This window comes from Lepisosteus platostomus, chromosome 26 (assembly GCF_059453375.1).
Source record: "Lepisosteus platostomus isolate fLepPlt1 chromosome 26, fLepPlt1.hap1, whole genome shotgun sequence".
In the NCBI taxonomy this organism is placed as follows: Eukaryota; Metazoa; Chordata; class Actinopteri; order Semionotiformes; family Lepisosteidae; genus Lepisosteus; species Lepisosteus platostomus.
In genome coordinates, this window is record NC_142636.1 from 5,031,856 (window position 1) to 5,174,157 (window position 142,302).

The 142,302-nt window shown below is 45.8% G+C and overlaps 6 protein-coding genes, 2 long non-coding RNA genes and 2 pseudogenes across 16 annotated transcripts; 7 read left to right on the plus strand and 3 right to left on the minus strand.

Annotated features, from left to right (window-relative positions):
- Positions 1–10,237: 10,237 nt before the first annotated feature.
- Positions 10,238–11,360, plus strand: LOC148639759 (uncharacterized; annotated as a pseudogene).
- Positions 11,361–27,688: 16,328 nt separating this feature from the next.
- LOC148639760 (uncharacterized) lies at positions 27,689–82,727 on the minus strand. Its single transcript, XR_015930706.1, has 2 exons — positions 82,290–82,727; positions 27,689–27,956 (listed from the first exon to the last, which is right to left on the minus strand). It is a non-coding gene; the product is annotated as an uncharacterized LOC148639760 (long non-coding RNA).
- LOC148639761 (fish-egg lectin-like) lies at positions 31,043–32,657 on the plus strand. The gene is made up of 4 exons (XM_088621008.1): positions 31,043–31,178; positions 31,527–31,772; positions 31,950–32,167; positions 32,380–32,657. Exons 1-4 carry the CDS (start codon positions 31,130–31,132, stop codon positions 32,389–32,391), a joined length of 525 nt encoding a protein of 174 aa, XP_088477134.1. The 5' UTR covers positions 31,043–31,129; the 3' UTR covers positions 32,392–32,657.
- LOC148639762 (uncharacterized) lies at positions 40,403–51,219 on the minus strand. 9 transcript variants are annotated; one of them, XM_088621459.1, is made up of 20 exons: positions 50,252–51,217; positions 49,747–49,844; positions 48,659–48,801; positions 48,174–48,308; positions 47,799–47,961; positions 47,476–47,574; positions 47,185–47,312; positions 46,735–46,881; positions 46,233–46,325; positions 45,819–45,941; positions 45,582–45,707; positions 45,100–45,222; positions 44,597–44,745; positions 44,322–44,442; positions 43,464–43,652; positions 43,073–43,222; positions 42,696–42,767; positions 42,208–42,372; positions 41,705–41,770; positions 40,403–40,629 (listed from the first exon to the last, which is right to left on the minus strand). In XM_088621459.1, the coding sequence occupies exons 2-19, from the start codon at positions 49,835–49,837 to the stop codon at positions 41,720–41,722; spliced, it is 2,268 nt and encodes a 755-aa protein (XP_088477585.1). In that variant the 5' UTR covers positions 49,838–49,844; positions 50,252–51,217; the 3' UTR covers positions 40,403–40,629; positions 41,705–41,719. The 9 variants fall into 9 exon arrangements, with proteins under 9 accessions (XP_088477585.1, XP_088477584.1, XP_088477586.1 ...); XM_088621458.1 differs by having other exon boundaries at positions 42,276–42,372; positions 50,252–51,214; XM_088621460.1 differs by lacking the exon at positions 40,403–40,629 and adding an exon at positions 40,667–40,832.
- LOC148639763 (uncharacterized) lies at positions 58,813–61,173 on the plus strand. Its single transcript, XR_015930563.1, has 2 exons — positions 58,813–58,888; positions 60,527–61,173. It is a non-coding gene; the product is annotated as an uncharacterized LOC148639763 (long non-coding RNA).
- Positions 82,728–87,862: 5,135 nt separating the features above from the next.
- Positions 87,863–89,125, plus strand: LOC148639764 (fish-egg lectin-like). Its single transcript, XM_088621486.1, has 3 exons — positions 87,863–87,970; positions 88,341–88,586; positions 88,764–89,125. Exons 1-3 carry the CDS (start codon positions 87,922–87,924, stop codon positions 89,108–89,110), a joined length of 642 nt encoding a protein of 213 aa, XP_088477612.1. The 5' UTR covers positions 87,863–87,921; the 3' UTR covers positions 89,111–89,125.
- A 2,797-nt stretch (positions 89,126–91,922) lies between these two features.
- Positions 91,923–93,026, plus strand: LOC148639765 (fish-egg lectin-like). Its single transcript, XM_088621504.1, has 3 exons — positions 91,923–92,151; positions 92,315–92,657; positions 92,749–93,026. The coding sequence occupies exons 1-3, from the start codon at positions 91,965–91,967 to the stop codon at positions 92,888–92,890; spliced, it is 672 nt and encodes a 223-aa protein (XP_088477630.1). The 5' UTR covers positions 91,923–91,964; the 3' UTR covers positions 92,891–93,026.
- Positions 93,027–100,786: 7,760 nt separating this feature from the next.
- On the minus strand, positions 100,787–109,480 carry LOC148639766 (uncharacterized). Its single transcript, XM_088621502.1, has 18 exons — positions 108,922–109,480; positions 108,418–108,515; positions 107,328–107,470; positions 106,866–107,000; positions 106,490–106,652; positions 106,167–106,265; positions 105,876–106,003; positions 105,423–105,569; positions 104,941–105,033; positions 104,527–104,649; positions 104,290–104,415; positions 103,808–103,930; positions 103,304–103,452; positions 103,029–103,149; positions 102,166–102,356; positions 101,778–101,922; positions 101,401–101,472; positions 100,787–101,077 (listed from the first exon to the last, which is right to left on the minus strand). The coding sequence occupies exons 2-18, from the start codon at positions 108,506–108,508 to the stop codon at positions 100,829–100,831; spliced, it is 2,298 nt and encodes a 765-aa protein (XP_088477628.1). The 5' UTR covers positions 108,509–108,515; positions 108,922–109,480; the 3' UTR covers positions 100,787–100,828.
- A 12,963-nt stretch (positions 109,481–122,443) lies between these two features.
- Positions 122,444–124,186, plus strand: LOC148639767 (uncharacterized; annotated as a pseudogene).
- Positions 124,187–140,477: 16,291 nt separating this feature from the next.
- On the plus strand, positions 140,478–142,093 carry LOC148639768 (fish-egg lectin-like). The gene is made up of 4 exons (XM_088621484.1): positions 140,478–140,588; positions 140,962–141,207; positions 141,387–141,729; positions 141,817–142,093. Exons 1-4 carry the CDS (start codon positions 140,540–140,542, stop codon positions 141,956–141,958), a joined length of 780 nt encoding a protein of 259 aa, XP_088477610.1. The 5' UTR covers positions 140,478–140,539; the 3' UTR covers positions 141,959–142,093.
- The last annotated feature ends 209 nt before the right edge of the window (positions 142,094–142,302 follow it).

Here is a 142,302-nt window from a genome sequence, read left to right on the forward strand (position 1 = left end):
TATGTACAGGGCCTACTTTGGCACCATTAAGCTCGGGTTACATTATTGAAGGAGTGAACTTTTTATAAGTTAATCTTTCCTTGGACACCATATGGGCAGATCTGAATGAAACTGCGGTTTCTTGAATTAAATTTGCTTTAATTTCAAGTACCTTGTTTGGGAGAATTTCTTTTTGCTTCGTCTCTTCAATATCAACGGCCCTTTTATGTGATAAGCTACAGTATCACCGTGTTTATATATTTTTTTCCGCAGCTGGTTCTGCAAAGGCCTACTTACATCTCCATGAATCCACTCCTCAGATAAATGCATGCCAAGTGCTTTTTCTGACAGCAGGAGACTCTTTGCATCTCTGCATGCTGTGCATCCCAAGTTTCTTTTCTTAACGAAAAGCCACGGGTTGCGTTTTTTTTACTCTGTCCACTGCTGACTGGTCCAGTTAGCCGGGAGATTGGTGGCGACTGGGGTCACAGAGGGATCAGCCTCTTCCTCTGGGGAGCTGGCGCTGTTGGTGGATGTATTCGGAGGGGCAGGCCAGGCAGGCAAGTCAGCATCTGAACTGTCTGACGAGCAACCGCTAGCAGCAACAGTCAGATCGCGCAGTTTGGGTTTTTTTGTGAACCCAAGATTAGCCAGTCAAGTTCCCTGTTTTCTCTTGGGCATTATCGACGTTTTTCAGTTTTCATCGTTTTAGCTTGTCCATTTGTCACGTGTAAAGGAACGTTGCCTACTTTTGTAACAGCACCACCATGCCTTGATCGGTATTGTATTAAATTACTTAGCTATTTCTATGGCAGCAACACGCTCAGAACAGAAATGCAAATGTAGTCTATGCTGGAAAAAAGTGACCCATACTGTATAAATAGGACATTTTTTTAATTGACAGATTCCATATTTTAGAGACCCCCAAAATTTCGCAAATGGTCTCTTCAGGGAAGCTCGTGCCTTATTCAGGTAAGCTAAGCTCCCCCTAGCTCCCCCGTAATTCGTGTTACAGTACAGAAAGAGAAGAGGCCAAAACACAACAGAGGAGAGGAACCCAAAACTCCTCAGTAAGGAGAAGAAAAACCTCTGGGGGTCCAAGGTCAACTGGCTGCCCAACCCCTCTGGGCATGCTAACATTATACAATTAAAAAAAAGTACTAAGTGTGGAGTATTAAACCTTCCATCATGTCCTTCTGTGTGACAGTACTCCATGCAGATCCATGTAGACCAGCAAATCCTCCCTAAACAATAGCTATATTTGCGATGTCCCCCTTAGATCCATGGCAGTGATGCAGCATCCGACTCGGATGGTCCCCAGCCCGGGCGCCATCCGGACATGTGGGGAGGAGAATAGAATAGTCTGGTCAGAACAGATGTATCTACCTGGTGGGCCAACACAGAGACACACAATGGCATGTACAGCAGCACCAGCAGCCATAGCTCCAGCGGGCTATGATGTAAGGTGTGAGTAGGCTGGGCTGAAGTCATAGGTTTTCAGTCGGGAATTAAGTCCTGAGATTGACTCGGCATCCCGTACGTAGGCTGGCAGACTGTTCCATAAACTAGGGGCCCTGTAGCTGAAGGCTTTACCGCCAGCTGTTATTTTATTAATTTGTGGATTAATCATTAACATTAATCAGCTCCATTAATCAGACAGGCACCTGACCTCTGAGAGCCTTATAAGTAAAAGAATTTTGAAGTCTGCCCTGTACCTGACAGGAAGCCAATGGAGAGAGCTAAGTATAGGTGTTGTACTTTCTGCTGCTAGTACCAATTCTAGCTGCCTTGTTTTGAATTCGCTATAAGGTGTTGAAAGTGTGATAGGTGCTCCCTGATAGTAGGGCATTATAGTAATCTGATCTTCTGTATACAAAAGCATTTATTCGTTTTTCTGTGTCTTAAGTGGAGAGAAAATGCCTTAGTTTTGCAATGTTTCTTAACTGTAGGAAGCACGCCTTCGATACTGTATTGACATGAGAGTTAAATGAGAGTCTTGTGTCTAAACTGATGCCTAGATTATGTGCCGAATCTTTGAGGCAAACTTTTAAACCCTCAGAGTTGAGTGCTGAGGTTATAGCAGTCGTATCTGCACTGTTGCCTCCAAACAGCAGAAGCTCAGTTTTATCAGAGTTGAGTGACAAAAGGTTTTCACATATCCAAGTCTTTAATTCATTGATGCAATTAGCTACAGTGACAATCGAGGAGATGGCTGATTATCACTCTCTACACCAGTTTGGAATCATTTTAGCCTCTTCTACCTTACTTACTTTGAATTAGGGAGCTGCGCTGGACAGTTTTGCATTAACACTCCTGCAGTGACTGTGCCCTCATCTTTGATAAATTAACTTGTTTTGGAAGTTGTTGTATCAGAAGCAACGTTCGGCATAATAAATTAAGAAAATCCTGTTGAAAATCGGGTGCTTAACTATTAGGAACAAGTAAAGGTTTATTCCAGGCTGAAAAGAGAAGAAAAGAAACACAACGTTTTGGCTGTGAAGCCTTCTACAGGTGTCAATGAGCTATTAGTCTAGTAACAACGGCTCACCTAATCCAAACGTGGATTTGTGACAGATCAGTGAAATATTGTGAGAAGGTGGAGATGAGCGGTTTGCTCTGTGTTTCCATTGGTGTCTGTGGGGACTTGGTCGAGGCATGACTGCGCACAGTATCTAAAGAGGGGGCGGGGCCATGGGGAGGTCAGTACTGCTGGGATTCACTTTCGGGATTTATATTGCACTCAAGCCAGAGGGCTAAATCTCTCCATGTGTAATTGAGTTGATACATTTCAGTCATGTTCTTACTATTATTTTAGTAATTGAATTATCAGCTGAAAGGATCATCTGTCAGATGGGCCGATTTGTGGAACACTGAGTAGAATAAAAAATGTATAGTTTCAAAAATGTAAATGCAACGTTTCATCTAGTTGTCAGTGTGCCTTTATGTGAGATTTAAATGACCTGTTACAGATGTAGACATTCAGAATGCGCAGTAAAACCCCGTAACGTGGGATTGGGGCTGCAGGTTGCCACGGCACATGATTCGCTGGGCAGAGATTTTCGACAGGTGGCACTTCTGGTGCATTAGATGTTAGTGAAACGATTGCTTCATTCAATCTCTCTGCTGTGCATGTTTAAATCCTCTTAATCTGGAATATTAATATGGAATTTTACAACTAAAGGGAAATTTTGGTAGCTGAGTATAAAAATGACAGGAACATAACGTCTCTGAACGTCATATCATCATAAACGATATTAATTTATGAATATAAATATATTATACATACTGTATATGGCTGGTAATGGTTGCTTAAATAAAAAGTACACAACAGTATTCCACTTTCTTCATAAACATTTTATGCATCAAAGTCTTTAATACGGTCACTTACGGTGGATATTCTGGAAAAGTTTTGACGTGCTCGTTCTGGCTATATTAAGTTTATATACTTTGTAAAAGCTATAATGTTTTAATCTTTTCTATGCATGCTTGCTGTTATTATTGCAGTAAAAAATGTGTACCTTTTAGAATCAGTTTAATAGGGAATGTAATATGGAATCGCGTAACTAAAGAAATTAATAACGATATTAATTTAAAGATCTAAATATGATATATAAATCAGGTAGTATTACCGTAGTCCACTTTTTAAAAAATAAAACAATAAATACTATGGACACTATATTAACATTTTAAATTATTTTTTTGTATATCACAGTGTATTCAGTGTTAAATGATATTAATAATAAAATAAAAACTTGAATGAGCAAATGTGAATACTGTCAACAGTGGGAGTACAAATCTGTTCAACTGGTTTAATTAAGTTCAATTCAAAATACTTTATTCATCCCAGTAGGGCAGTTTAACACAAGACTTTACAACAAGCCTTAAAACGAAATCATATACATACAGTGCCTTGCGAAAGTATTCGGCCCCCTTGAACTTTTCAACCTTTTGCCACATTTCAGGCTTCAAACATAAAGATATAAATTTTTTATTTTATGTGAAGAATCACCAACAAGTGGGACACAATTGTGAAGTGGAACGAAATCTATTGGATTTTTGAAACTTTTTTAACTAATAAAAAAATGAAAAGTGGGGCGTGCAAAATTATTCGGCCCCCTTGCGTTAATACTTTGTAGAGCCACCTTTTGCTGCGATTACAGCTGCAAGTCGCTTGGGGTATGTCTCTATCAGTTTTGCACATCGAGAGACTGAAATTCTTGCCCATTCTTCCTTGCAAAACAGCTCGAGCTCAGTGAGGTTGGATGGAGAGCGTTTGTGAACAGCAGTTTTCAGCTCTTTCCACAGATTCTCGATTGGATTCAGGTCTGGACTTTGACTTGGCCATTCAAACACCTGGATACATTTATTTGTGAACCATTCCTTTGTAGATTTTGCTGTATGTTTGGGATCATTGTCTTGTTGGAAGATAAATCTCCGTCCCAGTTTCAGGTCTTTTGCAGACTCCAACAGGTTTTCATCCAGAATGGTCCTGTATTTGGCTGCATCCATCTTCCCCTCAATTTTAACCATCTTCCCTGTCCCTGCTGAAGAAAAGCATGCCCAAACCATGATGCTGCCACCACCATGTTTGACAGTGGGGATGGTGTGTTGAGGGTGATGAGCTGTGTTGCTTTTACGCCAAACATATCGTTTTGCATTGTGGCCAAAAAGTTCGATTTTGGTTTCATCTGACCAGAGCACCTTCTTCCACATGTTTGGGGTGTCTCCCAGGTGGCTTGTGGCAAACTTTAGACGAGACTTTTTATGGATATCTTTGAGAAATGGCTTTCTTCTTGCCACTCTTCCATAAAGGCCAGATTTGTGCAGTGTAAGACTGATTGTTGTCCTATGGACAGACTCTCCCACCTCAGCTGTAGTTCTCTGCAGTTCATCCAGAGTGATCATGGGCCTCTTGGCTGCATCTCTGATCAGTCTTCTCCTTGTCTGAGCTGAAAGTTTAGAGGGACGGCCAGGTCTTGGTAGATTTGCAGTGGTCTGATACTCCTTCCATTTCAAGATGATCGCTTGCACAGTGCTCCTTGGGATGTTTGAAGCTTGGGAAATCTTTTTGTATCCAAATCCGGCTTTAAACTTCTCCACAACAGTATTACGGACCTGCCTGGTGTGTTCCTTGGTCTTCATGATGCTCTCTGCGCTTTCAACAGAACCTTGAGACTATCACAGAGCAGGTGCATTTATACAGAGACTTGATTACACACAGGTGGATTCTATTTATCACCATCAGTCATTTAGGACAACATTGGATCATTCAGAGATCCTCGCTGAACTTCTGGAGTGAGTTTGCTGCACTGAAAGTAAAGGGGCCGAATAATTTTGCACGCCCCACTTTTCATTTATTTATTAGTTAAAAAAGTTTCAAAAATCCAATAGATTTCGTTCCACTTCACAATTGTGTCCCACTTGTTGGTGATTCTTCACATAAAATAAAAAATTTATATCTTTATGTTTGAAGCCTGAAATGTGGCAAAAGGTTGAAAAGTTCAAGGGGGCCGAATACTTTCGCAAGGCACTGTACCTTGTAATTATAATCGGGAATAACAAAGTGGTATTAAAAAGGCCCCTGAAACTATAATAATATATCTGATCATTATTAACAATATTAATTTATTAATAATAAATGATCATTTCAAATGTCTTGTATTTTTTTTAAGTTTTCAGAGTTTTTTCCGGTTTTCATTACCTCTGCTTTCTAATTAAAACGCCTGTTTATAAGACAAGTTTCTGATGTCAGTAACACAGAACCTTTCAAAGCACAGGCATTTTAAAGATCGCGATTTTCACAACTTTTATTTAAACAATATCTAGTACCAGGTTGCTTTTTTAGAAACCTTAGTGTGAATTAAGTGGATCCCAGGTGTAAACGAGTTCATAACGTGAGAATGCATTATGCTACATTTTTATGCATCAGTCTAAGTGTTCTTAAGTGTCTTAAAAACATAAAAAATGTAACATCACACTGTATGGCACAATGGGCAACTGATTCTTTTAACGTTTTAAAGAAAATCCAAAATAAGAAACAAGAACATGTCCCTTCCTAAATCAGACATTGCATGACTTTAAAAGCTATAAAAACGATAGTTAAAACAACTTTTTATGTGCGATAAACAGGTGATTTTTCTTCCTCATGATTAGCTTAGAATCTTAAGTGTTTTTGTACTTTTTAATTAAACTTTTAAAACACTTTAATTTTGTAAACATAACAATGTGTTTTCTACAGAAAGAATCACATTGTCCTCTCTTCTTGTGGTGTGAAGCAGGTCAGCAGGTCTGTAAGTAACAGCTTGATGAATGAACCAGGAGACCCGGAAAGCAGGGCTATTTCGTGCCAGCCAGCGCATTACCACCTTGCAGTGGGGGAGGGAAGCGGGCTGTAATTCCACTCTCCATCAGTACACCTTCCCGATAGTCACTGACGCAGCTTTAGCCAAGTCATTCCTGGTTTTAGAGAAGAATGTGATTTTTGTGTATAAGTTTCGTGTTGCATTGGCAGTCTTATTTTAATTTACAGCGCTCACAAAGATTCTAAGCTGATCACGAGGAAGAAAAATCAGCTGCTTTTCATGCATAAGTGGTGTTTAACTATCTAAAAATGTTTTATAGCTTTTAAAGCCATGCAATAAAGTTAGGCAGGGGCATGTCATTGTTTCTTATTTTTAATTTTCTTTAAAAAAAATTAAAAATCACCTCCCCATTTTCACCTTGCCGTTAATATAGTGGGGATGTAGCATGTTTGGGGACTTGTTTTGTGGAGCTGATATTTTTTCCTTGGTTCACGCGTGCTGCTCTTGGGCTTGTTTTAGTTTGTGGTGGTCCTTTGTATTACAGATATTACGGTACTGCAGTCTGTAATACTGACATACAGAAGACATGATGGATGGATTAATGCTCTCATTTATTTATTTCCTTTTTGAATTGTATAATGTTAGCATGCCCAGAGGGGTTGGGCAGCCAGTTGACCTTGGACCCCCAGAGGTTTTTCTTTTCCTAACTAAGGAGTTTTGGGTTCCTCTCCTCCGTTGTCTTCTGGTCTTCTGTTCTGTATTTACAACATGCATGGTTACTTGCATTGTTAAGCACCTTGGGGCAACCTTGTTGTGAAAGGCGCTATATAAAATAAATTGAATTGAATTGAATATTACGGCTGATTGTGGAGTCCATTGTGGCTTTCAGTTTAGAGGATGATACTCTGCGCCCGACTTTGGAGCAGTTTGAGAAGTGTCGCAAAGCAGATGTTTTATCGATAGTGGGTTTTAGTCTCTCGGTTTACTGCGGACGTATGTTAAACTGAGGAAGAGATACAGCCCCACACCCCAGACAGGCAAAGGTAATAAAGGTGATAAAAATCCATTCAAAGGGGTGCAGTGTGTTAACTCAAACTCTGCTAAGCGAACCGCTTATAAGAGCACGGTGACTTTCTGCTCAATTACATGAGATCTGCAGTAGTCAGACGGATTTTAAATTCTTTAAGCAACTTTAGCTGTTGGTCAACGTCACCTACTCTGCGCAGTTCACTGCACCCTTTTCTCTCATGCAAGCTTGTTTTTTCACTCTTTCGAAATATTGGACGGTACGCCCCAGGGACTCATTAATTCATTATTCTTTATTGCCACACAACAGTAGTTGGTGGAATTTGCTTTCGGTACAGCAAAGAACACAGATGAGACATACAAACAACATATACAGTACAAGTTCAAATAGGACAGAAGACAAACATTGTCACATATGTAAACAACTTTCCATGTAACAGCATCATTATACAACTAAATGTCAGAGTTCAACGTGAATTCACAGTTCGTCTGGCAGTGGGATAGAAGCTGAGGTTGAAACGGGCAGTCCTTGAGAGGAAGGATTTGAAATGTTTTCCAGAGGGGAGAAGCTGAAAGAGATTTTGAGCTGGATGAGAGGGGACTGAAACAGTGGTGGGCAGTATAACCCGTATAGTCGGTATACCGGTAGAAACATGTGTCCGATATGGATTTGGCTAAACCGTTTATACCGGTAGAGAATGGATTTTGATGTTTACACAGATTGCGCCAGCAGCACCGTCATAGTTTACAATTCTGCCATATTTTAGCTCCAATTCTCTAATTCCGAAAATGTTCATCTTGCTGATATTTGGAAATCGGATAGGTTCAGAATGATTGATCTTCGGTGGTTCAGACGTCCGGTTTATGACGCGTCTGAGGTCATGGCTGCCAATATAAACACACGGGCGTCCTCTTCCCTTTCCCTGAAAACAAACACCTGTTCGCCTGGCCGGTCTGCGAACACTAAGAAACGGAAAACGCGGAGAAATGCAGAAAGGCAGCGCTAGCGAGCCGGCCACAAGAAACGGAATTGTTGAGAAGGAGGGCGCTTCATCGGTCGTTTGGAAATGGCGCGGATTTAAAAAGTCGGACCGCGAGCAGAAACCGGTTTTCTGCCAATTCTGTCGGCGGCGATTTTAGCCAGAGGCGGTAGTACAAGCGCCCTCTTCCATCCGCTCAAGACGGAACAGGGGTGCGAGTCCAGCAGCTCTCGTGTCGGGGTGAAAAGACATTGCTGCCCGAGTCATTCACCACGCGGGCTTCCATGTGGACACGAAGCAGCCGTTTGAATACTGGAGGGGTTATTACTTTAATGCCTGAAGAGTTTTTATCTTATTTTTTTACTTTATTTTGTTTTAAGAAGTATTACAAATTTAAGTCGATAAGAATTTTACTTAAAGTATTACATATTTAAAGTATTACATATTTACTTATTTAATTAATGTTCATAAGTTTATTGTATTGTTTCAGTTCTGCAAAATAAAAATGTGCTTAAACTGTTCGACATGCACTTCAGTTCAGTGTGAAATTTCAAAAATACTAAAGGAACAACACGGTAGCTAACCAACAGTTAATAATAACTTAATAGCTAACTCCAGGCAATAAAAAAGTTGTACTCCTTTTAAAGCATGTTCTATTGAAATTATGAGAAAACAATCTATATCGTGATATATATCGTTACCGTGCAAAATTAAAATCTTGCTGGGCAAACGATTTTTTGAAGTTTTAAAAAAAGAAATTGAAAATATTGTAGCGTTTACAGGTTCTTTTCAGAACAAAGGACCAGTGGAGACGTGATTAACAAACCAAGCGCTGCTTTATTCATTATCAACCGCACAAAAACAAACACAGAATATACACGCACATGAGGAGACTGACGGAACATGTACACATCTTTAGGGTGGTAATTACTTAACAACACGCTATACTCTTATAAGACTACACAAGACACTAGAACTACTATGACATTATTTGCACAGGTAGGGTCCCTCAGACTCTCCCCGGCTACAATTCCTAGCCTGCCCAGCGGTACTATGAGCGCCTAGGGGCGCTTCCTCCTCACCACCAGGCGAGGGCGTTACACTGCCCCCACCTGAAGCGTCTGGCGTCTCGCCAATGTCGAACACCCACCTCAGGCTGTACTCGTACTCGGCTAACTGCTGTGGAACCCTGCGTGAGCGACCGCTGCGCCGCAGTGACGGCTGGCGACCCACGGACGCCCCACTATCGGCCGGCCCAGCCCCGGCTGCTCCTCTAGAGGCTCCCCACACGGCTCCTCCTCCCGGGCCCGGTAGGGGGCCAGGCGGTCTCGGTGCAGGACCACCACTCTCCCCCGTGTTCGCAACCGGACACGGTAGCAGACCTCGCCCACCACCCCGAGTACCTCAGCGGGCCCCTCCCCAGACGGCGCCAGCTTAGGGCTGAGGCCTTTGCGGCGGCGCGGGCTGTACCCCCAAACCTAGTCCCCGGGCTGGAAGGCAGGCCCCCTGCAGTGCAGGTCGTAGTGCCGCTTCTGCCGGACTCCCGCCTGAGTCAGGTGGGTCCGTGCAAAGCTGTGAACCCGCCGCATCCGCTGTCGCAGGTCCCACTCGTAGTCCGGTCCAGCCGGCAGTTCCGACCCGTTTCCGGGCGGTGGGCAGAAGACCAGGTCCACCGGGGTTCGCATTTCCCGGCCCAGCATGAGCGAGGCCGGGTTGCACCCGGTGGATTCCTGGACCGCGGTCCTATACGCCCAGAGCGCAAGGGGGAGGTGGCGGTCCCAGTCACGTTGGTGCCGGGACACCAGGGTGGCCAGCTGGGTGGCGAGCGTCTGATTAAACCGCTCCACCAACACGTCGCTCTGGGGATGCAGCGGTGTGGTCCGCGTCTTAGTGATCCCCAGGCGCTGGCACACTCTGGCGAAAACCTGGGACTCGAAGTTACGCCCCTGGTCACTGTGTAACTCCTCCGGCACCCCCAGCCTGGCAAACATCCCCTCCAGCAGTGCATCGGCCACCGTGGGGGCACTCTGGTCCGGGAGGGCGTAGGCCTCCGGCCACTTCGTAAAATAGTCCATGGCCACCAAGACGTAGCGGTTTCGGCCTTGGTGCGTGGAAACGGGCCTAAAACGTCCACCCCCACCCGCTCCATAGGAGCCCCCACCTGGTGTTGTTGGAGGGGGGCCCGAGAGCGCTCCTTCTGCGCCACACACACCGCACACGTTTGGCAATACCACTCCACGTCCCAGTGGCAAAGACCCCAATAAAAATGGCCTCGGAGACGCTGCAGGGTTTTTTTACCGCCGAAGTGCCCCATGCCTGGCTGGCCGTGCACCGCTCGGAGCACCGCCCCGCGGAGCGACCGTGGCACCACCAGCTGCCACCGTACCTCGCCACTGGAGGGTACCCACCACCCCCAGCGCAGCACCCCGTCCTTTACCTCCAAGGCCTCCCACAGGGCGCAGAGGGCCTTGACAGACTTTGGGTGCGGGGCGAGCTCCTCTCGCGTAGGCCGCACTCCTGCTGCCCTCCAGCGGAGCACCGGCCCCACGTCAGGATCAGCTGCCTGACGCTGCGCCAACTCTGACAGGCCCACCCCCAGCGGCCCCTCCCGGGCCGTGGCCGCGGTGCTCGCCTCTGCCATGGTGCGGACAGCCTCCTCACGCTGCTCCCGCCAGGCGCAGTGGTGGCAGTCCGCGGCCTCGCAGGGGCACCGCGAGACAGCGTCGGCATTGAGATGGCGAGACTCCGGACGGTGCACGACAGTGAAGTCGTACTCCTGCAGGATCTCTATCCATCGTGCCATCTGCCCCTCCGGCTCCTTAAAGTGGAGCAGCCAGGTGAGGGACGCATGGTCGGTCCTCAGCCGGAACCGGGTCCCGAACAGGTACGGCCTGAAGTGGTGGACCGCCGCCATCACCGCCAGCAGCTCGCGACGGGTCACGCAGTAGTTCCGTTCAGCCCTAGTCAAAGCCCGACTATAGTAGGCCACTACGCGCTCCCCATCTGGCCCCTCCTGCGCCAACACCGCACCCACCCCCAAGTTACTCGCGTCGGTATCGAGAACATACGGTAACTGCGGGTCGGGGCAGGCCAGCACGGGGGCCCCCACCAGAGCTTCACGCAACCGGCCAAAGGCCGTCTCACAGCCCGAGTCCCAGTCGAAACGGCGGCCCTTGTCGGTGAGGCGGTGCAGCGGGGCAGCGATGCTGGCAAAGTCCCGGACGAACCTCCGGTAGTACGAGGCCAACCCCAGAAAGCTGCGCTTGGCGTGAACCATGCGTCCCAGTGGGTTGCGCATGGGCCGAGCGTCGCCGGTGTTGATTTCGTGTTGGACCAGGGCAGTGCAGGTGCAGTCCTCATCTCTCGCCGCAAAGAGATCCTCGTTCTGGGCGAGTAGCTCCTGGAGCCGCTGCCGCTGGTCCTGATCGAGACCCTTGCAGCTCCGCTGGTAGAGGTCCTCAACGGTGCGCCTCGCTTCCACGCAACACTCAGCCCCCGCCGCCGCCGCCTTGTCTGGCCCCCCGGCTGACTCGGGGGCAGGATCCGGCACGCTCGCTCCCCGGCTCGCAGGCCTGGCCTGCCCCGGCGACTGCCGCCGCCGCTGCCACTGCCTCTTTTTCCCCCGGCTCCGGCAAGCCCGCGTCCCTCGGCCTTCGCCGGGCCTGCCCTCCACCAGGCGAAGTCGCTCCCCCTGCCACACCAACTCCTGCCGGCTCAAGTCCAAACTGGCCCCCACTCGCTGCAGTAGGTCCAGGGGTGGCGCACCGTCGCTGCACCTAGACGGAAGGCAAGCACCTGTTTCCCCCTGACTGCAGCGAGCTGTCCCGTCACGGTCTTCAGCTGCAGGCTGGAGGCCTCCCATCCTGCTAGGTTGGTGCCCTCGTCGTCGGGGAGGACGCCCGGCCGGAGTAGGGTTACCGATGAACCGGTGTCGAGTAGGGCCAGGCAGGGTTGGTCCTCGATTTGGCAGTGGAGGTACAGGCCCCGGCTAGAGCCGACTCGCCCCACAGTGGCGTGAGGGGCGCCGGTCTTAACAGCGCTCCCCGGAGCGGGGGTTGAGGTGTTCAAGGGTGTCCCTTTCCCGTTTCCCGACGCCGATCGAGGAGTGCGAGGTTCGGGTGCCCGGCAGAACCGGGCTCGGTGTCCCCTCTTCCCGCAGCGGTTGCAAATCAGCGTGCGGGGCTGTTCCGCGGGGGTCGCTGCACGGGCTGGCTCCTCTTCCCCCTCGCTGGATTCCTCCGTTGCCGCCTCGGTCAGCCGGCAGGGCGCACTGCGTCTGCTGGCGCTTCCAGCCACCCCGAACACGGCCTCAGCCTGTGTAGCAAGGGCCAAGGCCTGCTCCAGTGATGTTGGCGCGGCCAGCTGCACATGGCGCCGCAGCTCCTCGGGTGAGAGGGCCTTGAGAAAGGCCTGGAGAGCCATCTCCCGCTGCCCCTCCCGAGGAAAAGCTGAGTATCCTCGGCGGGCGAGGAACGTGACATCAGCGGCAACCGGGCCCAGCCGCTCTCCTGGTCGGCGCCGCCGCAGGGCCAGCCTCTCCAGCATCAAGTCCGGCGCCTCCTCCACACCGAAGTGCAGCTGGAGAGCTGCTGCCAGCGCCGTGTATTCGCCTCTGTCCTCCTCCGGGACGTCCAGGAGCACCTGGCAGGCCGCTCCTTCCAGCGCCGCCGCCAGGTGTCCGGCCATCTCCGCCCGGCTCCAGCCATTCGTCCAGGCCGCGAGCCGGAACTGCGCCTCGTAGGTATCCCAAGGCGCTTCCCCATCGTAGCGACCTGGTCGCACCCGCGCTGATAGGTGTGGGAATCACTGATCGGCTCCGGCAGGGAGAGTATCCTCTCTCTGGGGTGCCCACTGACCAGGAGTAGCGGCCAGTCGCCCCAATTCTACCGGCGGGACCACTACTGGGTAGCCCTGGTAAGGGCTGTGGCCACCTGTCGCACCCAGGAGTTGCTCAGGCTCCCTATGTGCGCTGCCGATGGGTTCTGTTTCTTAACAGAATCGGGTAGTGTCTGCCACGATTTGTCCATCCTGCCCGCTTCTGACACCAATGTAGCGTTTACAGGTTCTTTTCAGAACAAAGGACCAGTGGAGACGCGATTAACAAACCAAGCGCTAGCTTTATTCATTAACAACCACACAAAACCAAACACAGGATCTACACGCACATGAGGAGACTGATGGAACACGTACTGTACAGTACATACCTTTAGGGTGGTAATTACTTAACAACACGCTATACTTTTATAAGACTACACAGGGCACTAGAACTACTAGGACATTATTTACACAGGTAGGGTCAGCCGCTGGTCATTGTGCTGACCCTCAGACTCTCCCCGGCTGCCACTCCCAGCATGCCCAGCGGTTCTACGAGCACCTAGGGGCGCTTCCTCCTCACCACCAGGCGAGGGCGTTACAATATGATACAGTGAAGTGTCCCAGCTTGGAACATTGCATGACTTTAAACGCTATAAAAAACGGGATTAGATCATTAAGAAACGGGTGATCAGCTTATAATGTTTGTGTACATTGTACGTTTTTTACTTTATAATTAACCCTTTAAAATACTTGAATTTCATGAATGGAGTTTATAACGAAAGTTCGGGAGGGGTGACAACAACCACGCTCAATTGTACTCAGCTGTCGGTAATAAGCAATCGCTCCCGTCATCCTTCCTCCACCAGACGCTATAAATCCCAGCATGATTTCCTCCTCTCCCTCGCATGCGACTCTCACACCCCAGCTCCACCCCAACGGCTGCCCCTTGGGCACCCTGCGTCCTGTGGCCAGGAGGTTGGCCCTCAGCCCAGTATCCGCTCCGTAATAGTTCATCACGCTTTGATCTCGGGTGTTGTCGCTCCCAGTGAAACACAACACGCGTTTCGTGCAGAAACAATTTCCTTCTCTTCTCTTCCTGTGGTGTGAAACAGATCAGCGGGTCCGTGTTCCCCAGTCAGGCTGGAGAACAGCGCCCCGCCCACTGCGTCCGTCACAGAGGGGGCAGAGCCTAGCAGCACAGACTGAGCGCTAATGGCACCGATCGCGTCTGCATTTATAACTTAGTGTTTAAAATTAATCAAACAATGTTAGTCATTTCTTTTTACTTCAAGTCCTTTGGTTTTTTAACAAATTAGACTGATCATTTGATAACATTGTTAAAGCAGGATCTTATTGTACTTCCTAATTATATTACACATGGAAAATAATGTTTTTAATCATCTTTAATGATTTATACATTTTGAAAAGGTTTCACCTATACAAAACAATGTACATATAAATTACACATTTAATAATTATTATGCATATTAAAAGGTATGAATTCAAATATAGTCATGAATATTAAAATAACGTTGGAGTCAATTGTTGCACTTTTTTCCACATCTTGTAAAAAGTGATAATTTACAAGACTTTGGTCAAATATGCATTTGATCTGACAAACTAAAATCAAAATATCACAAAATGAAAGTAAACAAGTAAATTATAAAAAATAAAATGTAGAACTATTTAAATAAAATATATCAAAGTTCTAAAATAATGAGAAATAAAATGTAAAATATACTGAGAAAAGTTCCTTTTCCCATCGGCCCTGAGATGAAGCCCATCAGCAGCAAAGACCTGAGCAACGGGCTGCTGGTTCTGCAGAAGCACTCTGTTGCTCCTGAGGAGCTGCACATGGTCCATGTGAGAGGGGAGCTGTGGAAGAGCCCGGGCAGCTTCTTTCACAGCTCCAGCAGCAAAGAGGCATCGCAGAGCCGTGGCAAAACTGAGCAAATTGCCATATGAACCTTACAAGGAGATGCTCTCCTTCCTGCCACAGTCAGTGCTTTCCTAGCTCTAAGGATGTCATAGGAGGAGTCCCCCTGGGCTCTGTTATTGGTCCCCGTGTTAATGATCAGTAATATATCCTCGTTCAGGGCCTGGAGGTGGTACAGGTGCTGGTGGGCACTGCGTGTTGTGCCAGGGTGCAGCCACACCTGTTCTGCTGGCATCAGTGTTTCCAGGCCCCACAACATAGAGTCTCTGAGGATATGCACTTTCTTTGGACCTGATGGGAAAAAAGGCATTATCAAAGGCATTGCACGGCTACATCATAAGATAAATCTTAACAGGATATAAACTGTACTTGAATAACATACATATCCAACAAATAACAATGAACAACAGTGTAAAAATTATAACTCACAAGTAACTATAGACAATGTTGGAAACCAGCTATCACAAGGCAAGGAGGTTATTTACATCAGCCATTATATATAGAGCAGTAATTTCGTATTGCTGGCTCCAGGGATCAACTTTTCACCAGCCTCCCTGGCGCATCAGCATCAGCTACAAGATGTTTTCCTTTTCGTCTTCCTCAAAATTATCTGCATCTGACACACAGTGTAACATTAGCAACTGCCCGGAACTTAAGAAATCTAAGCAACAACCCTCACCTCATTATCCATGCGATCATCTAACAATGGATAATCAATTAAAGCCTAAAATGTGATCACCCTCCTCTACACAATCCACAACAAACAAGTCTCCTGTTCTATTTACACGGACTGCCCTGCCTGGCCACCAGCATTCACTCCCATCTTCACTGCTCACAAATGTGCTCCATTTTCTTGCCTACAAAGTCCTCTGCACTAACAGGAAGCAATTCTAAATAACTATTCATATAATCTTTCCACAAAGCAAACCACCACATTTTTCTAAATCCATCATATTTATTTAAAAACATACTCCTGGCCATCTAGGCTCATTTCAACGACTGTGCCCTTGTATCACACCTTCCTATCTTTCTCTTCAAAAGCATGTCTAACTCTCTTTTCTAACAAGTGTTCTGGTTTAATTAACATAAGAATTCTTAATCTTTCCATACAAACCGTTTTTCTACCTAGATCCCCAGCCTTAAAATGCTGCTTAAAAGCATCCTTTAAAAACTCTACCTTTTCTTCAACAGTATGTCCTGATGGTGCCAAACATTAATCTTTGTCTTCTCTAGATGTACCTGGGATTTCCTCTGGCCTGCTGAAAACACTTTTTTAGTTATCAATCAGCTGTTCTAGACTAAGCCTTTTCCCCTCCTTTGAAAAATTGAAAACTCCATTTTCATGTTTCATTCCTCTCACAAATCTCCTAAACCTCAACAGTGCTGTAACTGCAGGAAGCTTCTTGTTCTCATCTAAATGCCTCAGCTGCTCATCTATTTCTTCCTCGCTGTTCCAAAGTCCCCATACTTTCCTGTCTCTACCGCTAGTACTTCCTTTGTCCTTATATCTCGTTTCTTTTTCTATCTTTTTTTCCTTCTTCTCTCTAAGTGTCTGCAACCTGGCATCTCTTATCCTATCCATCCTCTCCCAAAACACAGCCCTCTGCTCTTTAACTGATACTCTAGCTTGAGATAAAACTTCTGCCTTCTTTTCAGAATCCAGTTTTTCAAGCCACTGCCAAGACCTGTTCTCCTTAAACATGATCAAACCCTCAACAGCTATTGCAGTTGCTCTGACCAGTATTTTAAGTAAATTGTCAAAGATTCCCAAGTCCCTCTCATAGCTTACATGTGTCTTGGTGCTGATTCAAACATTTTATACATCTCCTCTGAAACCTTATCATACAGTACCTGCCATATTCCAAATGATCTGCTACCATCCTACAACACACCTTTACAAAACTAGGGAGGATCAATTCCTCTGCCTGCCTAGTCATGTCCTATAATTCAGGGCTCCTCTATTCTGTGAGCTTCTGCAGAACAGGTCCGGAATTTGCCTCCATGTTGGTAAACAAGCGTACCTCACCTCTGACTAACGTACTGCTATCAGCCTGCCATTCCTTCAGCTTACACACTAGCTCCCTGTATCTCGCATTCATTTCTAAAACGTGCTCCAAGAGCTCTCCACAACTGCTCTGTCACAACCTTACAAATAATTCCCAGTGCTCTGCATCCTGCAACTGAGCTACACTCAACACCTTAAACAGTGCTTCTATTAATTTGTTTTCATCACCTACAGTATATCATTCATGAATTCCAGCAATTCAGCTTGCAAAAAATAAACTCTAGCTGCATTGTGGAACATTGCATTAATTCAGTTTCCTTTAAAGGGAATCAGAGGGACATGATCAGATTTTCCCTGGCTCAACAAAAAAGATCTAAACTGTACAGATTTGCCACTTTTCTCACACCCTCATTCATGGATGGCTTTGCACACTGATCTAATCAATCTAACTGTACCACTCTCTCCAACCCTTCTAGGCATCCAGTCTAAACTAACACTGCCCACCTTTTCGCCACCAACAATCATCCCAGACAGAAAGTGTAACATTTGCCTCATGTGCCAAGGCATCAATTAAATGCAATTCAGAGAACAACTCATTGATAAGTCTGATCCTAGCCTTGTCTGTCTCACTGAGGTCATCAAATCCATATACAATTTCAGGCAAGATATCAGTTCTGTACCGTGCCAGGATTTCATTAATGTTTTTTCTGTACTTGCCCTGTCGCCAATTAGATTTGTAATTTTGTAGACAATTTCCTTCTCAGAAAGCGTTGCATCCGAATCCCTGCTTCCACTGTTAATAACATCTTGCACCACCTCTCTGCTCTCTGAGTCCCAAATGCATCCTGCTACCCTCCTGGAAAGAAGTCCCTGCAGTTCCATATTTATGGCCATATTAAGTGGTCCCATCTGTGGCAAGGCTTCAATTACTTTCTTGCAACAGTTTTTCTTTTAGATGTTTTAGAAACTTGTCTCTCTTCTAACACAAGATATTTACAAAAACTTTCCCCTGGCAATCTGTCGACCTGAATACCTACCAATTTATCCAAAACTATTCTGACTATCTTAGAAGCCTTTCGTGCACGAATGCCCATGTTTGCTACTAAATCCATATAACCCTCTCTTACAGCATCACTATACTTTCCTTTTTCACACGTGCTAATATTGTGACTCACTCTCCTGTCTGTCTCTGTTTTCAAGCCTTCATATTCTCCCTGCCAGAACTGCACCTGCTCATTCAGGTCCCTCTCCCCATGTGCTAAATCTGCTTCAGAATCACATTTCCTTTTGTAAAACGCAACCTTCTGTGATTCCTTTTACTGTATATCTAATCTTTTGCAACTGTTCCTGCAATTCATCAGTACTCTTCTCTAGTTGTGCCTTTTCCTTCTCTAACTCACTTTTCTGCAGTTCATTCAGAATGACTGCCTGCTCACATTCCACAACATTTTGCTCAAGTGTCCGAAGCTTACTATCCCTGCGTCTAAGCCTTTTATAAACATTCCTAACATTTCCATGTCCTAACTTTTCATTTGCCTTGTGTAATTTTGAGAGCTTGAATTTCAGCTTCAGCCTTATAAAGCAGAAGTCCTCTGTTTTTTTCCTTCTCTACCTACCTCTTTCATCATCTAGTTTCCTGCATTCCTCCAGTAATCTATGTACATTTTTAAACTGTGCTCCTAATAATAATAATAAACTTTATTTATAGAGCACCTTTCATACAGAGAGCATCTCAAAGTGCTTTACAAACCAAGCGTACAAATAAAATCTTAAATTAAGAGATATACTTTTAGTTGAAAAGGAAAACACAGTAATACAGTAAAGCAACATCAATGTCAATTTATGCTTGAAAAAGAAATAGAAATTAGGAAGGTCGTAATAGAATAAGAACAATAAAAGATAAATAAAAAAGAAAGATAAATAGAAAGAACAGAGAACCATTTTAACTAAAAGCTAAATTAAAAAGATGTTTTCAAATGTTTTTTAAAACAATGTACCGAGCTTGACTACCAGATAAAAAGTGGTAGTGAGTTTAATAATTTAGAAACATAAAAACAAAAAGCAGCCTCTCCACTCTTTCTGTATTTCACATGTGGTATCTGCAGAAGGCCAGTATTTGCAGATCTCAGGTCACGTATAGGAACATGTAACGACAGACATTCAGTAAGGTACATAGGTGGTAGGCCGTTTAGAGCTTTAAAAGCAAGTAAAAGAACTTTAAAATCTATCCTAGAAAATACAGGTGACCAGTGAGGATCTTTCAAAACAGGAGTGATATGTGTTCTCTTTCTTGTTTTTGTTAGGATCCGTGCTGCTGCATTTTGAACAAGTTGTAAGGAATGTATTGTTTTCTTGGGAAGCCCACTAAACAGAGCATTACAATATTCGATTCTACTGGTAACAAATGCATGGACAGATTTAACACTTGAATTTATCCTGCAAGAGTTCTTTCTGAATTTTAGTACCCAATATCAATATTTCAGTCTTGTCTTGATTAACTGTAGAAAAGTTTGGGACATCTACTGAGATATATCTAACACACAGCCGATTAGTCTGTTGAAGGAGTTTTGATCTTCAGATGGAACAGAGATATACAGTTTTATATCATCGGCATAGCTATTAAATTGATCCCACAGTTCCTAATTACATTACCTAAAGGTAACATATATAATGAAAAGAGCAGAGGTCCTAAAATGGAACCCTGCGGAACTCCACAAGAAATGTCAAAATGTTTTGATGATTTATTTCCCAAAGCAACAAAAAATGATCTATTCTTCAAATAAGATTTAAGCCATTCTAAAACCAACCCTGAAAGACCTACCCAGTTTTCAAGTCGGTTGATCAGAATCTTGTGATCAACTGTATCGAAAGCTGTACTGAGATCAAGTAAAACCAAATTATGTTTATCTTCACTCAGTCTCAGGTCATTCACAACATGGACCAATGCCGTCTCTGTACTATGGTTAGAACGAAAACCTGACTGAAGTTACTCAAAAAAATGTTAGAGACCAGATATTCTTTTAATTGAATAAAAACAACTTTCTCCTAATTTTCTTTAAAAAAGGAAAATTTGAAATAGGTCTAAAATTGCTAATAACATAATAACTCCAGCTGACAGCAATTTACAATAGTAAAAACATTATCTTACACACAATCAAAAACCTTCTTAAAAAGAGTTGTAGGAACAGGGTCAAGATTACATGTGGAAGATGTCTGTAACAGTTTTAAGTGTCTGAAGATTAATAACAGAGAAAAGATGTCATAACAGATGTAGGTGGCTGATCAGGACAATCGATGAGACTCGTCGTTGTTGTCTGAGCTATATTCTGTCTAATCAATAATTTTATCTTGGAAATGAATTGCAAACATCTTCACATTTTATAGAAGATACATCATAAGAAAAAATACGAGAAAAAGTAAGGTTTATTAAACTGTCTATAGTGGGGAAAAAAGTACTTTAGTGTTATCTTTGTGTTTGTTAATTACATTAGAGAAGTACAACTGTCTTGCCCTTTTTATGGAAGTATTGTAGGTGGAAATCTGTTCTCTCAGAAAGTCATAATGAACCTGCAGTTTAGGTTTTCTCAGTAAGCACTCTGATTTGTGACAATTTCTCTTAAGCTGAAGTACTGTATCTCCTCATTCATGAGTGAGTGTGATATTCTTAAGTTTCCGAGCATGAACCAGATCGTTGCAAGAAGGGGGTGACACTGTGCATGAAACGTTATTTAAAATGTTTTTAAACTTCTCAGCTGTTGTTTAATTGATGTAGCGTTTCTTAACATAAGATTCAGATACATTCTTCCTGACTTAATTCAATTCAATTAACTTGAAAGAATACACAAAGATGGTCACATATCAGTACATCAGATATAAGTAATAGACATTTAATTTTAATTATAAAAGTAAGATTTACTGTGTGTTAGATACATGGCACATTAAGGATTCACTGTGCCACGTGGCAGTTTATCAGAGTAATGCTGTCCTGCACCTGAACATCTGCAAATATGAAAAGGTGTTGGGCAATACCTTTCGATTTGCTGCAGTGCTCTTTGTGGCAGCCGGAGCATTCCGAGTGACTGGACCTGCAAGAGCTGATTATTAAAGGTGACGTCTTGGCAAGGTGACGGAAGCCTGTCAAAGGTTCTTCATGCGCCGCCCAGCTTTCCGATAGAATTTCAAAGGGGAACTGCAGTCCCAGTTTCTCAGACCGGTTAGTAAATCTCTGTAGCAAAATGAATTGATTAACGGCATAGAAAACATTGACAAATATCGAATTAACCGCAAAATCATGAACGTTTTGAAAGTTCTGTAAGTGGCCATATTGTCACAAACCCCTGTTCTCTCCACGGGGAGAGCGAGAGTGAAGCGGCCCTTCCTGCTCACTAGTCACTAAAATGATACATGTACTGTGAGGTACGAGTGAATACGTACAGGTTGTGCTGCAGACATTTGACCACAGAAAGTTTCCAGTGTGATCTGCATTCAGAATTAACAAGTCAGTTCAATTTATCAGCTAGACTGTCTTAATGTCGAGAGCAATATTTCTGTTGAATCGCAGATGTTGGGCATTTCTGGAAATTTTGTCTATTTTATGATGTACACAGTAACTTGTAAAGCCTCCAGCTTACATCTGACTTTTATTGTGGTTTAAAATACACTCATCAATGCTGATAGTTTCTAAGCTCTAAATATAAAAATGTGTTACAGTTCCCCTTTAAAGGAATACCAGAGATCGATGGTATAATGTTTACTTTCCATTCATTTGTTGTCAGTTTCTAGAATAACATATCTCAGCTTTCAGTGACTTTCTGAAGAAGGTAGAACATGCTTCTCTTGGGAAAAGTACTTTGAAAATCTGCCCATCTGTCCTCATACTCCATGTATGAGGTCAGATGGGAAGATTTTCAAAGATACTCCTTGTCTGTCCATCAGTTGTGTAGAAAGAAAACGCTCAGAGAATTACACTTTTCATGGCTGTAGAAGCAGTAGAAGCCCTGAGTCTGTGTGAGGAGTGGGAACAGATCACCTCACCTCTCTCTCTGCAGGATTCTCAAAATGAACTTCCTGTAGACTGTCCTGAAGCGCATCTCTCACAGTCTCCTTTTGAGAGATGTTCTGGGCAGCTGCACTGACACACTGGTACAGGAAGGGCTGTGACACCGGAGAAGAGGACAGTGAGCACTGAGCTCAGGAGCCTGCTCTGTACAGCTGCACTGAGAGGACATGTTAGCTCTGGAGACAACACACTGAAGTAGAGCGCAGAACGCACATTTCACACTGAATGGGCTCTCTCCTCTACTGGACAATCAAACACTGCTCATGGAAACACAGCTCACAGCTCACATGAATGAATCTAGCCTGAACAGCCACACACCTTACAACATTTAATACACAGCAAATTACAGACAAACCTGCTATGTCACTACGTCACAACACTAGGTGAGGAATAAGACATTTAGTGAGTAAAAGTCCCAGATTCTCATGTAGCTCAGCCTTTTGTCAGACTCACCTTCTCCTCAGAGGTGGAGCTGAGAGGGTAGAGCACTCTGATTGTGTCCTGAGTGAGCCTACAGGCCCACACCTCATCCGCCACTGTGCTCAGTGTGTTAGAGAGGAGCTGCAGACAAACAGGGGAGGCAATCATTAGTCCCAGAACCAAGGAGCATATTTGCTCTGGACTGGACTGTGACACTCCATCTGATCCCCAATACTAACCAAGCTCATAACTCCTCCAGGTGAGGAACTTCAGCAGGTACGACCAAAGCAGCACCACTTTCTAAAGAAACACAGCGAAAGAGGATGAAAGGATACAGGAAGAGATAATAGACAGGCTTGACAACAGTCTGCCTGAGCATCGAGCTGGAAGAGGTTTCCAGTCTCAGGTGGCAGAGACTGTAGACAGAGGCACTTACTTCAGTCACACTCTCATCGGCACACCAGCAGGCCAGCACAGCCTCAAAGCTCTGCCTCACAGTGTTGCTGCTCACACTCTGCTCGGCCTGAACACACAGAAACACACACATTATCCCACTGGGTGTGGAGCAGGGACATGCTCATCCTGTGTAAGAAGAGGTAAAGCCAAACACTTGGGATGGACTGACAGTTCTCAGGGCGCTGCTCAACAGGAAGTCCAAGGTTTTATTTCATGTTCATTCAGGAACATTACTGACAAAGAACCGTAAACTGCAGCTCCATACCTGGGTGGTGTCATCTGCAAGGGCACAGTTCTTCACTATGTACTCCAGAGCTATGAATGTGCCCCCCAGCCCCGGGTAGCCCTTCTGCCCCATTTCAATCAGGACCTGCGACTCCAGATACTTCACCTGAGGACAGGAATAACAGCACATCCAGTTTGCAGAGGACCAGTCTGCACACGCTGAGACACACAAACACCCTCACACCTTCCACACACCTCAGGAGTACTTCACACATTCCCAGGCGCAGCAGAATACAGAGCACAGACACATGGCAGCACAGTGAGGCCAGATCACTGCAGCTCTGACTGTACCTGATTGCTGGGGTTGTGAAGGGATGCCACAAAGCTCATCAGGACATACTCCTTCAGGGCCTCCTTGACACAGACTGAAAAAACACACAACCCTGTGAGTGCAGCCTTGGTCCAAGCAGCTTGACCAGATGCAGCAGATGAAGAGGACGAAGTAGAGACTAGGAATCGGGTGTGTGATTGTACACAAATGGCAAATCTTTAATTAATCATTTAAATATTAAATACTCTGCCAATGTTTTCCAAATTAATGTCTCCTTTTCAAAACCTTGGAAATGAGTCATTTTTAAGAAAAGGGTGCAGCACATGTGTCAGGGATTGTGCTCTGCAAAAGAATGTACAGCCATTGTGAATTTTCAACAGGTTCCACAATGCAAGAGCAGGTATTCTTAAGACACCGTCTGCCGCCTGTACCCAACACCAGCGGCTGAGTCTAGCAGTCCTACCTGGAGCTGAGGGCCTCTGGGATCCTGCAGAGGCAGTAGCAGCACATCCTCCACAAGCACACGAGTCAGGTGCTCTGCACTGCAGGGAGCTCTGGGCTGCAGCTACAGTGGGACAAGGAACAACAGGACACTGTTAGCAGCTCTTCCTCAAGACTCAGCATGATGTAAACAGAGATGGAACTCTGACAAAAACTCAGTGTTACATCCTGCCAGTATATCAGTTTTAGAAAAATGAGTATAAGTTACATATGGCAATAAAGTTCAATTTGAGTTGTATTTGTTTCTCCTGGGAGCACTGTTCAGGATCCTATTTGAAATCTTCTTGCCTCATCTCTAATGATGTTGACACTTTATAAACTTTATTATATTGGACTTGATTATGCTGAATCAGATGTTTTGTTAATTGTTTTTTTTTTCAGTTTTATTGTAAAACAAGCACCATCATTAAAATAAATGATATGCAGTTTATGACCCCATTTGAAATCAATAGCTGTGATTTTAAATCTGGTATAGAATCAGGTCATTATGAGAAGGCTGTGGAGAAGACTAACTCCACATTCAACACAAAATGAATCCCCTGAGCTGTCAACCTCTGAGAGAATCCAGAAGGAGCCAGAGTGCTTTCTGATATGTACAGCAGCTCAGAAAGGTTCCATTCACTGCAGGGCGGCTCAGTTGTTTTTCACTTCATCTAGAAAGCTGATTTGAAGTCTTATGTCTCCAATCATATCAAACCAGGTCTTTCGTGGGCAGCCCACACTGGAACAGATGTTCCACCACCACAAGCTTGAAGGTCTTTGCCTGAACCCCTGCAGCACTGAACCGAAACTCACAAGTGAGTTAATGGAGATCCAAGACAGACTGTGAATCCCATGACTGTGGCACAGTCCTGTATGAGCTCCAGATTGAACCCCACGTGCTCATCTCTTTTCAATCTGGACTGGCAGATCAACGTTGAGAGAATCAGTGGGATGTCTTGCTTAAGACAGGGGTGACCTTCTACCTTAAACAGGGTAACAAGCAGCTACAACAACGCATCTAAGAAGATGGCGCTGTGTTAGTGGCAGCCTGCTACAGCAGCTCTGTGTCTTTTTGTTGTCTTTTTGTTTCTTTCAGTTAGTTAATGGTAGTGTGTTAGTGTTTTTTCTTCATACCCTTGCCGGCAACTAGATTTGCGATCACAACATGATGGATGCTAGGAAAGCGGAGATACTTTTTCTTGTTTTTTCTGATACTCAGACCTCTGTTTCTATCGGGTTGCAATGCCGATAGCTACAAAGGCATTGTCTACACGCGGAACCAGCTGATAGCGCTAACGCGTCCGGCTCTACTCACTGGAGAGAAGCCATCAGTTCCAGAGTAGCTGAGGAGGAGAAGCCGAGGCTGTAGGGCTGGTGTGACGCGAAAGGCAAAGAGAAGGAGATTTAAACCCTATCTTCCTTCGATCATTATGGGAAATGCGAGGTCCTTAGTGAACAAGATGGACGAACTGGTGAGGAGCCAGAGGGAGTATAGAGAATACAGTATCATGTGTTTCACCGAGACTTGGCTCAAATGTTACCATCGGCGGCTTTCAGCCGGTGCGGGCGGACAGAAACGCCGTGAGCGGTAAGAGGAAAGGAGGGGGCTCGCTCTGCTTGTCAACAACAGATGGTGTAATCCTGGACATATTCATGTAAAGGAGCGCTTCTGTAACCCGGACATTGAACTGGTTGCCATAGGACTGCATCCATACTATCTGCCGCGGGAGTTTACATGCACCATCTTTGTTGTTGTTTACATTCCACCCACGGCGAACGCAGAGGCAGCGTGTGACATCATACACACAGTCACAGCCAGGCTACAAACAAAGCACCCTAGCGCTTTTATAGCTATTTCAGGGGACTTAAACCACGTCTCTATTTCCATCACTTTGCCTACTTTCCCCCAGTTTGTTAAGTGCCCGACCAGAGAAAAGAAAACACTGGACTTATTTTATGCCAACGCTAAGGATGCATATAGTTCCACAGCCCTTCCCCCCCTTGGCAGATCAGATCACAACCTTGTCTTGCTTACACCACTATACACGCCTATTGTCCAGCGCCAACCTCGGGCATTAGGACTGTGAGGAGATGGTCTTAGGAGGCTATGGAGGATCTACGTGGTGGTCTGGAGGCTACCAACTGGGATGTGCTGTGCGAACCACATGGGGACGACATAGACAACATGATGGACTGTGTCACTGACTACATTAACTTCTGTGTACACAACACCATCCCCACCAAAGACGTACACTGCTTTTCCAATAACAAACCCTGGATCACCAGCGACCTGAAGGCTCTTCTGAATGATAAGAAGAGAGCCTTTAGGAGGGGGGATAAGGAAGAGGTGTACAGAGGGAACTAAAGCAGAAGTTTAGAGAGAACAAGGACGCCTACAGGAGGAAGGTAGAGGACAAGCTGTAAAGGAATAGGATGAGGGACGTATGGAGGAGCATGTGAGAGATCACTGGCTTCAAACAGGCTGGGGGTGCAACGGAGGGGAACCTGGAGATGCCCAACGAGTTGAACCAGTATTTAACAGGTTTGATTCAGGGTCCTCTGTGGCTCAACACCCATCCCCTCACAGCCACACGCTCCCTAAGCCTTCACAGCTGCGACTGCCCAACACCTCCTCCATCCCCCACAATCATGGCCGCCTACAGCTACAACCCCCGACAGCTACTCACCCCCCCATCCCCCACAGCTGCCACTCTCCAACACCTCCGCCATTAACACCTGCAGCACCTACAGCGTTATGAGCACCATCCCCCAGGCCAGGCTGACCATCACGGCTGACCAGGTGAAGAGGGAGCTGAAGAGGCTGCACCAGGGTAAGGCCACAGGTCCAGATGACGTCTGTCCCAGAGTTTTGAGGGCCTGTGCTGATCAGCTGAGTGGAGTGCTCCAGCGACTGTTCAACCTGAGACTGCGCTTGGAGAGAGTCCCTGTGCTCTGGAAGACATCATGCCTGGTCCCGGTACCAAAGAAAGGGTGCCCCTCTGTCCTCAATGACTACAGACCAGTAGAGCTGACTTCTCATGTCATGAAGGCACTGGAGAGGCTGGTCTTATCCCACCTGAGATCTCTAGTTAGTTTATCACTGGACACCCTACAGTTCGCCTACCAGCCCAGTTTTGGTGTGGAGGTTGCAATCATCTACATGCTGCTAAGGGCCTACTCACACCTGGACAAGGCTGGCAGCACTGTAAGGATTATTTTTTTTTACTTCTCCAGTGCCTTCAATACTATCCAGCCCTTACTTCTAAGGAGGAAGCTGGAGGAGATACAAGTCGGTGCCTCCATGATCTTGTGGATCACTGACTATCTGACAGGCAGACCACAGTCTGTGAGACTTCAGAACTGTGTGTCTGAACAGGTAGTAAGTAACACAGGGGCTCCTCAGAGACAGTTCTTTCTCCGTTCCGCTTCACCCTCTATACTTTGGACTTTAAATACAACTCAGAGTCATGCCACCTGCAGATGTTCTCAGATGTGCTGCAATTGTGCAATTGTGGGGTAGGCATCCTCTCATGAGACACCAATAAATGTAGGGGTTTTGTGCATTTACTGGGACAATTATTAATTGTAGCATTAAGTCACAAAATGATTCTTTGATGGCTATTATAAGACCGACCCAGAGGGATACTCAGCAACGCACACACGGATACTAATACACCACAATACATTTATTAATACATAAAATGTGCATATAAACATAACAGATCTTATTGTGAGGGTTAGCAGAATACAAAAGGTATATATTCAGTCATGAAGAGTTACAAACCAAGAGGGACATACGTTCAGTATATCATTCATTTAGACCGTTTCGTAAATGAACTTGGATTACAACTTCTACACTAGATACTCAAAAGCAAGTACATCACTCATAGGAATTAAATTGATATAATCTCAGGTTGAGGTAACAATTGAATTCTCGAGCTGTAATGCAGAATGTTGAATACTCATCCAATCTGTGTGGATTCAGATCTCCCGCGGACACAAACAGCTGCAGGCTTGTTGCTGTGTCCAATCGGCGTTCTCTAGCTCGGTGCCAGGCAGTGCTGGTTCAGCGAGAGAAAAGTGGGAGAGATTTCTGCTGCGGTGTTCTGCTGATGCTCTCTGAAGACCGGCTAGTTAGTGTTGGCTGAAACTAGCAGAGTTTGTCCACAGGAGAAAAGTGACTGTGGGTCCAAGCAGGTCACACTCTTTAGACAGGAAGAAGACCGGTTCGTTCCTGATGTAGCGCAAGTCCTGAATCCACAGATTCAGCTGTCCACAGTTCTGACCGTAGTTCACTTGTTGAAGTGAAGTTCTGACTCTCGGACACACTGGCCGTTACGTGGTGGTCCGAGCTGAGTCTGAGGATGTCCAGGAGGACCTGAGTCTGAGAATGTCCGGGAGGCGCCCCAAGGAAGCCCTGTGCTGCCTATTTTACCTGGAGGAACTACGGTCGTTCATTGGTTGAAAGTTCTGTGGGCATTTGAGACCCACGTGGGCTAAACCTGCCCTACCAGTTCCTGATTGGCTGAGGATAGGTAACAATGCACTCTGACCTTAGGGTTGTAAACAACTTTGAATAAGACTCTCCCAGACAGTACGGCGCAAGAGATGACCTTTTATTAGGGTTGCTGGAGAATCTCAGCTTTGGGAGTTGTTCCTTATCAGGACACTCTATCGGCTAGAAAAACACCTTAAATGTGAACCAACTGGAATGGCCTCTCTGTATCCAGCACCACTGAGATGAAGGAGAGAGGGACTGGCAAGGGAGCAGCAAACTTAATTCCTGTATTTTAATAAGCCTTGCCGCTACAGTGGGATGTATCAAGAATGGGCAGGAGGAAGAGTGCAGAGGAAGAGGTCAGCAGCTTTGTGGAGTGGTGTGGGGAGAACCACCTGCAATTGAATGTAACAAAGGTGAAGGAACTGGTGGTAGATTTCAGGAGGAAAAGCGTCAAACATACTCCTGTCTATATCCATGGGAGTGGCGTGGAGATGTTGGACTCGTACAAGTACCTGGGAGTGCACATTGACGATGGAATGGTCTAAGAACATCGATGCCATCTACAAGAAGGGTCAGAGCCGACTTTACTTCTTGAGGCGGCTCAGGTCCTTCAATGTATGTAGTAAGATGCTACATATGTTCTATCAGTTGGTGATGGCGAGCGCCATTTTCTACGCAGTGGTATGCTGGGACCCTGGGATTAGAGCAGTGGATTCTAACAGGCTGAACAAGCTCATCAGGAGAGCAAGCTCTGTCATTGGGTCTGGCCTGGACCCTCTGGAGGTAGTGGCCAAGAGGAGAATGGTGTCCAAACTAGAGGCCATCATGGACAACGTCTCCCATCCCCTCTATGACATGCTTGTGAGATTGAAGAGCACGTTCAGCAATAGACTGATCGAACCACGGTGCGACAGGGAGCGCTACAGGAGGTCATTCTTGCCTTCTGCCATAAGACTGTACAACGCATCCACTGTGTGTCTGGGCAGAGGCAACATTGACAGGGACCTGTTTCTGGACTGAACAGTAAACTGATACAACTGTTCTTTTTCTTTTTCCCGTTTAAAACCATTTTTGGGCAATATATGCCAGGGACCTGTGCAATACATTTATATTCATATTTATATTGTGCAATACGACTTTTTTGTGTACTGTTCTGTTCTTTGTATGTTCTGGACTGTGAGTAACTCTTCGTAGTGCACTTCTCACTGTACTGATTGTACTGTATGTATAGTATTATTATTATTGTATCATTCGTTACACTGTTGCTGTGTTGTCTGTGTTAAGCTGCAATTTTTTCATCATTGACATAACTTTTTACATACATGTAAACTACTTTGAAAAGCCAGGATGCCTTTCTAAATTGGCAGCAAACTGGTCGCTGTCTTGGAATTTTATCAAAGACGAGCCAGGAGAGGTGTTCTCATTCACTCAGTAATGGATTTATTCATATTGCGCAATAGGGAAAAACAGCAACCACCAGTCTGTGCAGCAAGTGAGAGCTGATTTTCAAAGTAAAATAGGAAAAGGTCCCTTATTTTATACACTTAGCTGATGCAACACCTCAACTTGTTTACTTCATTATGGTAGGTTGGTAAAACAAAGACAGGCGAGACAGTAATTTTCCAGTCCTTATAGGTCTTAGGCTTAGGACAGAGAAGACAGCTACGTGCAGTTACCCATCGCCTTTTTGCTGGGACAGAGATCAACATATTCTTAGAACATCCCATGGCCTTGACTCGCTGGGTACAATCACACTTTGTTCTAAGAATCCAGCTGCTTTTACAACACAGCTCTGCCCGTAAACTGACATATTTAGGATAAAACACTTTTATTCAGTAACTTTCCATTACATCCCATAGAGAAAATCTGCATGGAAGACATGCAAGCTCCACACAGCAGGAAATTCAGTTGGACATCAACCCCAGGAACTGTGAGGCTGCAGTCCTTAATCCACACCACTGTGCTGTCCAAATGGTCACTCGTGAATTAAGTGCTTTAAGAGCTACAGTATCATTAATTCCCCATTCTGAATGCAGGAACTTGTGCTTTCATAGATTTTAATTATCACCAATCCTCTCCCACATGACATTAACTGAGAAAACAAGACTGGACTTGGAATATTTCAGTCTAGGGCCCAGATATTTTCCTCTAATTGCTCAGAAAAATGTAATTTTTAATCTGGGAGATCAAATCTGAAATGAAAAAAAAATATCTCATGACAAAGAGCAAGAGTAACCAAACATTCAGCTTTGCAATGAAACTATTTGTCTCGTTATCTAATTTAGACCACCCCTGACCTGCACTACTGGAGGATGTCACTGCTGGTATTAGTACTAATCCAGCTCATGACTATCTGAAGCACTGGGCTTCAATTTCAGTTCTTGTCGCCATGATTCCTAAACCCTGAGGATAAGGTCTATGGAAAGAAAATAATTAATGATGTCTTCTGTAATTGATACTTGAGTGATTCAATCAGCAGCTCGTTATGGTTCACAATTTAACACCTGGTTAGACAGGTGTGTGTAGGAGCTGAAGCCCAGCAGTCTTGAGTATATAAAGGCCACTGTGGGGGTTTATACCATACATGAGGTTTGTGTGATCACTCATCAACATGGAAGGGAGAGGCTGTGTGTTGTGTTTGCTTGTAGGATTCTTTCTAGGTAAGGTTTGGGTTTCTTACTTTGACTAAAAGGAGCAGCACAAAGACAGATGGGAGGATTAACTGCATGCTGCTAGTATTTAAGGATTTCAGTATAGGTATTTGATCTTGAGTATAGATGTTGCCTGAGAGTTAAATCCATGACATGGATGTTTGTGTGCTCTTGAAGTTCTGCAAACCTTTGATTCTGTGTATGGAGCTCTGTTCACTTGTGGTTGTTGCTGATTCATTAACACCCTATTGGCTTGTTTCTTCTGTCCTCATATATTGACTTAGTCCCTCCGTGTCGGATGCTCATGATCCTATGTTGCCCTCAGCCCAGGCTGCTTCCACATGATCATTGACCCAGTGGCTGTGGCTGAAGCCCTGCAGTGTCGGGCTGTACCTGGCAGTCTGAAGCAGGTAGATGCTGGTGCTGGAAGGGTGTGTGGAGTCGACAATGCAGACAACCTGGTCAGCTACCAGGGCAACAGCTGGGTCTCTCTGGCCATGAAGGGGAAACATGTGAGTGTGGGGCCAGCAGGGCTCTGGAGTGTGAGTGTCGCCAGCCTTGTGTTCAAGTGGCTTCGGGGGAGGTGGATCCAAGTACAGCCAGGTGAGGCTGCAGCTGATCTATATGGGTTAGAAATGATGGCTTTCAAGTTCATCCATGGCTAGTGGCTGCTTTCAGCCAGAACATCTTTCATTCCTCAAGTGTTCATGACTTCATACTGAGGAATGAGCACTGCACTGCCCCCTGCTGAGAACAGTGGTTTCTTGCTCTCCTCTGCAGGCTCCCTCATCCAGATTGATGCTGGTGGAGACAAGTTCGTGGTTGGTGTCAATGCTGCCAATTCCATCTTCTGCCTGAACAGTGGGCCTGTGCTGCAGTATGCTGGCCAGGGCAACATCCCCTGGATTCCTGTTGTGGGCTCCCTCAAGTACTATTCCTGTGGGCCTTTTGGCTGCTGGGGAGTGAACAGGCTGGACCGGATCTTCGTCAAGCTGGATGTGAGTGGGGATTCCTGCAGAGGCTCTGACAGGTGGTACCCCATTCAGGGCTCCCTGTCCCTGGTGGAGGTGGGCTCAGATGGCAGTGTGTATGGGGTGAACAGGAATGGAGTGGTCTTCAAGAGGTGAGCTGGGGGAGGGTTTAATGCACATGGTTGCATGAATGACTGTCCTAATTCTAGGCTGCTCTAACCCTGTGCTTTTTCCTGCAGGCTTGGTGTTGATGCCTGTAACCCCTTTGGCAGGAGCTGGTGGGCTCTAAGGGCAGCTGGTGTGGCCAGGCATGTGTCCTATGACCGAGGAATCCTCTGGGTTGTGTGCAAAGATGGCCGAGTCCAGAGGTGCCAGGTCTGAGCAGCCTGTGTGGTCTGGTCCTGAGTGGAAAGTGACAGACATGACTGGGCTGCATGAAGGATTCTGAGTGGAATGAGGCACTAATGCCCGTCTTGGGTTTTCTCTGTGCTGCAATAAAAATGCCTGAAAAACCCTGTTCTTCTGTGGTGTCTAATTCTGTAGCTTCAAATTGGTTAATGAACTTAAAACCAGTCTTTCTGATTTAATGAGGAAGACTACCTGGCATGTCCCGTTAGGCATTAATATCCAGACCTGAAAGCCCTCTACTCACATGGCCCTTTGCTTGAAATAAGATAATGAAACACCTAGTCTGATTCCACAGTGGCTTAGTCCCAGTTTTGTGCATGACTGGATTAGCTAGAGTGCCCCCATGTTTCTTGTGGAGCATCACTGATTGGTCTTTTCCAGTGGCCCTAAACAGGGATGTAAGTTGAGGCTGTGACTGGGATCCGCAAGGCCTTCCACTCTTAACCCTAAACCACTCCAGTGTAATGTTTGTTCCCATAATGTGTCAGTGCAAAGCACTTGGTCTTAACTTTCTATTACATCCCTAACCATGTTGACTAGGTGCTTTTTTTTTTTTTTTTTACACAGCTGAGTTCATATTCATGGTTGAATACTCACCCGAGGTTTAACTCGGGTTTAGGTGTGATACTTCATTGCTGTAACTAGTTGAGTGGGATGTGGCTTGGTGAACTTGTACAATTGAAAATGCAGTTGCCATATGAATACCTACAACACATTACAAAAATAACACCTATTAGTACTTTACCAAGTTGTGTGTGTGTGTGTGCATTTGTAGTGAAGTGAAGCAGTATTGTGTTCAGTCCACTCAACTGTGACTTTTTTCAGGTGATTGTTTACATTTTTACTTCCTTACTTGTAATCAGTTTTTCCATTTATCTTTAATGTAGAATTAAACTTTTAAAGTAGGCTGAGTATGTAACAATTGCTGATACAATGTCATTGAGATTTGTTTTTGTAAAAGATCATTACCAACTGCAACAATATGGTTCCACACAGTACTTTTGACCACACTGTGAAGTGACTCCTGTTTCCAGACAGGAAGGTGAAGGTCATACAGTAGATTTGTTGTTGCCCTTCAGGATTTTCAATACTTAAATTGGGCCCCTGAACAGTGCAGGACAATCACGTGAACCTGAGAATGTATCTGGTCACTCGTCACAGTTTGGGCTGATTCCAGAGCAAAAACTTTGTTGCAACAGACAGCAAATTTGAAATTAAGCATTATTAGTGGTACAGTTTTTGTATAGCATCTCCTCATTTAAATGTTACACTTAACTATGTATCCTAACAATATTTGCTTTATAATTTTTCCCACATTATCCCCTCATCTCGTTATAGTCCTACCCGTCTGTGCTCAGCTTTCTGACCACTAGGTGGCACTGCTGCTTGGCTGACTGGCCTCTGGATAGACTTCTCTGGGATCTTCAAAAAACCTTTGATATTTTTAATGAGAAACATGAAAAACAGACAATAGATTAAAAATCCTCAAATTTGCTGCTGCCTATTTACCAGTTTTCTTGTTAAGTCAAAATTTGCAACAGCCATTATCACACAACAACAACAAAGCTCTATGTTTTTAAATATATTGAGGAAAAGGGCCCCAGATCTCATGGCATGGCTCCAGATTGCTTGTGCTATAGAAGCAATTTTGTTCAGCCACAATTATTCCAAACGCCAGTGCTGATGGTTAATGTGAACATTGTCGCTGAACAACCAGAGAGTGCTAATTCAGGGTCTGGGGTATATTCTTCCCAAACACCTTTGAGTACCACTGAAATATTTCTACCCAAAGTTTATATAACTTGGGGCACAGCCTTCAGAAGATCTGCACCTGTCACATAAAGGAGAAACAGATATATCTTCAATTTAATTTGAGATTTTAGTCAAATTAGTTTTAAAATAATGCAGTCGACCTACGATCTTCTATTGCAATATCTGGTGTCTAGCATTATTAGAGCACCAGTGGATATTGTTCTAATCCTCGTTAGTTCCTGACATCAGGTGTCCTTCATGTGATTAACAGACAGCTCTGTGTGCCTAGAAAAGTAGGAAACAAACTTTGATATTAGTTGTCTAGAGATGTGAGGTCATTGCACAAGATTGTAAAACAGATCAACTCTTGTAAATTGAACATAGAACAGCTCAAATTTTCAAATTGAGAACATCTTGCTTAACAATGTGTCTGACCTGTAAATAAAAACGCATGTTTGTGAGAGGTCAACACTGTGGGATATTCTGCCTGAACCTCAGAAGTGAGTTAGTGAAGTCTCTGTTGATCCCATGTGAGAGCTGGTCCACAGTTCTGCTGGACTGATGTCAGGAGAAAAGGTCTTGTCTCATCCCAGCAGCTCCCCAAATAAGCTCACAAATATAGACTTGACTGTGGCTTTGAACTGCATATAGAACTAATGGTGGCTTACAATGAGCTGAACAGCTGTACAAGTCACTGACCAAGTCACTAAAAGGAAATATCTTCGGTAAATAATACTACAATATTTATGTTTTAATAAATATTTTGCTTTCTTGTTCCATGTTAACAGACAACAATATGTGAAAATGTTACTGCAGCAGAAAAAAAATGCAGATCAGGGGGAATTTCAAGCTTTTCAAGAACAATGGACAGCACTTTGTGAAGGGTGGCAAATCTCTGTGTCCTTTGTGAGAACACTCTTACTGAAAGAGTGCAATGTTAAAAGCTTTTGCATGTGTAAAGTATAGACAGTGCCTCTGTATGTTGACTTTTTCTTTTGCAGTACTTTAAATTGGATTATTATATGGTATTGTAGCCTATAAAATAACTTGTCCTACAGTATATATATCCAACGATGTATGTACAAGACTCTTGTAAAACACATTGTGCGTAAGAATTAATTGATATTGATACTCTCCATGGTTACACAAACAAAAGGTGGTGTCAGAGGTTATATCAGTCTGAATGGAAAGAGCCTCTCTGGAGTATGTATCAGTAAGACACTGAGTTCAAGCAGCAGCCAGGTAAGACTACAGCAGATGTGTATCATTCAGCAGCTGAGCATAAAGCATGTTAGATGAGTGACACCTGCAGGAAAAGGAAACCTGTTTGCAAGAGGGAATTCTTTTCCTTCCTACAAGAAGGCGCCCTGGAAGACATACTATTCTATACAGTTGTTGAACACATTCCATTCTGAAGCACAGGTGAGCTGTGTATTGGGCAAAGTGTAGTTTAGTTTCTGCCATAAACCCTCAGATGGAGGAGGTGGATAGAAATGCCCAAGTTACAACACCCAGCTCTACTTGGGAGCCTCGTTGACTAACTCCTGAGTAACAGGGCTCTATACAGCTGATGTTTGAAAAAAATGCTCCTTTGCTACTTGTTATGATCCCCGCTTCCCTGTTGCGTAGACCACGCTGAATTAGGCAACCTACCGGATCACTCATTCACCACCACACCACCATCTCATTATACACTGAAGCACAGTCTTCCCTGACCTCCTCGCTCGGAGTCCATGTGAGCTTTATTATTGCTTTTTGCTTGTTCTCATTTACACCTCTTCGGCTTGGAACTGCTTGTCTCTGTTGGACCTGCGGTCTCTGGATTGCGGAAAGTACACTCCTCGGTTTCAGACTCCTGGCTTTCTGCTTTGAACGATGGCTCCTGGATCCCGGCTTTAATTTAGGATTTCTGGTGTAGTTTTTTTCGAATTGCGGAAAAGATCGGTTGCAAGATTCTTTTTCAGCTCCCGCGTTTATATTTTGTAATCTAAAATATATTGTAGGGCCCGCCCGGTGGTGAGGAGGAAGCACACCTAGGCACTCAGGGTACCGCGAAGCAGGCTGGGAGTTGTAGCCGGGGGGAGTCTGAGGGTCAGCACAATGACCAGCAGCTGACCCTGCTGATGTAAATAGTGTTATAGTAGCTTTAGTGTCCTGTGTAGCTTTATAAGTCTATAGCCTGTAGTTAACGAGTTACCACCCTAAACTGTGTACGTTTTCCGTCGGTCTCCTCATGTGTGCATATATTTTGCGTGGTTTCGATAGCAGAATAAAGCAGTCGCTTTCTCTTCAGTCAAACTTCCTCCTACTGTAAATACTGTAAAAAGGCGCCGTCCTTTGGATGAGACGTAAAGTGAGATCCTGACACTCTGTGGTCATTAAAAATCCCGGGGCATTTCTTGAAAGGAGTAGAGGTGTTACCCCAGTGTCCTGACCAAATTTCCCCCTGGCCCTTACCAATCATGGTCTTCTAATAATTCCCATCTTTGAACTGGCTTCATCACTCTGCTCTCCTCCCCACCGAGACCTGGTATGTGAGGAGTGTACTGTTGCATCATCCAGGTGGGGCTGCACACTGGTGGTTGTGGAGGGGATCCCCATTACTTGTAAAGCACTTTGAGTGAAGTGTCCAGAAATATATTTATTTATTTATAAGTGTAAGCAAATAGGCTAGGATTTGAATACTGAGATTGACTCGGCATCCTGAATATAGGGTGAGAGACTGTTCCATAAGATAGGGGTCCTGTAACCAAAGGCTTTACAGCCAACTGTTATTTTATTAATTCATAGAATATGAAGATGACCTGCATTCTGTGAACTAAGCAGGCGACTTAGGTGGTATACATTAATAAGTGCCATTAAATAGACAGGTGTCTGACCTCTGAGAGCCTTGTAAGTAAGTACTGTGTAGAAGGATTTTGAAGTCCGCCCTGTAACTGACAGGAAGCCAATGAAGAGAGCTAAGTATGGGGGTTATATGGTTGTACTTTCAGCTCCTAGTAACGATTCTAGCTCCTGCATTCTGAATTCGCTGTAAGGTGTTGAAAGTGCGATATGTGCTCCCTGATAGTAGGGCATTGCAGTAGTCTAACCTGCTGTTACAAGAGCATGTATGAATTTCATGTATGAGTGTCTTGAGTGGAGAGAAACTGCCTTAGTTTTGTGATATTTCTTAACTATAGGAAGCATGTTTTAGATACTGTTAAATGAGAGCCTTGTGTCTAATATGACGCCTAGGTTACGTGCAGAGTCTTTGAGGCAAATTTTTAATTCCTCTGAGTTAAGTGCTGAAGTTATAGTAGTCCTATCAGTATTGTTGCCTCCAAACAATAGAACGTCAGTTGAGTAACAAGTTTTCACACATCCTAATCTTTACTTCATTAATGCAATTAACTAAAGTGATAAGAGAAGAGTTGTCATTTGGTGTAAACAAAATGTATATTTGAGTGTCACCAGAATATGAATGAAAGTTAATATTATGTTTTCATGTTTTCCTCCCTAGCGGCAGCATGTAAAGAGAGAACAATATTGATCTAACAACCGCTACCTTAAATTGATCAGGTACAACGCCTGATGCAAGGGACGTGTTCATCATACTAATTATAGGTCCTGCCAGTACTTCGAAGGAATCTTTGACTAGCTGAGTGGGGATGGGATCTACCGGGGGGTCTGTACACTAAAAGAATGTATGTAGATGATTCGGGAGCTATTTTAAGGAGCATTGCTTCAAATGTGTGAAAGTCATTAATAGTTTTTAATTCAATTCTCAGAGACTCACTGAAGATGGCTGCTAGGCCACCTCCATGCCCTGAGCAAAGAGCTTTCTGTAAAAAAGTTTCGCCATTAGGTGAGACTTCAACTAAAGGAATAGTGTCAGTGGGTCGAAACCAGGTTTCTGTTAGTAGGCAGAGGTCAGAGTTGGTGTCAAGAACCATATCATTAACCAGAACTGATTTGTTGCCTAGTGAGCCAACATTTAACAGTGAGCATTTTATGGTAGTTTCATGTTTTAACTGATTTAGGTTTACCTTCCTTTAGGTTTAATTTCCAGTGGAATGGAAATTAAATTGTCAACACAGGAGCCCCTAAAGGAACGTCTGAATTCTAATCTAGGTCTAGTGATAGTTGCAATACTCTGTCTATTCACACTCATAGCTGGTTCTGGATAGTAATGTGATTGATGGGATGCCGTGTGGTAGAGAACCTGGGTCGGTACAGGAGGTGAACTAGAGCTGGGAGTACAGACAGCACGTGATTTAAGATCACATGGCTGAGGCCTGGTTGGTGCTCTTAGTAGTCAAGCAAGCAGCTTCTCTGCTATATTTTGGGATAGAATTAATGATCCCCTCTGGTTAAGGTGGAGACCGTCCCATTTATAAAAGCCATTCCCAAAAAATGTCCCAATTATTAATAAAGGTTATTCTATTGTATGCAACCAGTGATTTAGGGAGTATAGCCTACTATAGGGTATGTCCCCTCTGTATAAGATTGGTAAGGGACCAGACACAACTAAATTCCGAAATTTTTCTCTGTGCTCTTTTGCACATTTATATCATTTGTTCCAGCATGAACAACCAAGGTGGAAGATTCATTACTGGAAAATGTGTCTAGTTTCGCCTCAATGTCAGAAACTCAGGCCCCAGGAAGGCATTTTACAGAGACCACTGCTTTGTGATGGTTAGGATTTCTAACTTTCCTGATTATCAAGTCGCCAATTATGAGCACCTTATCTGCATCAACAGACGCACTGCCTAAAGCAGAGAACCTGTTGCTGAGTCTGATTGGTGACTGGTGTGCAGGGGGTCTAGTCCTTGAGCTCTTAGACCCCTGTCTGCGACCCAGGGCTCATGTGTGGTTGCTGCTGGTGCCGGCGCTGACCTGGAGACAGCTGGGCCAGGAGGGACTGCAGCCACTTCTGAAATGACTGAGTGTTCTGAATGAGCTGAATCTATCCATCCCTCAACCTGGTTAATATCTAATAGTGTGCTAATTCACCCCTCCAAAACGGAATTCTGTCCTACAACTCAACTATAACTAAACATTTCTGGCATTTAAAATTATCAACACAGTGAAGACGTGAGCTGGACATGGCTTCACGCTCGTGACAAGTCAACGTATTGCTCACAGGCCAGCAGCAACACTCACTAGGTACCACAGAACTCTCTTTTACCAACTTCTTGTACTGGAATACAATCCACCTCTGCTAACTGGCAGAATGGGGAAATGAAAGACGCAAGGAAGTCCTGCACTTCATTAACAGAAGCGACAATTCATTTCTCCTGAGATCTGCACTCTGTACATAGTCTTCTAGTGAATACAAACCACCCATAAGTTAAGAGGCTTGAACTCCTTCCTGCTCAGACCGTCATGTTCACACAGTAATAACTCGATCTGCCCAGGAGAAACAACACTAGAACAATCCGATCTGTGTGACCGAGCCTCAGCACGTCCCTGCCTAGTCCAGTAAACAGCTATGACTCTTGAATCCGCAGCGGAAAAAGAAGCTCAGAGGGTGAGATTTTTTCTTCGCTTCGTACTTGAGCTCTTTAAGTCAGTAAAATTGGAACGCGCTCCTGACTGCCGAATGTTACGTCACAATCCTGCTGCCACTACGTGACACATGCGCATAATCAGTGATTACAATCATTAATATTATTAATTGATTGAAAGTTATTATACAACTTAGTATTCTTCCTGCTCTCCCCACAAGCAAATGGACACACAGACCTCGTGCTCTCAACAATCTGTAAAAGCACATCACACTTTCAGAGCAGCTCGACTCCCAGCATACTGCAGCAGGGCCGCGGTGTGAGAAATCCCTGTGGGCCAGGAGAGCCAGAGACCTGCCGCTGTGCCGCAGGAGGTCAGCGGACTGATGGGTGGACAGACTCGCCGGTTTGGGCTGAAGCTGAATCACCTGAGCTCTCCTGCGCCCCTCTGTCTCTCTCCTGCACTTCACTGCTCTGTATTCTGTACTTCTGTGTGAAACAGCTTGTTTCCAGCTTCTCCTGTCTGAACACTTGCAGACTGAAGACAGAAAAGCGCTTCATACACTTCAGTGTTGGTTCAGCACCATTCATACATTCTGGAATGAAAACCAGCTTCTGTACACGTTGTGTAATTTATTTAAACACAAAGTTGTGTGTGGAGGAGAGAGAGAGGTGTGCTGTCTGGTCCAGAATAAGCTGGGACGCCCAGGTGTCTCTGCAGTGGCTGGGGAGGGGCGCCCCGACTCCAGAGTGCTGCTCAGGGCCGGGTGAAGAGCCCCATGGCTTCAGCAGCCCTCTCCCGCACCTGCGGCTCTGGGTCCTTCAGCAGGACCCTCAGATCTGCGGGAGGAAAGAGACGAGGCTGTTACTCGGGGTCCTGCAGCCCTGCTCAGCTCCTGACACACAGCTGCAGTGCTGATCCAGCTCTTGCCCAGCAGGTGTGAGTTAGGAGACACTGTGCAGAGCAGCAGGTCTGGACCTCATGCAGTGGGGTTAAAGAAGGAGTGTGAGATCCTTTCTGTGTGACATCTGTGTTCTCTTCACTGTCAGAAGGAACAGTAGTCAAAAATGTCAAACTATGAAGCTGGAAGAAACGGCCACACTATAATTCACAGACCGCACCAGTCTCTAAAAAGAATAAAATAAAGCAGAGCAACTACAGATGTGCAATTCCACAAAAACCTGCTAAACAGGCCAACTATACATTTTTCATCTCCATGCTCTGAACTTCTCAAAACTCTGTACACTGGGTATCTATGGTGTGAGAGGCTACAGCCAGAATTTCTGGTTAAACAGACTCTAAACTACTAAATACTAAGCCACTGAAGCTAAGCAGGTGTGAGCCTGGCCAGTAACTGGATGGGAGACCTCCTGGGAAAAACTAAGGTTGCTGCTGGAAGAGGTGTTAGTGGGGCCAGCAGGGGGCGCTCACCCTGAGGTCCATGTAGGTCCTAATGCCCCAGTATAGTGACGGGGACACTATACTGTAAACAGGTGCCGTCCTTAAGATGAGACGTCAAACCGAGGTCCTGACTCTCTGTGGTCATAAAAAAAACAGGGTGTTTCTCGAAAAGAGTAGGGGTGTAACCCCAGCGCCCTGGCCAAATTTCCCATTGGCCCTTACCAATCGTGGCCTCCTAATAATCCCCATCTATGAATTGGCTTTATCACCCTGCTCTCCTCCCCACTGATAGCTGATGTGTGGTGAGCGTTCTGGCGCACTATGGCTGCCGTCGCATCATCCAGGTGGGGCTGCACATTGGTGGTGGAGGGAATCCCCATTACCTGTAAAGCACTTTCAGTGGAGTGTCCAGAAAAGTGCTATATAAGTGTAAGCAATTATTATTATTAATTATAATATACTGTACAAGAACAACTGGTCAACATACTGGACACAAAACACAAGCATCGTTACCTCGCTGAGCTCTTCTCAGAGCGAAACAAGAGCAGAGTCTCCTCTGCAGCTGCTGCACTTGGAGGCCTGAAACACAGAGGGGTTGAACAGCAGAGCTCCTGCACACACAGCACCACACAGGATACTGCACCAGCGCACACTGCCAACACTCTGAATGGAGAGCAGCTCATGGAAATGTGTTTCCTGGTGACATTGGTAAGTCTGATTAACCTGCCTCATTACTGACAGAAAAATGCATTTCAAACACTAGACAGAAAAAGGCTGAAAGTGGTGCCCAGTGTCCTGCTGCCGAAATGAGACTACTGTAGCTAGACATACTAGAGCCTTCTTACTAGAGGCCTTTTACTAGTGTGACATATCAGAGCCTGAGTCCTTTGAGAAAACCCCAGTGATCAAACACCTTCAGACTCAAACCTGTTTCAAGGGAAACCTACAGAGTAGCGTTTTAATGCATGAATTCCCATCCCGGCAATACCCTCATCACTAACCACAGCACAACTCACTTTTACCAGTGGAGCATCATCTCTACACTGAGCCTCAATCACTCTTCTCATTGTCACTGAGCTCTTACCAATGAAGATGGCAGCACTTTCCCGAACCCAGGCCCTTCTGCTCTGTGCACCCTGGAGTGCAAGCCTCTGGGCCAGGCTGAACTGCCCACTCGTTATCTGGACACAGGGAATATTGCAGGGCAGTGTGAGACAGCACGCTACTACTGTACAGGAGCCCCCATGTGAGAGACAGCCCTCCATTACACATAAACACCTCTAATCCATCTAATGAGAGTGTATGAACTCATCAGCACTACTGTGATTATAATCTGGATATAAACTGCTACTCACTGTAATTAGTGCTCAGTGTAAGTCTGGTTTAGCACAAATATATTTCCTAAATCTGACACAAGTCTTTGTGTGTTTGTGTCCCAAAAGCAGGGTGTGCTCCCCTCTCTCACCAGCAGCCCAGAAGCCAGCCCCAGGAGAACCTCACTCACCAGGATCCTGCACATCTCCTTCATGGACAGCACACATTCCAGGGTGAAGTGCTGTAGGACTGTCCAGCAGGCCTGGGGAAATCCACATTGTCAAAACCAGTTTATCTTGAAACAGAGCCCAAATTAAACAGAAACTACACAAATGTCACAAAATAGAAGCCAGCCCTGAAACCCTTTGACACATCCTTGATAGTAACCCTCTGAATGTTTAGATTTACAGGCTACAAGTTCGTACTGACTGTAGGGTTTTTTTTCTTCACCAATTGCAAAGCTGGTCAAACACTGGATAGGTGACAAGTATCAATATCAAAGAAGGACGTGAGAAGACCCATAGTCCCACAGGCTCAGCCCAGCCAGCGGCAGCTCTGTGTCTTTACCTGGATGACCTCTGGGCTGGGGTCAGTCAGGTTCAGCAGCACGCTGACCAGGGAGCTGTGGACCTCTTTGTTGAGCCGGGCTTTCTCAGAGCCCAGCCTGACCAGCTGCCCCAGCAGAACCACTGTGACTCTGCGGACCTCCGGGCTCTCCTGTAACACAGACACAGGACAAGAGGGAAACTTTACACACAGACACGCACAAACTGTCACCACTTATTTCTCCTCTCAGGGCTGGAGTCTGAGCCCACTGTCACTGTAGCTCAGTAGCTAAAAGAACAAACACTGTAATCATGGATATCCAATTGATTACAATTACAAACGTTATATTTAAATTTAATAGACAAAAACAAATGACACAATATTTGAATAAAGAACATCCTAAAAAACTTACACTTTCCAAGCAGGGCCTGGCTCTACAGTACACAAAGGGCACCAGTGCTTTGGCTTGACTCTTGTCCGCGATGGACAGGACAGTGATCAAGCCCAGTAGAGCCCGCAGAACAACTGGCTCAGCTGGGGTCTCCTGCTCTGTCAGGGCTGAGCTCTGAGCTGCCAGCTGCTCCTCTGTGTGTCTGTGGATCTGAAGACAGGAGGACACCAGTCGGCCTTCATTCCCAGTACTGCTGGGACAAGGGTTACACTGAGGGAGGGTCATGCTGGTCGCTGCTGGTCAGCAGAAGGGACAGCTAAAATTGACGTGCTAGCCAGCCACATCTGAAGATAATTGTCCCCCCCTCCTGACTCAGGTGGTTCAAGCTACACAAGCCCTTGGTCTGGCAGCGCTCAGGAACTCGGCCAAAAGTCTCAAGCTTCTCCCTGTCTTCCGACTTTGCTCCTCGGATACTGGCCCCTAGCTTCACCCTGCCTTTGTTGTCTAGATTACCCTCTTGTGCTTGTGTGCTGTGTCTGTCTGTTTACAGACTGTGCTTATTACCATCAGCTCTGAGTTTGGAGTTTGCTGTGTGCTGAGCCTCTGTGTTCACCCAGCTTTGATCTGGCCTGTTCTGGACGTGGCTTTGGGCTGCTGGTCTGCACCACGCTTTTCTGTGCTCACCAGCCTGTCCCTGTGCTGCAAACAGGGAGCTGTTTGTTCACACAGCCGCTTGCCTGTTTGCTGGTGTCTCTGCCTGCTCTTGGGCAGCGACATATTACAGGGAGACAGTACCTCCGTGCTGTAGCTGTAAGCTGTCTGACTATCTGTCCTCTGCTCAGTTAGAAACACCAGCAGATTGGCTCTATAGTCACTTACATCCAGTTCTGGATCATCCACCTTCATGTCCCTCATCAGGCCGAGATGATCAGCCAGGTCCTTCACGGTCTCCGAGACCACCTGGCTGGTACTGAGGACCTGCCACACCTCCGAGAGTGAGCTGTAAAATACATCCCCAGCTGTCAGTGCAGGGCTCTGCATTCAAACTCATTCTCAGAGCTAAAATACACAAACACTGACGCCACAACACAGTGCTGTTGTTGTGATGCTTTTATCATTGCAAAGAGCTTCTCACTGTTAGAATTGTGCTCTACCTCTCAGAGGGAGATGTGAGGGTCACTAGGGACTGGATGGTCTGTCTGAGGTCCTGTGCAGCCAGATATAATATCCCCTCCCTCAAACTCTCTTCCAAGCTGTCATCCAGAGTATAACTACTGCCGAAGAATTGCAGCAGGTCAAGAGCCTACAGGGAACAAGAACAGCAGGTCAATCTCAGACAGATCACATGAGCTCTGTTACACTGACTGTTGAAGTTGTCCACTACTGCCCCTTTGTTGCAGTTCTCAGTGCTGTCTTCAGAGACAGGACACAGGATCATATCGCTAGGTGTGAACAAAGGAGTCATTTTCCAAATACTTCTGGAGCAGTGTTTCCACAAAGCTAAAAACACAACTGTATTGATCAATAGCAAAACAGTTTCCCGTCCAATCACTTCTCAAAAACTATCTGTTCTCCGATTCACAGTGACAGGATACAGCTTGTCCAGAGCATCCGTGTAGGAAAACAGCAGACAGGCAGCTTCGTCAGACACACTGACCATCATTGTCGCCAGGAGCTTGGCCTTGGCAGGGAAGCTGGGAGCTCCGGAGGGACTGGCGCTGCGCACTGCCTGTGCCATCATGCCCACACTGCGGCACAGGCTCAGTCTGACACTGGGCTCCTGCAGGGGGACACACAGCAGCTCACTCACTGACAGCCCAAACGCCACCTCACCTCCACCAGCCCTGGGCTGTGATGGACACTCACAGCCTGGACAGCCTCGGACACTGTATCCCTGTGTCCTCCTCCCCAGAACAATCCAATCAGGTTGAAGTATAATTAACAATGTCTACCCAGACACTGCAGGAAAGTAGCAAAACAAATAAGGAAGAACTTTTGCCTGAGAGTTGTTACGAATACCTCCCTGCGTTAGAGAAGCACATTAAAGAATGTAGCAGTGGTAGAATACACTCTTCAGACAGGAGCTGTGAGGTTCACTCTCTCAGGTCTCTTGTTCTTAAAGGAGGACATGTTGCCTACCTTAGTGGTGACATGGTGTCTCAGTCTCTCCATAAAGTCAGTGTCCATTCTCTGCAGTAGATCCTCTGCAGGTGCTTTAAGTGCAACTTGCCCATAGCACAGAATCAGGGCACAGGTGAAATCACTCTGCAGTAACAAGCATGACAATCCAGATCAAGGTGCTGAAACTTGTAGGTAGAAGCTGACATTAAGAGCAGCTTCTGTTTGTCTGTCAGGACTCTGATGCAGTACACCTACCCTAGAGCCCTGCTCATTGCAGGGGAAGGCTGGGTCAGTCAGCTGGGTCTCCAGTCTCTTCAGCACAGACAGCACCACATCCAGGTGCACACTGGCACACAGCCCCATCAGCACTGCCAGATCCTGGGACACCAGACAGGCATCAGAGCACTCTTACAACACCCACAAGGGCATCATGCACACTCTCTCATGGACTGCTGTTCTAATGCCATGATAAAATGAGCCGAGTCATCAATATCCGTTCAACTGAATGAATAAGGGCTTCAGCAGTCAGATACACGGCACTTCTGTGTTGCCATGAGCTGTGGAGAGGGGTAGATCACAGCACTGAGCTGCTGTCATTGATGAGGCTCCTGAGGGCTTCACTACTGTGACGTCTGTCTGTGCAGGTGAGCGGGCTGCTGTCCCCATTACCTGGGCGTGGACCATGGTCAGCAGCTGCTCCAGCTGGGATTCCAGCACTGGTCTGGCCTTCGGCACTGCTGCCCCCACAAGCACACTCAGACTCTGAAAGAAGAGCACGTTGGAGTCAATCTGGAGAGGCACTGCTGCTTCATCAAGAGGCCTCACTCTCTCAGTGTATGCAATAACACGTTAGCATTAGGATTTTGGTAGTTTGATCACACACAAAAATCTGACAGAGCAGGATAACGCCTCCCCTGGACTCTACCCCTGGCAGATCCATCTTGTTCACACCCTTCCACAATCACACGGGGCACCACAGACCATAATCCTCTTCTGCACTGGGCCTCACCAGCACATCACTGGAGCTTGTGGACAAAGGGACACTGGGAAAGTGCTACTAGTGATTGTTTGGATCTACAATTTAAGGAATCAAAATCCATTTTCTAAAAGAAACGGACCTCGCAATCCACAACCTGTACACCTAAAGGCCCATCGTCGGTCACAGCCCTACCTTGTTGATTCTGGAGTAGCTGATGTCCAGCTCAGCTGCATACAGTGGCTGGAAGGCCTGTAAAACTGCTGGCAGCTCACTCTGAAACTTCTCCTCAGGGAGCAGGCAGCACATAGCTGCCAGGGCCAAGACAATGGCCTCCGTCACCTTCAGACAAACCACAAACACCATCATCCTCAAGGAAAGGATTCAGTCACAGGAAAGCAAACTTGTCTAAAACCACAGACAGTTAGAACAGCTTTGAGCAATGAATAAAACCTGCTTCATAAGTGCACCCTATTCAACTTTGCTTACTGTGATCTGAACCCTGGACCCTGATACCCTTCCCTAATACCTGCATGGACACATCTTTTCTTGGCATTCAAGTCCATTCTTTCCTCCAGAACATCTGAGAATTCAGGATGATTAATAAGATGTCAAATAACCTACACTGGATTAAAGATCCCATACCTTTGGCTCAGAAGATGGCAGCCATCTGTGCACTACATCAAAACTTATGATGACCTGGCTTGAACAGTCCTGAACACACTGCCCGGGACCCTGGAATTTTGCCCAGCTCTCATACAGGCCTTCCAATGCTGACAACACAAGAGAGGAACAGCCTGCTACACTCTTCAGCTACATCAAAGCAGTCCTGTAGTTCAGTGGGAAGCGGTCTGAACAGGCCTTGTCAGTGGATTGCCAGTGGAACCAAGCATTGATAACAACTGTCCCCCTAAATGAGACAGCTTGCACACTTACCAAAAGCCATCATTGCCTTCATTTTATCAGTCACAGCAAGGGGAAGAACAGGCACCAGCAGGTCCAGAAGTCTCACTATATCCCTTGCTATGTCACGACCTTCAAAGAAAACACATTTCACACTAGGTAGGGACCAGGGCTCATGATAACACTAGAGACTCAGAAGCGGCATGAGTAACAAACACTGAGCCTTCATAATAAGCTCATGTATCAGGGCTTGAATGGACAGATACGAGCAGTATCATGAAGTTTGAAATACAGCACAGTACAAAATCTGGAATATATCTGTGCAGATCACACCCCATTAGCAGCACAGAACTTACTGCAGTTGCGGGAGATATCTCCTACAGCATTCAGCAGCGTGTGGTGAGGGAGCACTCCGGGCTGGAAGAAGGACAGCACCATATCCATGGTACTGTCGTAGTGGTCTCTCACCACACAAACGACAATGTTGCTGGCTGGCTGTTGCCAGTCAGGCAGCCATTTCTGAAACAACAGTAAAAAGAGATCAGAGCGTCTTGGGAGTCGATAGTATTGGAGTTGAAGCTGCAGCTTGGATCAAGCCAATGAGCACACAAGTTAACATACAATGATTTGCTTCCATTAGATGCATCATGTGTGCTACAGGCAAGGAAACAGACCACAGCACTACAGCAAGACAACAGTTCGATAGGCAGGAATAAAAGGGGTTTACATACCGGTGACATCGTCATCTCATTCAAGGCCATCGAGACGGTGCTCTTGGCCAAGGACTCATCCAGATGCTGCGCAGATGTTTTGCGCAGCAGCTTCTCCACTGCCTGGAGGACAGCAGAGCGATGGGCAGTTGTCACCTAGAGCAGGGAAGAACCAAAGCCAGGGGTGAGACTGCTGCTCTCATCACAGCACCAAGAGTGTCTGTTCAAAGGCTTCTCCTTCAGGGCCAGTCAGCCTGGCCAACGGGCACTGAGGGTGAAACAGCAGAACCACCCCAGCTCACCACACGAGGGAGTGGAAACACACAGAGAAACCCCAGGCTTCCACTCAAGCACATCTGTCAAGATGACAACACGTTAGGGCTTATCTTCTGACTTCTAGTTGTAAGACACAGCACAGACAGTATCTTGGAGCACACTGGGCTCCTGATTAGAGTGCGTTTGCAACGAGTATGTCAGGAGGTGTGTAGGGAGCTCCTTCATGTTACCTGGGGGCTCTCGAGGAATCCCAGGATGACTGGCAGTGTCCCCTTGGTGTTCCTCTGCAGGAGGGAGAGCAGCTCTTCTATCAGGAGCTTCCCAGATTCCTCATCAGAGCTGCTCATTCCCTCCAGAACAGCCAGGACCTCATCTACAGCAGACACACAGACAGGGGAAACACTGGTGTCGCCGCAGCACAGACTTCTAGGGAGAAAACTCTAAAACTGACCTGTTGTCTGAGGGACCTATAACCCTACTGACACGTGTCTGAGAATTAGAAAGATCAAAATGATTTTTGATCCACAGCCCGTAAAAGCTGGGACTCTTTCACCCCGGACAGTTTTCCAGTAGAGAGGAATACAGATCTGCTCTAAGGGCAGGAGGCTTCAGAGTGCAGGGTTTTGTTTTCATGGTCCTGAATAACAGCTGCAGCCACTGGGACTTCTGAACCCTGAAGAGCCCACAAAGAGAGCTGCTCCCTGGGTCACATCAGTCCTGTTAGCAGCTGCTCCTCCGCAAACAGAGGATCTCAGTGTTGAAGAAGAATCAGGCAGCAGCTCTGATCCCAGGTGGAGAACCTCCTTCTGCTGCTCTAAGGGGATTAGAGCCTCTAATTCAGCGTCTCTCACACCCAGTCAAAAGGACTTGGACAGATCTTCATCAATAGATTTGCTTTTCCCAAATTTACAATTAAATGTAAATGAAAGAATAATTGCAGTACATCACTCAGACACAGCTCATTTCATAACCACTGTGAGTTACTCATTTTAAACACTTTCAATAGTTTCATACCTTACATGGATGTTAGTCTTCATAAAAATACTCTCATACTAAATTATTTTATTTTATATCTTATTATTGTAGCTTAAATCTTCTGTTTATTTTTGCTCAAATCATCATTAGTTGAAAAGATGAGGAGACTGCTGTTGCTTTCCCTGCCTCGAGCTGAGGAGACCTGCAGGGTGACAGCGAAGAGCCCCTCAGGTCAGTCAGAGCTGAGCCCAGGGATGGAGTCCCAGTGGAAAGGGAAGCCAGGAGTCAGTGTGTGGGGGGACTGGCTTCAGGGGGCACTGGTCTAGATCCAGCTGTGTCATACCTGGCCCGGGGCACTGGCAGCCTGTGCGCTGCACACAGGAGGAGAGCCACTTCACCCTGCTGGGCTCACAGCTGCACTCCTTCGGGCTCATCTTGGACCTGTCAGTCAGCCAGTAGAACAGCACAGTGAAGCAGGGAGCTGGGCGGCGCTTCTCACACACTGGGAGTCAAGGTACTGCTGACAGGCCAGTGCAGACCCACTAGACACCACAGAACTCTCTCTAACCAGCTGGTCCTACTGGAATACAACCCAACAGGCTGAAGGGCAGACACGGGATATTGAGAACACAAGCAAATTCTTTACATCAGTGAAAGCAGAGACAGGAACAGAAGCAGCAATGAATTCCTGTTCCTGATCTGCACTCTGGGCTTTAATAAAACTCCAGCAGGTTAAGAGCTTTTAACCCCCTCTCACTGAACACCGTGTTAACACAATAACCGCTCGATCTGCCCAGGAGAAACAAGAACAATCGGATCCGCGATACGGAGCCTCGGCAGGTCCCTACCTCGTCCGTAAACCACCAGGATCTTCAGTGAAAAGACAGAGAATATTGACAAGCCGTGTCGAGCTGAAGTGTTTTCTTCGCTACGAGCATCAGCGCTGAGCGACTCAGCAGCACCGGAGCGCTTTCCCGGACCGCAATTGTTGCGTCACAATCCCGATGTGTCGACGTCACGCTCACGTTTAATAAGTCATTATAATCACTATATTTAATTATAAAATTACATTTTTTATATGCTTTCTGATTTTTCCGAACTCTACCAACAGAAGCACTAATTGTCTGATTTCCAAAGTGTCAGCCGGAAAGTTTCAGAAAACACGGAGCGGAGCGTCTTGCTCACGATATGACGTCAGACACCCCTTCCTCCCTCCATCCAGACTCGCCTCTCCCTCCTCTCTCACACGACTCGCTCATCAGGGCTTCTACTGTCACTCCAGTCTCCTGCCAGACCTCTCCCAGACACAGCCTGCTCATTAGTCCTCCTGTGACCCAGACTCGCCCTGCAGATCTGCTCTCCGGCTCCTCCTCATGGTCACTCCGCTCGCTCACGCACAGACCTTGTGCTCTAACCAGTCCGCAACGACACATCTGGTCTTGAAGCAGCTCGTCTTGCAGCGCCCTGCAGCAGCGCCACGGTGTGTGAAGCCCTGCGGCCGGGAGCAGCAGAGACCCGTCGCTGGGCCGCAGGAGGTCCGAGACTGACGGTCCTGCAGACCCGCTGGTTCTCATAGCGGCGGAGCGGGGCTGCAGGTCTGCCCTCGGCTCTTCTCCGCAGTGACAGGAGGCAGAGAGAGCCGCGCCTCAGGAGCCCCACACGCCTCCACAGGGATCAGCCGCAGGGAGACGATCGCTCCTCCGACACACAGCCGCTCACAAATAACGGCTGCGCTCCTCTCGCGCCCTCAGCGGAGCGGGCAGCCGCGAGCCGGAGCCGGAGGGGCGGAGACGCCGAGCGCTCGGAGCTGCGACTCAGCCAATCAGAAGCCGCTATCAGCAGGGGGCGGGGCCTGAATGAAGAACAAGAATACAGTAGAAATATTTTATATTATTAATATAATAATAAAACAGATGGATATGAAAACAGTTGTCAGATACACCATGAGCTGGAGCCATTTCTGTGTGAAACAGCTTGTTTCCTGTCTTCATGACAACTTGTCCACGACGTGAAATGAAAAAGAACTGAAGTTGAAATGGTTTTTTCCTCATTTGACTATAAACCCAAATGGCTGGAGGTTTAACAGCAGGATATGCAACATGTGTTTCTTCCAAGTGGTCATTTTCCTTCTGCTTCTAAAACCAACTGAACTCTGAGAATTTTTATTTTCAGTACATTCATTTCACCAGAAGAGTAGTATCAAAAAGCAGCTGCACATAAAATAAGCACTTCTGTCAGAACTCGTCAGTTTCATCTACTGCTGAACAGGCAAAGTAAGCTTTCCTGCAGGCAGTCACTTTCAAGATTCAAGATGTTTTATTGGCCATATACAACAAGTGTGTTGGAATGCCTACTCGTTCAGCTGTACCCAGTAACAGTGGAGGAAAAAGAAATAACAAACAGACATGGGCAATACATTTAGACAATAGACATTATAACACACCCAAGACAGGACATAGTGCAAACAGTGCAGTACCTTAAAGTGCAGGTGCTAATTTGAGCTGTTTATGATGCGGAAAGACCCTGGGGAAGAAATTGTTTTTGAATGTATTGGTCAGTGTTCTGACACTGTGATACCTCCTACCAGAACCCAGGGGTGAAACCAGATTGTGGCCAGTTTAGGTCCCAGTTTCTGTGAGACACCCCCAGACTGTCCTGATTTGAGTCTCCTGTGGGACAGGTGGTGACTCGAGTTTGGCAGCAGAGCAGCTGTGTGCTGGGCTGATTCCTTACCTTGGCCTCGGTCTGGCTCAAAGCCCTCAAGCCCAGAACAGACACACTGACGGTCACACGCAGCTGGAGAACCGCAAACACTATCAGACCGATATCCAGTCCCTGCAAAAGCATCTGGAGACAAAGCGAAGGAGACCGTGAGTGAAGCTGAGGCCAGCCTCACACTGTGAGCTGCAGGTGAGGCTCTCCAGGCCTGCTTCTGGTGAGCCCTGCTGTAGCTCAGCCCCAGTCCTGCTCCTGGATACCCAGGGCGTCGGTGAGGTTTCCAGGGGTCTTCGAAGCAGCAGCTCCTGAAGAGCTGGAAGAAGCTGTAAAACTGGTCCAATTAAGCCAATAATGAGCTAATTGAGGTCACTGAAAGTCCAGCTGGACTGAAATCCTGCAGACACACAGGAGTGGGGACCCTGGTCACAGGTTTTCATTCCTGCTGAGCTCTTAGTGTATCGATGGAGCCGTTTGCTGAGCTGATCAGCTGAGACTCCAAGTTAGCTCTTCGATCGAACATCTACAGCCCTTTAAGCACCTGAAAAGGGGAGTAAAACACCAAACGGAAGAACAAAGACAGACAGAGAGACGCAGCGAAAGGGAGGTGGATTTTGTCCTGATCAGTTTTGGGGACCAGATTCTGGCTGAGAAACTTGATCGTTTGTTATATCAATGTTGTAAGAGAGCTTGCAGTTCCGTTATTTTAGGAAACTCTGATTATGGAAACATCTGTCCATTTTCACTTCATCCAAATTAGGGTCACAGGGAGCTTGAACCTGTCCCAGCAAGCAAGACGCTTGTCAGGATACACCCTGGACAGGACACTAGTCCACTGCAGGGCAGACTCACACAAACACAAACACAGACACGCACACTGGTGGTAGATTTCAGGAGGAACAAGGTCAAACCTACTCCTGTCTACATCCATGGGAGTGGCGTGGAGATGGTGGACTCGTACAAGTACCTGGGACGATAGACTGGAATGGTCTAAAAACATCCAGGCCCTCTATAAGAAGGGCCAGAGCCGACTTTACTTCTTGAGGAGGCTCAGGTCCTTCAATGTACCGTTTTTTGTGCAATATATGCCAGGTACCCGTGCAATACATTTATATTAATATCTATATTTACATCTATAATTATATTCATATATGTGTTCATATATGTTTTATATGATTTGTCTGGGTCCTGTTCTGTTCTAGTTTGTTCTTTGTGTGTCCGCACTGTGAGTAACTCTTTTAGTGCCCCTTCACTGTACTGATTGTATTGTACGTATTGTATTATTATTATTGTATCATTCGTTACAACTGTGGCTGTGTAAAGCTGCTGTTGCACTGCAATTTCCCTCATGGGATCAATAAAGTATCTATCAATCACACGCTCAAACACACTCACAGACACACACACAAACACACTCACAGACACACACAAACACAGACACGGACACACACACACTCAAACACACACTCACAGACACGCACACGCTCAAACACACAATCACAGACACACACACTCTCACACACACACTCACAGACACACAGAGACACGCACACACTCAAACATGTCACAGAGAATATTCCCAGAAGCCAGTTACCCTACCTGTACATTTTAGGACTGTGGGGGGGTGGGGGGTGGGAATGGAGCACCTTGAGGAAACCCACACAAACACCGGGAGAACATGCAAACTCCACACAGAACCCAGGGCCCCAGCACTGTGAGGCAACAAAGCTGTATTTAATTTAAAATCATTTCAGCATTTTGAACAGTAAAGGTGAATATACATCCACACCCACGCACACAGTACTCACTTGTATCTGTATCCAGGGAGCTGTGCTGCAGACAGTATTTACAGTCTTTCCTCACAGCTAACGAGACATGAGACACATTAATGTTTAGTGCACATGCAAGAAACAGATTCATGTCAATGATGGGCTCTTGAAACATCAATCTGAGCTATCTGGGATCAGATTTAGTGACAATCCAATGTGTTTTATACAACCAAACTGACCTAATCATTGAATTAACAGCTCAAATTCCAGGGCTGTTTGACAGGGGTCCGAGAGAGGAAACACTCTGGTGGAGAAGCTGTCCTCACCTCCAGATATAATGAACATCCTCAGCTGAGACATCAAGCTGAGACACTGGCTGTGTGGGTGTGGAAACTCTCACTGGCACTGATCGCAAGGGTGGGCGCGTTCCCCTTGGTGCCCCTGTTTGGCTGCTGTGTGTCTCTCAGGCTGGTCTCCAGTCCCTGGTGGCAGCACTGGGCCCCACCCTTCCTGTGAAGCGCTTGCTGAAAATGTGAGGCAGCTGAAAAGAGCTCTTCCCATTCACACGATTCTTATCATTTGTGCACCAATAACACACAGAGGGACAGGAGCTGTGCTGCACCAGATTCTTCCAGGAGGAAAACACTCAGCCAAGGTATTGTACCGGTCAGAGGGACTGAACTGCTCGCCCTGCTAGTTCCGTCATTCTCACCAGGATCTACTCCTGGGGACTGCTCACCCACACGCTGCCTGACACTGTTCCACTGGGGCTGGGGGTCCTAACAATGTCAATGTAGTTTACAGGCATGTTCTTGCAGGTGAGAACCCCTCCATCACCTCATGCATCAGGTCCATCTTAAGCAAGACATCCCAGTGATTCTCTCAACGTTAGCGTGCCAGTCCAGATTTAAGAGACGAGTGTGTGAGGTTCAATCTGGAGCTCATACAGGACTGTGCCAGGATTTACTGATCTGAGTAGATCTCACAGATGTCGATTTACTTATCTGGCCTCACTTGTGAGTTTCGTCTCAGTGCTGTAGGGGTTCAGGCAAAGACCTTCAAGCTTGTGGAGGTGGAACGTCTGTTCCAGTGTGGGCTGACCATGAAAGACCTGCTTTGATATGACTGGAGACATAAGACTTCAAATCAGCTTTCTAGATGAAGTGAAAAACAACTGAGCCGCCCTGCAGTGAATGGAACCTTTCTGAGCTGCTGTACATATCAGAAAGCACTCTGGATCCTTCTGGATTCTCTCAGAGGTTGACAGCTCAGGGGCTTCATTTTGTGTTGAATGCTGTTGAAGAAAAGTTTAGAAATTGTAGAAGAAATGTCTTCACACAGGTTAGGTGTGGTCAAGCAGAGTCCTTTATTCATGTGCATGGGGAGAATATAACCATGCAGATCTGAGAGCAGCCTCTCACACAGATCTGTGAGTAACCTCTCCACCGAGATGATAAATGCTATGAGTTTTATTCAGCAGATTCACACAGGAAAGCGCATTCTAAGTTTCCATATTAGGAGTTGTTTTATCTCTTCAAACACTCACATTCTTCTTAAGCAGCAATTTTACCTTGTATACAGACAAAAGGAAGTATATAAATAAAAGGTGTAAATGATCTAGACATTCTGCTATTGTAGCATTAATATCAAAAAGTCAAATAATATGCTTGCAATTGTTCTTTCATACTGTTGCTGGGTAAAAGGCATTTTTCAAAGCCAGCTAGTCACTATCTTTTAAACTTTAAAAAAGGTAAATGCTAAAATTCTTCCTCAATGCAGAGTTAGTCTTCTCCACAGCCTTCTCATAATGACCTGATTCTATACCTGTCACTGCGGAGAAGAATCGCTGTTTGCTCATTCTGCTGTGGACCTGATTGCCTTCCCTGTGTGTCTGCAGCTGCTCTCCAACACACTGAGCGCAGTGGCGGATGAGGTGTGGGCCTGTAGGCTCACTCAGGACAAAGTCAGAGTGCTCTACCCTCTCAGCTCCACCTCTGAGGAGAAGGTGAGTCTCACAGAAGGCTGAGCTACATGAGAAGCTGGGACTTTTACTCACTAAAAGTCTTATTCCTCACCTAGTGTTGTGACGTAGTGACATAGCAGGTGTGTCTGTAATGTGCTGTGTATTAGATGTTGTAAGGTGTGTGTCTGTTCAGGCTAGGTTCATACGTGTGTGCTGTTGTGTTGATGTGAGCTGTGAGCAGTGTTTGATTGTGCAGTAGAGGGGAGAGCCCCTTCAGGGTTCTGCGCTCTGTGCTCTGCTTCAGTGTGTCGTCTCCACAGCTAGGGATGCTCCCATCAGGCTGTTGAGGGCTGATTCCCTGTCATTAGAATCGGACGCTTTTTTCTGTTAAAATCATTACAATAAGCCCTGTACACGCCTCATGTCCCATGGCTAAGTGTTACCCTGGTTATTTTTTCCAATTAAAATAAACTAGACCACCGGTATAATTTGTTTATTTTTATTAACACAGTGATATGTAGTGGGCTTATTGTTAAATAAAATAAAACTCCTGACTAAAAGAAATAAAATAATCACTTAAAATAAAATAAAAACTTTTTACTCATCAAACATGCACACAAAACCTTTAAAAATATTACATATACATTTGGCACATATATAGCAAAAGAAACAGCTAAAATAAAATTAAAGGCTTGTCTTAATCACAACCCACAATAATAAAATAAAATAAATAAAATGTTCAATAGGATGTTTAACAAGCCGACTATGACCAAAAGAAAACAAGTCAGAATAATTTGTCTCTTTAGCTACTGAGCCTCTTGTTTACTAATCATCGAGGGCAGATTCTTGTTTATGAATAGGAGCAGCTGTGCGTGTGTTGAAGACAATATGTTCCTCTTCTCATGCAAAATGTGAGCTGCTGTACTGAATAGACGGTCGCTGTCCACACTCGTACAAGGAGCGCCAAGGCAGACCTGAGCTGCTTCTGCCAAGGCAGGGAAACGGCTTGGATTGCTCTTCCAGAAAGCCATTGGCTCTGCGCTTCTTGGGATGAGTTGCTGACTGAGGTCGAGATTAATCTCTGATGCTGTTGAGTCATTCCTGTCCCGACCATCACTTCTATCTTCATTCAGAATCTCCTCATGCGTCGCCTGCAGAGATCCTGCCCGTAGTTCTTTCGGCTGTCTTGCTATGCCTACTGTAAGGCTCCAGTGTGTTAAGTGTTGCCGTTATTGATGGCTGAGCGAGAGTCGGTTTGCGAGTCGCTGCAGCTCTTGCACTTGCTAATTGTTCACACTCTGCGGATTCTTTTTGGTGTTGAGTTCTCAAATCTCTGATGAGGTTCATGGTGTTGAACGTTTTAGCTGGTGATCCCCCACGAGTGACTTCTTTTGCACATGTATTGCAAACTGCAAATTTTTCATCTTTTGTAGAAGTGTGGAAAAACTGCCAGACCAGGGAGGACATGTTGCTACTGTATGTTCAGGTAATGTCGGAAATGTAGTCATTGCAAAATTGGTTTTTGAGATTGGTCAGTTTAGATACCACTGATCGAGTTATTTTGTGTGAAAATTGGCTGATATCGATCGGCGGCCGATCGATCGGAGCATCCCTATCCACAGCTAACATGTCCTCTCAGTGCAGCTGTACAGAGCAGCCTCCTGAGCTCAGTGCTCACTGTCCTCTTCTCCGGTGTCACAGGCCTCCCTGTACCAGTGTGTCGGTGCGGCTGCCCAGCACCTCTCAGCAGGAGACTGTGAAACAAGCGCTTCAGGACAGTGTGAAAGAAGCAGGGTTTGAGAATCCTGTGGAGAGAGAGGTGAGGTGACCTGTTCCCACTCCTCACACAGACTCAGGGCTTCTACTGCTGTTGACGACAGCCATGAAAACAGTAATCTCAGTGATTCCTTTCTACATGACTGATGGACAGACGGGGAGCATCTACAAGTATGAGGACAGATGGGGAGATTTTCAAAGCACTTTTCCCTAGAGAAGCATTTTCCACCTTCTTCAGAAAGTCACTGACTGTAGAGATATGTCATCCTAGAAACGGACAACATATGAATGGAAAGTAAACATTAAACCAGTGTTCTAACTGCTTTATCCAGTGCAGGTCGTGTACTGCCTGAGCCTATCCCAGCAAGCAACAGCACAAGGCGGGGTACACCCCGGGCGGGACGCTAGTCCTTCACAGGGCACACAGACACTCACACCAGGCTAATGTTACCACAGGCCAGTTAACCTACCAGTATGTCGCTGGACTGTGGGAGTAAACTGGAGCACCTGGAGGAAACCCAGGGAGAACACGCAAACTCCACACAGCAATCAACCCAGGACTTGAGCTAAAACTAGTTTTACTGGTCATTTGACCACCAGAGAGGAAGGAAATTTAAAGATCACAGTTAATTTTTTTATGTTTCAATTTGTTATTAAGAACAGAAGATCTCATAGTGTGAACCTCACAACTGCTTTCTGCAGACTTGACTAACCTGCTGGTACATTCTGTAAGGTGTGAGCAGCCAGGATTTATTCCAGTGAGTTTTTCACTCCTTGCAGGGCCTGCCTGGGCTGTCAGTGAGTGAGCTGCTGTGTGTCCCCCTGCAGGAGCCCAGTGTCAGACTGAGCCTGTGCCGCAGTGTGGGCATGATGGCACAGGCAGTGCGCAGCGCCAGTCCCTCCAGAGCTCCCAGCTTCCCTGCCAAGGCCGAGCTCCTGGCGACAATGATGGTCAGTGTGTCTGACGCAGCCGCCTGTCTGCTGTTTTCCCACACGGATGCTCTGACAGTCCTTACTGTCAGTAGAAATCAGAGGGGAGAGAGGTGCCCTCGCTCTCTTCCTCGCTGCAGCTGCACACAGTCTCTGGACTCTCAGCTGTGCCTCTAGATGAGCACAGGCCCTGTCCTGGTGTCTTTTGATGGAGGGAAGTGGGGCTTATATTTCTCTCCCATCTCTTCACAGGCGTTTGTTTAAAAGCAGCCCAGTGATGCCCTGAGCCGAGCTGTCTGTCTGCAGGCCCTGCACGCCTGTTCCACACTGAGGTACTGTTTCCTGATGAAACTGCCTTCACTGCTCCCATTTCTTCACAATTACATTTTTAAGTGTGTTTGAGGCAGATGGGTGTTATGTTTGATGCAATAAGATAGATAGATTAGACTTTATTGATCCTGAATGGAAATTGATGTGTTAAAGCAGACCAAGAGAAGCAAAAAAAAAACAGACATTAGGATGGAATAAAAATTAGAACACGTACAATAATACAAAATAAATATAAAGTAAATAAATAAAAATAAATTCATAGTTGTGTGCAAAATATGATCATAGTCACTGTAGAAACAATAAAATATGTTCAAAATGTGCATAGGTATATACAGATTGAGTGTCCAAAAAGTACAATGGAGCAACATGCTGTCCATAGACGAGCAAATGAAGGGCTAACAGTCCCAGCCTAGGGCAGCGTTATACACCCTGACAGCCGCCGAGAGGAAAGACCTGCGGAAACGTTCCCTTGAACACCGTAGCTGGAGCAGTCTGTTGCTAAAAGTGCTCTGCTGCCCAGTAACAGTCCCATGAAGCGGATGAGAGCGTTGTTCATGATGGCTGTGAGCTTGGTCAGCATTCTCCTCTCAGCCACCAGCTCCAGGGGGTCAAGGCTCAGCCCCAACACAGAGCCCCAACAGCCTTCTTGATGAGTTTATTGAGCCTATTTGCATCTCTTGTCACGATGCTGCTGCCCCAGCACACAACAGCGTAGAAGATGACCGCTGCCACCACTGATTCATAAAAAATGTGTAGCAGTTTTCCACACACACCAAAGGACCTGAGAGTCGGCTCTGGCCTTTCTTGTACAGGGCGTCAGTGTTACCAGACCACTCCAGCTTATTATCCAGGTGTACCCCTAAGTACTTGTAGGGCTGCACCCCCTCTATGTCCTCACCCTGGATGGAAACAGGGTTCAGCAGAGACTTATTCCTTCGAAAGTCCAGGACCATTTCTTTGGTCTTGCTGGTGTTTAGCTGGAGATGGTTAAAATGACACCACTCCACAACGTTGGTAATCAAGCTCCTATATTCCTCCTCCCTACCCTCTCTAATACACCCCACAATTGCAGGGTCATCTGAAAACGTCTACAGATGACATGCCTCAGAGTTGTACCTGAAGTCAGAGGTGTAAAAGGTGAACAGGAATGGAGCTAGGACAGTCCCTTGTGGAGCCCCAGTACTGCTAACAATCTGTTCGGACACACAGCTCTGTAGCCGTACATACTGTGGCCTGTAGGTCAGATAGTCTATAATCCAGGACACCAGGGGAGTGTCCACCTGCGCCGCCCTTAGCTTATCTCTCAGTAAAGGTGGATGGATGGTGTTAAAGGCACTGGAGAAGTCAAAGAACATAACTCTCACAAAGCTCCCCGTCTTCTCCACTTCAATAAGTGCCATTTCCTAACATCAATATGTGGTGCATCAACTGCAGTACTCTTAAGTCTAAAACAATACATTCAAAATATATGATCTGATGTATTTTCAGACCTTGATAATGGCTTCTATAGGACTGACCTGTGGTCATGCTTTTTCTAAAAGAGCTATAGTGACAGGTTGTATAGTTCCATCTGTCTACATCATGATGAGTCTTGAGGAAGAGCTGCTAACAGTGTCCTGTTGTTCCTTGTCCCACTGTAGCTGCAGCCCAGAGCTCCCTGCAGTGCAGAGCACCTGACTCGTGTGCTTGTGGAGGATGTGCTGCCACTGCCTCTGCAGGATCCCAGAGGCCCTGAGCTCCAGGTAGGACTGCTAGACTCAGCCGCTGGTGTTGGGTACAGGCGGCAGACGGTGTCTTAAGAATAGCTGCTCTTGCATTGTGGAACCTGTGAAAATTCACAATGGCTGTACATCCTTTGGCAGAGCACAATCCCTGACACATGTGCTGTATCCTTTTCTTAAAAATTACTGATTTCCAAGGTTTGGAAAAGGAGACATTAATTTGGAAAACATATGGAAATCTTAGTATCAGAATAATACTGACCCAGTGAAGTTCACTGCACACAAATGTATTGGTGTTAAACAAAAATACACTGGAGCTGATCTCCTCCGTGTTTCTGAAATCATCCTCCCGAAAAACGCCAGGCTGTTACTCATGTTGGTCTGAGACAGCAGTTTGCTGGGTGTCAGAAAGTGGCTCAGCCAGTCAAGCTGAAATCTACCTGTGTCAAGATAACAGAAGGAGGCAGAGTTCATTTCCAATTTGTGATTTCAGTTACATTGCGGTTCATATGTATGTAATATTTAAATGATTGATTAAAGATTTGCCATTTGTGCCTGATCACACACACGTGAACACAGTCGACTGGTCCCTGCAGCTCACCTTCACCAACAGAGTGTGATGAGACTGTCAGCAGCGGAGAGCTCTCATGATGGTGTAATATTTCCATCCAGTCCTCAGTGTTGTCTGTTGGGTTGAGCTAATATGGACGTGATTTGGACTCATGAACAATAAGTCTTCACAACAGTCTTGTCTTTTAAATTCGACAGTTCATTGCAGAACATCAATGTCGATAAGCAGGTGAGGATAAAAACAGAATTACAGAACCTCTTCAGAACCGAACTAAGCTTGACAGTGACACATTGATGACACAAAGGGTGCAAACGATATTTATAGTTACAGTCAAACCTCAATCCTGCTGGGCAAGCTGATCAGAATTCGCCAGATAAGGTTTATAAAAATGTTGGAAAAAATAATACTACATAACAGAAAAATGTCATAATTAACCAGATATTTTTTTTTGCTTGAAATAATTGGAGTAATCTAGTTTTAGGGAAAAAAAATCATCCACAGCTAAAAATATGAGTAAATTAGAAAAATGTAAACAATGTAAAATACATACTAGCTATTGCTGTATTCTAGCTTTAGTCATCAGTTCAATACATCTGAGGAACAAAAGCAGCACAAACACTACTTTCTGTGGCACAAATCACATTGTTAATACAGCTCATCATACTGGAACTCAGCGTTAAAAGAAACTCACACTCTGTTCACAGGTAGGGCTGTGATTCCTTGTGACTGGAGCAGTTTTTTACTGTGTAGGCTACTCGGAGTGCTTGCAATAAGGAAAGTGGTGTCTGAAGTGTGTGAATCGTTACTTTCAGTAACTGGCACCTCCTCAAACAGAAATGACTTAGACAAAAGCTGTCCTATATTCAATTTCAATTCAATTTAATTTATTTTTATATAGCGCCTTTCACAACAAGGTTGCCCCAAGGCACTAAACAAAGCTGTGTGACAACACATGCCGTTACAGCAGGGTGCGAATGATATCTTGGCATCAGGGGGAGCTCACCCCTGGTTTGGGGGGGGACACATCATGTGTGAAAGGCCAGTCAGCTAGCGCATACAAAGTGAGCACTGGATTATATAGTTATAGTTTAACAGGAGTTACTCTTACCTTACAATAGAAGTGTCCACAGAGGTCTGGACTCAGCTGTCTGTGGTGTCCGTCCTGTTGCCCATGAGGTGGAGGAGCGGTGGCCTGCTTTACTCCAAGATGATACAAGAGGCAGGGATCGAATCTCTCCAAAGGAGGTCCATTCAGATCAACAAAAAGAAGTGAGGAGAGGCTTCGTTTTCTCTTAGTGTCACTCAGGGCAGAGAACCCCCGCTCGCAGTCGGCTGAGGTGGTGAGGCACGTCCGGCCTGCTGTGGAGTTTTCCCAGCGTCTGTCCTGATGCTTTAACTTGTAATTTCCAGTCGCGGAATTCCTCCACTGCCTCTCGGACGGGTTCGCCCAGTGCTTTAGCAAGCGCACCAACTTCACCGTAAAGAATTAAGACATCACGATCCTGTGGCCAGAAGCCCTTATCCAGGGGTTTAGCATCTGGACTAATTCAGAATCAGAGTCGCTTTGTAAGGCTACTGATCACAGACTGATAGAACTGGAGCCGGTTTATCTTTCCTGTACCCTCTGAGATGTCAACATCTTTAAACACGCCCAGTGACGAGCCCTGTTTGGCCTTCACTGCAGATTGACCGCCGGTGTCTTTTTTGGCTGTCAAGATATCGAAGGTCTGCTGAATGTGGCAACTGGAGTCCACCAGAGATGTGTCTGTGTTTTGGAGTTTCAGGGAGAGGCCCTGCAGCTCACGGAGAGCGTCTTTCATAGATGCCAAATCAGCAACAGATGAGGAGTTAGAGAGGTGTTTGTGTAGTCCCTTGTGTTTCTGTCTCTCAGTGGTGTGCTAATGCAGGGAAATATTTCCATACTGCTTTTACAGTATTAAAACTGCTTGCCACCCATCTAATATTCAAAAACTGGCCAATTTTCATAATCTGCACATTTAGATCTGCGGCTGCTTTCTCGAGTATCCGAGCGTTCTTAGTCGATTGGTGATAAAGTGAATATAGTTTTGCAATAAGGAATTCAAAATGGTTACACCCAGCCACTTATTTGAGAGCGTCTTGGACTGCCAGTTCATGGCGATGTGCCAGAAAGTGTATGGACTGCACTTTAGGAAAGTCACGCTTTAGTCTAGCAGTCAGTCCAGAGGATTTGCCAGTGAGCACTGCAGCCCCGTCAGTGGCTATGCTGATGAGATATTTCTTCAAGAACTCATCATCCAAACCCACGTTACTAAGGCTCCCTCTCAGGCAAATGTAGATTGATTCCGTGTCTCTGCCATCCGTCAGCTCTGTGATGTCCAAAAATACATTGTCCATGTCCCCAGCCGCTAGCAGCAACAGTCAGATCGCGCAGTTTAGGTTGTTTTGTGAACCCAAAATTAGCGAGTAAAGTTCCCTGTCTTCTCTTGGGCATTATCGCCGCTTTTCAGAAATATATATAGAAAACTGAATTTTTTATATATGTATTAAAAACTGAACGTCATTGGAAAGTTTCTCTGCCTTTTTGTTTTGAGAAGACATAACCAAGAGTGACTTGTTAGCTTGTCTGTTTGTCACTTGAAAAGGAACGTTGCCTACTTTTGTAACAGCACCACCATGCCTTGATCGGTAATAGCATTCAATTGCTTAGGTATTTCTTTGGTAGCAACACAATCAAAACAGAAACTCAAATGTAGTCTATACTGGAAAAATTGACCCATACTGTATAAATAGGATTTTTTTTTAATTGACAGTTTCCATATTTTAGTGACCCCCCAAAATTTCGCAAATGATCTCTTCAGGGAAGCTTGTGTCTTATTCAGGGGAGCTAAGCTCCCCCTAGCTCCCCCGTAATTCGCACTACGTGTTACAGTACAGAAAGAGAAGAGGCCAAAACACAACAGAGGAGAGGAACCCAAAACTCCTCAGTAAGGAGAAGAAAAACCTCTGGGGGTCCAAGTGTGTAGTATTAAACCTTCCATCATGTCCCTCTGTGTGACAGTACTCCATGCAGATCCCTGTAGACCAGCAAATCCTCCCTAAACGATAGCTATACTCGTGATGTCCCCCTTAGATCCATGGCAGTGATGCAGCATCCGACTCAGATGGTCCCCAGCCTGGGCGCCGTCCGGACATGTGGGGAGGAGAATAGGATAGTCTGGTCAGAACAGATGTATCTACCTGGTGGGCCAACACAGAGACACACAATGGCATGTACAGCAGCACCAGCAGCCATAGCTCCAGCGGGCTATGATGTAAGGTGTGAGTAGGCTGGGCTGAAGTCATAGGTTTTCAGTCGGGATTTAAGTCCTGAGATTGACTCGGCATCCCGTACGTAGGCTGGCAGACTGTTCCATAAACTAGGGGCCCTGTAGCTGAAGGCTTTACTGCCAGCTGGTATTTTATTAATATGTGGATTAAGAAGAAGACCTGCGTTCTGTGATCTAAATGGGCGACTTGGATTGTATACATTAATCAGCTCCATTAATCAGACAGGCACCTGACCTCTGAGAGCCTTATAAGTAAAAGAATTTTGAGGTCTGCCCTGTACCTGACAGGAAGCCAATGAAGAGAGCTAAGTATAGGTGTTGTCGTACTTTCTACTCCTAGTAACAAATACACAAAACCGCGTTTTGAATTCGCAGTAAGGTGTTGAAAGTGCGATAGGTGCTCCCTGATAGAAGGGCATTATATTATTGTAATCTGCTGTATACAAATGCATGTATTAGTTTCTCTGTGTCTTGAGTGGAGAGAAAATGCCTTAGTTTTGCAATGTTTCTTAACTGTAGGAAGCACGCCTTCGATACTGTATTGACATGAGAGTTAAATGAGAGTCTCGTGTCTAAGATGACGCCTAGATTACATGCCGAATCTTTGAAGCAAACTTTAAAACCCTCAGAGTTGAGTGCTGAGGTTATAGCAGTCGTATCTGCACTGTTTGCTCCAAACAACATAAGCTCAGTTTTATCAGAGTTGAGTGACAAAAGGTTTTCACATATTCAAGTCTTTAATTCATTTCCGCAATTAGCTAAAGTGACAATCGACGAGTTGGGTGATTAGTTACCGAACTCTTAGTAACCATTAGTCTAGTTACAATGACTCACCTAATCCAAACGTGGATTTGTGACAGATCAGTGAAATATTGTGAGAAGGTGGAGATGAGCGGTTTGCTCTGTGTTTCCATTGGTGTCTGTGGGGACTTGGTCGAGGCATGACTGCGCACAGTATCTAAAGAGGGGGTGGGGCCATGGGGAGGTCAGTCCTGCTGGGATTCACTTTCGGGATTTATATTGCACTCAAGCCAGAGGGCTAAATCTCTCCGTGTGTAATTGACTTGATACACTCCAGTCATGTTCTTACTATTATTTTAGTAATTGAATTATCAGCTGAAAGGATCATCTGTCAGATGGGCCGATTTGTGGAACACTGAGTAGAATAAAAAATGTATAGTTTCAAAAATGTAAATGCAACGTTTCACCTAGTTGTCAGTGTGCCTTTATGTGAGATTTAAATGACCTGTTACAGATGTAGACATTCAGAATGCGCAGTAAAACCCCGTAACGTGGGACTGGGGCTGCAGGTTGCCACGGCACGTGATTCGCTGGGCAGAGATGATCGACAGGTGGCACTTGTGGTGCATTAGATATTAGTGAAACGATTGCTTCATTCAATCTCTCTGCTGTGCATGTTTAAATCCTCTTAATCTGGAATATTAATATGGAATTTTACAACTAAAGGGAAATTTTGGTAGCTGAGTATAAAAATGACAGGAACATAACGTCTCTGAACGTCATATCATCATAAACGATATTAATTTAAGAATATCAATATATTATACATACTGTATATGGCTGGTAATGGTTGCTTAAATACAAAGTACACAACAGTATTCCACTTTCTTCATAAACATTTTATGCATCAAAGTCTTTAATACGGTCACTTACGGTGGATATTCTGGAAAAGTTTTGACGTGCTCGTTCTGGCTATATTAAGTTTATATACTTTGTAAAAGCTGTAATGTCTTAATCTTTTCTATGCATGCTTGCTGTTATTATTACAGTAAAAAATGTGTACCTTTTAGAATCAGTTTAATAGGGAATGTAATATGGAATCGCGTAACTAAAGAAATTAATAACGATATTAATTTAAAGATCTAAATATGATATATAAATCAGGTAGTATTACCGTAGTCCACTTTTAAAAAAATAAAACAATAAATATTATGGAGACTATATTAACATTTTAAATTATTTTTTTTTGTATATCACACTGTATTCAGTGTTAAATGATATTAATAATAAAATAAAAACATGAATGAGCAAATGTGAATACTGTCAACAGTGGGAGTACAGACCTGTTCCACCGGTTTAATTAAGTTCAATTCAAAATACTTTATTCATCCCAGTAGGGCAGTTTAACACAAGCCTTTACAACAAGCCTTAAAACGAAATCATATACCTTGTAATTATAATTGGGAATAACAAAGTGGTATTAAAAAGGCCACTGAAACTATAATAATATATCTGATCATTATTAACAATATTAATTTATTAATAATAAATGATCATTTCAAATTTCTTGTATTTTTTTCAGTTTTCAGAGTTTTTTCCGTTTTTCATTACCTCTGCTTTCTAATTAAAATGCCTGTTTATAAGACAAATTTCTGATGTCAGTAACACAGAACCTTCAAAGCACAGGCATTTTAAAGATCCCGATTTTCACAACTTTTATTTAAACAATATCTAGTACCAGGTTGCCTTTTTAGAAACCTTAGTGTGAATTAAGTGGATCCCAGGTGTAAACGAGTTCATAACGTGAGAATGCATTGTGCTACATTTTTATGCATCAGTCTAAGTGTTCTTAAGTGTCTTAAAAACATAAAAAATGTAACATCACACTGTATGGCACAATGGGCAACTGATTCTTTTAACGTTGTAAAGAAAATCCAAAATAAGAAACAAGAACATGTCCCTTCCTAAATCAGACATTGCATGACTTTAAAAGCTATAAAAAACAATAGATAAAACAACTTTTTATGTGCGATAAACAGGTGATTTTTCTTTCTCATGATCAGCTTATGATCTTAAGTGTTTTTGTAGTTTTTAATTAAACTTTTAAAACACTTTAATTTTGTAAACATAACAATGTGTTTTCTACAGAAAGAATCACATTGTCCTCTCTTCTTGTGGTGCGAAGCAGGTCAGCAGGTCTGTAAGTAACAGCTTGATGAATGAACCAGGAGACCCGGAAAGCAGGGCTGTTTCGTGCCAGCCAGCGCATTACCATCTTGCAGCGGGGGAGGGAAGCGGGCTGTAATTCCACTCTCCATCAGTACACCTTCCCGATAGTCACTGACGCAGCTTTAGCCAAGTCATTCCTGGTTTTAAGAGAAGAATGTGATTTTTGTATATAAGTTTCGTCTTATTTTAATTTACAGCGCTCACAAAGATTCTAAGCTGATCACCAGGAAGAAAAATCAGCTGCTTTTCATGCATAAGTTGTGTTTAACTATCTAAAAATGTTTTATAGCTTTTAAAGCCATGCAATAAAGTTAGGCAGGGGCATGTCATTGTTTCTTATTTTTAATTTTCTTTAAAAAAAATATAAAAATCACCTCCCCACTTTCACCTTGCCGTTAATATAGTGGGGATGTAGGATGTTTGGGGACTTGTTTTGTGGAGCTGATATTTTTTTCCTTGGTTCACGCGTGCTGCTCTTGGGCTTGTTTTAGTTTGTGGTGGTCCTTTGTATTACAGATATTACGGTACTGCAGTCTGTAATACTGACATACAGAAGACATGATGGATGGATTAATGCTCTCATTTATTTATTTCCTTTTTGAATTGTATAATGTTAGCATGCCCAGAGGGGTTGGGCAGCCAGTTGACCTTGGACCCCCAGAGGTTTTTCTTTTCCTAACTAAGGAGTTTTGGGTTCCTCTCCTCCGTTGTCTTCCGGTCTTCTGTTCTGTATTTACAACATGCATGGTTACTTGCATTGTTAAGCACCTTGGGGCAACCTTGTTGTGAAAGGCACTATATAAAATACATTGAATTGAATTGAAAATTACGGGAGATTGTGGAGTCCATTGTAGCTTTCAGTTTAGAGGATGATACTCTGCGCCCGACTTTGGAGCAGTTTGAGAAGTGTCGCAAAGCAGATGTTTTATCGATAGTGGGTTTTAGTCTCTTGGTTTACTGCGGACGTATCAGACTTTAAACTGAGGAAGAGATACAGCCCCACACCCCAGACAGGCAAAGGTAATAAAGGTGATAAAAATCCATTCAAAGGGGTGCAGTGTGTTAACTCAAACTCTGCTAACAGAACCGCTTATAAGAGCCCGGTGACTTTCTGCTCAATTACATGAGATCTGCAGTAGTCAGACGGATTTTAAATTCTTTAAGCAACTTTAGCTGTTGGTCAACGTCAGCTACTCTGCGCAGTTCACTGCGCCCTTTTCTCTCATGCAAGCTTGTTTTTTCACTCTTTCGAAATATTGGACGGTACGCCTCAGGGACTCATTAATTCATTATTCTTTATTGCCACACAACAGTAGTTGGTGGAATTGGCTTTCGGTACAGCAAAGAACACAGATGAGACATACAAACAACATATACAGTACAAATTCAAATAGGACAGAAGACAAACATTGTCACATATGTAAACAACTTTCCATGTAACAGCATCATTATACAACTAAATGTCAGAGTTCAACGTGAATTCACAGTTCGTCTGGCAGTGGGATAGAAGCTGAGGTTGAAACGGGCAGTCCTTGAGAGGAAGGATTTGAAATGTTTTCCAGAGGGGAGAAGCTGAAAGAGATTTTGAGCTGGATGAGAGGGGACTGAAACAGTGGTGGGCAGTATAACCCGTATAGTCGGTATACCGGTAGAAACATGTGTCCGATATGGATTTGGCTAAACCGTTTATACCGGTAGAGAATGGATTTTGATGTTTACACAGATTGCGCCACCAGTACCGTCATAGTTTACAATTCTGCCATATTTTAGCTCCAATTCTCTAATTCTGAAAATGTTCATCTTGCTGATATTTGGAAATCGAATAGTTTCAGAATGATTGATCTTCGTGGTTCAGACGTCCGGTTTATGACGCGTCTGAGGTCATGGCGGCCAATATAAACACGCGGGCGTCCTCTTCCCTTTCCCTGAAAACAAACACCTGTTCGCCGGGCCGGTCTGCGAACACTAAGAAACGGAAAACGCGGAGAAATGCAGAAAGTCAGCGCTAGCAAGCCGGCCACAAGATACGGAATTGTTGAGAAGGAGGGCGCTTCATCGGTCGTTTGGAAATGGCGCGGATTTAAAAATTCGGACCGCGAGCAGAAACCGGTTTTCTGCCAATTCTGTCGGGCGGCGATTTTAGCCAGAGGTGGTAGTACAAGCGCCCTCTTCCATCCGCTCAAGACGGAACAGGGGTGCGAGTCCAGCAGCTCTCGTGTCGGGGTGAAAAGACATTGCTGCCCGAGTCATTCACCACGCGGGCTTCCATGTGGACACGAAGCAGCCGTTTGAATACTGGAGGGGTTATTACTTGCCTGAAGAGTTTTTATCTTATTTTTTTACTTTATTTTGTTTTAAGAAGTATTACATATTTACTTATTTAATTCATGTTCATAAGTTTATTGTATTGTTTCAGTTCTGCAAAATAAAAATGTGCTTAAACTGTTCGACATGCACTTCAGTTCAGTGTGAAATTTCAAAACTACTAAAGGAACAACACGGCAGCTAACCAACAGTTAATAATAACCTAAAAGCTAACTCCAGGCAATAAAAAAGATGTACTCCTTTTAAAGCATGTTCTATTGAAATTATGAGAAAACAATCTATATCGTGATATATATCGTTACCGTGCAAAATTAAAATCTTGCTGGGCAAACGATTTTTTTAAGTTTTAAAAAAAGAAATTGAAAATATTGTAGCGTTTACAGGTTCTTTTCAGAACAAAGGACCAGTGGAGACGCGATTAACAAACCAAGCGCTAGCTTTATTCATTAACAACCACACAAAACCAAACACAGGATCTACACTCACATGAGGAGACTGACGGAACACGTACACATCTTTAGGGTGGTAATTACTTAACAACACGCTATACTCTTATAAGACTACACAAGACACTAGAACTACTATGACATTATTTACACAGGTAGGGTCAGCCGCTGGTCATCGTGCTGACCCTCAGACTCTCCCCGGATGCCACGCCCAGCATGCCCAGCGGTACTACGAGCGCCTAGGGGCGCTTCCTCCTCACCACCAGGCGAGGGCGTTACACTGCCCCCACCTGAAGCGTCTGGCGTCTCGCCGACGTCGAACACCCCCCTCAGGCTGTACTCGTACTCGGCTAACTGCTGTGGAACCCTGCGTGAGCGACCGCTGCACCGCGGTGACGGCTGGCGACCCACAGACGCCCCACTATCGGCCGGCCCAGCCCCGGCTGCTCCTCTAGAGGCTCCCCACACGGCTCCTCCTCCCGGGCCCGGTAGGGGGCCAGGCAGTCTCGGTGCAGGACCACCACTCTCCCCCGTGTTCGCAACCGGACACGGTAGCAGACCTCGCCCACCACCACGAGTACCTCAGCGGGCCCCTCCCACGACGGCACCAGCTTAGGGCTGAGGCCTTTGTGGCGGCGCGGGCTGTACCCCCAAACCTAGTCCCCGGGCTGGAAAGCAGGCCCCCTGCAGTGCAGGTCGTAGTGCCGCTTCTACCGGACTCCCGCCTGAGTCTGTGGGTCTGTGCAAAGCTGTGAACCCGCCGCATCCGCTGTCGCAGGTCCCACTCGTAGTCCGGTCCAGCCGGCAGTTCCGACCCGTTTCCGGGCGGTGGGCAGAAGACCAGGTCCACCGGGGTTCGCATTTCCCGGCCCAGCATGAGCAAGGCCGGAGTGCACCCGGTGGATTCCTGGACTGCGGTCCTATACGCCCAGAGCGCAAGGGGGAGGTGGCGGTCCCAGTCCCATTGGTGCCGGGACACCAGGGTGGCCAGCTGGGTGGCGAGCGTCCAATTAAACCGCTCCACCAACACGTCGCTCTGGGGATGCAGCGGTGTGGTCCGCGTCTTAGTGATCCCCAGACGCTAGCACACTCTGGCGAAGACCTGGGACTCGAAGTTACGCCCCTGGTCACTGTGTAACTCCTCCGGCACCCCCAGCCTGGCAAACATCCCCTCCAGCAGTGCATCGGCCACCGTGGGGGCACTCTGGTCCGGGAGGGCGTAGGCCTCCGGCCACTTCGTAAAATAGTCCATGGCCGCCAAGACATAGCAGTTCCCGGACTTGGTGCGTGGAAACAGGCCTAAAACATCCACCCCCACCCGCTCCATAGGAGTCCCCAGCTGGTGTTGTTGGAGGGGTCCCGAGAGCGCTCAGGGGGGCCCTTCTGCGCCACACACACCGCACACGTTCGGCAATACCACTCCACATCCCGGTGGCAAAGACCCCAATAAAAATGGCCTCGGAGACGCTGCAGGGTTTTTTTACCACCGAAGTGCCCCATGCCTGGCTGGCCGTGCACCGCTCGGAGCACCGCCCCGGGGAGCGACCGTGGCACCGCCAGCTGCCACCGTACCTCGCCACTGGAGGGTACCCGCCACCCCCAGCACAGCACCCCGTCCTTTACCTCCAAGGCCTCCCACAGGGCGCAGAGGGCCTTACGGACTTCGGGTGTGGGGCGAGCTCCTCTCGCGTAGGCCGCACTCCTGCTGCCCTCCAGCGGAGCACCGGCCCCACGTCAGGATCAGCTGCCTGACGCTGCGCCAACTCTGACAGGCCCACCCCCAGCGGCCCCTCCTGGGCCATGGCCGCGGTGCTCGCCTCTGCCATGGTGCGGACAGCCTCCTCACACTGCTCCCGCCAGGCGCAGTGGTGGCAGTCCGCGGCCTCGCAGGGGCGCCGCGAGACAGCGTCGGCATTGAGATGGCGAGACTCCGGACGGTGCGCGACAGTGAAGTCGTACTCCTGCAGGATCTCTATCCATCGCGCCATCTGCCCCTCAGGCTCCTTAAAGTGGAGCAGCCAGGTGAGGGACGCATGGTCGGTCCTCAGCCGGAACCGGGTCCCGAACAGGTACGGCCTGAAGTGGTGGACCGCCGCCATCACCGCCAGCAGCTCGCGACGGGTCACGCAGTAGTTCTGTTCAGCCCTAGTCAAAGCCCGACTATAGTAGGCCACTACGCGCTCCCCATCTGGCCCCTCCTGCGCCAACACACTACGCGCTCCCCATCTGGCCCCTCCTGCGCCAACACCGCACCCACCCCCGAGTTACTCGCGTCGGTATCGAGAACATACGGCAACCACGGGTCGGGTTAGGCCAGCACGGGGGCCCCCACCAGAGCTTCACGCAACCGGCCGAAGGCCGTCTCACAGCCCGAGTCCCAGTCGAAACGGCGGCCCTTGTCGGTGAGGCGGTGCAGCGGGACAGCGATGCTGGCAAAGTCCCGGACGAACCTCCGGTAGTACGAGGCCAACCCCAGAGAGCTGCGCTTGGCGTGAACCATGCGTCCCGGTGGGATGCGGATGGGCCGAGCGTCGCCGGTGTTGATTTCGTGTTGGACCAGGGCAGTGCAGGTGCAGTCCTCATCTCTCGCCGCAAAGCAATCCTCGTTCTGGGCGAGTAGCTCCTGGAGCCGCTGCCGCTGGTCCTGATCGAGGCCCTTGCAGCTCCGCTGGTAGAGGTCCTCAACGGTGCGCCTCGCTTCCACGCAACACTCAGCCCCCGCCGCCGCCGCCTTGTCTGGCCCCCCGGCTGACTCGGGGCGCTTCCTCCTCACCACCAGGCGAGGGCGTTACAATATGATACAGTGAAGTGTCCCAGCTTGGAACATTGCATCGCATGCGACTCTCGCACCCCAGCTCCACCCCAACGGCTGCCCCTTGGGCACCCTGCGTCCTGTGGGCAGGAGGTCGGCCCTCAGCCCAGAGGGTTAAGGCAATATCCGCTCCGTAATAGTTCATCACGCTTTGATCTCGGGTGTTGTCGCTCCCAGTGAAACACAACACGCGTTTCGTGCAGAAACAATCTCCTTCTCTTCTCTTCCTGTGGTGTGAAACAGATCAGCGGGTCCGTGTTCCCCAGTCACTGCATCTGTCACAGAGGGGGCGGAGCCTAGCAGCACAGACTGAGCGCTAATGGCACCGATCGCGTCTGCATTTATAACTTAGTGTTTAAAATTAATCAAACAATGTTAGTCATTTCTTTTTACTTCAAGTCCTTTGGTTTTTTAACAAATTAGACTGATCATTTGATAACATTGTTAAAGCAGGATCTTATTGTACTTCCTAATTATATTACACATGGAAAATAATGTTTTTAATCATCTTTAATGATTTATACATTTTGAAAAGGTTTCACCTATACAAAACAATGTACATATAAATTACACATTTAATAATTATTATGCATAATAAAAGGTATGAATTCAAATATAGTCATGAATATTAAAATAACGTTGGAGTCAATTGTTGCACTTTTTTCCACATCTTGTAAAAAGTGATAATTTACAAGACTTTGGTCAAATGTGCATTTGATCTGACAAACTAAAATCAAAATATCACAAAATGAAAGTAAACAAGTAAATTATAAAAAATAAATTTGGCACTAGTAAAATAAAATATATCAAAATAAAGTTCTAAAATAATGAGAAATAAAATGTAAAATATACTGAGAAAAGTTCCTTTTCCCATCGGCCCTGAGATGAAGCCCATCAGCAGCAAAGACCTGAGCAACGGGCTGCCGGTTCTGCAGAAGCACTCTGTTGCTCCTGAGGAGCTGCACATGGTCCATGTGAGAGGGGAGCTGTGGAAGAGCCCGGGCAGCTTCTTTCACAGCTCCAGCAGCAAAGAGGCATCGCAGAGCCGTAGCAAAACTGAGCAAATTGCCATATGAACCTTACAAGGAGATGCTCTCCTTACTGCCACAGTCAGTTCTTTTCTAGCTCTAAGGATGTCATAGGAGGAGTCCCCCTGGGATCTGTTATTGGTCCCCGTGTTAATGATCAGTAATATATCCTCGTTCAGGGCCTGGAGGTGGTACAGGTGCTGGTGGGCACTGCGTGTTGTGCCAGGGTGCAGCCACACCTGTTCTGCTGGCATCAGTGTTTCCAGGCCCCACAACATAGTGTCTCTGAGGACATACACTTTCTTTGGACCTGATGGGAAAAAAGGCATTATCACAGGTATTGCACGGCTACATCATAAGATAAATCTTAACAGGATATAAACTGTACTTGAATAACATACATATCCAACAAATAACAATGAACAACAGTGTAAAAATTATAACTCACAAGTAACTATAGACAATGTTGGAAACCAGCTATCACAAGGCAAGGAGGTTATTTACATCAGCCATTATATATAGCGCAGTAATTTCGTATTGCTGGCTCCAGGGATCAACTTTTCACCAGCCTCCCTGGCGCATCAGCATCAGCTACAAGATGTTTTCCTTTTCGTCTTCCTCAAAATTATCTGCATCTGACACACAGTGTAACATTAGCAACTGCCCGGAACTTAAGAAATCTAAGCAACAACCCTCACCTCATTATCCATGGGATCATCTAACAATGGATAATCAATTAAAGCCTAAAACATGATCACCCTCCTCTACACAATCCACAACAAACAATTCTGTTCTATTTACACGGACTGCCCTGCCTGGCCACCAGCATTCACTCCCATCTTCACTGCTCACAAATGTGCTCCATTTTCTTGCCTACAAAGTCCTCTGCACTAACAGGAAGCAATTCTAAATAACTATTCATATAATCTTTCCACAAAGCAAACCACCACATTTTTCTAAATCCATCATATTTATTTAAAAACATACTCCTGGCCATCTAGGCTCATTTCAACGACTGTGCCCTTGTATCTCACCTTCCTATCTTTCTCTTCAAAAGCATGTCTAACTCTCTTACCTAACAAGTGTTCTGGTTTAATTAACATAAGAATTCTTAATCTTTCCATACAAACCGTTTTTCTACCTAGATCCCCAGCCTTAAAATGCTGCTTAAAAGCATCCTTTAAAAACTCTACCTTTTCTTCAACAGTATGTCCAGATGGTGCCAAACATTAATCTTTGTCTTCTCTAGATGTACCTGGGATTTCCTCTGGCCTGCTGAAAACACTTTTTTAGTTATCAATCAGCTGTTCTAGACTAAGCCTTACCCCTCCTTTGAAAAATTGAAAACTCCATTTTCATGTTTCATTCCTCTCACAAATCTCCTAAACCTCAACTGTGCTGTAACTGCAGGAAGCTTCTTGTTCTCATCTAAATGCCTCAGCTGCTCATCTATTTCTTCCTCGCTGTTCCAAAGTCCCCATACTTTCCTGTCTCTACCGCTAGTACTTCCTTTGTCCTTATATCTCGTTTCTTTTTCTATCTTTTTTTCCTTCTTCTCTCCAAGTGTCTGCAACCTGACATCTCTTATCCTATCCATCCTCTCCCAAACCACAGCCCTCTGCTCTTTAACTGATACTCTAGCTTGAGATAAAACTTCTGCCTTCTTTTCAGAATCCAGTTTTTCAAGCCACTGCCAAGACCTGTTCTCCTTAAACATGATCAAACCCTCAACAGCTATTGCAGTTGCTCTGACCAGTATTTTAAGTAAATTGTCAAAGATTCCCAAGTCCCTCTCATAGCTTACATGTGTCTTGGTGCTGTTTCAAACATTTTATACATCTCCTCTGAAACCTTATCATACAGTACCTGCCATATTCCAAATGATCTGCTACCATCATACAACACACCTTTACAAAACTAGGAAGGATCAATTCCTCTGCCTGCCTAGTCATGTCCTATAATTCAGGGCTCCTCTATTCTGTGAGCTTCTGCAGAACAGGTCCGGAATTTGCCTCCATGTTGGTAAACAAGCGTACCTCACCTCGGACTAACGTACTGCTATCAGCCTGCCATTCCTTCAGCTTACACACTAGCTGCCTGTATCTCGCATTCATTTCTAAAACGTGCTCCAAGAGCTCTCCACAACTGCTCTGTCACAACCTTACAAATAATTCCCAGTGCTCTGCATCCTGCAACTGAGCTACACTCAAAACCTTAAACAGTGCTTCTATTAATTTGTTTTCATCACCTACAGTATATCATGCATGAATTCCAGCAATTCAGCTTGCAAAAAATAAACTCTAGCTGCATTGTGGAACATTGCATTAATTCAGTAATCAGAGGGACATGATCAGATTTTCCCTGGCTCAACAAAAAAGATCTAAACTGTACAGATTTGCCACTTTTCTCACACCCTCATTCATGGATGGCTTTGCACACTGATCTAATCAATCTAACTGTACCACTCTCTCCAACCCTTCTAGGCATCCAGTCTAAACTAACACTGCCCACCTTTTCGCCACCAACAATCATCCCAGACAGAAAGTGTAACATTTGCCTCATGTGCCAAGGCATCAATTAAATGCAATTCAGAGAACAACTCATTGATAAGTCTGATCCTAGCCTTGTCTGTCTCACTGAGTTCATCAAATCCATATACAGTTTCAGGCAAGATATCAGTTCTGTACCGTGCCAGGATTTCATTAATGTTTTTTTCTGTACTTGCCCTGTCGCCAATTAGATTTGTAATTTTGTAGACAATTTCCTTCTCAGAAAGCGTTGCATCCGAATCCCTGCTTCCACTGTTAACAACATCTTGCACCACCTCTCTGCTCTCTGAGTCCCAAATGCATCCTGCTACCCTCCTGGAAAGAAGTCCCTGCAGTTCCATATTTATGGCCATATTAAGTGGTCCCATCTGTGGCAAGGCTTCAATTACTTTCTTGCAACAGTTTTTCTTTTAGATGTTTTAGAAACTTGTCTCTCTTCTAACACAAGATATTTACAAAAACTTTCCCCTGGCAATCTGTTGACCTGAATACCTACCAATTTATCCAAAACTATTCTGACTATCTTAGACCTTTCGTGCACGAATGCCCATGTTTGCTACTAAATCCATATAAGCCTCTCTTACAGCATCACTATACTTTCCTTTTTCACACGTGCTAATATTGTGACTCACTCTCCTGTCTGTCTCTTTCAAGCCTTCATATTCTCTCTGCCAGAATTGCACCTGCTCATCCAAGTCCCTCTCCCCATGTGCTAAATCTGCTTCAGAATCGCATTTCCTTTTGTAATACGCAACCTTCTGTGATTCCTTTTTTTGTACTGTATATCTAATCTTTTGCAACTGTTCCTGCCATTCATCAGTACTCTTCTCTAGTTGTGCCTTTTCCTTCTCTAACTCACTTTTCTGCAGTTCATTCAGAATGACTGCCTGCTCACATTCCACAACATTTTGCTCAAGTGTCGGAAGCTTACTATCCCTGCGTCTAAGCCTTTTATAAACATTCCTAACATTTCCATGTCCTAACTTTTCATTTGCCTTGTGTAATTTTGAGTACTTGAATTTCAGCTTCAGCCTTATAAAGCAGAAGTCCTCTGTTTTTTTCCTTCTCTACCTAGCTCTTTCATCATCTAGTTTCCTGCATTCCTCCAGTAATCTATGTACATTTTTAAACTGTGCTCCTGATAATAATAATAAACTTTATTTATAGAGCACCTTTCATACAGAGAGCATCTCAAAGTGCTTTACAAACCAAGCGTACAAATAAAATCTTAAATTAAGAGATATACTTTTAGTTGTAAAGGAAAACACAGTAATACAGTAAAGCAACATCAATGTCAATTTATGCTTGAAAAAGAAATAGAAATTAGGAAGGTCGTAATAGAATAAGAACAATAAAAGATAAATAAAAAAGAAAGATAAATAGAAAAAACAGAGAACCATTTTAACTAAAAGCTAAATTAAAAAGATGTTTTCAAATGTTTTTTAAAACAATGTACCGAGCTTGACTACCAGATAAAAAGTGGTAGTGAGTTTAATAATTTAGAAACATAAAAACAAAAAGCAGCCTCTCCACTCTTTCTGTATTTCACATGTGGTATCTGCAGAAGGCCAGTATTTGCAGATCTCAGGTCACGTACTGTATAGGAACATATAATGACAGACATTCAGTAAGGTATATAGGTGCTAGGCCATTTAGAGCTTTAAAAGCAAGTAAAAGAACTTTAAAATCTATCCTAGAAAATACAGGTGACCAGTGAGGATCTTTCAAAACAGGAGTGATATGTGTTCTCTTTCTTGTTTTTGTTGGGATCCGTGCTGCTGCATTTTGAACAAGTTGTAAGGAATGTATTGTTTTCTTGGGAAGCCCACTAAACAGAGCATTACAATATTCGATTCTACTGGTAACAGCTTACATCTGACTTTTATTGTGGTTTAAAATACACTCATCAATGCTGATAGTTTCTAAGCTCTAAATATAAAAATGTGTTACAGTTCCCCTTTAAAGGAATACCAGAGATCGATGGTATAATGTTTACTTTCCATTCATATGTTGTCAGTTTCTAGAATAACATATCTCAGCTTTCAGTGACTTTCTGAAGACTGTAGAACATGCTTCTCTTGGGAAAAGTACTTTGAAAATCTGCCCATCTGTCCTCATACTCCATGTATGAGGTCAGATGGGAAGATTTTCAAAGATACACCTTGTCTGTCCATCAGTTGTGTAGAAAGAAAACGCTCAGAGAATTACAGTTTTCATGGCTGTAGAAGCAGTAGAAGCCCTGAGTCTGTGTGAGGAGTGGGAACAGATCACCTCACCTCTCTCTCTGCAGGATTCTCAAAATGAACTTCCTGTAGACTGTCCTGAAGCGCATCTCTCACAGTCTCCTTTTGAGAGATGTTCTGGGCAGCTGCACTGACACACTGGTACAGGAAGGGCTGTGACACCGGAGAAGAGGACAGTGAGCACTGAGCTCAGGAGGCTGCTCTGTACAGCTGCACTGAGAGGACATGTTAGCTCTGGAGACAACACACTCTGGAGACAACACACTGAAGTAGAGCGCAGAACGCACATTTCACACTGAATGGGCTCTCTCCTCTACTGGACAATCAAACACTGCTCATGGAAACACAGCTCACAGCTCACATGAATGAATCTAGCCTGAACAGCCACACACCTTACTACATCTAATACACAGCAAATTACAGACAAACCTGCTATGTCACTATGTCACAACACTAGGTGAGGAATAAGACTTTTAGTGAGTAAAAGTCCCAGATTCTCATGTAGCTCAGCCTTTTGTCAGACTCGCCTTCTCCTCAGAGCACTCTGACTGTGTCCTGAGTGAGCCTACAGGCCCACACCTCATCTGCCACTGTGCTCTGTGTGTTAGAGAGGAGCTGCAGACACATAGGGGAGGCTATCATTAGTCCCAGAACCAAGGAGCAAATTTGCTCTGGACTGGACTGTGACACTCCATCTGATCCCCAATACTAACCAAGCTCATAACTCCTCCAGGTGAGGAACTTCAGCAGGTACGACCAAAGCAGCACCACTTTCTAAAGAAACACAGTGAAAGAGGATGAAAGGATACAGGAAGAGATAATAGACAAGCTTGACAACAGTCTGCCTGAGAATCGAGCTGGAAGAGGTTTCCAGTCTCAGGTGGCAGAGACTGTAGACAGAGGCACTTACTTCAGTCACACTCTCATCGGCACACCAGCAGGCCAGCACAGCCTCAAAGCTCTGCCTCACAGTGCTGCTGCTCACACTCTGCTCGGCCTGAACACACAGAAACACACACATTATCCCACTGGGTGTGGAGCAGGGACATGCTCATGCTGTGCAAGAAGAGGGAAAGCCAAACACTTGGGATGGACTGACAGTTCTCAGGGCGCTGCTCAACAGGAAGTCCAAGGTTTTATTTCATGTTCATTCAGGAACATTACTGACAAAGAACCGTAAACTGCAGCTCCATACCTGGGTGGTGTCATCTGCAAGGGCACAGTTCTTTACTATGTACTCCAGAGCTAAGACTGTGGCCCCCAGCCCCAGGTAGCCCTTCTGCCCCATTTCAATCAGGACCTGCGACTCCAGATACTTCACCTGAGGACAGGAATAACAGCACATCCAGTTTGCAGAGGACCAGTCTGCACACGCTGAGACACACAAACACCCTCACACCTTCCACACACCTCAGGAGTACTTCACACATTCCCAGGCGCAGCAGAATACAGAGCACAGACACATGGCAGCACAGTGAGGCCAGATCACTGCAGCTCTGACTGATCCTGATTGCTGGGGTTGTGAAGGGATGCCACAAAGCTCATGAGGACATACTCCTTCAGGGCCTCCTGGACACAGACTGAAAAAACACACAACCCTGTGAGTGCAGCCTTGGTCCAAGCAGCTTGACCAGATGCAGCAGATGAAGAGGACGAAGTAGAGACTAGGAATTGGGTGTGTGATTGTACACAAATGGCAAATCTTTAATTAATCATCTAAATATTAAATACTCTGCCATTGTTTTCCAAATTAATGTCTCCTTTTCAAAACCTTGGAAATGAGTCATTTTTAAGAAAAGGGTACAGCACATGTGTCAGGGATTGTGCTCTGCAAAAGAATGTACAGCCATTGTGAATTTTCACAGGTTCCACAATGCACGAGCAGGTATTCTTAAGACACCGTCTGCCGCCTGTACCAAACACTAGCGGCTGAGTCTAGCAGTCCTACCTGGAGCTCAGGGCCCCTGGGATCCTGCAGAGGCAGTAGCAGCACATCCTCCACAAGCACACGAGTCAGGTGCTCTGCACTGCAGGGAGCTCTGGGCTGCAGCTACAGTGGGACAAGGAACAACAGGACACTGTTAGCAGCTCTTCCTCAAGACTCAGCATGATGTAAACAGAGATGGAACTCTGACAAAAACTCAGTGTTACATCCTGCCAGTATATCAGTTTTAGAAAAATGAGTATAAGTTACATATGGCAATAAAGAGTTGAGTTGTATTTGTTTCTCCTGGGAGCACTGTTCAGGATCCTATTTGAAATGTTCTTGCCTCATCTCTAATGATGTTGACACTTTATAAACTTTATTATATTGGACTTGATTATGCTGAATCAGATGTTTTGTTAATTGTTTTTTTTTTCAGTTTTATTGTAAAGCAAGCACCATCATTAAAATAAATGATATGCAGTTTATGACCCCATGTGAAATCAATAGCTGTGATTTTAAATCTGGTATAGAATCAGGTCATTATGGGAAGGCTGTGGAGAAGACTAACTCCACATTCAACACAAAATGAATCCCCTGAGCTGTCAACCTCTGAGAGAATCCAGAAGGATCCAGAGTGCTTTCTGATATGTACAGCAGCTCAGAAAGGTTCCATTCACTGCAGGGCGGCTCAGTTGTTTTTCACTTCATCTAGAAAGCTGATTTGAAGTCTTATGTCTCCAATCATATCAAAGCAGGTCTTTCGTGGGCAGCCCACACTGGAACAGATGTTCCACCACCACAAGCTTGAAGGTCTTTGCCTGAACCCCTGCAGCACTGAACCGAAACTCACAAGTGAGTTAATGGAGATCCAAGACAGACTGTGAATCCCATGACTGTGGCACAGTCCTGTATGAGCTCCAGATTGAACCCCACGTGCTCATCTCTTTTCAATCTGGACTGGCAGATCAACGTTGAGAGAATCAGTGGAATGTCTTGCTTAAGACAGGGGTGACCTTCTACCTTAAACAGGGCAACAAGCAGCTACAACAACGCATCTAAGAAGATGGCGCTGTGTTAGTGGCAGCCTGCTACAGCAGCTCTGTGTCTTTTTGTTGTCTTTTTGTTTCTTTCAGTTAGTAAATGGTAGTGTGTTAGTGTTTTTTCTTCATACCCTTGCCGGCAACTGGATTTGCGATCACAACATGATGGATGCTAGGAAAGCTGAGATACGTTTTCTTGTTTTTTCTGATATTCGGACCTCTGTTTCTATTGGGTTGCAGTGCCGATAGCTACAAAGGCATTGTCTACACGCGGAACCAGCTGATAGCGCTAACGCGTCCGGCTCTACTCACTGGAGAGAAGCCATCAGTTCCAGAGTAGCTGAGGAGGAGAAGCCGAGGCTGTAGGGCTGGTGTGACGCGAAAGGCAAAGAGAAGGAGATTTAAACCCTATCTTCCTTCGATCATCATGGGAAATGCGAGGTCCTTAGTGAACAAGATGGACGAACTTGTGTTACGCATTCCACTCGTGCCGCTCTCCCTTCTCGCATTCCCACGCACACACCCGGTAAGACAAGCTCACGCCGCAAGTAACGCCAATCACCTTCTCTTCCGTCTCTATTTTAGTTCTCCTTTTTCCCTCACTTCCCCGCTCACTATTGCGGATTCTCCTAGAGCTCCCTAGTGCGCGGTTTACTTCTGGTTTGTCTCAGGTTTTCGAATTCCTAGTCTGTCTTTCGTTTACTCTTTCGTCTTGTGATTTGGATTGCTGCTTCCCCGTTTACGTCTCCGTGTTTCGATCGTCTCGCCTGCTTCCCGGATTGGATTTTTGCCTAGTGATTTGGATTGTTGCCTCCTGTTCGCCACCCTGTGTACCGACTTACTCACCTGCCTCCTGGTTTTCGTTTTTTGCCTTGCGATTCTGCTCAGTGTTTTCTCCACTCTAGAGTCCTGCATATATATATATAGAGAATACAGTATCATGTGTTTCACCGAGACTTGGCTCAAATGTTACCATCGGCGGCTTTCAGCCGGTGCGGGCGGACAGAAACGCCGTGAGCGGTAAGAGGAAAGGAGGGGGCTCGCTCTGCTTGTCAACAACAGATGGTGTAATCCTGGACATATTCATGTAAAGGAGCGCTTCTGTAACCCGGACATTGAACTGGTTGCCATAGGACTGCGTCCATACTATCTGCCGCTGGAGTTTACATGCACCATCTTTGTTGTTGTTTACATTCCACCAACAGCAAACGCAGAGGCTACAAACAAAGCACCCTAGTGCTTTTATAGCTATTTCAGGGGACTTAAACCACGTCTCTATTTCCATCACTTTGCCTACTTTCCACCAGTTTGTTAAGTGCCCGACCAGAGAAAAGAAAACACTGGACTTATTTTATGCCAACGGTAAGGATGCATATAGTTCCACAGCCCTTCCCCCCCTTGGCAGATCAGATCACAACCTTGTCTTGCTTACACCACTATACACGCCTATTGTCCAGCGCCAACCTTGGGCATTAGGACTGTGAGGAGATGGTCTTAGGAGGCTATGGAGGATCTATGTGGTGGTCTGGAGGCTACCAACTGGGATGTGCTGTGCGACCCACATGGGGACGACATAGACAACATGATGGACTGTGTCACTGACTACATTAACTTCTGCTTACACAACACCATCCCCACCAAAGACGTACACTGCTTTTCCAATAACAAACCCTGGATCACCAGCGACCTGAAGGCTCTTCTGAATGATAAGAAGAGAGCCTTTAGGAGGGGGGATAAGGAAGAGGTGTACAGAGGGAACTAAAGCAGAAGTTTAGAGAGAACAAGGACGCCTACAGGAGGAAGGTAGAGGACAAGCTGTAAAGGAATAGGGTGAGGGACGTATGGAGGAGCATGTGAGAGATCACTGGCTTCAAACAGGCTGGGGGTGCAACGGAGGGGAACCTGGAGATGCCCAACAAGTTGAACCAGTTTTTAACAGGTTTGATTTAGGGTCCTCTGTGGCTCAACACCCATCCCCTCACAGCCACACGCTCCCAAAGCCTTCACAGCTGCGACTGCCCAACACCTCCTCCATCCCCCACAATCATGGCCGCCTACAGCTACAACCCCCGACAGCTACTCACCCCCCCATCCCCCACAGCTGCCACTCTCCAACACCTCCGCCATTAACACCTGCAGCACCTACAGCGCTATGAGCACCATCCCCCAGGCCAGGCTGACCAGGTGAACAGGGAGCTGAAGAGGCTTAACCAGGGTAAGGCCACAGGTCCAGATGACGTCTGTCCCAGAGTTTTGAGGGCTTGTGCGGATCAGCTGAGTGGAGTGCTCCAGCGCCTGTTCAGCCTGAGACTGCGCTTGGAGAGATTCCTTGTGCTCTGGAAGACATCATGCCTGGTCCCGGTACCAAAGAAAGGGTGCCCCTCTGTCCTCAATGACTACAGACCAGTAGAGCTGACTTCTCATGTCATGAAGGCATTAGAGAGGCTGGTCTTATCCCACCTGAGATCTCTAGATAGTTTATCACTGGACACCCTACAGTTCGCCTACCAGCCCAGTTTTGGTGTGGAGGTTGCAATCATCTACATGCTGCTAAGGGCCTGCTCACACCTGGACAAGGCTGGCAGCACTGTAAGGATTATGTTTTTTGATTCCAGTGCCTTCAATACTATCCAGCCCTTACTTCTAAGGAGGAAGCTGGAGGAGATACAAGTCGGTGCCTCCATGATCTTGTGGATCACTGACTATCTGACAGGCAGACCACAGTCTGTGAGACTTCAGAACTGTGTGTCTGAACAGGTAGTAAGTAACACAGGGGCTCCTCAGAGACAGTTCTTTCTCCGTTCCGCTTCACCCTCTATACTTTGGACTTTAAATACAACTCAGAGTCATGCCACCTGCAGATGTTCTCAGATGTGCTGCAATTGTGCAATTGTGGGGTAGGCATCCTCTCATGAGACACCAATAAATGTAGGGGTTTTGTGCATTTACTGGGACAATTATTAATTGTAGCATTAAGTCACAAAATGATTCTTTGATGGCTATTATAAGACCGACCCAGAGGGATACTCAGCAACGCACACACGGATACTAATACACCACAATACATTTATTAATACATAAAATGTGCATATAAACATAACAGATCTTATTGTGAGGGTTAGCAGAATACAAAAGGTATATATTCAGTCATGAAGAGTTACAAAGCAAGAGGGACATACGTTCAGTATATCATTCATTTAGACCGTTTCGTAAATGAACTTGGATTACAACTTCTACACTAGATACTCAAAAGCAAGTACATCACTCATAGGAATTAAATTGATATAATCTCAGGTTGAGGTAACAATTGAATTCTCGAGCTGTAATGCAGAATGTTGAATACTCATCCAATCTGTGTGGATTCAGATCTCCTGCGGACACAAACAGCTGCAGGCTTGTTGCTGTGTCCAATCGGCGTTCTCTGGCTCGGTGCCAGGCAGTGCTGGTTCTGACTCTCGGACACACTGGCCGTTACGTGGTGGTCCGACCTAAGTCTGAGGATGTCCAGAAGGAGCTGAGTTTGAGAATGTCCAGGAGGCGCCCCAAGGAAGCCCTGTGCTGCCTGTTTTACCTGGAGGAACTACGGTCGTTCGTTGGCTGAAAGTTTTGTGGGCATTCGAGACCCACGTGGGGTTAACCTGCCCTACCAGTTCCTGATTGGCTGAGGATGGGTAACAATGCACTCTGACCTTAGGGTTGTAAACAACTTTGAATAAGACTCTCCCAGACAGTAAGGCGCAAGAGATGGCCATTTATTAGGGTTGCTGGAGAATCTCAGCTTTGGGAGTTGTTCCTTATCAGGACACTCTATCGGGTAGAAAAACACCTTAAATGTGAACCAACTGGAATGGCTTCTCTGTATCCAGCACCACTGAGATGAAGGAGAGAGGGACTGGCAAGGGAGCAGCAAACTTAATTCCTGTATTTTAATAAGCCTTGCCGCTACAGTGGGATGTATCAAGAATGGGCAGGAGGAAGAGTGCAGAGGAAGAGGTCAGCAGCTTTGTGGAGTGGTGTGGGGAGAACCACCTGCAATTGAATGTAACAAAGATGAAGGAACTGCTGGTAGATTTCAGGAGGAAAAGCGTCAAACATACTCCTGTCTATATCCATGGGAGTGGCGGAGATGGTGGACTCGTACAAGTACCTGGGAGTGCACATTGACGATGGAATGGTCTAAGAACATCGAGGCCATCTACAAGAAGGGTCAGAGCCGACTTTACTTCTTGAGGAGGCTCAGGTCCTTCAATGTATGTAGTAAGATGCTACATATGTTCTATCAGTTGGTGGTGGCGAGTGCCATTTTCTACGCAGTGGTAGATGCCATCATGGACAACGTCTCCCATCCCCTCTATGACATGCTTGTGAGATTGAAGAGCGCGTTCAGCAATAGACTGATCGAACCACGGTGCGACAGGGAGCGCTACAGGAGGTCATTCTTGCCTTCTGCCATAAGACTGTACAACGCATCCACTGTGTGTCTGGGCAGAGGCAACATTGACAGGGACCTGTTTCTGGACTGAACAGTAAACTGATCCAGCTGTTCTTTTTCTTTTTCCCGTTTAAAACCGTTTTTGGGCAATATATGCCAGGGACCTGTGCAATACATTTATATTCATATTTATATTGTGCAATTTGTGTACTGTTCTGTTCTTTGTGTGTTCTGGACTGTGAGTAACTCTTCGTAGTGCACTTCTCACTGTACTGATTGTACTGTATGTATAGTATTATTATTATTGTATCATTCGTTACACTGTTGCTGTGTTGTCTGTGTTAAGCTGCAATTTTTTAATCATGTACATAACCTTTTACATACCTGTAAACTATTTTGAAAAGCCAGGATGCCTTTCTAAATTGGCAGCAAACTAGTCCCTGTCTTGGAATTTTATCAAAGACGAGCCAGAAGAGGTGTTCTCATTCACTCAGTAATGCATTTATTCATATTGCGCAATAGGGAAAAACAGCAACCACCAGTCTGTGCAGCAAGTGAGAGCTGATTTTCAAAGTAAAATAGGAAAAGGTCCCTTATTTTATACACTTAGCTGATGCAACACCTCAACTTGTTTACTTCATTATGGTAGGTTGGTAAAGCAAAGACAGGCGAGACAGTCATTTTCCAGTCCTTATAGGTCTTAGGCTGAGGACAGCTACGTGCAGTTACCCATCGCCTTTTTGCTGGGACGGAGATCAACATATTCTTAGAACATCCCATGGCCTTGACTCGCTGGGTACAATCACACTTTGTTCTAAGAATCCAGCTGCTTTTACAACACAGCTCTGCCCGTAAACTGACATATTTAGGATAAAACACTTTTTTTCAGTAACTTTCCATTACATCCCATAGCGAAAATCCACATGGAAGACATGCAAGCTCCACACAGCAGGAAATTCAGTTGGACATCAACCCCAGGAACTGTGAGGCTGCAGTCCTTAATCCACACCACTGTGCTGTCCAAATGGTCACTCGTGAATTAAGTGCTTTAAGAGCTACAGTATCATTAATTCCCCATTCTGAATGCAGGAACTTGTGCTTTCATAGATTTTAATTATCACTAATCCTCTCCCACATGACATTAACTGAGAAAACAAGACTGGACTTGGAATATTTCAGTCTAGGGCCCAGATATTTTCCTCTAAGTGCTCAGAAAAATGTAATCTTTAATCTGGGAGATCAAATCTGAAATGAAAAAAAATATCTCATGACAAAGAGCAAGAGTAACCAAACATTCATCTTTGCAATGAAACTATTTGTCTCGTTATCTAATTTAGACCACCCCTGACCTGCACTACTGGAGGATGTCACTGCTGGTATTAGTACTAATCCAGCTCATGACTATCTGAAGCACTGGGCTTCAATTTCAGTTCTTGTCGCCGTGATTCCTAAACCCTGAGGATAAGGTCTATGGAAAGAATATAATTAATGATGTCTTCTGTAATTGATACTTGAGTGATTCAATCAGCAGCTCGTTATGGTTCACAATTTAACACCTGGTTAGACAGGTATGTGTAGAAGCTGAAGCCCAGCAGTCTTGAGTATATAAAGGCCACTGTGGGGGTTTATACCATACATGAGGTTTGTGTGATCACTCATCAACATGGAAGGGAGAGGCTGTGTGTTGTGTTTGCTTGTAGGATTTTTTCTAGGTAAGGTTTGGGTTTCTTACTTTGACTAAAAGGAGCAGCATAAAGGCAGATGGGAGGATTAACTGCATGCTGCTAGTATTTAAGGATTTCAGTATAGGTATTTGATCTTGAGTATAGATGCTGCCTGAGTGTTAAATCCATGACATGGATGTTTGTGTGCTCTTGAAGTTCTGCAAACCTTTGATTCTCTGTGTATGGAGCTCTGTTCACTTGTGGTTGTTGCTGATTCATTAACACCCTATTGGCTTGTTTCTTCTGTCCTCATATATTGACTTAGTCCCTTGGTGTCGGATGCTCATGATCCTATGTTGCCCTCAGCCCAGGCTGCTTCCACATGATCATTGACCCAGTGGTGTCCTCTCCTTCCCAGTGGCTGTGGCTGAAGCCCTGCAGTGTCGGGCTGTGCCTGGCAGTCTGAAGCAGGTAGATGCTGGTGCTGGAAGGGTGTGTGGAGTCGACAATGCAGACAACCTGGTCAGCTACCAGGGCAACAGCTGGGTCTCTCTGTCCATGAAGGGGAAACATGTGAGTGTGGGGCCAGCAGGGCTCTGGAGTGTGAGTCTCGCAAGCCTTGTGTTCAAGTGGCTTCGGGGAAGGTGGATCCAAGTACAGCCAGGTGAGGCTGCAGCTGATCTATATGGGTTAGAAATGATAGCTTTCAAGTTTATCCATGGTTAGTGGCTGCTTTCAGCCAGAACATCTTTCATTCCTCAAGTGTTCATGACCTCATACTGAGGAATGAGCACTGCACTGCCCCCTGCTGAGAACAGCTGTTTCTTGCTCTCCTCTGCAGGCTCCCTCATCCAGATTGATGCTGGTGGAGACAAGTTCGTGGTTGGTGTCAATGCTGCCAATTCCATCTTCTGCCTGAACAGCGGGCCTGTGCTGCAGTATGCTGGCCAGGGCAACATCCCCTGGATTCCTGTTGTGGGCTCCCTCAAGTACTATTCCTGTGGGCCTTTTGGCTGCTGGGGAGTGAACCGGTTGGACCGGATCTTCATCAAGTTGGATGTGAGTGGGGATTCCTGCAGAGGCTCCGACAGGTGGTACCCCATTCAGGGCTCCCTGTCCCTGGTGGAGGTGGGCTCAGATGGCAGTGTGTATGGGGTGAACAGGAATGGAGTGGTCTTCAAAAGGTGAGCTGGGGGAGGGTTTAATGCACATGGTTGCATGAATGACTGTCCTAATTCTAGGCTGCTCTAACCCTGTGCCTTTTCCTGCAGGCTTGGTGTTGATGCCTGTAACCCCTTTGGCAGGAGCTGGTGGGCTCTAAGGGCAGCTGGTGTGGCCAGGCATGTGTCCTATGACCGAGGAATCCTCTGGGTTGTGTGCAAAGATGGCCGAGTCCAGAGGTGCCAGGTCTGAGCAGCCTGTGTGGTCTGGTCCTGAGTGGAAAGTGACAGACATGACTGGGCTGCATGAAGGATTCGGAGTGGAATGAGGCACTAATGCCCGTCTTGGGTTTTCTCTGTGCTGCAATAAAAATGCCTGAAAAACCCTGTTCTTCTGTGGTGTCTAATTCTGTAACTTAAAATTTGGTTAATGATCTTAAAACCAGTCTTTCTGATTTAATGAGGAAGACTACCTGGCATGTCCCGTTAGGCATTAATATCCAGACCTGAAAGCCCTTTACTCACATGGCCCTTTGCCTGTAATAAGATAATGAAACATCTAATCTCTTTCCACAGTGGCTTTGTCCCAGTTTTGGGTGTGAATGGATTAACTAAAATGCTACCATGTTGCTTGGGGAGCATCACTGATCGGTCTTTTCCGGTGGTCCTAACCAGGGATGTAAGTTGAGGCTGTGACTGGGGTCCTCAAGGCCTTTCACTCTCTTAACCCTAAACCACTCCAGTGTAACATTTGTTCCCATAATGTCAGTGCAAAGCACTTGGTCTTAACTATTGCATCCCTAACCATGTTGACTGGTGCTTTTTTTTTTTTTTACACAACAGTTTGTATTCATGGTCGAATACTCACCTGAGGTTTAACTCGGGTTCAGGTGTGATACTTCATTGCTGTTATGAGTTGAGTGGGATGTGGCTTGGTGAACTTGTACAATTGAAGTTGCAGTTGAATGAATACCAACAACACATTACAAAAATAACACCTATTAGTACTTTACCAAGTTGTGTGCATTTATAATCAAGTGAAGCAGTATCGTGTACAGTCCACTCAACTGTGACTTTTTTTCAGGTGATTGTTTACATTTTTACTTCCTTACTTGTAATCAGTTTTTCCATTTATCTTTCAAAATGTTAATTTAAACATTTAAAGTAGGCTGAGTATGTGACAATTGCTGATACAATGTCATTGAGATTTGTTTTTGTAAAAGATCATTACCAACTGCAACAATATGGTTCCGCAGTACTTTTGACCACACTTTGTGCAACCACCAGTCTGTGCAGCAAGTGAGAGCTGATTTTCAAAGTAAAATAGGAAAAGGTCCCTTATTTTATACACTTAGCTGATGCAACACCTCAACTTGTTTACTTCATTATGGTTGGTTAGTAAAACAAAGACAGGCGAGACAGTAATTTTCCAGTCCTGATAGGTCTTAGTCTTAGGACAGAGAAGACAGCTACGTGCAGTTACTCATCGCCTTTTTGCTGGGACAGAGATCAACATATTCTTAGAACATCCCATGGCCTTGACTCGCTGGGTACAATCACACTTTGTTCTAAGAATCCAGCTGCTTTTACAACACAGCTCTGCCCGTAAACGGACATATTTAGGATAAAACACTTTTTTTCTGTAAGTTTCCATTACATCCCATAGAGAAAATCCGCATGGAAGACATGCAAGCTCCACACAGCAGGAAATTCAGTTGGACATCAACCCCAGGAACTGTGAGGCTGCAGTCCTTAATCCACACCACTGTGCTGTCCAAATGGTCACTCGTGAATTAAGTGCTTTAAGAGCTACAGTATCATTAATTCCCCATTCTGAATGCAGGAACTTGTGCTTTCATAGATTTTAATTATCACTAATCCTCTCCCACATGACATAAACTGAGAAAACAAGACTGGACTTGGAATATTTCAATCTAGGGCCCAGATATTTTCCTCTAAATGCTCAGAAAAATTTAACCTTTAATCTGGGAGATAAAATCTGAAATGAAAAAAAATCTCATGACAAAGAGCAAGAGTAACCAAACATTCAGCTTTGCAATGAAACTATTTGTCTCGTTATCTAATTTAGACCACCCCTGACCTGCACTAGTGGAAGATGTCACTGCTGGTATTAGTACTAATCCAGCTCATGACTATCTGAAGCACTGGGCTTCAATTTCAGTTTTTGTCGCCATGATTCCTAAACCCTGAGGATAAGGTCTATGGAAAGAATATAATTAATGATGTCTTCTGTAATTGATACTTGAGTGATTCAATCAGCAGCTCGTTATGGTTCACAATTTAACACCTGGTTAGATAGGTGTGTGTAGGAGCTGACGCCCAGCAGTCTTGAGTATATAAAGGCCACTGTGGCGATTTATACCATACATGAGGTTTGTGTGATCACTCATCAACATGGAAGGTAGAGGCTGTGTGTTGTGTTGTTTCCTTGTAGGGTTCTTTCTAGGTGAGGTTTGGGTTTATTGCTTTGACTAAAAGGAGCAGCACAAAGGCAGATGGGAGGATTAACTGCATGCTGCTAGTATTTAAGGATTTCAGTATAGTTATTTGATCTTGAGTATAGTGTTAAATCCATGACATGGATGTTTGTGTGCTCTTGAAGTTCTGCAAACCTTTGAGTCTCTGTGCATTGAGCTTTGTTCACTTGTGGTTGTTTCTGATTCATTAATGCCCTATTGGCTTGTTTCTTCTGTCCTCATATGTTGACTTAGTCCCTCAGTGTTGAATGCTCATGATCCTATGTTGCCTTAAGCCCAGGCTGCTTCCACGTGATCATTGACCCAGTGGTGTCCTCTCCTTCCCAGTACCTGTGGCTGAAGCCCTGCAGTGTCGGGCTGTGCCTGGCAGTCTGAAGCAGATAGATGCTGGTGCTGGAAGGGTTTGTGGAGTCGACAATGCAGACAACCTGGTCAGCTACCAGGGCAACAGCTGGGTCTCTGGGCATGAAGGGGAAACATGTGAGTGTGGGGCCAGCAGGGCTCTGGAGTGTGAGTCTTGCAAGCCTTGTGTTCAAGTGGCTTCGGGGAAGGTGGATCCAAATACAGCCAGGTGAGGCTGCAGCTGATCTATATGGGTTAGAAATGATAGCTTTCAAGTTTATCCATGGCTAGTGGCTGCTTTCAGCCAGAACATCTTTCATTCCTCAAGTGTTCATGACTTCATACTGAGGAATGAGCACTGCACTGCTCCCTGCTGAGAACAGTGGTTTCTTGCTCCCTCATCCAGATTGATGCTGGTGGAGACAAGTTCGTGGTTGGTGTCAATGCTGCCAATTCCATCTTCTGCCTGAACAGTGGGCCTGTGCTGCAGTATGCTGGCCAGGGCAACATCCCCTGGATTCCTGTTGTGGGCTCCCTCAAGTACTATTCCTGTGGACCTTTTGGCTGCTGGGGAGTGAACAGGCTGGACCAGATCTTTGTCAAGCTGGATGTGAGTGGGGATTCCTGCAAAGGCTCTGACAGGTGGTACCCCATTCAGGGCTCCCTGTCCCTGGTGGAGGTGGGCTCAGATGGCAGTGTGTATGGGGTGAACAGGAATGGAGTGGTCTTCAAGAGGTGAGCTGGTGGTGGGGGGAGTTAATGCACATGGTTGCATGAATGACTGTCCTAATTCTAGGCTGCTCTAACCCTGTGCCTTTTCCTGCAGGCTTGGTGTTGATGCCTGTAACCCCTTTGGCAGGAGCTGGTGGGCTCTAAGGGCAGCTGGTGTGGCCAGGCATGTGTCCTATGACCGAGGGATCCTCTGGGTTGTGTGCAAAGATGGCCGAGTCCAGAGGTGCCAGGTCTGAGCAGCCTGTGTGGTCTGGTCCTGAGTGGAAAGTGACAGACATGACTGGGCTGCATGAAGGATTCGGAGTGGAATGAGGCACTAATGCCCGTCTTGGGTTTTCTCTGTGCTGCAATAAAAATGCCTGAAAAACCCTGTTCTTCTGTGGTGTCTAATTCTGTAGCTTCAAATTGGTTAATGAACTTAAAACCAGTCTTTCTGATTTAATGAGGAAAACTACCTGGGATGTCACATTAAGCATTAATATCCAGACCTGTAAGCCCTCTAATCACATGGCCCTTTGCCTGTAGTAAGCTAATGAAACATATCTAGTCTCTTTCCACAGTGGCTTAGTCCCAGTTTTGGGCATGAATGGATTAGCTAAAATACCCCCATGTTGCACAAATATAGACTTGACTGTGGCTTTGAACTGCATATAGAACTAATGGTGGCTTACAATGAGCTGAACAGCTGTACAAGTCACTAAAAGGAAATATCTTCGGTAAATAATACTACAATATTTATTTTTTAATAAATATTTTGCTTTCTTGTTCCATGTTAACAGACAACAATATGTGAAAATGTTACTGCAGCAGAAAAAAAAATGCAGATCAGGGGGAATTTCAAGCTTTTCAAGAACAATGGACAGCGATGGCGCTTTGTGGCCAAGAAGAGTGGCACATCTCTGTGTCCTTTGTGAGAACACTCTTACTGAAAGAGTGCAATGTTAAAAGCTTTTGCATGTGTAAAGTATAGACAGTGCCTCTGTATGTTGACTTTCTCTTTTGCAATACTTTAAATTGGATTATTATATGGTATTGTAGCCTATAAAATAACTTGACCTACAGTATATATATCCAACGCTGTATGTACAAGACTCTTGTAAAACACATTGTGCAAAAGAATTAATTGATATTGATACTCTCCATGGTTACACAAACAAAAGGTGGTGTCAGAGGTTATATCAGTGTGAATGGAAAGAGCCTCTCTGGAGTATGTATCAGTAAGACACTGAGTTCAAGCAGCAGCCAGGTAAGACTACAGCAGATGTGTATCATTCAGCAGCTGAGCATAAAGCATGTTAGATGAGTGACACCTGCAGGAAAAGGAAACCTGTTTGCAAGAGGGAGTTCTTTTCCTTCCTACAAAAAGGCGCCCTGGAAGACATACTATTCTATACAGTTGTTGAACACATTCCATTCTGAAGCACATGTGAGCTGTGTATTGGGCCGAGCGCAGTTTAGTTTCTGCCATAAACCCTCAGATGGAGGTGGATAGAAATGCCCAAGTTACAACACCCAGCTCTACTTGGGAGCCTCGTTGACTAACTCCTGAGTAACAGGGCTCTATACAGCTGATGTTTGGAAAAAAATGCTCCTTTGCTACTTGTTATGATCCCCGCTTCCCTGTTGCGTAGACCACGCTGAATTAGGCAACCTACCGGATCACTCATTCACCACCACACCACCATCTCATTATACACTGAAGCACGGTCTTCCCTGACCTCCTCGCTCGGAGTCCATGTGAGCTTTATTATTGCTTTTCGCTTGTTCTCGTTTACACCTCTTCGGCTTGGAACTGCTTGTCCCTGTTGGACCTGCTGTCTCTGGATTGCGGAAAGTACACTCCTCGGTTTCAGACTCCTGGCTTTCTGCTTTGAACGACGGCTCCTGGATCCTGGCTTTGATTTAGGATTTCTGGTGTAGTTTTTTTCGAATTGCGGAAAAGATCGGTTGCAAGATTCTTTTTCAGCTCCCGCGTTTATATTTTGTAATCTAAAATATATTGTAGGGCCCTCGCCCGGTGGTGAGGAGGAAGCACACCTAGGCACTCAGGGTACCGCGAAGCAGGCTGGGAGTTGTAGCCGGGGGGAGTCTGAGGGTCAGCACAATGACCAGCAGCTGACCCTGCTGATGTAAATAGTGTTATAGTAGTTTTAGTGTCCCGTGTAGCTTTATAAGTCTATAGCCTGTAGTTAACGAGTTACCACCCTAAACTGTGTATGTTTTCCGTCGGTCTCCTCATGTGTGCATATATTTTGCGTGGTTTCGATAGCAGAATAAAGCAGTCGCTTTCTCTTCAGTCAAACTTCCTCCTACTTTAAATACTGTAAAAAGTCGCCGTCCTTTGGATGAGACGTAAAGTGAGATCCTGACACTCTGTGGTCATTAAAAATCCCAGGGCATTTCTTGAAAAGAGTAGAGGTGTTATCCCAGTGTCCTGACCAAATTTCCCCCTGGCCCTTACCAATCATGGTCTTCTAATAATTCCCATCTCTGAACTGGCTTCATCACTCTGCTCTCCTCCCCACTGAGACCTGGTATGTGAGGAGTGTACTGGTGCATCATCCAGGTGGGGCTAAACACTGGTGGTTGTGGAGGGGATCCCCATTACTTGTAAAGCACTTTGAGTGAAGTGTCCAGAAATATATTTATTTATTTATAAGTGTAAGCAATTATTAATTATTATTATTATAGACTAGGATTTGAATACTGAGATTGACTCGGCATCCTGAATATAGGGTGAGAGACTGTTCCATAAGATAGGGGTCCTGTAACCAAAGGCTTTACAGCCAACTGTTATTTTATTAATTCATAGAATATAAAGATGACCTGCATTCTGTGAACTAAGCAGGCGACTTGGGTGGTATACATTAATAAGTTCCATTAGAAAGACAGGTGTCTGACCTCTGAGAGCCTTGTAAGTACTGTGTAGAAGGATTTTGAAGTCCGCCCTGTACCTGACAGGTAGCCAATGAAGAGAGCTAAGTATGGGGGTTATATGGTCGTACTTTCAGCTCCTAGTAACGATTCTAGCTCCTGCATTCTGAATTCAATGTAAGGTACTGAAAGATTGGAGGGTGCTCCCTGATAGTAGGGCATTGCAGTAGTCTAACCTGCTGTTACAAGAGCATGTATGAATTTCTCTGTGTCTTGAGTGGAGAGAAACTGCCTTAGTTTTGTGATATTTCTTAACTATAGGAAGCATGTTTTAGATACTGTTTTAACATGAGAGTTAAATGAGAGCCTTGTGTCTAATATGACGCCTAGGTTACGTCCAGAGTCTTTGAGGCAAATTTTTAAATCCTCTGAGTTAAGTGCTGAAGTTATAGTAGTCCTGTCAGTACTGTTATCTCCAAACAATAGAACCTCAGTTGAGTAACAAGTTTTCACACATCCTAGTCTTTACTTCATTAATGCAATTAACTAAAGTGATAAGAGAAGAGTTGTCATTTGGTGTAAACAAAATGTATATTTGAGTGTCACCAGAATATGAATGAAAGTTAATATTATGTTTACATATTTTCCTCCCTAGCGGCAGCATGTAAAGAGAGAACAATATTGATCTAACAACCGCTACCTTAAATTGATCAGGTACAACACCTGATGCAAGGGACGTGTTCATCATACTAATTATAGGTCCTGCCAGTACTTCGAGGGAATCTTTGAGTAGCTGAGTGGGGATGGGATCTACCGGGGATCTATACACTAAATGAATGTACTGTATGTAGATGATTCGGGAGTTATTTTAAGGAGCATTGCTTCAAATGTGTGAAAGTCATTAATAGTTTTTAATTCAATTCTCAGAGACTCACTGAAGATGGCTGCTAGGCCACCTCCATGCCCTGAGCAAAGAGCTTTCTGTAAAAAAGTTTCGCCATTAGGTGAGACTTCAACTAAAGGAATAGTGTCAGTGGGTCTAAACCAGGTTTCTGTTACTAGGCAGAGGTCAGAGTTGGTGTCAAGAACCATATCATTAACCGGAACTGATTTGTTGCCTAGTGAGCAAACATTTAACAGTGAGCATTTTATGGTAGTTTCATGTTTTAACTGATTTAGGTTTACCTTCCTTTAGGTTTAATTTCCAGTGGAATGGAAATTAAATTGTCAACACAGGAGCCCCTAAAGGAACGTCTGAATTCTAATCTAGGTCTAGTGATAGTTGCAATACTCTGTCTATTCACACTCATATCTGGTTCTGGATAGTAATGTGATTGATGGGATGCCGTGTGGTAGAGAACCTGGGTCGGTACAGGAGGTGAACTAGAGCTGGGAGTACAGACAGCACGCGATTTAAGATCACATGGCTGAGGCCTGGTTGGTGCTCTTAGTAGTCAAGCAAGCAGCTTCTCTGCTATATTTTGGGATAGAATTAATGATCCCCTCTGGTTAAGGTGGAGACCGTTCCATTTAGAAAAGCCATTCCCAAAAAATGTCCCAATTATTAATAAAGGTGATTCTATTGTATGCAAACAGCGATTTAGGGAGTATAGCCTACTATAGGGTATGTCCCCTCTGTATAGGATTGGTAAGGGACCAGACACAACTAAATTCCGAAATTTTTCTTTGTGCTCTTTTGCACATTTATATAATTTGTTCCAGCGTGAACAACCAAGGTGGAGGCTTCATTGCTGGAAGTTGTGTCTAGTTTCACTTCAATGTCAGAAACTCAGGCCCCAGGAAGGCATTTTACAGAGACCACTGCTTTGTGATGGTTAGGATTTCTAACATTCTTGATTATCGAGTCGCCAATTATGAGCACCTTATTTGCATCAACAGACGTGCTGCCTAAAGCAGAGAACCTGTTGCTGAGTCGGACTGGTGACTGGTGTGCAGGGGGTCTAGTCCTTGAGCTCTTAGACCCCTGTCTGCGACCCAGGGCTCGCGTGTGGTTGCTGCTGGTGACCTGGAGACAGCTGGGCCAGGAGGGACTGCAGCCACTTCTGAAATGACTGAGTGCTCTGACTGAGCTGAATCTATCCATCCCTCAAACTGGTTAATATCTAATAGTGTGCTAATGCGCCCCTCCAAAACGGGAATTCTGTCCTACAACTCTACTATAACTAAACATTTCTGGCATTTAAAATTATCAACACAGTGAAGACGTGAGCTGTACATGGCTTCACGCTCGTGACAAGTCAACGTATTGCTCACAGGCCAGCAGCAACACTCACTAGGTACCACAGAACTCTCTTTTACCAACTTCTTGAACTGGAATACAATCCACCTCTGCTAACTGGCAGAATGGGGAAATGAAAGACGCAAGGAAGTCCTGCACTTCATTAACAGAAGCGACAATTCATTTCTCCTGAGATCTGCACTCTGTACATAGTCTTCTAGTGAATACAAAACACCCATAAGTTAAGAGGCTTGAACTCCTTCCTGCTCAGACCGTCATGTTCACTCAGTAATAACTCGATCTGCCCAGGAGAAACAGCACTAGAACAATCCGATCTGTGTGACCGAGCCTCAGCACGTCCCTGCCTAGTCCAGTAAACAGCCATGACTCTTGAATCTGCAGTGAAAAAAGAAGCTCAGAAGGTGAGATGTTTTCTTCTCTTCGTACTTGAGCTCTGTGCAAGTCAGTAAAATTGGAACGCGCTCCTGACTGCCAAATGTTACGTCACAATCCTGCTGCCACTACGTGACACATGCGCATATTCAGTGATTACAATCATTAATATTATTAATTGATTGAAAGTTATTATACAACTTAGTATTCTTCCTGCTCTCCCCACAAGCAAATGGTTCTCTTATTTCCAGTGTCAGTTGGAAAGTGTGTGAAGACACAGAGCAGCGCTTCTTCTTTATGACATGACCTCAGACATGCGTCTCCCCACGATCACTCTAGACTGCGGCTTCCTCCCACTTTCCACAGACCTGCTACCTTGTCTTTCACGCTACACCATCACCGTGGCTTTTCCTGATCATAAAAATCTCCAACCAAACCAAACCAAACCAAGACAATTCATGTTCATTTGCTGCACCGATTGTATGAAAGAATGATCTAGATTTGCAACAGACAGATCTGTCTGCTATACAGTGCATTATAATGTTACTACTTGATTCCCTCACACACAGACCTCGTGCTCTCAACAATCTGTAAAAGCACATCGCACTTTCAGAGCAGCTCGACTCCCAGGACACTGCAGCAGGGCCGCGGTGTGAGAAATCCCTGTGGGCCAGGAGAGCCAGAGACCTGCCGCTGTGCCGCAGGAGGTCAGCGGACTGATGGGTGGACAGACTCGCCGGTTTGGGCTGAAGCTGAATCACCTGAGCTCTCCTGCGCCCCTCTGTCTCTCTCCTGCACTTCACTGCTCTGTATTCTGTACTTCTGTGTGAAACAGCTTGTTTCCAGCTCCTCCTGTCTGAACACTTGCAGACTGAAGACAGAAAAGCGCTTCATACACTTCAGTGTTGGTTCAGCACCATTCATACATTCTGGAATGAAAACCAGCTTCTGTACACATTGTGTAATTTATTTAAACACAAATGTGTGTGTGGGAGAGAGAGAGGTGTCCTGTCTGGTCCAGACTGAGCTGGGGCGCCCAGGTGTCTCTGCAGTGGCTGGGGAGGGGCGCCCCGACTCCAGAGTGCTGCTCAGGGCCAGGTGAAGAGCTCCATAGCTTCAGCAGCCCTCTCCCGCACCTGCGGCTCTTGGTCCTGCAGCAGGACCCTCAGATCTGCGGGAGGAAAGAGACGAGGCTGTTACTCGGGGTCCTGCAGCCCTGCTCAGCTCCTGACACACAGCTGCAGTGCTGATCCAGCTCTTGCCCAGCAGGTGTGAGTTAGGAGACACTGTGCAGAGCAGCAGGTCTGGACCTCATGCAGTGGGGTTAAAGAAGGAGTGTGAGATCCTTTCTGTGTGACATCTGTGTTCTCTTCACTGTCAGAAGGAACAGTAGTCAAAAATGTCAAACTATGAAGCTGAAAGAAACGGCCACACTGTAATTCACAGACCACACAAGTCTCTAAAAAGAATAAAATAAAGCAGAGCAACTACAGATGTGCAATTCCACAAAAACCTGCTAAACAGGCCAACTATACATTTTTCATCTCCATGCTCTGAACTTCTCAAAACTTTGTACACTGGGTATCAATGGTGTGAGAGGCTACAGCCAGAATTTCTGGTTAAACAGACTCTAAAATACTAAAATACTAAATACTAACCCACTGAAGCTAAGCAGGTGTGAGCCTGGCCAGTAACTGGATGGGAGACCTCCTGGGAAAAACTAAGGTTGCTGCTGGAAGAGGTGTTGGTGGGGCCAGCAGGGGGCGCTCACCCTGTGGTCCATGTAGGTCCTAATGCCCCAGTATAGTGACGGGGACACTATACTGTAAACAGGTGCCGTCCTTAAGTTGAGACGTCAAACCGAGGTCCTGACTCTCTGTGGTCATAAACAAAACCAGGGCGTTTCTCGAAAAGAGTAGGGGTGTAACCCCAGCGTCCTGGCCAAATTTCCCATTGGCCCTTACCAATCCTAATAATCCCCATCTATGAATTGGCTTTATCACCCTGCTCTCCTCCCTACTGATAGCTGATGTGTGGTGAGCGTTCTGGCGCACTATGGCTGCCGTCGCATCATCCAGTTGGGGCTGCACATTGGTGGTGGTGGAGGGGATCCCCATTACCTGTAAAGCACTTTCAGTGGAGCGTCCAGAAAAGTGCTATATAAGTGTAAGCAATTATTATTATTAATTATTATATACTGTACAAGAACAACTGGTCAACATACTGGACACAAAACACAAGCATCGTTACCTCGCTGAGCTCTTGTCAGAGCGAAACAAGAGCAGAGTCTCCTCTGCAGCTGCTGTACTTGGAGGCCTGAAACACAGAGGGGTTGAACAGCAGAGCTCCTGCACACACAGCACCACACAGGATACTGCACCAGCGCACACTGCCAACACTCTGAATGGAGAGCAGCTCATGGAAATGTGTTTCCTGGTGACATTGGCAAGTCTGATTAACCTGCCTCATTACTGACAGAAAAATGCATTTCAAACACTAGACAGACGAGGCTGAAAGTGGTGTCCAGTGTCTTGCTGCCGAAATGAGACTACTGTAGCTAGACATACTAGAGCCTTCTTACTAGAGGCCTTTTACTAGCGTGACATATCAGAGCCTGAGTCCTTTGAGAAAACCCCAGTGATCAAACACCTTCAGACTCAAACCTGTTTCAAGGGAAATCTACAGAGTAGCGTTTTAATGCTTGAATTCCCATCCCGGCAATACCCTCATCACTAACCACAGCACAACTCACTTTTACCAGTGGAGCATCATCTCTACACTGAACCTCAATCACTCTTCTCATTGTCACTGAGCTCTTAGCAATGAAGATGGCAGCACTTTCCCGAACCCAGGCCCTTCTGCTCTGTGCACCCTGGAGTGCAAGCCTCTGGGCCAGGCTGAACTGCCCACTCGTTATCTGGACACAGGGAATATTGCAGGGCAGTGTGAGACAGCACGCTACTACTGTACAGGAGCCCCCATGTGAGAGACAGCCCTCCATTACACATAAACACCTCTAATCCATCTAATGAGAGTGTATGAACTCATCAGCAGTACTGTGATTATAATCTGGATATAAACTGCTACTCACTGTAATTAGTGCTCAGTGTAAGCCTGGTTTAGCACAAATATATTTCTTAAATCTGACACAAGTCTTCGTGTGTTTGTGTCCCAAAAGCATGGTGTGCTTCCCTCTCTCATCAGCAGCCCAGAAGCCAGCCCCAGGAGAACCTCACTCACCAGGATCCTGCACATCTCCTTCATGGACAGCACACATTCCAGCGTGAAGTGCTGTAGGACTGTCCAGCAGGCCTGGGGAAATCCACATTGTCAAAACCAGTTTATCTTGAAACAGAGCCCAAATTAAACAGAAACTACACAAATGTCACAAAATAGAAGCCAGCCCTGAAACCCTTTGACACATCCTTGATAGTAACCCTCTGAATGTTTAGATTTCCAGGCTACAAGTTCATACTGACTGTAGGGTTTTTTTTCTTCACCAATTGCAAAGCTGGTCAAACACTGGATAGGTGACAAGTATCAACATCAAAGAAGGACATGAGAAGACCCATTGTCCCACAGGCTCAGCCCAGCCAGCGGCAGCTCTGTGTCTTTACCTGGATGACCTCTGGGCTGGGGTCAGTCAGGTTCAGCAGCACGCTGACCAGGGAGCTGTGGACCTCTTTGTTGAGCCGGGCTTTCTCAGAGCCCAGCCTGACCAGCTGCCCCAGCAGAACCACTGTGACTCTGCGGACCTCCGTGCTCTCCTGTAACACAGACAAAGGACAAGAGGGAAACTTTACACACAGACACGCACAAACTGTCACCACTTATTTTCTCCTCTCAGGGCTGGAGTCTGAGCCCACTGTCACTGTAGCTCAGTAGCTCAAAGAACAAACACTGTAATCATGGATATCCAATTGATTACAATTACAAACGTTATATTTAAATTTAATAGACAAAAACAAATGACACAATATTTGAATAAAGAACATCCTAAAAAACTTACTTTCCAAGCAGGGCCTGGCTCTACAGTACACAAAGGGCACCAGTGCTTTGGCTTGACTCTTGTCCGCGATGGACAGGACAGTGATCAAGCCCAGTAGAGCCCGCAGAACAACTGGCTCAGCTGGGGTCTCCTGCTCTGTCAGGGCTGAGCTCTGAGCTGCCAGCTGCTCCTCTGTATGTCTGTGTATCTGAAGACAGGAGGACACCAGTCGGCCTTCATTCCCAGTACTGCTGGGACAAGGGTTACACTGAGGGAGGGTCATGCTGGTCGCTGCTGGTCAGCAGAAGGGACAGCTAAAATTGACGTGCTAGCCAGCTACATCTGAAGATAATTGTCCACCACACCCGCCTCAGGTGGTTCAAGCTACACAAGCCCTTGGTCTGGCAGCGCTCAGGAACTCGGTCCTAAAGTCTCAAGCTTTTCCCTGACTTCCGACTTTGCTCCTCGGATACTGGCCCCTAGCTTCACCCTGCCTTTGTTGTCTAAATTACCCTATTGTGCTTGTGTGCTGTGACTGTCTGTTTACAGACTGTGCTAATTACCATCAGCTCTGAGTTTGGAGTTTGCTGTGTGCTGAGCCTCTTTGTTCACCCAGCTTCGATCTGTCCTGTTCTGGACGTGACTTTGGGCTGCTGGTCTGCACCACGCTTTTCTGTGCTCGCCAGCCTGTCCCTGTGCTGCAAACAGGGAGCTGTTTGTTCACACAGTCGCTTGCCTGTTTGCTGGTGTCTCTCTGCCTGCTCTTGGGCAGCGACATATTACAGGGAGACAGTACCTCCATGCTGTAGCTGTCAGCTGTCTGACTATCTGTCCTCTGCTCAGTTAGAAACACCAGCAGATTGGCTCTATAGTCACTTACATCCAGTTCTGGATCATCCACCTTCATGTCCCTCATCAGGCCGAGATGATCAGCCAGGTGCTTCACGGTGTCCGAAACCACCTGGCTGGTACTGAGGACCTGCCACACCTCCGAGAGTGAGCTGTAAAATACACCCCCAGCTGTCAGTGCAGGGCTCTGCATTCAAACTCATTCTCAGAGCTAAAATACACAAACACTGACGCCACAACACAGTGCTGTTGTTGTGATGCTTTTATCACTGCAAAGAGCTTCTCACTGTTAGAATTGTGCTCTACCTCTCAGAGGGAGATGTGAGGGTCACTAGGGACTGGATGGTCTGTCTGAGGTCCTGTGCGGCGAGATATAATATCCCCTCCCTCAAACTCTCTTTCAAGCTGTCATCCAGAGTGTAACTACTGCCGAAGAATTGCAGCAGGTCAAGAGCCTACAAGGAACAAGAACAGCAGGTCAGTCTCAGACAGATCACATGAGCTCTGTTACACTGACTGTTGAAGTTGTCCACTACTGCCCCTTTGTTGCAGTTCTCAGTGCTGTCTTCAGAGACAGGACACAGGATCATGTCACTAGGTGTGAACAAAGGAGTCATTTTTCTGAATACTTCTGGAGCAGTGTTTCCCAAAAGCTAAAAACACAACTGTATTGATCAATAGCAAAACAGTTTCCCGTCCAATCACTTCTCACAAACTATCTGTTCTCCGATTCACAGTGACAGGATACAGCTTGTCCAGAGCATCCGTGTGGGAAAACAGCAGACAGGCGGCTGCGTCAGACACACTTACCATCATTGTCGCCAGGAGCTCGGCCTTGGCAGGGAAGCTGGGAGCTCCGGAGGGACTGGCGCTGTGCACTGCCTGTGCCATCATGCCCACACTGCAGCACAGGCTCAGTCTGACACTGGGCTCCTGCAGGGGGACACACAGCAGCTCACTCACTGACAGCCCAGACGCCACCTCACCTCCACCAGCCCTGGGCTGTGATGGACACTCACAGCCTGGACAGCCTTGGACACAGTATCCCTGTGTCCTCCTCCCCAGAACAATCCAATCAGGTTGAAGTATAATTAACAATGTCTACCCAGACACTGCAGGAAAGTAGCAGAACAAATAAGGAAGAACTTTTGCCTGAGAGTTGTTACGAATACCTCCCTGCGTTAGAGAAGCACATTACAGAATGTATCAGTGGTTGAATACACTCTTCAGACAGGAGCTGTGAGGTTCACTCTGTCAGGTCTCTTGTTCTTAAAGGAGGACATGTTGCCTACCTTAGTGGTGACATGGTGTCTCAGTCTCTCCATAAAGTCAGTGTCCATTCTCTGCAGTAGATCCTCTGCAGGTGCTTTAAGTGCAACTTGCCCATAGCGCAGAATCAGGGCACAGGTGAAATCACTCTGCAGTAACAAGCATGACAATCCAGATCAAGGTGCTGAAACTTGTAGGTTGAAGCTGACATTAAGAGCAGCTTCTGTTTGTCTGTCAGGACTCTGATGGAGTACACCTACCCTAGAGCCCTGCTCATTGCAGGGGAAGGCTGGGTCAGTCAGCTGGGTCTCCAGTCTCTTCAGCACAGACAGCACCACATCCAGGTGCACACTGGCACACAGCCCCATCAGCACTGCCAGATCCTGGGACACCAGACAGGCATCAGAGCACTCTTACAACACCCACAAGGGCATCATGCACACTCTCTCATGGACTGCTGTTCTAATGCCATGATAAAATGAGCCGAGTCATCAATATCCGTTCAACTGAATGAATAAGGGCTTCAGCAGTCAGATACACGGCACTTCTGTGTTGCCATGAGCTGTGGAGAGGGGTAGATCACAGCACTGAGCTGCTGTCATTGATGAGGCTCCTGAGGGCTTCACTACTGTAACGTCTCTCTGTGCAGGTGAGCGGGCTGCTGTCCCCATTACCTGGGCGTGGACCATGGTCAGCAGCTGCTCCAGCTGGGATTCCAGCACTGGTCTGGCCTTCGGCACTGCTGCCCCCACAAGCACACTCAGACTCTGAAAGAAGAGCACGTTGGAGTCAATCTGGAGAGGCACTGCTGCTTCCTCAAGAGGCCTCACTCTCTCAGTGTATGCAATAACACGTTAGCATTAGGATTTTGGTAGTTTGATCACACACAAAAATCTGACAGAGCAGGATAACGCCTCCCCTGGACTCTACCCCTGGCAGATCCATCTTGTTCACACCCTTCCACAATCACACGGGGCACCACAGACCATAATCCTCTTCTGCACTGGGCCTCACCAGCACATCACTGGAGCTTGTGGACAAAGGGACACTGGGAAAGTGCTACTAGTGAAAAAATCAAAATCCATTTTCTAAAAGAAACGGACCTTGCATTCCACAACCTGTACACCTAAAGGCCCATTGTCAGTCACAGCCCTACCTTGTTGGTTCTGGAGTAGCTGATGTCCAGCTCAGCTGCATACAGTGGCTGGAAGGCCTGTAAAACTGCTGGCAGCTCACTCTGAAACTTCTCCTCAGGGAGCAGGCAGCACATAGCTGCCAGGGCCAAGACAATGGCCTCCGTCACCTTCAGACAGAGCAAAACACAAACTCCATTATCCTCAAGGAAAGGATTCAGTCACAGGAATGCAAACTTGTCTAAAACCACACAGTTAAAACAGCTTTGAGCAATGAATAAAACCTGCTTCATAAGTGCACCCTATTCAACTTTGCTTACTGTGATCTGAACCCTGGACCCTGATACCCTTCCCTAATACCTGCACGGACACATCTTTTCTTGGCATTCAAGTCCATTCTTTCCTCCAGAACATCTGAGAATTCAGGATGATTAATAAGATGTCAAATAACCTACACTGGATTAAAGATCCCATACCTTTGGCTCAGAAGATGGCAGCCATCTGTGCACTATATCAAAACTTATGATGACCTGGCTTGAACAGTCCTGAACACACTGCCCGGAACCCTGGATTTTCGCCCAGCTCTCATACAGGCCTTCTAATGCTGACAACATAAGAGAGGAACAGCCTGCTACACTCCTCAGCTACATCAAAGCAATCCTGTAGCTCAGTGGGAGGTGGTCTGAACAGGCCTTGTCAGTGGATTGCCAGTTTAACCAAGCAATGAAAACAACTGTCCCCCTAAATGAGACAGCTTGCACACTTACCAAAAGCCATCATTGCCTTCATTTTATTAGTCACAGCAAGGGGAAAAACAGGCACCAGCAGGTCCAGAAGTCTCACTATATCCCTTGCTATGTCACGACCTTCAAAGAAAACACATTTCACACTGGGTAGGGACCAAGGCTCATGATGACACTGGAGACTCAGCAGCAGCATGAGTAACAAACACTGAGCCTTCATAATAAGCTCATGTATCAGGGCTTGAATGGACAGATACGAGCAGTATCATGAAGTTTGAAATACAGCACAGTAAAAAATCTGGAATATATCTGTGCAGATCACACCCCATTAGCAGCACAGAACTTACTGCAGTTGCGGGAGATATCTCCTACAGCATTCAGCAGCGTGTGGTGAGGGAGCACTCCGGGCTGGAAGAAGGACAGCACCATATCCATGGTACAGTCGTAGTGGTCTCTCACCACACAAACGACAATGTTGCTGGCTGGCTGTTGCCAGTCAGGCAGCCATTTCTGAAACAACAGTAAAAAGAGATCAGAGCGTCTTGGGAGTCGATAGTATTGGAGCTGATGCAGCAGGTTGGATCAAGCCAATGAGCACACAAGTTAACATACACCGATTTGCTTCCATTAGATGCATCAATGTGTGCTACAGGCAAGGAAACAGACCACAGCACTACAGAAAGACAACAGTTCGATAGGCAGGAATAAAAGGGGTTTACATACCGGTGACATCGTCATCTCATTCAAAGCCATCGAGACGGTGCTCTTGGCCAAGGACTCATCCAGATGCTGCACAGATATTTTGCGCAGCAGCTTCTCCACTGCCTGGAGGACAGCAGAGCGATGGGCAGTTGTCACCTAGAGCAGGGAAGAACCAAAGCCAGGGGTGAGACTGCTGCTCTCATCACAGCACCAAGAGTGTCTGTTCAGCCTGGCCAACGGGCACTGAGTGTGAAACAGCAGAACCACCCAAGCTCACCACACGAGGGAGTGGAAATGCACACAGAGAAACCCCGGGCTTCCACTCAAGCACATCTGTCAAGATGACAACACGTTAGGGCTTATCTTCTGACTTCTAGTTGTAAGAAACAGCACAGACAGTATCTTGGAGCACACTGGGCTCCTGATTAGAGTGCGTTTGCAACGAGTATGTCAGGAGGTGCGTAGGGAGCTCCTTCATGTTACCTGGGGGCTCTCGAGGAATCCCAGGATGACTGGCAGTGTCCCCTTGGTGTTCCTCTGCAGGAGGGAGAGCAGCTCTTCTATCAGGAGCTTCCCAGATTCCTCATCAGAGCTGCTCATTCCCTCCAGAACAGCCAGGACCTCATCTACAGCAGACACACAGACAGGGGAAACACTGGTGTCGCCGCAGCACAGACTTCTAGGGAGAAAACTCTAAAACTGACCTGTTGTCTGAGGGACCTATAACCCTACTGACACGTGTCTGAGAATTAGAAAGATGAAAATGATTTTTGATGCACAGCCCGTAAAAGCTGGGACTCTTTCACCCCGGAGAGTTTTCCAGTAGAGAGGAATACAGATCTGCTCTAAGGGCAGGAGGCTTCAGAGTGCAGGGTTTTGTTTTCGTGGACCTGAATAACAGCTGCAGCCACTGGGACTTCTGAACCCTGAAGAGCCCACAAAGAGAGCTGCTGTCTGAGTCACATCAGTCCTGTTAGCAGCTGCTCCTCCGCAAACAGAGGATCTCAGTGTTGAAGAAGAATCAGGCAGCAGCTCTGCTCCCAGGTGGAGAACCTCCTTCTGCTGCTCTAAGGGGATTAGAGCCTCTAATTCAGCTTCTCTCACACCCAGTCAGAAGGACTTGGACAGATCTTCATAAATATACATTTGCTTTTCCCAAATTTACAATTAAATGTAAATGAAAGAATAATTGCAGTACATCACTCAGACACAGCTCATTTCATAACCACTGTGAGTTACTCATTTTCAACACTTTCGATAGTTTCATACCTTACATGGATGTTAGTCTTCTTAAAAATACTCTCATACTAAATTATTTTATTTTATATCTTATTATTTTAGCTTAAATCTTCTGTTTATTTTTGCTCAAATCATCATTAGTTGAAAAGATGAAGAGACTGCTGTTGCTTTCCCTGCCTTGAGCTGAGGAGACCTGCAGGGTGACAGCGAAGAGCCCCTCAGGTCAGTCAGAGCTGAGCCCAGGGATGGAGTCCCAGTGGAAAGGGAAGCCAGGAGTCAGTGTGTGGGGGGACTGGCTTCAGGGGGCACTGGTCTAGATCCAGCTGTGTCATACCTGGCCCGGGGCACTGGCAGCCTGTGCGCTGCACACAGGAGGAGAGCCACTTCACCCTGCTGGGCTCACAGCTGCACTCCTTCGGGCTCATCTTGGACCTGTCAGTCAGCCAGTAGAACAGCCCAGTGAAGCAGGGAGCTGGGCGGCGCTTCTCACACACTGGGAGTCAAGGTACTGCTGACAGGCCAGTGCAGACCCACTAGACACCACAGAACTCTCTCTAACCAGCTGGTCCTACTGGAATACAACCCAACAGGCTGAAGGGCAGACAGGGGATATTGAGAACACAAGCAAATTCTTCACATCAGTGAAAGCAGAGACAGGAACAGAAGCAGCAATGAATTCCTGTTCAGATCTGCACTCTGGGCTTTAATAAAACTCCAGCAGGTTAAGAGCTTTTAACCCCCTCTCACTGAACACCGTGTTAACACAATAACCGCTCGATCTGCCCAGGAGAAACAAGAACAATCGGATCCGCGATACGGAGCCTCGGCAGGTCCCTACCTCGTCCGTAAACCACCAGGATCTTCAGTGAAAAGACAGAGAATATTGACAAGCCGTGTCGAGCTGAAGTGTTTTCTTCGCTACGAGCATCAGCGCTGAGCGACTCAGCAGCACCGGAGCGCTTTCCCGGACCGCAATTGTTGCGTCACAATCCCGATGTGTCGACTTCACGCTCACGTTTAATAAGTCATTATAATCACTATATTTAATTATACAATTACATTTTTTATATGCTTTCTGATTTTTCCCAACTCTACCAACAGAAGCACTAATTGTCTGATTTCCAAAGTGTCAGCCGGAAAGTTTAAGAAAACACGGAGCGGAGCGTCTTGCTCACGATATGACGTCACACACCCCTTCCTCCCTCCATCCAGACTCGCCTCTCCCTCCTCTCTCACACGACTCGCTCATCAGGGCTTCTACTGTCACTCCAGTCTCCTGCCAGACCTCTCCCAGACACAGCCTGCTCATTAGTCCTCCTGTGACCCAGACTCGCCCTGCAGATCTGCTCTCCGGCTCCTCCTCATGGTCACTCCGCTCGCTCACGCACAGACCTTGTGCTCTAAACAGTCCGCAGCGACACATCTGGTCTTGAAGCAGCTCGTCTTGCAGCGCCCTGCAGCAGCGCCACGGTGTGTGAAGCCCTGCGGCCGGGAGCAGCAGAGACCCGTCGCTGGGCCGCAGGAGGTCCGAGACTGACGGTCCTGCGGACCCGCTGGTTCTCATAGCGGCGGAGCGGGGCTGCAGGTCTGCCCTCGGCTCTTCTCCGCAGTGACAGGAGGCAGAGAGAGCCGCGCCTCAGGAGCCCCACACGCCTCCACAGGGATCAGCCGCAGGGAGACGATCGCTCCTCCGACACACAGCCGCTCACAAATAACGGCTGCGCTCCTCTCGCGCCCTCAGCGGAGCGGGCAGCCGCGAGCCGGAGCCGGAGGAGGCGGAGACGCCGAGCGCTCGGACCTGCGACTCAGCCAATCAGAAGCCGCGATCAGCAGGGGGCGGGGCCTGAATGAAGAACAAGGATACAGTAGAAATATTTTATACTATTAATATAATAATAAAACAGTTGCCTATGAAAATGCTTGTCAGATGCACCTCAGTTCAGCTGGATCCATTTCTGTGTGAAACAGCTTGTTTCCTGTCTTCATGACAACTTGTCCACGACATTCTGGATGAAATGAAAAAGAACTGAAGTTGAAACGGTTTTTTCCTCATTTGACTGAAACCCAAATGGCTGGAGGTTTAACAGCAGGATATGCAACATGTGTTTCTTCCAAGTGGTCATTTTCCTTCTGCTTCTTGGAATGCCTACTCGTTCAGCTGTACCCAGTAACAGTGGAGGAAAAAGAAATAACAAACAGACATGGATAATACATTTAGACAATAGACGTTCTAACACAGTCAAGACAGGACGTAGTGCAAACAGTGCAGTACCTTAAAGTGCAGGTGCTAATTTGAGCTGTTTATGATGCGGACTGCCCTGGGGAAGAAATTGTTTTTGAATCTATTGGTCAGTGTTCTGACACTGCGATACCTCCTACCAGAAACCAGATTGTGGCCAGTTTAGGTCCCAGTTTCTGTGAGACACCCCCAGACTGTCCTGATCTGAGTCTCCTGTGGGACGGGTGGTGACTCGACTTTTGCAGCAGAGCAGCTGTGTGCTGGGCTGATTCCTTAACTTGGCCTCGGTCTGGCTCAAAGCCCTCAAGCCCAGAACAGACACACTGCCGGTCACACGCAGCTGGAGAACCGCAAACACTATCAGACCGATATCCAGTCCCTGCAAAAGCATCTGGAGACAAAGCGAAGGAGACCGTGAGTGAAGCTGAGGCCAGCCTCACACTGTGAGCTGCAGGTGAGGCTCTCCAGGCCTGCTTCTGGTGAGCCCTGCTGTAGCTCAGCCCCAGTCCTGCTCCTGGATACCCAGGGCGTCGGTGAGGTTTCCAGGGGTCTTCGAAGCAGCAGCTCCTGAAGAGCTGGAAGAAGCTGTAAAACTGGTCCAATAAAGCCAATAATGAGCTAATTGAGGTCACTGAAAGTCCAGCTGGACTGAAATCCTGCAGACACACAGGACTGGGGACCCTGGTCACAGGCTTTCATTCCTGCTGAGCTCTTAGTGTATCGATGGAGCCGTTTGCTGAGCTGATCAGCTGAGACTCCAAGTTAGCTCTTCGATCGAACATCTACACCCCTTTAAGCACCTGAAAAGGGGAGTAAAACACCAAACGGAAGAACAAAGACAGACAGACAAATATGGAAAACATATGGAAATCTTAGTATCAGAATAATACTGACCCAGTGAAGTTCACTGCACACAAATGTATTGGTGTTAAACAAAAATACACTGGAGCTGATCTCCTCCGTGTTTCCGAAATCATCCTCCCGAAAAACGCCGGGTTGTTACTCATGTTGGTCTGAGACAGCAGTTGTTGGGTGTCAGAAAGTGGCTCAGCCAGTCAAGCTGAAATCTACTGTACCGGTGTCAAGATAACAGAAGGAGGCAGAGTTCATTTCCAATTTGTGATTTCAGTTACATTGCGGTTCATATGTACAGTATGTAATATTTAAATGATTGATTAAAGATTTGCCATTTGTGCCTGATCACACACACGTGAACACAGTCGACTGGTCCCTGCAGCTCACCTTCAGCAACAGAGTGTGATGAGACTGTCAGCAGCGGAGAGCTCTCATGATGGTGTAATATTTCCATCCAGTCCTCAGTGTTGTCTGTTGGGTTGAGCTAATATGGACGTGATTTGGACTCATGAACAATAAGTCTTCACAACAGACTTGTCTTGCAGAGCAGAGCTTCAGTGTTGATAAGCAGGCAAGCATAATAACAGAATTACAGAACCAAACTAAGCTTGACAGTGACACATTGATGACACAAAGGGTGCAAACGATATTTATAGTTACAGTCAAACCCCAATCCTGCTGGGCAAGCTGATCAGAATTCTCCAGATAAGGTTTATAAAAATGTTGGAATAAATAATACTACCTAACAGAAAAATGTTATAATTTACCAGATATTTTTTTTTGCTAGAAATAATTTGAGTAATCTAGTTTCTGGGAAAATATATTTATCCACAGCTAAAAATATGAGTAAATTAGAAAAATGTAAACAATGTAAAATACAGACTAGCTATTGCTGTATTCTAGCTTTAGTCATCAGTTCAATATATCTGAGGAACAAAAGCAGCACAAACACTACTTTCTGTGGCACAAGTTACATTGTTAATACAGCTCATCATACTGGAACTCAGCGTTAAAAGAAACTCACACTCTGTTCACAGGTAGGGCTGTGATTCCTTGTGACTGGAGTGGTTTTTAACTGTGTAGGCTACTCGGAGTGCTTGTAATAAGGAAAGTGGTGTCTGAAGTGTGTGAATCGTTAATTTCAGTAACTGGCACCTCCTCAAACAGAAATGACTTAGACAAAAGCTGTCCTATATTCAATTTCAATTCAATTTAATTTATTTTTATATAGCGCCTTTCACAACAAGGTTGCCCCAAGGCACTTAACAAAGCTGTGTGACAACACATGACGTTACAGCAGGGTGCGAATGATATCTTGGCATCAGGGGGAGCTCACCCCTGGTTTGGGGGGGGACGCATCACGTATGAAAGGCCAGTCAGCTAGCGCATACAAAGTGAGCACTGGATTATATAGTTATAATTTAACAGGAGTTACTCTTACCTTACAATAGAAGTGACCACAGAGGTCTGCGCTCAGCTGTCTGTGGTGTCCGTCCTGTTGCCCATGCAGTGGACGAGCGGTGGCCTGCTTTACTCCAAGATGATACAAGAGGCAGGGATCGAATCTCTCCAAAGGAGGTCCATTCAGATCAACAAAAAGAAGAGAGGAGAGGCTTCGTTTTCTCTTAGTGTCACTCAGGGCAGAGAACCCCCGCTCGCAGTCGGCTGAGGTGGTGAGGCACGTGGAGCATGTGGAGTTTTCCCAGCGTCTGTCCTGATGCTTTGCCTTGTAATTTCCAGTCGCGGAATTCCTCCACTGCCTCTCTGATGGGTGCGCCCAGTGCTTTAGCAAGCGCGCCAACTTCACCGTAAAGAATTAAGACATCATGATCCTGTGGCCAGAAGCCCTTATCCAGCGGTTTCAGCATCTGGACTAATTCAGAATCAGAGTCGCTTTGTAAGGCTACTGATCACAGACTGATAGAACTGGGGCCGGTTTATCTTTCCTGTACCCTCTGAGATATCAACATCTTTAAACACGCCCAGTGACGAGCGCTGCTCGGCCTTCACTGCGGATTGACCTCCGGTGTCTTTCCTGGCTGTCAAGATATCGAAGGTCTGTACTAACAGTTCAAGGCGATGTGCCAGAAAGTGTATGGACTACACTTTAGGAAAGTCACGCTTTAGTATAGCAGTCAGTCCAGAGGATTTGCCAGTGAGCACTGCAGCCCCGTCAGTGGCTATGCTGATGAGATATTTCTTCAGGAACTCATCATCCAAACCCACGTTACTAAGGCTCCCTCTCAGGCAACTGTAGATTGATTCCGTGTCTGTGCCATCCGTCAGCTCTGTGATGTCTAAAAATACATTGTCCACATCCCCTTTCCCACTCTCATCGCATCTCATGTATACGATGAGGTGAGCACGCCCGTGCACTGTGCTTTCATCAAAAGTGAGGCTATTTTGTGACTTAAGTTCTTTTATACTCGACACAAGCTTGTTCTGCATTTGCTTTGCAATATGACATATTTCAGCACAGGAATGGTCTGACTTATGTACAGGGCCTACTTTGGCACCATTAAGCTCGGGTTACATTATTGAAGGAGTGAACTTTTTATAAGTTAATCTTTCCTTGGACACCATATGGGCAGATCTGAATGAAACTGCGGTTTCTTGAATTAAATTTGCTTTAATTTCAAGTACCTTGTTTGGGAGAATTTCTTTTTGCTTCGTCTCTTCAATATCAACGGCCCTTTTATGTGATAAGCTACAGTATCACCGTGTTTATATATTTTTTTCCGCAGCTGGTTCTGCAAAGGCCTACTTACATCTCCATGAATCCACTCCTCAGATAAATGCATGCCAAGTGCTTTTTCTGACAGCAGGAGACTCTTTGCATCTCTGCATGCTGTGCATCCCAAGTTTCTTTTCTTAACGAAAAGCCACGGGTTGCGTTTTTTTTACTCTGTCCACTGCTGACTGGTCCAGTTAGCCGGGAGATTGGTGGCGACTGGGGTCACAGAGGGATCAGCCTCTTCCTCTGGGGAGCTGGCGCTGTTGGTGGACGTATTCGGAGGGGCAGGCCAGGCAGGCAAGTCAGCATCTGAACTGTCTGACGAGCAACCGCTAGCAGCAACAGTCAGATCGCGCAGTTTGGGTTTTTTTGTGAACCCAAGATTAGCCAGTCAAGTTCCCTGTTTTCTCTTGGGCATTATCGACGTTTTTCAGTTTTCATCGTTTTAGCTTGTCCATTTGTCACGTGTAAAGGAACGTTGCCTACTTTTGTAACAGCACCACCATGCCTTGATCGGTATTGTATTAAATTACTTAGCTATTTCTATGGCAGCAACACGCTCAGAACAGAAATGCAAATGTAGTCTATGCTGGAAAAAAGTGACCCATACTGTATAAATAGGACATTTTTTTAATTGACAGATTCCATATTTTAGAGACCCCCAAAATTTCGCAAATGGTCTCTTCAGGGAAGCTCGTGCCTTATTCAGGTAAGCTAAGCTCCCCCTAGCTCCCCCGTAATTCGTGTTACAGTACAGAAAGAGAAGAGGCCAAAACACAACAGAGGAGAGGAACCCAAAACTCCTCAGTAAGGAGAAGAAAAACCTCTGGGGGTCCAAGGTCAACTGGCTGTCCAACCCCTCTGGGCATGCTAACATTATACAATTAAAAAAAAGTACTAAGTGTGGAGTATTAAACCTTCCATCATGTCCTTCTGTGTGACAGTACTCCATGCAGATCCATGTAGACCAGCAAATCCTCCCTAAACAATAGCTATATTTGCGATGTCCCCCTTAGATCCATGGCAGTGATGCAGCATCCGACTCGGATGGTCCCCAGCCCGGGCGCCATCCGGACATGTGGGGAGGAGAATAGAATAGTCTGGTCAGAACAGATGTATCTACCTGGTGGGCCAACACAGAGACACACAATGGCATGTACAGCAGCACCAGCAGCCATAGCTCCAGCGGGCTATGATGTAAGGTGTGAGTAGGCTGGGCTGAAGTCATAGGTTTTCAGTCGGGAATTAAGTCCTGAGATTGACTCGGCATCCCGTACGTAGGCTGGCAGACTGTTCCATAAACTAGGGGCCCTGTAGCTGAAGGCTTTACCGCCAGCTGTTATTTTATTAATTTGTGGATTAATCATTAACATTAATCAGCTCCATTAATCAGACAGGCACCTGACCTCTGAGAGCCTTATAAGTAAAAGAATTTTGAAGTCTGTCCTGTACCTGACAGGAAGCCAATGGAGAGAGCTAAGTATAGGTGTTGTACTTTCTGCTCCTAGTACCAATTCTAGCTGCCTTGTTTTGAATTCGCTATAAGGTGTTGAAAGTGTGATAGGTGCTCCCTGATAGTAGGGCATTATAGTAATCTGATCTTCTGTATACAAAAGCATTTATTCGTTTTTCTGTGTCTTAAGTGGAGAGAAAATGCCTTAGTTTTGCAATGTTTCTTAACTGTAGGAAGCACGCCTTCGATACTGTATTGACATGAGAGTTAAATGAGAGTCTTGTGTCTAAACTGATGCCTAGATTATGTGCCGAATCTTTGAGGCAAACTTTTAAACCCTCAGAGTTGAGTGCTGAGGTTATAGCAGTCGTATCTGCACTGTTGCCTCCAAACAGCAGAAGCTCAGTTTTATCAGAGTTGAGTGACAAAAGGTTTTCACATATCCAAGTCTTTAATTCATTGATGCAATTAGCTACAGTGACAATCGAGGAGATGGCTGATTATCACTCTCTACACCAGTTTGGAATAATTTTAGCCTCTTCTACCTTACTTACTTTGAATTAGGGAGCTGCGCTGGACAGTTTTGCATTAACACTCCTGCAGTGACTGTGCCCTCATCTTTGATAAATTAACTTGTTTTGGAAGTTGTTGTATCAGAAGCAACGTTCGGCATAATAAATTAAGAAAATCCTGTTGAAAATCGGGTGCTTAACTATTAGGAACAAGTAAAGGTTTATTCCAGGCTGAAAAGAGAAGAAAAGAAACACAACGTTTTGGCTGTGAAGCCTTCTACAGGTGTCAATGAGCTATTAGTCTAGTAACAACGGCTCACCTAATCCAAACGTGGATTTGTGACAGATCAGTGAAATATTGTAAGAAGGTGGAGATGAGCGGTTTGCTCTGTGTTTCCATTGGTTTCTGTGGGGACTTGGTCGAGGCATGACTGCGCACAGTATCTAAAGAGGGGGCGGGGCCATGGGGAGGTCAGTACTGCTGGGATTCACTTTCGGGATTTATATTGCACTCAAGCCAGAGGGCTAAATCTCTCCATGTGTAATTGAGTTGATACATTTCAGTCATGTTCTTACTATTATTTTAGTAATTGAATTATCAGCTGAAAGGATCATCTGTCAGATGGGCCGATTTGTGGAACACTGAGTAGAATAAAAAATGTATAGTTTCAAAAATGTAAATGCAACGTTTCATCTAGTTGTCAGTGTGCCTTTATGTGAGATTTAAATGACCTGTTACAGATGTAGACATTCAGAATGCGCAGTAAAACCCCGTAACGTGGGATTGGGGCTGCAGGTTGCCACGGCACATGATTCGCTGGGCAGAGATGATCGACAGGTGGCACTTGTGGTGCATTAGATGTTAGTGAAACGATTGCTTCATTCAATCTCTCTGCTGTGCATGTTTAAATCCTCTTAATCTGGAATATTAATATGGAATTTTACAACTAAAGGGAAATTTTGGTAGCTGAGTATAAAAATGACAGGAACATAACGTCTCTGAACGTCATATCATCATAAACGATATTAATTTATGAATATAAATATATTATACATACTGTATATGGCTGGTAATGGTTGCTTAAATAAAAAGTACACAACAGTATTCCACTTTCTTCATAAACATTTTATGCATCAAAGTCTTTAATACGGTCACTTACAGTGGATATTCTGGAAAAGTTTTGACGTGCTCGTTCTGGCTATATTAAGTTTATATACTTTGTAAAAGCTATAATGTTTTAATCTTTTCTATGCATGCTTGCTGTTATTATTGCAGTAAAAAATGTGTACCTTTTAGAATCAGTTTAATAGGGAATGTAATATGGAATCGCGTAACTAAAGAAATTAATAACGATATTAATTTAAAGATCTAAATATGATATATAAATCAGGTAGTATTACCGTAGTCCACTTTTTAAAAAATAAAACAATAAATATTATGGACACTATATTAACATTTTAAATTATTTTTTTGTATATCACAGTGTATTCAGTGTTAAATGATATTAATAATAAAATAAAAACATGAATGAGCAAATGTGAATACTGTCAACAGTGGGAGTACAAATCTGTTCAACTGGTTTAATTAAGTTCAATTCAAAATACTTTATTCATCCCAGTAGGGCAGTTTAACACAAGACTTTACAACAAGCCTTAAAACGAAATCATATACCTTGTAATTATAATCGGGAATAACAAAGTGGTATTAAAAAGGCCCCTGAAACTATAATAATATATCTGATCATTATTAACAATATTAATTTATTAATAATAAATGATCATTTCAAATGTCTTGTATTTTTTTTAAGTTTTCAGAGTTTTTTCCGGTTTTCATTACCTCTGCTTTCTAATTAAAACGCCTGTTTATAAGACAAGTTTCTGATGTCAGTAACACAGAACCTTTCAAAGCACAGGTATTTTAAAGATCGCGATTTTCACAACTTTTATTTAAACAATATCTAGTACCAGGTTGCTTTTTTAGAAACCTTAGTGTGAATTAAGTGGATCCCAGGTGTAAACGAGTTCATAACGTGAGAATGCATTATGCTACATTTTTATGCATCAGTCTAAGTGTTCTTAAGTGTCTTAAAAACATAAAAAATGTAACATCACACTGTATGGCACAATGGGCAACTGATTCTTTTAACGTTTTAAAGAAAATCCAAAATAAGAAACAAGAACATGTCCCTTCCTAAATCAGACATTGCATGACTTTAAAAGCTATAAAAAACAACTTTTTATGTGCGATAAACAGGTGATTTTTCTTCCTCATGATTAGCTTAGAATCTTAAGTGTTTTTGTACTTTTTAATTAAACTTTTAAAACACTTTAATTTTGTAAACATAACAATGTGTTTTCTACAGAAAGAATCACATTGTCCTCTCTTCTTGTGGTGTGAAGCAGGTCAGCAGGTCTGTAAGTAACAGCTTGATGAATGAACCAGGAGACCCGGAAAGCAGGGCTATTTCGTGCCAGCCAGCGCATTACCACCTTGCAGTGGGGGAGGGAAGCGGGCTGTAATTCCACTCTCCATCAGTACACCTTCCCGATAGTCACTGACGCAGCTTTAGCCAAGTCATTCCTGGTTTTAGAGAAGAATGTGATTTTTGTGTATAAGTTTCGTGTTGCATTGGCAGTCTTATTTTAATTTACAGCGCTCACAAAGATTCTAAGCTGATCACGAGGAAGAAAAATCAGCTGCTTTTCATGCATAAGTGGTGTTTAACTATCTAAAAATGTTTTATAGCTTTTAAAGCCATGCAATAAAGTTAGGCAGGGGCATGTCATTGTTTCTTATTTTTAATTTTCTTTAAAAAAAATTAAAAATCACCTCCCCATTTTCACCTTGCCGTTAATATAGTGGGGATGTAGCATGTTTGGGGACTTGTTTTGTGGAGCTGATATTTTTTCCTTGGTTCACGCGTGCTGCTCTTGGGCTTGTTTTAGTTTGTGGTGGTCCTTTGTATTACAGATATTACGGTACTGCAGTCTGTAATACTGACATACAGAAGACATGATGGATGGATTAATGCTCTCATTTATTTATTTCCTTTTTGAATTGTATAATGTTAGCATGCCCAGAGGGGTTGGGCAGCCAGTTGACCTTGGACCCCCAGAGGTTTTTCTTTTCCTAACTAAGGAGTTTTGGGTTCCTCTCCTCCGTTGTCTTCTGGTCTTCTGTTCTGTATTTACAACATGCATGGTTACTTGCATTGTTAAGCACCTTGGGGCAACCTTGTTGTGAAAGGCGCTATATAAAATAAATTGAATTGAATTGAATATTACGGCTGATTGTGGAGTCCATTGTGGCTTTCAGTTTAGAGGATGATACTCTGCGCCCGACTTTGGAGCAGTTTGAGAAGTGTCGCAAAGCAGATGTTTTATCGATAGTGGGTTTTAGTCTCTCGGTTTACTGCGGACGTATGTTAAACTGAGGAAGAGATACAGCCCCACACCCCAGACAGGCAAAGGTAATAAAGGTGATAAAAATCCATTCAAAGGGGTGCAGTGTGTTAACTCAAACTCTGCTAAGCGAACCGCTTATAAGAGCACGGTGACTTTCTGCTCAATTACATGAGATCTGCAGTAGTCAGACGGATTTTAAATTCTTTAAGCAACTTTAGCTGTTGGTCAACGTCACCTACTCTGCGCAGTTCACTGCGCCCTTTTCTCTCATGCAAGCTTGTTTTTTCACTCTTTCGAAATATTGGACGGTACGCCCCAGGGACTCATTAATTCATTATTCTTTATTGCCACACAACAGTAGTTGGTGGAATTTGCTTTCGGTACAGCAAAGAACACAGATGAGACATACAAACAACATATACAGTACAAATTCAAATAGGACAGAAGACAAACATTGTCACATATGTAAACAACTTTCCATGTAACAGCATCATTATACAACTAAATGTCAGAGTTCAACGTGAATTCACAGTTCGTCTGGCAGTGGGATAGAAGCTGAGGTTGAAACGGGCAGTCCTTGAGAGGAAGGATTTGAAATGTTTTCCAGAGGGGAGAAGCTGAAAGAGATTTTAAGCTGGATGAGAGGGGACTGAAACAGTGGTGGGCAGTATAACCCGTATAGTCGGTATACCGGTAGAAACATGTGTCCGATATGGATTTGGCTAAACCGTTTATACCGGTAGAGAATGGATTTTGATGTTTACACAGATTGCGCCAGCAGCACCGTCATAGTTTACAATTCTGCCATATTTTAGCTCCAATTCTCTAATTCCGAAAATGTTCATCTTGCTGATATTTGGAAATCGGATAGGTTCAGAATGATTGATCTTCGGTGGTTCAGACGTCCGGTTTATGACGCGTCTGAGGTCATGGCTGCCAATATAAACACACGGGCGTCCTCTTCCCTTTCCCTGAAAACAAACACCTGTTCGCCTGGCCGGTCTGCGAACACTAAGAAACGGAAAACGCGGAGAAATGCAGAAAGGCAGCGCTAGCGAGCCGGCCACAAGAAACTGAATTGTTGAGAAGGAGGGCGCTTCATCGGTCGTTTGGAAATGGCGCGGATTTAAAAAGTCGGACCGCGAGCAGAAACCGGTTTTCTGCCAATTCTGTCGGGCGGCGATTTTAGCCAGAGGCGGTAGTACAAGCGCCCTCTTCCATCCGCTCAAGACGGAACAGGGGTGCGAGTCCAGCAGCTCTCGTGTCGGGGTGAAAAGACATTGCTGCCCGAGTCATTCACCACGCGGGCTTCCATGTGGACACGAAGCAGCTGTTTGAATACTGGAGGGGTTATTACTTTAATGCCTGAAGAGTTTTTATCTTATTTTTTTACTTTATTTTGTTTTAAGAAGTATTACAAATTTAAGTCGATAAGAATTTTACTTAAAGTATTACATATTTAAAGTATTACATATTTACTTATTTAATTAATGTTCATAAGTTTATTGTATTGTTTCAGTTCTGCAAAATAAAAATGTGCTTAAACTGTTCGACATGCACTTCAGTTCAGTGTGAAATTTCAAAAATACTAAAGGAACAACACGGTAGCTAACCAACAGTTAATAATAACTTAATAGCTAACTCCAGGCAATAAAAAAGTTGTACTCCTTTTAAAGCATGTTCTATTGAAATTATGAGAAAACAATCTATATCGTGATATATATCGTTACCGTGCAAAATTAAAATCTTGCTGGGCAAACGATTTTTTGAAGTTTTAAAAAAAGAAATTGAAAATATTGTAGCGTTTACAGGTTCTTTTCAGAACAAAGGACCAGTGGAGACGTGATTAACAAACCAAGCGCTGCTTTATTCATTATCAACCGCACAAAAACAAACACAGAATATACACGCACATGAGGAGACTGACGGAACATGTACACATCTTTAGGGTGGTAATTACTTAACAACACGCTATACTCTTATAAGACTACACAAGACACTAGAACTACTATGACATTATTTGCACAGGTAGGGTCCCTCAGACTCTCCCCGGCTACAATTCCTAGCCTGCCCAGCGGTACTATGAGCGCCTAGGGGCGCTTCCTCCTCACCACCAGGCGAGGGCGTTACACTGCCCCCACCTGAAGCGTCTGGCGTCTCGCCAATGTCGAACACCCACCTCAGGCTGTACTCGTACTCGGCTAACTGCTGTGGAACCCTGCGTGAGCGACCGCTGCGCCGCAGTGACGGCTGGCGACCCACGGACGCCCCACTATCGGCCGGCCCAGCCCCGGCTGCTCCTCTAGAGGCTCCCCACACGGCTTCTCCTCCCGGGCCCGGTAGGGGGCCAGGCGGTCTCGGTGCAGGACCACCACTCTCCCCCGTGTTCGCAACCGGACACGGTAGCAGACCTCGCCCACCACCCCGAGTACCTCAGCGGGCCCCTCCCCAGACGGCGCCAGCTTAGGGCTGAGGCCTTTGCGGCGGCGCGGGCTGTACCCCCAAACCTAGTCCCCGGGCTGGAAGGCAGGCCCCCTGCAGCGCAGGTCGTAGTGCCTCTTCTGCCGGACTCCCGCCTGATAAAGTTGGGTCCGTGCAAAGCTGTGCACCCGCCGCATCCGCTGCCGCAGGTCCCACTCGTAGTCCGGTCCAGCCGGCAGTTCCGACCCGTTTCCGGGCGGTGGGCAGAAGACCAGGTCCACCGGGGTTCGCATTTCCCGGCCCAGCATGAGCGAGGCCGGGTTGCACCCGGTGGATTCCTGGACCGCGGTCCTATCTGCCCAGAGCGCAAGGGGGAGGTGGCGGTCCCAGTCACGTTGGTGCCGGGACACCAGGGTGGCCAGCTGGGTGGCGAGCGTCCGATTAAACCGCTCCACCAACACGTCGCTCTGGGGATGCAGCGGTGTGGTCCGCGTCTTAGTGATCCCCAGGCGCTGGCACACTCTGGCGAAGACCTGGGACTCGAAGTTACGCCCCTGGTCACTGTGTAACTCCTCCGGCACCCCCAGCCTGGCAAACATCCCCTCCAGCAGTGCATCGGCCACCGTGGGGGCACTCTGGTCCGGGAGGGCGTAGGCCTCCGGCCACTTCGTAAAATAGTCCATGGCCACCAAGACGTAGCGGTTTCGGCCTTGGTGCGTGGAAACGGGCCTAAAACGTCCACCCCCACCCGCTCCATAGGAGCCCCCACCTGGTGTTGTTGGAGGGGGGCCCGAGAGCGCTCCTTCTGCGCCACACACACCGCACACGTTTGGCAATACCACTCCACGTCCCAGTGGCAAAGACCCCAATAAAAATGGCCTCGGAGACGCTGCAGGGTTTTTTTACCGCCGAAGTGCCCCATGCCTGGCTGGCCGTGCACCGCTCGGAGCACCGCCCCGCGGAGCGACCGTGGCACCACCAGCTGCCACCGTACCTCGCCACTGGAGGGTACCCACCACCCCCAGCGCAGCACCCCGTCCTTTACCTCCAAGGCCTCCCACAGGGCGCAGAGGGCCTTGACAGACTTTGGGTGCGGGGCGAGCTCCTCTCGCGTAGGCCGCACTCCTGCTGCCCTCTAGCGGAGCACCGGCCCCACGTCAGGATCAGCTGCCTGACGCTGCGCCAACTCTGACAGGCCCACCCCCAGCGGCCCCTCCCGGGCCGTGGCCGCGGTGCTCGCCTCTGCCATGGTGCGGACAGCCTCCTCACGCTGCTCCCGCCAGGCGCAGTGGTGGCAGTCCGCGGCCTCGCAGGGGCACCGCGAGACAGCGTCGGCATTGAGATGGCGAGACTCCGGACGGTGCACGACAGTGAAGTCGTACTCCTGCAGGATCTCTATCCATCGTGCCATCTGCCCCTCCGGCTCCTTAAAGTGGAGCAGCCAGGTGAGGGACGCATGGTCGGTCCTCAGCCGGAACCGGGTCCCGAACAGGTACGGCCTGAAGTGGTGGACCGCCGCCATCACCGCCAGCAGCTCGCGACGGGTCACGCAGTAGTTCCGTTCAGCCCTAGTCAAAGCCCGACTATAGTAGGCCACTACGCGCTCCCCATCTGGCCCCTCCTGCGCCAACACCGCACCCACCCCCAAGTTACTCGCGTCGGTATCGAGAACATACGGTAACTGCGGGTCGGGGCAGGCCAGCACGGGGGCCCCCACCAGAGCTTCACGCAACCGGCCGAAGGCCGTCTCACAGCCCGAGTCCCAGTCGAAACGGCGGCCCTTGTCGGTGAGGCGGTGCAGCGGGGCAGCGATGCTGGCAAAGTCCCGGAGGAACCTCCGGTAGTACGAGGCCAACCCCAGAAAGCTGCGCTTGGCGTGAACCATGCGTCCCGGTGGGTTGCGCATGGGCCGAGCGTCGCCGGTGTTGATTTCGTGTTGGACCAGGGCAGTGCAGGTGCAGTCCTCATCTCTCGCCGCAAAGAGATCCTCGTTCTGGGCGAGTAGCTCCTGGAGCCGCTGCCGCTGGTCCTGATCGAGGCCCTTGCAGCTCCGCTGGTAGAGGTCCTCAACGGTGCGCCTCGCTTCCACGCAACACTCAGCCCCCGCCGCCGCCGCCTTGTCTGGCCCCCCGGCTGACTCGGGGGCAGGATCCGGCACGCTTGCTCCCCGGCTCGCAGGCCTGGCCTGCCCCGGCGACTGCCGCCGCCGCTGCCACTGCCTCTTTTTCCCCCGGCTCCGGCAAGCCCGCGTCCCTCGGCCTTCGCCGGGCCTGCCCTCCACCAGGCGAAGTCGCTCCCCCTGCCACACCAACTCCTGCCGGCTCAAGTCCAAACTGGCCCCCACTCGCTGCAGTAGGTCCAGGGGTGGCGCACCGTCGCTGCACCTAGACGGAAGGCAAGCACCTGTTTCCCCCTGACTGCAGCGAGCTGTCCCGTCACGGCCTTCAGCCACAGGCTGGAGGCCTCCCATCCTGCTGGGTTGGTGCCCTCGGTGTCGGGGAGGACGCCCAGCCGGAGTAGGGTTACCGATGAACCGGTGTCGAGTAGGGCCAGGCAGGGTTGGTCCTCGATTTGGCAGTGGAGGTACAGGCCCCGGCTAGAGCCGACTCGCCCCACAGTGGCGTGAGGGGCGCCGGTCTTAACAGCGCTCCCCGGAGCGGGGGTTGAGGTGTTCAAGAGGCGGCGTTCCCCACGCAGAGCCGCCCCTTTCCCGTTTCCCGAAGCCGATCGAGGAGTGCGAGGTTCGGGTGCCCGGCAGAACCGGGCTCGGTGTCCCCTCTTCCCGCAGCGGTTGCAAATCAGCGTGCGGGGCTGTTCCGCGGGGGTCGCTGCACGGGCTGGCTCCTCTTCCCCCTCGCTGGATTCCTCCGTCGCCGCCTCGGTCAGCACTGCGTCTGCTGGCGCTTCCAGCCACCCCGAACATGGCCTCAGCCCGTGTAGCAAGGGCCAAGGCCTGCTCCAGTGATGTTGGCGCGGCCAGCTGCACGTGGCGCCGCAGCTCCTCGGGTGAGAGGGCCTTGAGAAAGGCCTGGAGAGCCATCTCCCGCTGCCCCTCCCGAGGAAAAGCTGAGTATCCTCGGCGGGCAAGGAACGTGACATCAGCGGCAACCAGGCCCAGCCGCTCTCCTGGTCGGCGCCGCCGCAGGGCCAGCCTCTCCAGCATCAAGTCCGGCGCCTCCTCCACACCGAAGCACAGCTGGAGAGCTGCTGCCAGCGCCGTGTATTCGCCTCTGTTCTCCTCCGGGACGTCCAGGAGCACCTGGCAGGCCGCTCCTTCCAGCGCCGCCGCCAGGTGGCCGGCCATCTCCGCCCGGCTCCAGCCATTCGTCCAGGCCGCGAGCCGGAACTGCGCCTCGTTGGTTTCCCAAGGTGCTTCACCATCGTAGCGACCTGGTCACTGATCCGCTCCGGCAGGGAGAGTATCCTCTCTCTGGGGTGCCCGCTGACCAGGAGTAGCGGCCAGTTGCCCCAAGATGTTTTCCTTTTCGTCTTCCTCAAAATTATCTGCATCTGACACACAGTGTAACATTAGCAACTGCCCGGAACTTAAGAAACCTAAGCAACAACCCTCACCTCATTATCCATGTGATCATCTAACAATGGATAATCAATTAAAGCCTAAAACGTGATCACCCTCCTCTACACAATCCACAACAAACAAGTCTCCTGTTCTATTTACACGGACTGCCCTGCCTGGCCACCAGCATTCACTCCCATCTTCACTGCTCACAAATGTGCTCCATTTTCTTGCCTACAAAGTCCTCTGCACTAACAGGAAGCAATTCTAAATAACTATTCATATAATCTTTCCACAAAGCAAACCACCACATTTTTCTAAATCCATCATATTTATTTAAAAACATACTCCTGGCCATCTAGGCTCATTTCAACGACTGTGCCCTTGTATCACACCTTCCTATCTTTCTCTTCAAAAGCATGTCTAACTCTGTTTCCTAACAAGTGTTCTGGTTTAATTAACATAAGAATTCTTAATCTTTCCATACAAACCGTTTTTCTACCTAGATCCCCACCCTTAAAATGCTGCTTAAAAGCATCCTTTAAAAACTCTACCTTTTCTTCAACAGTATGTCCTGATGGTGCCAAACATTAATCTTTGTCTTCTCTAGATGTACCTGGGATTTCCTCTGGCCTGCTGAAAACACCTTTTTAGTTATCAATCAGCTGTTCTAGACTAAGCCTTTTCCCCTCCTTTGAAAAATTGAAAACTCCCTTTTCATGTTTCATTCCTCTCACAAATATCCTAAACCTCAACTGTGCTGTAACTGCAGGAAGCTTCTTGTTCTCATCTAAATGCCTCAGCTGCTCATCTATTTCTTCCTCACTGTTCCAAAGTCCCCATACTTTCCTGTCTCTACCGCTACTTCCTTTGTCCTTATATCTCGTTTCTTTTTCTATCTTTTTTTCCTTCTTCTCTCTAAGTGTCTGCAACCTGGCATCTCTTATCCTATCCATCCTCTCCCAAAACACAGCCCTCTGCTCTTTAACTGATACTCTAGCTTGAGATAAAACTTCTGCCTTCTTTTCAGAATCTAGTTTTTCAAGCCACTGCCAAGACCTGTTCTCCTTAAACATGATCAAACCCTCAACAGCTATTGCAGTTGCTCTGACCAGTATTTTAAGTAAATTGTCAAATATTCCCAAGTCCCTCTCATAGCTTACATGTGTCTTGGTGCTGATTCAAACATTTTATACATCTCCTCTGAAACCTTATCATACAGTACCTGCCATATTCCAAATGATCTGCTACCATCCTACAACACACCTTTACAAAACTAGGAAGGATCAATTCCTCTGCCTGCCTAGTCATGTCCTATAATTCAGGGCTCCTCTATTCTGTGAGCTTCTGCAGAACAGGTCCGGAATTTGCCTCCATGTTGGTAAACAAGCGTACCTCACCTCTGACTAACGTACTGCTATCAGCCTGCCATTCCTTCAGCTTACACACTAGCTCCCTGTATCTCGCATTCATTTCTAAAACGTGCTCCAAGAGCTCTCCACAACTGCTCTGTCACAACCTTACAAATAATTCCCAGTGCTCTGCATCCTGCAACTGAGCTACACTCAACACCTTAAACAGTGCTTCTATTAATTTGTTTTCATCACCTACAGTATATCATGCATGAATTCCAGCAATTCAGCTTGCAAAAAATAAACTCTAGCTGCATTGTGGAACATTGCATTAATTCAGTTTCCTTTAAAGGGAATCAGTGGGACATGATCAGATTTTCCCTGGCTCAACAAAAAAGATCTAAACTGTACAGATTTGCCACTTTTCTCACACCCTCATTCATGGATGGCTTTGCACACTGATCTAATCAATCTAACTGTACCACTCCCTCCAACCCTTCTAGGCATCCAGTCTAAACTAACACTGCCCACCTTTTCGCCACCAACAATCATCCCAGACAGAAAGTTTAACATTTGCCTCATGTGCCAAGGCATCAATTAAATGCAATTCAGAGAACAACTCATTGATAAGTCTGATCCTAGCCTTGTCTGTCTCACTGAGGTCATCAAATCCATATACAATTTCAGGCAAGATATCAGTTCTGTACCGTGCCAGGATTTCATTAATGTTTTTTTCTGTACTTGCCCTGTCGCCAATTAGATTTGTAATTTTGTAGACAATTTCCTTCTCAGAAAGCGTTGCATCCGAATCCCTGCTTCCACTGTTAACAACATCTTGCACCACCTCTCTGCTCTCTGAGTCCCAAATGCATCCTGCTACCCTCCTGGAAAGAAGTCCTTGCAGTTCCATATTTATGGCCATATTAAGTGGTCCCATCTGTGGCAAGGCTTCAATTACTTTCTTGCAACAGTTTTTCTTTTAGATGTTTTAGAAACTTGTCTCTCTTCTAACACAAGATATTTACAAAAACTTTCCCCTGGCAATCTGTCGACCTGAATACCTACCAATTTATCCAAAACTATTCTGACTATCTTAGAAGCCTTTCGTGCACGAATGCCCATGTTTGCTACTAAATCCATATAAGCCTCTCTTACAGCATCACTATACTTTCCTTTTTCACACGTGCTAATATTGTGACTCACTCTCCTGTCTGTCTCTGTTTTCAAGCCTTCATATTCTCCCTGCCAGAACTGCACCTGCTCATTCAGGTCCCTCTCCCCATGTGCTAAATCTGCTTCAGAATCACATTTCCTTTTGTAATACGCAACCTTCTGTGATTCCTTTTTTTGTACTGTATATATAATCTTTTGCAACTGTTCCTGCAATTCATCAGTACTCTTCTTTAGTTGTGCCTTTTCCTTCTCTAACTCACTTTTCTGCAGTTCATTCAGAATGACTGCCTGCTCACATTCCACAACATTTTGCTCAAGTGTCCGAAGCTTACTATCCCTGCGTCTAAGCCTTTTATAAACATTCCTAACACTTCCATGTCCTAACTTTTCATTTGCCTTGTGTAATTTTGAGAGCTTAAATTTCAGCTTCAGCCTTATAAAGCAGAAGTCCTCTGTTTTTTTCCTTCTCTACCTAGCTCTTTCATCATCTAGTTTCCTGCATTCCTCCAGTAATCTATGTACATTTTTAAACTGTGCTCCTAATAATAATAATAAACTTTATTTATAGAGCACCTTTCATACAGAGAGCATCTCAAAGTGGTTTACAAACCAAGCGTACAAATAAAATCTTAAATTAAGAGATATACTTTTAGTTGTAAAGGAAAACACAGTAATACAGTAAAGCAACATCAATGTCAATTTATGCTTGAAAAAGAAATAGAAATTAGGAAGGTCGTAATAGAATAAGAACAATAAAAGATAAATAAAAAAGAAAGATAAATAGAAAGAACAGAGAACCATTTTAACTAAAGGCTAAATTAAAAAGATGTTTTCAAATGTTTTTTAAAACAATGTACCGAGCTTGACTACCAGATAAAAAGTGGTAGTGAGTTTAATAATTTAGAAACATAAAAACAAAAAGCAGCCTCTCCACTCTTTCTGTATTTCACATGTGGTATCTGCAGAAGGCCAGTATTTGCAGATCTCAGGTCACGTATAGGAACATATAATGACAGACATTCAGTAAGGTACATAGGTGCTAGGCCGTTTAGAGCTTTAAAAGCAAGTAAAAGAACTTTAAAATCTATCCTAGAAAATACAGGTGACCAGTGAGGATCTTTCAAAACAGGAGTGATATGTGTTCTCTTTCTTGTTTTTGTTAGAATCCGTGCTGCTGCATTTTGAACAAGTTGTAAGGAATGTATTGTTTTCTTGGGAAGCCCACTAAACAGAGCATTACAATATTCGATTCTACTGGTAACAAATGCATGGACAGATTTAACACTTGAATTTATCCTGCAAGAGTTCTTTCTGAATTTTAGTACCCAATATCAATATTTCAGTCTTGTCTTGATTAACTGTAGAAAAGTTTGGGACATCTACTGAGATATATCTAACACACAGCCGATTAGTCTGTTGAAGGAGTTTTGATCTTCAGATGGAACAGAGATATACAGTTTTATATAATCGGCATAGCTATTAAATTGATCCCACAGTTCCTAATTACATTACCTAAAGGTAACATATATAATGAAAAGACCAGAGGTCCTAAAATGGAACCCTGCGGAACTCCACAAGAAATGTCAAAATGTTTTGATGATTTATTTCCCAAAGCAACAAAAAATGATCTATTCTTCAAATAAGATTTAAGCCATTCCAAAACCAACCCTGAAAGACCTACCCAGTTTTCAAGTCGGTTGATCAGAATCTTGTGATCAACTGTATCGAAAGCTGTACTGAGATCAAGTAAAACCAAATTATGTTTATCTTCACTCAGTCTCAGGTCACTCACAACATGGACCAATGCCGTCTCTGTACTATGGTTAGAACGAAAACCTGACTGAAGTTACTCAAAAAAATGTTAGAGACCAGATATTCTTTTAATTGAATAAAAACAACTTTCTCCAAAATTTTCTTTAAAAAAGGATAATTTGAAATAGGTCTAAAATTGCTAATAACATAATAACTCCAGCTGACAGCAATTTACAATAGTAAAAACATTATCTTACACACAATCAAAAACCTTCTTAAAAAGAGTTGTAGGAACAGGGTCAAGATTACATGTGGAAGATGTCTGTAACAGTTTTAAGTGTCTGAAGATTAATAACAGAGAAAAGATGTCATAACAGATGTAGGTGGCTGATCAGGACAATCGATGAGACTCGTCGTTGTTGTCTGAGCTATATTCTGTCTAATCAATAATTTTATCTTGGAAATGAATTGCAAACATCTTCACATTTTATAGAAGATACATCATAAGAAAAAATACGAGAAAAAGTAAGGTTTATTAAACTGTCTATAGTGGGGAAAAAGTACTTTAGTGTTATCTTTGTGTTTGTTAATTACATTAGAGAAGTACAACTGTCTTGCCCTTTTTATGGAAGTATTGTAGGTGGAAATCTGTTCTCTCAGAAAGTCATAATGAACCTGCAGTTTAGGTTTTCTCAGTAAGCCTCTCTGATTTGCGACAATTTCTCTTAAGCTGAAGTACTGTATCTCCTCATTCATCCAATGAGTGTTATGAGTGAGTGTGATATTCTTAAGTTTCAGAGCATGAACCAGATCGTTGCAAGAAGGGGGTGACACTGTGCATGAAACGTTATTTAAATGTTTTTAAACTTCTCAGCTGTTGTTTAATTGATGTAGCGTTTCTTAACATAAGATTCAGATACATTCTTCCTGACTTAATTCAATTCAATTAACTTGAAAGAATACACAAAGATGGTCACATATCAGTACATCAGATATAAGTAATAGACATTTAATTTTAATTATAAAAGTAAGATTTACTGTGTGTTAGATACATGGCACATTAAGGATTCACTGTGCCACGTGGCAGTTTATCAGAGTAATGCTGTCCTGCACCTGAACATCTGCAAATATGAAACGGTGTTGGGCAATACCTTTCGATCTGCTGCAGTGCTCTTTGTGGCAGCCGGGCATTCCGAGTGACTGGACCTGCAAGAGCTGATTATTAAAGGTGACGTCTTGGCAAGGTGACGGAAGCCTGTCAAAGGTTCTTCATGCGCCGCCCAGCTTTCCGATAGAATTTCAAAGGGGAACTGCAGTCCCAGTTTCTCAGACCGGTCAGTAAATCTCTGTAGCAAAATGAATTGATTAACGGCATAGAAAACATTGACAAATATCGAATTAACCACAAAATCATGAACGTTTTGAAAGTTCTGTAAGTCGCCATATTGTCACAAACCCCTGTTCTCTCCACGGAGAGAGCGAGAGTTCGTATGAATTGCGCCGTGAAGCGGCCCTTCCTGCTCACTAGTCACTAAAATGATACATGTACTGTGAGGTACGAGTGAATACGTACAGGTTGTGCTGCAGACATTTGACCACAGAAAGTTTCCAGTGTGATCTGCATTCAGAATTAACAAGTCAGTTCAATTTATCAGCTAGACTGTCTTAATGTCGAGAGCAATATTTCTGTTGAATCGCAGATGTTGGGCATTTCTGGAAATTTTGTCTATTTTATGATGTACACAGTAACTTGTAAAGCCTCCAGCTTACATCTGACTTTTATTGTGGTTTAAAATACACTCATCAATGCTGATAGTTTCTAAGCTCTAAATATAAAAATGTGTTACAGTTCCCCTTTAAAGGAATACCAGAGATCGATGGTATAATGTTTACTTTCCATTCATATGTTGTCAGTTTCTAGAATAACATATCTCAGCTTTCAGTGACTTTCTGAAGAAGGTAGAACATGCTTCTCTTGGGAAAAGTACTTTGAAAATCTGCCCATCTGTCCTCATACTCCATGTATGAGGTCAGATGGGAAGATTTTCAAAGATACTCCTTGTCTGTCCATCAGTTGTGTAGAAAGAAAACGCTCAGAGAATTACAGTTTTCATGGCTGTAGAAGCAGTAGAAGCCCTGAGTCTGTGTGAGGAGTGGGAACAGATCACCTCACCTCTCTCTCTGCAGGATTCTCAAAATGAACTTCCTGTAGACTGTCCTGAAGCCCATCTCTCACAGTCTCCTTTTGAGAGATGTTCTGGGCAGCTGCACTGACACACTGGTACAGGAAGGGCTGTGACACCGGAGAAGAGGACAGTGAGCACTGAGCTCAGGAGCCTGCTCTGTACAGCTGCACTGAGAGGACATGTTAGCTCTGGAGACAACACACTGAAGTAGAGCGCAGAACGCACATTTCACACTGAATGGGCTCTCTCCTCTACTGGACAATCAAACACTGCTCATGGAAACACAGCTCACAGCTCACATGAATGAATCTAGCCTGAACAGCCACACACCTTACAACATCTAATACACAGCAAATTACAGACAAACCTGCTATGTCACTACGTCACAACACTAGGTGAGGAATAAGACATTTAGTGAGTAAAAGTCCCAGATTCTCATGTAGCTCAGCCTTTTGTCAGACTCACCTTCTCCTCAGAGGTGGAGCTGAGAGGGCAGAGCACTCTGACTGTGTCCTGAGTGAGCCTACAGGCCCACACCTCATCCGCCACTGTGCTCAGTGTGTTAGAGAGGAGCTGCAGACACACAGGGGAGGCAATCATTAGTCCCAGAACCAAGGAGCATATTTGCTCTGGACTGGACTGTGACACTCCATCTGATCCCCAATACTAACCAAGCTCATAACTCCTCCAGGTGAGGAACTTCAGCAGGTACGACCAAAGCAGCACCACTTTCTAAAGAAACACAGTGAAAGAGGATGAAAGGATACAGGAAGAGATAATAGACAGGCTTGACAACAGTCTGCCTGAGCATCGAGCTGGAAGAGGTTTCCAGTCTCAGGTGGCAGAGACTGTAGACAGAGGCACTTACTTCAGTCACACTCTCATCGGCACACCAGCAGGCCAGCACAGCCTCAAAGCTCTGCCTCACAGTGTTGCTGCTCACACTCTGCTCGGCCTGAACACACAGAAACACACACATTATCCCACTGGGTGTGGAGCAGGGACATGCTCATCCTGTGCAAGAAGAGGTAAAGCCAAACACTTGGGATGGACTGACAGTTCTCAGGGCGCTGCTCAACAGGAAGTCCAAGGTTTTATTTCATGTTCATTCAGGAACATTACTGACAAAGAACCGTAAACTGCAGCTCCATACCTGGGTGGTGTCATCTGCAAGGGCACAGTTCTTTACTATGTACTCCAGAGCTATGAATGTGCCCCCCAGCCCCGGGTAGCCCTTCTGCCCCATTTCAATCAGGACCTGCGACTCCAGATACTTCACCTGAGGACAGGAATAACAGCACATCCAGTTTGCAGAGGACCAGTCTGCACACGCTGAGACACACAAACACCCTCACACCTTCCACACACCTCAGGAGTACTTCACACATTCCCAGGCGCAGCAGAATACAGAGCACAGACACATGGCAGCACAGTGAGGCCAGATCACTGCAGCTCTGACTGTACCTGATTGCTGGGGTTGTGAAGGGATGCCACAAAGCTCATCAGGACATACTCCTTCAGGGCCTCCTTGACACAGACTGAAAAAACACACATCCCTGTGAGTGCAGCCTTGGTCCAAGCAGCTTGACCAGATGCAGCAGATGAAGAGGACGAAGTAGAGACTAGGAATCGGGTGTGTGATTGTACACAAATGGCAAATCTTTAATTAATCATTTAAATATTAAATACTCTGCCAATGTTTTCCAAATTAATGTCTCCTTTTCAAAACCTTGGAAATGAGTCATTTTTAAGAAAAGGGTGCAGCACATGTGTCAGGGATTGTGCTCTGCAAAAGAATGTACAGCCATTGTGAATTTTCACAGGTTCCACAATGCAAGAGCAGCTATTCTTAAGACACCGTCTGCCGCCTGTACCAAGCACTAGCGGCTGAGTCTAGCAGTCCTACCTGGAGCTCAAGGTCCCTGGGATCCTGCAGAGGCAGTAGCAGCACATCCTCCACAAGCACACGAGTCAGGTGCTCTGCACTGCAGGGAGCTCTGGGCTGCAGCTACAGTTGGACAAGGAACAACAGGACACTGTTAGCAGCTCTTCCTCAAGACTCAGCATGATGTAAACAGAGATGGAACTCTGACAAAAACTCAGTGTTACATCCTGCCAGTATATCAGTTTTAGAAAAATGAGTATAAGTTAGATATGGCAATAAAGTTCAATTTGAGTTGTATTTGTTTCTCCTGGGAGCACTGTTCAGGATCCTATTTGAAATCTTCTTGCCTCATCTCTAATGATGTTGACACTTTATAAACTTTATTATATTGGACTTGATTATGCTGAATCAGATGTTTTGTTAATTGTTTTTTTTTTCAGTTTTATTGTAAAACAAGCACCATCATTAAAATAAATGATATGCAGTTTATGACCCCATTTGAAATCAATAGCTGTGATTTTAAATCTGGTATAGAATCAGGTCATTATGAGAAGGCTGTGGAGAAGAATAACTCCACATTCAACACAAAATGAATCCCCTGAGCTGTCAACCTCTGAGAGAATCCAGAAGGAGCCAGAGTGCTTTCTGATATGTACAGCAGCTCAGAAAGGTTCCATTCACTGCAGGGCGGCTCAGTTGTTTTTCACTTCATCTAGAAAGCTGATTTGAAGTCTTATGTCTCCAATCATATCAAAGCAGGTCTTTCGTGGGCAGCCCACACTGGAACAGATGTTCCACCACCACAAGCTTGAAGGTCTTTGCCTGAACCCCTGCAGCACTGAACCGAAACTCACAAGTGAGTTAATGGAGATCCAAGACAGACTGTGAATCCCATGACTGTGGCACAGTCCTGTATGAGCTCCAGATTGAACCCCACGTGCTCATCTCTTTTCAATCTGGACTGGCAGATCAACGTTGAGAGAATCAGTGGGATGTCTTGCTTAAGACAGGGGTGACCTTCTACCTTAAACAGGGTAACAAGCAGCTACAACAACGCATCTAAGAAGATGGCGCTGTGTTAGTGGCAGCCTGCTACAGCAGCTCTGTGTCTTTTTGTTGTCTTTTTGTTTCTTTCAGTTAGTTAATGGTAGTGTGTTAGTGTTTTTTCTTCATACCCTTGCCGGCAACTGGATTTGCGATCACAACATGATGGATGCTAGGAAAGCGGAGATACTTTTTCTTGTTTTTTCTGATACTCGGACCTCTGTTTCTATCGGGTTGCAATGCCGATAGCTACAGAGGCATTGTCTACACGCGGAACCAGCTGATAGCGCTAATGCGTCCGGCTCTACTCACTGGAGAGAAGCCATCAGTTCCAGAGTAGCTGAGGAGGAGAAGCCGAGGCTGTAGGGCTGGTGTGACGCAAAAGGCAAAGAGGAGGAGATTTAAACCCTATATTCCTTCGATCATTATGGGAAATGCGAGGTCCTTAGTGAACAAGATGGACGAACTGGTGAGGAGCCAGAGGGAGTATAGAGAATACAGTATCATGTGTTTCACTGAGACTTGGCTCAAATGTTACCATCGGCGGCTTTCAGCCGGTGCGGGCGGACAGAAACACCGTGAGCTGTAAGAGGAAAGGAGGGGGCTCGCTCTGCTTGACAACAACAGATGGTGTAATCCTGGACATATTCATGTAAAGGAGCGCTTCTGTAACCCGGACATTGAACTGGTTGCCATAGGACTGCATCCATACTATCTGCCGCGGGAGTTTACATGCACCATCTTTGTTGTTGTTTACATTCCACCCACGGCGAACGCAGAGGCAGCGTGTGACATCATACACACAGTCACAGCCAGGCTACAAACAAAGCACCCTAGCGCTTTTATAGCTATTTCAGGGGACTTAAACCACGTCTCTATTTCCATCACTTTGCCTACTTTCCCCCAGTTTGTTAAGTGCCCGACCAGAGAAAAGAAAACACTGGACTTATTTTATGCCAACGCTAAGGATGCATATAGTTCCACAGCCCTTCCCCCCCTTGGCAGATCAGATCACAACCTTGTCTTGCTTACACCACTATACACGCCTATTGTCCAGCGCCAACCTCGGGCATTAGGACTGTGAGGAGATGGTCTTAGGAGGCTATGGAGGATCTATGTGGTGGTCTGGAGGCTACCAACTGGGATGTGCTGTGCGAACCACATGGGGACGACATAGACAACATGATGGACTGTGTCACTGACTACATTAACTTCTGTGTACACAACACCATCCCCAACAAAGACGTGCACTGCTTTTCCAATAACAAACCCTGGATCACCAGCGACCTGAAGGCTCTTCTGAATGATAAGAAGAGAGCCTTTAGGAGGGGGGATAAGGAAGAGGTGTACAGAGGGAACTAAAGCAGAAGTTTAGAGAGAACAAGGACGCCTACAGGAGGAAGGTAGAGGACAAGCTGTAAAGGAATAGGGTGAGGGACGTATGGAGGAGCATGTGAGAGATCACTGGCTTCAAACAGGCTGGGGGTGCAACGGAGGGGAACCTGGAGATGCCCAACGAGTTGAACCAGTTTTTAACAGGTTTGATTCAGGGTCCTCTGTGGCTGAACACCCATCCCCTCACAGCCACATGCTCCCTAAGCCTTCACAGCTGCGACTGTCCAACACCTCCTCCATCCCCCACAATCATGGCCGCCTACAGGTCCAGATGACGTCTGTTTCAGAGTTTTGAGGGCTTGTGCGGATCAGCTGAGTGGAGTGCTCCAGCGACTGTTCAACCTGAGACTGCGCTTGGAGAGAGTCCCTGTGCTCTGGAAGACATCATGCCTGGTCCCGGTACCAAAGAAAGGGTGCCCCTCTGTCCTCAATGACTACAGACCAGTAGAGCTGACTTCTCATGTCATGAAGGCACTGGAGAGGCTGGTCTTATCCCACCTGAGATCTCTAGTTAGTTTAACACTGGACACCCTACAGTTCGCCTACCAGCCCAGTTTTGGTGTGGAGGTTGCAATCATCTACATGCTGCTAAGGGCCTACTCACACCTGGACAAGGCTGGCAGCACTGTAAGGATTATTTTTTTTTACTTCTCTAGTGCCTTCAATACTATCCAGCCCTTACTTCTAAGGAGGAAGCTGGAGGAGATACAAGTCGGTGCCTCCATGATCTTGTGGATCACTGACTATCTGACAGGCAGACCACAGTCTGTGAGACTTCAAAACTGTGTGTCTGAACAGGTAGTAAGTAACACAGGGGCTCCTCAGAGACAGTTCTTTCTCCGTTCCGCTTCACCCTCTATACTTTTGACTTTAAATACAACTCAGAGTCATGCCACCTGCAGATGTTCTCAGATGTGCTGCAATTGTGTAATTGTGGGGTAGGCATCCTCTCATAAGACACCAATAAATGTAGGGGTTTTGTGCATTTACTGGGACAATTATTAATTGTAGCATTAAGTCACAAAATGATTCTTTGATGGCTATTATAAGACCGACCCAGAGGGATACTCAGCAACGCACACACGGATACTAATACACCACAATACATTTATTAATACATAAAATGTGCATATAAACATAACAGATCTTATTGTGAGGGTTAGCAGAATACAAAAGGTATATATTCAGTCATGAAGAGTTACAAACCAAGAGGGACATACGTTCAGTATATCATTCATTTAGACCGTTTCGTAAATGAACTTGGATTACAACTTCTACACTAAATACTCAAAAGCAAGTACATCACTCATAGGAATTAAATTGATATAATCTCAGGTTGAGGTAACAATTGAATTCTCGAGCTGTAATGCAGGATGTTGAATACTCATCCAATCTGTGTGGATTCAGATCTCCCGCGGACACAAACAGCTGCAGGCTTGTTGCTGTGTCCAATCGGCGTTCTCTGGCTCGGTGCCAGGCAGTGCTGGTTCAGCGAGAGAAAAGTGGGAGAGATTTCTGCTGCGGTGTTCTGCTGATGCTCTCTGAAGACCGGCTAGTTAGTGTTGGCTGAAACTAGCAGAGTTTGTCCACAGGAGAAAAGTGACTGTGGGTCCAAGCAGATCACACTCTTTAGACAGGAAGAAGACCGGTTCGTTCCTGATGTAGCGCAAGTCCTGAATCCACAGATTCAGCTGTCCACAGTTCTGACCGTAGTTCACTTGTTGAAGTGAAGTTCTGACTCTCGGACACACTGGCCGTTACGAGGTGGTCCGAGCTGAGTCTGAGGATGTCCAGGAGGACCTGAGTCTGAGAATGTCCGGGAGGCGCCCCAAGGAAGCCCTGTGCTGCCTATTTTACCTGGAGGAACTACGGTCGTTCATTGGTTGAAAGTTCTGTGGGCATTCGAGACCCACGTGGGCTAAACCTGCCCTACCAGTTCCTGATTGGCTGAGGATAGGTAACAATGCACTCTGACCTTAGGGTTGTAAACAACTTTGAATAAGACTCTCCCAGACAGTAAGGCGCAAGAGATGACCTTTTATTAGGGTTGCTGGAGAATCTCAGCTTTGGGAGTTGTTCCTTATCAGGACACTCTATCGGCTAGAAAAACACCTTAAATGTGAACCAACTGGAATGGCCTCTCTGTATCCAGCACCACTGAGATGAAGGAGAGAGGGACTGGCAAGGGAGCAGCAAACCTAATTCCTGTATTTTAATAAGCCTTGCCGCTACAGTGGGATGTATCAAGAATGGGCAGGAGGAAGAGTGCAGAGGAAGAGGTCAGCAGCTTTGTGGAGTGGTGTGGGGAGAACCACCTGCAATTGAATGTAACAAAGATGAAGGAACTGCTGGTAGATTTCAGGAGGAAAAGCGTCAAACATACTCCTGTCTATATCCATGGGAGTGGCGTGGAGATGTTGGACTCGTACAAGTACCTGGGAGTGCACATTGACGATGGAATGGTCTAAGAACATCGAGGCCATCTACAAGAAGGGTCAGAGCCGACTTTACTTCTTGAGGAGGCTCAGGTCCTTCAATGTATGTAGTAAGATGCTACATATGTTCTATCAGTTGGTGGTGGCGAGCGCCATTTTCTACGCAGTGGTGTGCTGGGGCTCTGGGATTAGAGCAGTGGATTCTAACAGGCTGAACAAGCTCATCAGGAGAGCAAGCTCTGTCATTGGGTCTGGCCTGGACCCCCTGGAGGTAGTGGCCAAGAGGAGAATGGTGTCCAAACTAGAGGCCATCATGGACAACGTCTCCCATCCCCTCTATGACATGCTTGTGAGATTGAAGAGCACGTTCTGCAATAGACTGATCGAACCACTGTGCGACAGGGAGCGCTACAGGAGGTCATTCTTGCCTTCTGCCATAAGACTGTACAACGCATCCACTGTGTGTCTGGGCAGAGGCAACATTGACAGGGACCTGTTTCTGGACTGAACAGTAAACTGATACAGCTGTTCTTTTTCTTTTTCCCATTTAAAACCGTTTTTGGGCAATATATGCCAGGGACCTTAGCAATACATTTATATTCATATTTATATTGTGCAATACGACTTTTTTGTGTACTGTTCTGTTCTTTCTGTGCTCTGGACTGTGAGTAACTCTTCGTATTGCACTTCTCACTGTACTGATTGTACTGTATGTATAGTATTATTATTATTGTATCATTCGTTACACTGTTGCTGTGTTGTCTGTGTTAAGCTGCAATTTTTTAATCATTGACATAACTTTTTACATACATGTAAACTACTTTGAAAAGCCAGGATGCCTTTCTAAATTGGCAGCAAACTGGTCCCTGTCTTGGAATTTTATCAAAGACGAGCCAGGAGAGGTGTTTTCATTCACTCAGTAAGGCATTTATTCATATTGCGCAATAGGGAAAAACAGCAACCACCAGTCTGTGCAGCAAGTGAGAGCTGATTTTCAAAGTAAAATAGGATAAGGTCCCTTATTTTATACACTTAGCTGATGCAACACCTCAACGTGTTTACTTCATTATGGTAGGTTGGTAAAACAAAGACAGGCGAGACAGTCATTTTCCAGTCCTTATAGGTCTTAGGCTTAGGACAGAGAAGACGGCTACATGCAGTTACCCATCACCTTTTTGCTGGGACAGAGATCAACATATTCTTAGAACATCCCATGGCCTTGACTCGCTGGGTACAATCACACTTTGTTCTAAGAATCCAGCTGCTTTTACAACACAGCTCTGCCCGTAAACTGACATATTTAGGATAAAACACTTTTTTTCAGTAACTTTCCATTACATCCCATAGAGAAAATCTGCATGGAAGACATGCAAGCTCCACACAGCAGGAAATTCAGTTGGACATCAACCCCAGGAACTGTGAGGCTGCAGTCCTTAATCCACACCACTGTGCTGTCCAAATGGTCACTCGTGAATTAAGTGCTTTAAGAGCTACAGTATCATTAATTCCCCATTCTGAATGCAGGAACTTGTGCTTTCATAAATTTTAATTATCACCAATCCTCTCCCACATGACATTAACTGAGAAAACAAGACTGGACTTGGAATATTTCAGTCTAGGGCCCAGATATTTTCCTCTAATTGCTCAGAAAAATGTAATCTTTAATCTGGGAGATCAAATCTGAAATGAAAAAAAATATCTCATGACAAAGAGCAAGAGTAACCAAACATTCAGCTTTGCAATGAAACTATTTGTCTCGTTATCTAATTTAGACCATCCCTGACCTGCACTACTGGAGGATGTCACTGCTGGTATTAGTACTAATCCAGCTCATGACTATCTGAAGCACTGGGCTTCAATTTCAGTTCTTGTCGCCATGATTCCTAAACCCTGAGGATAAGGTCTATGGAAAGAAAATAATTAATGATGTCTTCTGTAATTGATACTTGAGTGATTCAATCAGCAGCTCGTTATGGTTCACAATTTAACACCTGGTTAGACAGGTGTGTGTAGGAGTGGAAGCCCAGCAGCCTTGAGTATATAAAGGCCACTGTGGGGGTTTATACCATACATGAGGTTTGTGTGATCACTCATCAACATGGAAGGGAGAGGCTGTGTGTTGTGTTTGCTTGTAGGATTCTTTCTAGGTAAGGTTTGGGTTTCTTACTTTGACTAAAAGGAGCAGCATAAAGGCAGATGGGAGGTTTAACTGCATGCTGCTAGTATTTAAGGATTTCAGTACAGTATATGTATTTGATCTTGAGTATAGATGTTGCCTGAGAGTTAAATCCATGACATGGATGTTTGTGTGCTCTTGAAGTTCTGCAAACCTTTGATTCTGTGTATGGAGCTCTGTTCACTTGTGGTTGTTGCTGATTCATTAATGCCCTATTGGCTTGTTTCTTCTGTCCTCGTATATTGACTTAGTCCCTCAGTGTCGGATGCTCATGATCCTATGTTGCCCTCAGCTCAGACTGCTTTTAAGTGATCATTGACCCAGTGGTGTCCTCTCCTTCCCAGTATCTGTGGCTGAAGCCCTGCAGTGTCGGGCTGTGCCTGGCAGTCTGAAGCAGATAGATGCTGGTGCTGGAAGGGTGTGTGGAGTCGACAATGCAGACAACCTGGTCAGCTACCAGGGCAACAGCTGGGTCTCTCTGGCCATGAAGGGGAAACATGTGAGTGTGGGGCCAGCAGGGCTCTGGAGTGTGAGTGTCGCCAGCCTTGTGTTCAAGTGGCTTCGGGGAAGGTGGATCCAAGTACAGCCAGGTGAGGCTGCAGCTGATCTATATGGGTTAGAAATGATGGCTTTCAAGTTTATCCATGGCTAGTAGCTGCTTTCAGCCAGAACATCTTTCATTCCTCAAGTGTTCATGACTTCATACTGAGGAATGAGCACTGCACCACCCCCTGCTGAGAACAGCTGTATTTCTTCCTCTCCTCTGCAGGCTCCCTCATCCAGATTGATGCTGGTGGAGACAAGTTCGTGGTTGGTGTCAATGCTGCCAATTCCATCTTCTGCCTGAACAGCGGGCCTGTGCTGCAGTATGCTGGCCAGGGCAACATCCCCTGGATTCCTGTTGTGGGCTCCCTCAAGTACTATTCCTGTGGGCCTTTTGGCTGCTGGGGAGTGAACAGGTTGGACCAGATCTTCGTCAAGCTGGATGTGAGTGGGGATTCCTGCAAAGGCTCTGACAAGTGGTACCCCATTCAAGGCTCCCTGTCCCTGGTGGAGGTGGGCTCAGATGGCAGTGTGTATGGGGTGAACAGGAATGGAGTGGTCTTCAAGAGGTGAGCTGGGGGAGGGTTTAATGCACATGGTTGCATGAATGACTGTCCTAATTCTAGGCTGCTCTAACCCTGAGCCTTTTCCTGCAGGCTTGGTGTTGATGCCTGTAACCCCTTTGGCAGGAGCTCGTGGGCTCTAAGGGCAGCTGGTGTGGCCAGGCATGTGTCCTATGACCGAGGAATCCTCTGGGTTGTGTGCAAAGATGGCCGAGTCCAGAGGTGCCAGGTCTGAGCAGCCTGTGTGGTCTGGTCCTGAGTGGAAAGTGACAGGCATGACTGGGCTGCATGAAGGATTCAGAGTGGGATGAGGCATTAATGCCCGTCTTGGGTTTCTCTGTGCTGCAATAAAAATGCCTGAAAAACCCTGTTCTTCTGTGGTGTCTAATTCTGTAGCTTCAAATTGGTTAATGATCTTAAAACCAGTCCTCCTGATTTAATGAGGAAGACTACCTGGCATGGCACATCAAACATTCTTATCCAGACCTGAAAGCCCTCTACTCACATGGCCCTTTGCCTGAAATAAGATAATGAAACACCTAGTCTGATTCCACAGTGGCTTAGTCCCAGTTTTGTGCA

Excerpts from the sequence above, each read along its gene's own strand:
- LOC148639761 (XM_088621008.1), top strand. The coding sequence starts at position 31,130 with ATGGAAGGGAGAGGCTGTGTGTTGTGTTTGCTTGTAGGATTCTTTCTA. Across the intron at positions 31,179-31,526 it reads GCTTGTAGGATTCTTTCTAG|TGGCTGTGGCTGAAGCCCTG; the intron begins GTAAGGTTTGGG and ends TCATTGACCCAG. Across the intron at positions 31,773-31,949 it reads GTGGATCCAAGTACAGCCAG|GCTCCCTCATCCAGATTGAT; the intron begins GTGAGGCTGCAG and ends TCTCCTCTGCAG.
- LOC148639762 (XM_088621455.1), bottom strand. The coding sequence starts at position 49,837 with ATGAGCCCGAAGGAGTGCAGCTGTGAGCCCAGCAGGGTGAAGTGGCTC. Across the intron at positions 48,802-49,746 it reads CTGCCAGTGCCCCGGGCCAG|ATGAGGTCCTGGCTGTTCTG; the intron begins GTATGACACAGC and ends TGTCTGCTGTAG. Across the intron at positions 41,327-41,704 it reads TCTGAGAAGAGCTCAGCGAG|AGAGTCAGGACCTCGGTTTG; the intron begins GTAACGATGCTT and ends TTATGACCACAG.
- LOC148639764 (XM_088621486.1), top strand. The coding sequence starts at position 87,922 with ATGGAAGGGAGAGGCTGTGTGTTGTGTTTGCTTGTAGGATTTTTTCTA. Across the intron at positions 87,971-88,340 it reads GCTTGTAGGATTTTTTCTAG|TGGCTGTGGCTGAAGCCCTG; the intron begins GTAAGGTTTGGG and ends TCTCCTTCCCAG. Across the intron at positions 88,587-88,763 it reads GTGGATCCAAGTACAGCCAG|GCTCCCTCATCCAGATTGAT; the intron begins GTGAGGCTGCAG and ends TCTCCTCTGCAG.
- LOC148639765 (XM_088621504.1), top strand. The coding sequence starts at position 91,965 with ATGCTGGTGCTGGAAGGGTTTGTGGAGTCGACAATGCAGACAACCTGG. Across the intron at positions 92,152-92,314 it reads GTGGATCCAAATACAGCCAG|GCTCCCTCATCCAGATTGAT; the intron begins GTGAGGCTGCAG and ends CAGTGGTTTCTT. Across the intron at positions 92,658-92,748 it reads AATGGAGTGGTCTTCAAGAG|GCTTGGTGTTGATGCCTGTA; the intron begins GTGAGCTGGTGG and ends CTTTTCCTGCAG.
- LOC148639766 (XM_088621502.1), bottom strand. The coding sequence starts at position 108,508 with ATGAGCCCGAAGGAGTGCAGCTGTGAGCCCAGCAGGGTGAAGTGGCTC. Across the intron at positions 103,453-103,807 it reads AGCTCCTGGCGACAATGATG|GCTCTTGACCTGCTGCAATT; the intron begins GTAAGTGTGTCT and ends TGTTCCTTGTAG. Across the intron at positions 103,150-103,303 it reads CTCACATCTCCCTCTGAGAG|CTCACTCTCGGAGGTGTGGC; the intron begins GTAGAGCACAAT and ends TGTATTTTACAG.
- LOC148639768 (XM_088621484.1), top strand. The coding sequence starts at position 140,540 with ATGGAAGGGAGAGGCTGTGTGTTGTGTTTGCTTGTAGGATTCTTTCTA. Across the intron at positions 141,208-141,386 it reads GTGGATCCAAGTACAGCCAG|GCTCCCTCATCCAGATTGAT; the intron begins GTGAGGCTGCAG and ends TCTCCTCTGCAG. Across the intron at positions 141,730-141,816 it reads AATGGAGTGGTCTTCAAGAG|GCTTGGTGTTGATGCCTGTA; the intron begins GTGAGCTGGGGG and ends CTTTTCCTGCAG.